At 39.9% G+C, this 132533-nt stretch overlaps 1 protein-coding gene and 1 long non-coding RNA gene across 3 annotated transcripts; one reads left to right on the forward strand and one right to left on the reverse strand.

Moving 5' to 3' along the window:
• Positions 1-5432: 5432 nt before the first annotated feature.
• LIN28B (lin-28 homolog B) lies at positions 5433-100227 on the reverse strand. 2 transcript variants are annotated; one of them, XM_053973962.1, is made up of 5 exons: positions 99986-100227; positions 89967-90015; positions 83000-83187; positions 43348-43532; positions 5433-5802 (listed from the first exon to the last, which is right to left on the reverse strand). In XM_053973962.1, exons 2-5 carry the CDS (start codon positions 89998-90000, stop codon positions 5433-5435), a joined length of 777 nt encoding a protein of 258 aa, XP_053829937.1. In that variant the 5' UTR covers positions 90001-90015; positions 99986-100227. The 2 variants fall into 2 exon arrangements, with proteins under 2 accessions (XP_053829937.1, XP_053829936.1); XM_053973961.1 differs by lacking the exons at positions 89967-90015; positions 99986-100227 and adding an exon at positions 83474-83552.
• On the forward strand, positions 82092-82703 carry LOC128805345 (uncharacterized). Its single transcript, XR_008436397.1, has 3 exons — positions 82092-82171; positions 82391-82462; positions 82624-82703. It is a non-coding gene; the product is annotated as an uncharacterized LOC128805345 (long non-coding RNA).
• Positions 100228-132533: the final 32306 nt, after the last annotated feature.

Consider the following 132533-nt stretch of genomic DNA (forward strand, 5'->3'; position numbering starts at 1 on the left):
TAAATTTTGCTATTAATCACTGCATGCAGAGCCCTGTGTTAAAACAAAGCTGGCATATACACATCCTCAAATATTTTAATACAGAATGATGAGCTAATGCTATCCAAGTCACTAATAACACTATATGTAATTTAGAGAAGGAATTTCCAGGTAATGAAAAATGACAGCACTTTCCTTTCTAAAATGAAACCTCTCTTCAATTCAGTTTAAATTACCATGAAATAGATATATACAAGCTTACAGATTATGGAAGTAGTAATAAAGATGGGATGAGGTTTAAATACCAAAAGCTTTTCAGGCGAGAGAATAACCTAAATGTCTAAATGTCTGATAGCTTTAATGTCCAGTGTATTCTCACAGAGAATAAGTACCAAAAGCTATAATCCTCCAGTTTAATTTCAATAGCTGAATAGGTTTTGGGGTACAATTTCTGCAGCACTGCAACTATGATTCAGGTATGAATGAATCATTTATTTCTCCCTCCCCCCAACAATGACTTATATAACTAAAACTATTTTTCTGAAGGTAATATCCCAAAACTAAGTGAGCATAGGTGCAAAAGAAAACTCCCCAGTGACATGCAGTGTGTTTTTTACCATGCAAATAAAGCAAATCTCAAAGGCTCACTGTAAATGCCAATGTTATATGTTTTATTTTTAATCAAGTAATTCTTTTAAACCTCACAATATCCATGACTGACAGGAAAAAAAAAAGACATTAGGCATGAAATGAGGATATAAAATACAGGATATGTAGAAAGGCAATCAGTGCTTTAGTCCCTCAAGACAGTAAACAGGTGAAATGACCTTCAAAACTTCAACTCAAGGCTTTTTTTCTCACAACATAAAATTCAAGTGATTTTTCTTTTATTTCACCTTGTAAACAACATACAAGTCAAAATGGACAATGAGGTAATCTATACTACAGAAGATAATTTAAAAACACTAGATAAGACACAGTATTAAAGACATATAGAAATCAGTGTTCACTTTGGTCTCTAGTATGGTTATTGTTATTATTACAAGCAACACATACTAGTTAAAGCCAGCCTGGTGATATTTGTCAGACAGTTGTTGCTTAACTTAGTAATCCAAGAGGTAGTCAAAACCATTGTCCTTTGTCAAGATATTCATACATTTGGTTCAATGACAATGGGAGCAAATACCTTGCTACTTTTCAACATTCTCAGAAAAATACTGCCACAGCTGCTGATACACAGCTCTGGTTTATACGAAAAAAAAAGAAAGAAAAAAAAAGAAAGAAAAAAAAAAAAAAAAAAAAAAAAAAAAAAAAAAGAAGTGTGTGTTCATAGATCAACCTCTTGTTATCAGTCAACAATTATAACAGGGATAATACAACCACTGGATCTTAAAGAGGCTGTTGATAAAACTAAGCAAAATAAGATTGATGCATTTAACAAGGCTCTGCTTGTTTCTAAAACAATACTCAAATCTCATTAAGACTTCTAGGAAATTAAAATCAGTGCATCTGCACCTGTACACATCTTCCCAATTACTTTTATATCTAGCACAGGGGAATACATATATATTTTTTATGATAAACATTTCTTACAGATAAATTAATTAAATTAAATTTAAGACTCCATGCAATTTCCCATGTTCTTTTATAATTCTTACAAAGAATGGTACAAGATCTATAAGCACTTTTTTTTAATGGGGTTCTATTAAAAAAAACTAAGTTAGCAGGAACTAAGCAGGAACTCCAGGATAACACTGGTGCAGAATAAAATGGCTGAAAAAGGTGGCCTGCAATGGGAAGAGGTAGGATCCAAATGAGGTATTTGGCACTCCCTGAAAGCTGGCTAAAGGCAAAATATTGCAAATGGTATCACAATGCCAGATCTACCATTAACTGTAGCAAAAAATTATTTGGCTCTTCCTCCAAATACAAGTCTTCCTCATGGCCTATCTTTTGTAGCATGTAATTAAATATTGTGACCTCTCCTTGGGGAAGAGTAAAAAATATCTCACAATGTCCCTTACAATTAAATCACATTGAGCATTTTGGAGTGGGGGAAGGGGAGGGAGGGAGATTCTTGCTTCATGCTTAACCTTATCTCCACTATTGTTAGGAGAAAAATACATCTGAGCAGATATTTGAACTATTTCTACTCAAATGAGTTTTATTGTGGAGCACTCTGGCAAGGACAGGCTGGTGAATAGGGGAAAATCTAGCCTGAGCGAATGCTGCCAAAAATTAATTTTGTCCTTAGGCATGAAGGAAGAATCCCAAACTCAGTCTGTGCCTCCTCCTTTAAAAGGTTCTTTGCTTATTTGGAGCAGCCAATTGAAGAAGTATAACTAGATTTTTTCCAACTGCAGCCCAGTGCTAAGTAGTTACCTGCTGCAGCTTATGCTGCTATATGTTTAACTTAGGCATGTACACTTTTATCTCTTCTGGAGCTGTATTTATTCCCGTGAACAGTGCCCATAATCCTCTGGACAGAAAAATAAAAACTTTCAAAGAAATGTTTGGAAAGGTCTCATAATTTCAAATGGATGCTTCATTCTAAACAAGTATTTACCATAATGTCTGCAATGGTGAACTAACAGTCACATATTTAGTACAGATAAAAAGTATGTACCATAGATCAACAGCCACCTTTAAGGCCACAGCAGCACAAAGGTGTGTTCATGCAGTAGATATGAGGTAGCCTTTTGCTGTAAACAGAATAATAATTTTATTGTCACCTATGTAAACATAGTGGGCTCGATGCTTTTGTGTTTTTATTCTTCCCCCTCCACCTCCATCCCCCATCCCTCCCCTCCTAGAAAAGCCAAGCACCAGTAGCTCCGACTGGAAGTCAGTGGGAGCTGTGGTTGCCCAGCATCTCTGAAAACTCAGACCCTGTGAATGTAAAGACACAAATGCTCACATAAGCAACCAGTACATAATACCACTTCATAATTTCACAGGAACTTACAATACAAAACGCTGAGATCTGATTATCAGAAACGTATGTCTACGTCAACTCAGAGGTAGTTACTAATATCAGTACATAATACTTATACAGAGATAAAAAGGTCTAAGACTATTTGGTTTGTTCTGAGTAAGCAGGTCTGTAGACTGTTCTGTAAAGAAAAAACATTACATGGTATATTCCCTGAGCAAAGTTCTTTGTCCTGAGTATGTTATGTAACAGTGATAACATTCTAATATATAAAAATAAAACCTTAAGCTTTCAACAATAAGATAGGGTTTGGTATGTGCTCTTAGCAGTTCAGTCTGACTTTGGTGCACACAGTGATTTCGAACAGCACCAATAAAAATCCACATGTTGAAAACATTTCCTTATCTCAGCTCTGAACTTCTTACATATAAACAGGGAATGACCAGTTTTCAAATCCACAGTTGCCTATTTCTATAAGGAACTTTGGTTTAAATTTTCAAAGTGACCTAAGTTTTGCATCTTTGCTGTTTAACCTGGTTTTTACACCGACTAGAAGGTTAAGCAATGCCACTTTGATTTGTCTACATAATTTAAATAAGTTTACTATCCTTACGTAAGGCAAGGACGTTCTCTATAGATATATCACATTCAATATCGTCAAAAGTAAGCTTTGCATTATCATTACTGAGAACTTCAGTACAAACCTTGAGATTCTTGCAAACACTGGCAAGGAATTCACACAAAATAATTCTCGAAATTGTGCCCTTCACTGAGGAGTTTGATGACTACCTGTTCACTGAAGCAGCAGCAGCACCAGTAAAAGTCTCATCTGGCAGGACAAGTGGGAAGGGGAAAGGCCATGCACTGAGCCAGCTGCATACCTGTTGTAACCATCGGCTGCAGAGGAGTTACCACGGTAAGACTTTGGCTCGCTGTAGCCTTTCATGCAGGCTGTTTCTTTAGTTTGATTATCCGAGCTTAAACCTACCCGACACTTTCAAGCTTTAACAGCCTGTGTTTATTGCCAATGTTAAGGATTATACAGGTTTCTCTAATTAACTTACATCCACAATGGGATTTGTCAGAGTATGTTATCTTACGTATGACTTGGTAATTCAAAAGTTACAAATGGAAAGCGACTTGAAGTTTTGATAGGCTCCAACTCTATTAACCCCGAGCAAGGCCTGCAGCCCAGGGAGTCTCACTCTGAGGCCACCAATCTTCCTCCTCTTTCACACAGAAGTGTGTGGTCCTAGGCCACTCTGGACCAAGGCTGGTCAGCTGCAACCCCCAGTTCACAAGAAGTAGATGATGCCCAGGGCTTCTGGCAAATCTGCAGGTCCCTTTCCTCAGGCTGGTCTGCACCCATGCTGTATGATCATCTAGGGAGGCTAGCTGAGCAACCCCAGTGCCCATCAACCTTTTGTCTTAGGAAACTATTCAGCCCAGGATCTCATTAGCTTTGCATTTTGTTTTCTTTAAAACTCAAACGGACAACAACAATAAAAATCCCTAGGGAGTTCTCTCCATGGTATTTCAACAGGAAATAAGGGGGAAGACCCTTCAAATTGAGGGACACTACTTGGGACCAAAAGAAATTGCTGCTGCTGTGGCTACTACTGCCACCAAGGTACCCTAAATGTTCACAGTATACAAATGGCTAACCAGGATGGCATCCTGGCACCACTCAAAAGGGTCTGTTTGGTAACAACTTACACATTCTCCCCTACACAACAGACATCTAAATTACAGTTACAATCATATTAATTTAACAAACGTTTTGAGAAACCATCACAGAAACTACACATTCATTGTCTTTTCTGGAGCTTTAAACTCCTCACCAACAAAGGGTGGTGGCAATGAGAGTCGTCTTGAGTCATGAAACTGCCCTGCACTGGCATGGGGAGGGGAGGGGTTTTGATACTTTGTGGAGATGAAAAAGGAAGTAATTTGAATTGATGGTACGGGGGATGTCTTAGTATCTTTAGTACCATATGGCAGCTTTAAAATATGAAAGTATCCTTTGGTTCACAAGAGACGTAACAGTCTTGATCTCAGTTCTTTGTGTGGTTTATCAGGTTTGGTTCGTTTCTGAGTGAAATTTCAGAAAATTGGGTTTTCTTGTTTGCTTTCTGAACACGTTTGGAATCAGGTTCTAGGAATGAGTTCAGGAACATTGGGTACTGTGACTTTTGCTTCACAGTAATGTCTGGTGGGATCTGGAGAATGGTCTGATGGAAAAATATATATTTATAGATATGTACACATACACACACACGCATGCACACTCACACATACACACAGAAAGGAAAACATAACGCACCCTGCTCAAATGTATTTTGTTTGGAGTGATTTGTCTATCAAAGAAAAAAAAAAAAAAACACAAACAACAAAACATTCACAGTTCCTCAACAGTAGTTAAAATTCCAGGTCAGCTACTGATAATGAATTATTTCCCCTGTACTTGCATGAGGTAGACATCCCAAGAGGGTAAAGAAAATGGAACATTATGAAAAATGCATTAAGTTTTTTTCCTTTTTTGAACAGAAGGCCCCTTTCTGTTTGGTTCTTCAGGTGACGCAGACAACTTACTCGACGACGCTTCCTGTGGTGACCTGCCTGAGCGCTCCGAGATCTCCGACCTGCCTTCCTGAGAGTACGATGGAGACGAGAAGCCGTGCGTTCCTCCCCCTTCTCTCAGGAAGGCAGAAGTGGAAGGCTGCGGTTCGGCTTCGTGTCTTCCCTGAGAACTAGTGGGCTGCTGCGAGACAGTTTTATGGGGGCAGTTAGCCACCATGTGCATGATGCTCTGACAGTAATGGCACTTCTTTGGCTGCGGAGGTAGACTACATTCTTTAGCGTGGTGGTCGAGGCCACCACAGTTGTAGCATCTAAAACCAAACAGAGACAGAGAGGGAGTTACGCAATGCAGCGTCCAGCGGGAAGGTTTCCTGCGGGCCCGGGCCCGGCCCCACTAGAGGGCACCAGATCTCCAGCCATCGCCGCCCCGGTGTCCCTGCTCGCCCCGGGACCCAGCGCGGCCGCGCTGAGCGGGGATGCTGCGGCTCGGCCGCTCCCGGAACCAGGTCCCGAGGGACGCGGTGCTTGCAGCCAGGGAAACGCAAGCCCGAGGTGCCCGCCACGAGCCACGACTGGCTCTGCCCCAGGGCTCGGCTCTGCCCCAGGGCCGGCACCTCGGCTCCTCTGGCTCAGCCTGGCAAAGGTTTCGGGCCAGCGGGGACACGAGGTCTGTAATGGCACTCAGGGGTTCGATTCCAAATAAACTCAGTAAAGCCCCGGCAAGAGTCATGAATCTGTGTTTGTGTGTTTCCTCTCAAAACTCCCAGCCCACGTGCACGCGGTTGTGGCCGCGGTGCCGCTTCCCATGGGATGCGCTGCTGGGGAACCGAGGGTTGCAGAGAGGCCCCTCCAGCTGCACGGACACGGCTTCACCCACACTCCTCAGAAATGCCTGAAGCCCACAAAACCTCTTCTATTTAACCTTGTTAGCCAGGAGAGTCCTGAAGAACTCTCCAGCAATTCCTTACTGAATCCTTTGTAACACACACCAGGAACACCAGTTATTGGATTACATTATTCTAACATACAATACAAAGAAATAATTACACGCCTTTGGCATGATGACCTTATGTGCACCACTGAGTTTTCAACTTTGGCTGCTTTTGTATGGTTTCTGTTTCTTTGTTTTATAAAACTTGCACTGAATGCATAGACATTTCATTTATAAAATCAAACATTACTGGAAAGAACTAAACCTGTATTTTTTTTTCTTTTTGCTTTCCCTTAACAAACTAATTACAAACAATTATTTCACAAATACTTAGGTCTGTGGAGTCAATTTAAGGATTAAAAAAAAGACTGTAACTGTAACTATGAACAAAGTACTGCAACGTGCTCCAGATCAAGTCCACATAATGATATGTTACATTTTCAGATTCCTGAAAAGTAACAAAGCACCGTTTGACTACTTCACCTAGCATTTAGTAGTGTCCCTACTAGTTTATACAATATCAAGAAGTTTAATCCAAGCAAAGCTTACGTACAGCCAAAGTCTCATCTACTGAATTTGCTTTACCTTGCAAAGAAATGCTATTGACAAAACCGTATCTTCATTTCCACAGACAAATGAAAAAACAGCACAAGTCACTCATGGCATGCTGCATGTTGTCATGTCCTACAAGACTGGCCAACAATTTAAAGAAGTTAAATAATGAACAGAACTTCATTATCCTTTCAGAAATCATTGTGATTTATTGTTGTATCTTTCCTAAAAACGAGGAAGAAGAAACCAAGCCCAGTACAATGAACTCTGCACTGTTACAACAACTGCAATAACATATTTTAGGTGAACTGGTTCCATTTTGATGTCACCACTGCCCTGAAGTTTGATGTGATTTTTCAGTGGAATTTGAAGACTATGCTTACACTACTCTGTCTGCATATACTACAGCCTAACCCATGAAGACAAACACAGTCTAACAAAGCTTCCCTTGAATCACAAAGAAAATAACATGTACCAGCCCCATTATCACTTAGTATTGATTTCCCTAGCACAGGAAGGGAAATTACATACTAAGTACATTGTAAAATCCAAACATCCTGATCTAAGACCAAAACATCAAGCTTTTTTTTCTCCTATGGTTAAAAAAATAATTTTCAAGTTATTAAACACTATCCCTCTGACTACTTTTTGCCAAATCATTGCAGTATTTTCAAATTAGTGACCCCCACTTGACAGTATGTTCAGCATTCAGCTGTGTTTCCACCACAAGCTTTCTAAACACCTTCCAGAAAAAATAGTAAGGAAATAAGCCTTGAAATTAGAGAAAAGAAGCAACAGCAGCAAGTAAAAATCTTTAAGTGTTTTACTTTCTCCCCTTCCAGTAAATACATCTAAGGATTCACAGATGTGGTACTGGTTGTAGTTTAGGTTATATTAGAGAATGATGTTTATTATTACCTTTTTTCATTGGTTTCTAGCAGTGTACTTGTTCCTGGGATAAACACATTATAACATAGTATAGCATAGGAGTGTGCAGTCATTCTGGAAATTGTGGTTTTTATCTTAATTCAGAAGATGGAATTTTACGGCTGTGAATGCATCAGCACATTTCTTTTGTCCCTTAATATCACATCTGTTTAGAAAAGTTAAAAAAAAAAGAAAAAAGTTTGAAAATAGGGTAAAGGGCCTCAGTAGCAGGATAGGCAGTAGCCATGGACAAATCAATTTAATCAGTCACTATGGTATGCTCTGTGTTATCCAATTCAGTGGACCATTTCACCTCACCAATTGGCAAAGAACCTGCTGTCAGGGCCCCTGCATCCACTCAAGCAGCCCCTCTCACCCTTTACATATATAATCAATCAGTATATTCTATTTGCAAAATATTGTAATTCCTTGCATTTGTTTAAATTTTCACTGAAATGTCACTGTAAAAGAAAAACTCTATCAGGAGCAGTTGTGATTAAACTCTGATTTGTTTTTTTTGGGATGCTTTTCATTACCAATCAATTCAAGCATATGGGTAAAGTGTCACATTAGAGTATATATGTGCTTGTGTAGCTGGGGTGTGCCTGGACTTATAGAGGAGGGTGGTATTTATTCAGTTCTTTTAACTATTAATTCATTCCTTGTCAATCACTCTTATCAGGAGAACAGATCACACCTTCCTCTGAAACGCCTTCCCTTTCCAAGGGATTTATCCCAAAATGGAAGTGGTCAGCCACCTCAGAGCTCACAAATGACAGCATGGCATCATCCCCAGGCATTAAGGTATGGCATTAACCCTTTCCTGCCGGATGCTTCAGCCCTTTGCTCCTCTCTGCTGCGTGTACTTATGCTACAACATCACGAAAGCTGAGAGCACAACATGCACATGGGAGCTCACACATTCACCTCTGCACCTACATACAATACAATACACAATACAACACATACAGAACAATACACAAGCTGACTCCTGCCATGAAAACTGACCAATTCTCATTCGACTCTGCTCTCAGAAACTCTAGGTTAGTGCAACCATAGCAAGTGTCTCTTCCGAAGCACCATGGAAAGAACGTATGTTAGCTTAAATACAAGTTTATATGTAAATTCTACTGTGAGATGAATAAAACACAAAAAGCCCTTAAATGTGCAATTATAATAGAATCAGCATTTACAAAGAACAAAAGTAAGAAGGATTTGTTAAAATAGGATTGTCTTTCTCACAGTAGGCTTCCATGATTTGCTAGCTAGCTTCAGGCTCAGAAATATAAAGAGATGGCAATTATCCTAACGGGAAATCCTTTCTTCTCTATAGCACTGACAGGAAGGTGAATCAGGGTGATTTTTTAATATAAAAAAGATGAACATCTTAATAGAGGAACACCTTGAGAAACTTGTCTAGCATTATATTTCAATACTCTCAAAAAAAAATGTAACAATAATACCTACTAATGAAGAAAGAAGAGAGCATATAGCAAGGTTAAGAAAACCTCCTAAATTCTCCTTCACTATGGATTTGTGATTGCATGCAACTATACATATTAAAGGAAACATGAAGAAGCGTACAGATTCCAACATAAAATATACTGTATTAATTGCAAAAAGCTGATGACTGAAATTGATTAGAAGTACTCAATTTCACAACCAAATATTACCATCTAGTCTTTAGCCTTTTTCCTTTGTTCCACCAATCAGATACTCCTACTCAAGAAGCACACCCTAGCCCTAAACTTTTAAAGTAACAATACCCTTGCCTTGCAAATATGTTTTCCACAGTAACTACTCAGACGGGTTAAGCAGCACTAGTTAGAGTAAACACAACTGCTTGCTTCTTGGAGGTGTTTTATAATATAATTTAGATGATAATCCAATACATATGACAAGTAGAGAAAAATGTGTGTAACCCCAGACTGTTATCTGTTGAGAGAAAAAAACTGTAAAATTACCCTAGTGACTGACTTGGGGGAGGGGGAGCAGGGAATAAGGAGTTAACATCTAACAGGGATAGGAAAGGGAGGGAAGGGGGTACAGAGGAAGACTAAAATAAGGGGGAAGTCAGAGGAAGACTAAAATAATTCACCAGGATATACCCCACACCAATTCTTCTTTTGTTACTCCTTTCTGAATGCTATTAGACTACACAAAAATGATTCTTGGCTAACAATACTCCATCTTGCAACATTAATGCCTTGAAAAATGGCATGGAATTCTGGCAGTGTGTGCATGTGAGATGCTGTTACAATACACTGAATGCAACTGTGCAGTTAAAGCACAAAAGAAATGTTTAAAATTGCACCTAAATGTGCTGTCCTTTTCAGCCATTACTTTCACAACATACCTAAAGAAAGGCAGATAGAACAGGCAGCAGATCACTTCATTTATTCTATTTTGTAAATGGCTGTAAAGGGAAGTTAAACTATCCATGATCTAACAGAAAAATGGGTCTTAGAATAACTAAGATTTCCACTGTTTAAGGCTTCAGTGACTTGTCTTGAAAATAATGCCATGAAATATTGCAAAGGGATGCTTCTCACTACCTGGATGTGACACTTTAAAAAGCTCAGGGCGCTTGCTCAGGCACCATCTGGAACAAATGAGAAAGACCTCCAACACCTGCGGAGTGTTGGAGGATCCTCAGAAAGGATCTTCTGGACTATTGAGGATCTGCTAATTTCAATTTGTCTTTGTTGCAGCTTGAAAAGCCAGGTTGGATGGGCCTCTGAGCAGCCTGGTCTAGAGGAAATGTCCCTGCCCATGGCAGGGGAGGTTGGAACTAGATGGTCTTTAAGGCTCCTTTCAATCCAAAGCATTTTGGTGAGCTAAGGAGACACACATAAAATGAGTGGAATGTACACTCTGCTTGTGCCCTCTGACAGGGAAATGGACGGGATGTTTCTGCTCACACATGCATTGCTGGGGTTTACACCATTCTGGTTATCAACCTTTAATTCTTAAGCTGTAGCTGAATGCAGGAGAGCATACAGCTAACTTTGAAAACTCTCTAAACAGGCATTAGAATTAAAAGTAGTGAATACTGAAATTCTACTGAAATAATAATTAAGGTCAAGTGAAATTATCTTGTTAAATAAACCAGAGAAAGGAATATTTACCATCTTCATCAGAGCATTTATAGCTTGTCCATTAAGCAGGCTCACAATGAAAACCTCACTAGCACCCACATTTACCAATCTATGGGGAAAAAAAATCAGTTTAATTTTAAAACTGTAAGTATTTTTAATCAAGAATGTTGTAAAACAGCATATTTTCAATGTAGAAAATGGCACACTGGTGCCACATTTAGGTTTGTGCTGGTCCTGTGAGTATTTGCTACCCTGAACTTCTCGTTCATGGAAAACACTGTGCAGAGGCAACATGCTGGGAAAGTTAATTGCAGGCTGGCATTCTTCAGTGAAATTCAGTTAGGAAATTTCCTGTGCTTTACTAGCTTTTTGAGATATTTAATAGAAATATAATTTAAAAAAAAATAACCTCTTAAAGAAAAAAAAGGATGAAATACAATAAAAATGCTCATCCATCTATTCGTCCTGTGAATCCTACAACTCATAATAACATACCAGAGATCCAAGACTTTCAATTTTGTGAGAAAAACAAGGTCCGTCCATTTTTTAAAGCCTTGCCTTCTTTCATTTTTCATATAGCCCCATCACTGACACAAACCCACACTGTCTGCGAAGCTTCCAATAACACAGGGTAGAATATTGATGATGTTTACTCTTGTTACAAATAAATAAATAAAAATGCTCTGTTGTAAACTCATCAGATCGACTAGTTTTCTGTGGTTAGTTCTAAATCAATCTATTTTCCCCAGTGTATCACAGAAGTAATATCAATAGGTTACGGTCTTTTGTTGCTGGGGTTTCCCCTCCCCCTTCCCCCCAACAAAGAAGCTGACAAACGACTGAGGCATTTGCCTGATAAATCAGGCCTGTCAGGATATAATTCAGCTTAAGTTCATGAGGAAATAAAATTGTTTAAAATCTGATAATACAATTTTACTGGAAGGTGATGGGGGTTTGTTTTGGTTTTTTTACAACCAAGAACAACAATGAAACAGAAAGGGAGTTTCAAAAGCACAAAATGCAGCTTTTTCTCCACAAAAATGGAAAGGACTACAGAGAAAGCAGATCTTAAAAAATAACTTCAATTATGTTGTTTCCATTCTTCCTTTCCACAAAACCTTATCTCTACCATCCACTCAGCTCCCTTTACAGGCATGGAGGAAAACTATTTTTTCACAAAATCACACAAAAATCCTTAGGAAATACATCTTCATGGAGGAATTATTTGGATGCATTTTCCTTTATTACGACAAAAGGGTTTTCTTTATATTAAGAGCTAAAAAGTCCTGAAATAACAATTTACAAGGTGAAGTTTTGTTTCTAAATAACATGAAAGATGGTTTTGCTCCTATAGTATCAATATAGCATTGAAAGAATGTGTATATTTTAATGGTTTTAGCCCATTCAGATAAAGCAGATACAAAATCAGCGATGGTTTAAGGAAGTTTTGTTTTAAACAGTCATATATCACACATTTCAAGTGTGAAATTATTTCAAGTCAGTCTACTACTGTTAATTGTTTTGCACTATGAAACCACACACAAATACTCTCAACCACAAATTCCCCTTGTAAGCTTTAATTTCTGTGGGGATAATAAAAGAACACAGTTTTTCAACAAGAACAGCCCTGTATGCAGTAATTTTTAAAAAGTACGTATTTTCCACAGTTCCTGCTGGTGGAAAGGCTGCCTGGGCTCTGCTCTGGGCGTTGCTGCTGTGTGTACCCACGTCTGCAGCGCTCTGCCAGAGCCAGCTGGGGTGCAGCGCTGGGCGGGCATGGGGGTGGCCAGAGCTGAGCAGACCTCGGCTGCCTGTGTCTGAAAGCACTGCTCCCTGCCCCTGTTTACAGCAGCCTAGCTCGGTAACACTAGAAGCCTTTCACAGAGGTGGCTTGAGCCTCCTGGCCATGTGGATAAGGATGCACGCTGCATAAAACCGGCTCAACTCTTTCTGGGTCAGTGAGGTGCTGGTCATGAGCTAAGAGGCATGCCTGACCTTATCTGCCTCTCAGCAGAGCTGGTTCCAGGGTTTCCACATCCACTGATCAGTTAATCCACAGATGAGATAAAAAGGCAGTAGGGAATCAGTTGTTAAAAACTGCCTTTTCCATTTTGTTCCTTATTTCATCACTAAATATTAGCAGCAAATACAACAAATACAGCAAGTACAAGTGACGCCAACTCACAACAGCAGGAAACAGCAAATGGCATCCTGGCAGTAGACTAAAGCACTGAAGCAAGCCATGGTAGAGAAAGAGGAGGAAGAAGGTTGTTCTGGAAGTTCATAACCTTTTCTTTCTCCCCAAATACCAGTTGTGAGTGGTATGACTTTAGGTACCTCATATAAATCAGTTTCACGCACAGAGTTTCAGAAATATCTGGTCACAGGAGTATGTACTGACTTAGGTGCTAGCCTTGAAATGGATTCTCCTGTTACATACACCGAATTAGATGACTTGCATGAATACAGGCTTCACAAATGTTAAGGATTGCAGGATTTAACCAGCAGCTCAGGTTTTCATTTCATTCTTCAGAAGCAAAGGGATGGTTACTGTCTCTTATGACACACTCTCTATAAGGAGACCACGCCAGCTATCTCTCTAGGGGTTCTTTCCAGAGCTAATGGCACTGATAAAGTAATGTCACATGAATCACATGGAGGGCTTCCTATCCCAAATGTGGAACAAAAGGGCATCAAACATGGTGCTTGGTTTTGCTTGAAATAGCATCTGTAAGTTACCCATAAGAACAATTAATTAATTCAGATGCTCTATAGCCACACTTTAATGGTAAGGAAAATCCACATCACTCTGATTGCACTGACTGAGAAAGGAAGCAGCCACCTTATTCACTTTTCTGAACTTGTGCCTTAAGACGTCTAAAATGGACTAGCTTCATATATTGACACTATTACTAAATGGATGGGCCGAGCATTTTCTGTAACACATTTTTAAGAGGCTTTCAGTATCTTGAAAAAAAAAAAAAAGATTTTGCAACTTTCACATTAAAATGCGGAAGCAACAGTAAAGCGTGAAAAGAGGATTTTGGCTGCAACAGGATTAAGTCTTATATGTTAAAGCTTTTAATTCCCACCTGAGGCAGGTATTCTTGTCTCACACTGCCTGATCCCTGAGCATTAAAAGAAAAATAATGCCATTTTTTACTATTCTGCCCTATTTCACAACCGGATTTATTCTCATCGTTAATTCTCACTATTAATTGTGTACATAAGACTAAAAAGCACATTTATGCATATAAAAATTATTGTTAATTGAGAACTTGGTGTTTCCTTTTTCCTTGTTTGGCCTCAGGATGGCAAATCACATGCACATGTTTAATACTTATTTCTCTGAAATTTGTTAATTCTGTGTACATTTAAAAATAACGGAACATAAATAGTTTCCCTATATGTGGTAAACTAGATCACTTTATCCTCTTGGTTGGGATTATGTAGATTAAGTGATATCATTGCAGTAAAATTATAACAATGAAGTTAATAAAAGTTTTCCTAAATATTGCCAGTTCCCAGAAATAGAGCATCTTAATGGTCTTAGTTCTGATCACAGTCACAAGGGTGTAGATCCAGAGCAATTTTGATGACTTCACTGAGCTTACTTTCTGTTATCTTTAATAATGTAACACAGAAAATTTCCCACTGTGTATGAATTCTGAAAAGTCGCACTGCAGTAGCCAAGGCTGGTTGCAGAGGTCAGGCTGATAGAAGCTGTGAGGCCAAGGAGCAATGTAGGCTGAAGCTCCTTCATTACACCTGTAAATCTGTGTTTGCTGGTTGACGTAACATTTGAAAGTAGAACACAGCATAAATCACAAAGAAAACCAAAGAACTCTGGCAAGAGTAGAGGAGTGATGTGTCTTCTGCCCATTTTTGCTCAGCCTTTCAGCCTAAGAAAGAATGAATGATCTCAAAATTAAGGATATTTATAGGCCAAGGATCAGTTTTTCCAGCAGGACTGATGAACTCTGAATTAGGAGATTTGATAAAATAGGAACCCTACACTTAAATAAAATGTTTGAAAGCAAATAACAATTCAGGTAAGAGCACCCCAGTTGTGATCATGGCAGGGGAAGAATAGATTACAAGGTGGACATCGAGTAAAGCTGACACAGGAGAACATAGTGGATAATGCTCACTGAACACAGCACAACCAACTTCTTGTAGTTTTGATCAGAAATTCACACCCAAGCCACAACTTCAACTATGAAAGCCCTGAATTTACAATGTTGAAAGCAGTCACAAACCAAAGGAATGATTAATGCCAGCATCCTGTCTGTGTTCTAACAATTCATTTATACTCTGAAACAGCCCTCCAGTTATCCACTAGCACTCACTGTGCAAGGCAGGAACACTGTACATTAAGAGTGGAAGTGCACGGAGGCAGAAAGGGCAACATATTGTAATGCAAGCCCACAAGTTGCTAGTGATAAATGAAGACCACTGGTGGGGGTGGAAGAAGACATGTGTCTCTGCAGTCACTCGGTGAAGTGTGCAAAGGCCACAGGAAGAAATTGGGGAATGGTTACAAGGGGATTGGCTACAAGTTCTTCCAATTTGAAAGGAAAATCTTGACTTCCAGTAAAATAGAGCATTACTCAGTTATGCTGGTAGCCTGTCTGCTCTCCTCAGATCCCAGGCCCTGGGGCACGTTAGAAGACACAGAAAGGTGACTGTGACATACTGCAGGGGCTAGGAATGGAATATATAACATGTCAAATCCATAGGACTTCATTAGCCCTGACTGAAACTCAGTTTTTTCCTGCTTTAATGATTATTTAGCATACTGCTACAAGGTTATGGAGACAATTCTTACTATTCATTGAGCTGTTAATTATTCTAGTGACAGATCTACTGCAGGAAAAATTGAGAGTATCCTTCTGCCACAAGACCTTAAAATATCACAGCTAGGGCAGCAGATTTGAACTCACAGCTAGACAGCAAACAAATTTATTCTTTTTTTCATTCTGGATAAACACGCAGTGCTTGAGGGAGGAGGGAGCTCACTGGCAGGCAGTGTGAGGGAGCACAGCTCCTCAGCATCACGCTGTGTCCCATCCAGTCAGTGTCCTCCAGTGGCAGTGTCCTTTCTCAGAGCTGCTCCTGAGGGGTGGCACATGGGTGACACAATCCTTAGTGAGTGCAATAACAAATTATACTAGGTGTTGGATATCTGTATCACTGCACCATTGGAAAAACCAAATCACCAATCTTAGGAGCTGTTTTGTAGCTAAACTATTTACCCTCTGCACCTGATGGAATCCCAGAGCCTCCATCACTGCCTGTCCTCATCAGGTACAGTCTTCCCCCATATCTTCTGCTGTTTATATAATTGGGTGTAATGCTCTTGCAACTGGTCACTGACCAGTTCCCCAGAGAGTGAAGATGAGAAAACCGGGTGTCTTATCTACAACCTATTAATCCTCCTTCAAAAGCCTGAACAACCATCTGAAGATTACAGCAACCTCCTAATGGAGGGAAGATTTGCATCCAAACTTGTCTTTCGCACTGGGGGAGGAGGTATGTGGTGAACTGGGGGACCTTTTGAGTAGAAATGTGCTCAGTAGCTTGAGCCATACAAGTGAAGAGGAGAACTCTGAAGCCAACCTGGTAATTCCTGAGGGACTCAGCTGTAAAAACTAGAGCACAGAGTTGCTGCTGTCCAATAAAAAACCTAGCTGACACAAGACGCAGACAGCAAGTTAAATTTGACATTTGAGTCTCTTGGCAGCACCTAAACATCAAATCTAGGAACCAAATGCCTTTTGTGAGCTTGGAAATAATCACACCTGAACAGTGTTAGCCATAGAAGACAAGGGACTGGACCTTTAGAATTCTGTCACTTCCTACAGTATTCCTGGATACTTCCAGGAACAAAGCAATTGTTTGTTAAACCAACCTCACTCTTGAAAACCTAAAAGGACTTTGCTCCTAATCAAGACCCCTTTGGTTCTCCTTAGAAACCTTCTATTCAAAATATCCAAAATTCCTGGAAATACACAATTCCACATAACCACAAAATGAAAGGAAACTCTGTCTGCCACCCAGGACTCTGGATTTCAAGCACAGCCCACAAACTTCCCTTATGAAAAGTCTCATCCTTCCCAGGCTCAGAAGCTGGTGATAAAAACTTCTTTCTCTGACATAGGCAGTCTGTGTGATACAGTTAGGCATTTAAGTATTTAAATTTAAATATTTATTATTTAAATTTCTAAGTCCCACTGACTTCAGAAGTAAGCAAGGTCCTCATAGCTTAGAAGATCTGAGTCTGTGCCCCTCAGGATTATATCTAGTACACCAGGAAAGATATGGTAGAACAAAGTAGAACCATATGGTGATCAGGCCATTCACTGAACTAGTGCAGGAATCAAGCACATCCTGCAAAATGCATAAAATACCTGATTTTGAAACTGTTCTCTTTGTTACAGCTATTTCATCACTGTCCAATTATTATCATAAAAAGTCACAGACAAGTTGAGAAAGGTAATTTCAATTACATCAGAAACATTACACAGAAAATGAGCTTAATTGGACTTCACAAAAATGCTGAAATCCCCTCCACAAGTTTATATTCCCTGTTGGCAGGCAGCACAAATTTGAGAATCAGATGAAGAATGCACACACTTTTGAAATGATGAAAAAATCTAAACTAGAATGTCCTCAATAAGCTACCATGCTTAGATTCCATTCCAGTTTCCTGCAAAGCTTTGCACAGTGAGTGCCATCGCTGCTTGCTGCCTTGGCAGCATCAGGAGCTGTTCCCAGGGTGCCCTTCTGTTTCCATACTCTGTACTGCAAAACAAGCCAGCAACAGTGTGCTGTGCCAGGCAGAATGCAGGGAGTGTCAGGGATCCCACTCCAATGCTGCAAACCATCCAGAACCATCAGCAAGTGACCAGGGCTCCAGCTCAACTATTTTGCATTGCATTCACAGCTTTTCCTTGGGTAATGTAAAAATAAGTGGAAGATAATTACTGAGTAAACAGCCTCCTTTCCAAGAAGAATGCTTCCAAAAATTTCAGCTAATTCACTTACTTTTTTTTTTTTCCCCCGATTTGTAGCACTTATTTAGCTTGCTTCATATCACACCTCCAGTTTTGAGACAAAATCATAAATCATTGCATTGGCACAACTGTGGGTGTGATAAACACTGTCAGGAGGTGGGAAGGAGTAGATTAAGCAATGCAATTCCCATTGTCCTCAAACACTCTTGCAGAGGAACTATAATGTGGAATGGGCACACTGTCTGGGATTTACCCCTGGTCACAGCACACACATGGCTTTCACACAAATCTACACTGGATTTCTATCTGGATTCATGAATTTGTCAATATCACAATATTCCATCTGATATCCACCAGTAGTCTGTGTATGTGAAGAGTGGATGAAAGAATCACACACTCCAAGTCCAGGCAGAAGATGCAGATGTTCAATTTAGTTTTGTGTGGCTGTGGCTGAATTTCCTTTCAGTTAGAGACAATGAACTGGAAAAGAACTTAACTGACAAAAAGTAGCTGAGCTGTGTGCTTTGAGTCAAATACACTCTAAATATAGTGCACAGAGATGCTTAACACCCCTCCTCTAAGGAAACAGGTTTTTACACCATTCTTTTACATATTCCTCATAAATCAACCAGCCCCATTTCAGGCTAACTAATGATTTTTTAATGAACTGTCCCTCCACTCACGCAGAGCATAGCTGGGGCATTTCCCACTTCATGCTCATGCAAGTTGCAGCTGGACATATGCTTGTACTTGCAGCCTGACTGCCTTCCTTCTACCCCTTCACAGGTTCTGCCTTGCTGTGTTATTCTTTCTTCATTTTCCCACCACTGCAATACTTCGTGTGGAAGCACTGCACCTGTCACGGCTCAGCAAAAATAGTTCTCTATTTTCCTTTTGAAGCTATTGTTAAGGTAGGGCTCGAGTCAAAAGCTGCTCATGGACAGACCAGCAGCTAAAAAGGGAGAGGAGAAGGGAATGTCAATGGTTTGTCACCAATTAGATGACTTCTCAGCTCAATTTATTTTGCCTGTAGTTACCTCAAATTCAATGGACAGGAAACCTTTGAGAGGAGGCAACTTGGCAACTTTTGACATGCCTGTCAAATATACAGTATTGTAAATTTGTAAAATTACTGCATGTTACAATAATCATGGCTACAATTACAGGACCGATGCATATAGTCAGAAACTTAAGTGTCATGTCCAAGGATATTCCTGTCTTTGCAAGAGAGATGAAAAGGCAGCATGGAGGGGCCATAAAGGTGGGTCAGAAAGCTGAACAACCGAGTAAGAAGAGGGATAAACAAGAAGAGGGTCATCCACACCAAGCCCCTTATTAAAGGCAAGGAAGGCCATCATCAATAGCACCGTCTCACCTGCTGGAAAAGCCTGGAAGGCACAAAGCAACTGTTCAACCCTAGTGAGGCTGATGCCAACCCTTCTGCAGCATGCTCAGGAGGAAGTGTGTCCCATCACAGCTCACTAAGGAGGAAGCTCAGTATTGCACGAGCTGAAGGCCTTCCCATGTGAGACTACTGACACTGCCAGGCTAACTGCGAGTCAACGATGTCCACTGGTGTCATGGTATGCAAGTTCAATTGTTTAACTTCAGGAGCAGTATTAAGTTCTGTTCCACTACTGAACTCACAATTCATGGTCAAAGGCAGCCAAGATGGCCAGGTCATCCAGGGCAACACTCGCTCCATTCTGAGGAATGCCTTGAACACCTCTGCAGCAACAATAGTCTATCCTCACTCTGTAAATTACCTTAGCTCTTTACCATGGATCTAACTGCTCAAATGCTTGTCTTAGAGACAAAACAGCTTTGAAATTCAACTATCAACTTTATCAACTCATTCATTAACAACTGATTTTTATTCAAGAATGGGACACCATAGAGAATGCTTGGGTTCCCTTAAAGGTGTCAAAGCTGAGACAAAGAACCTGATCTCTGCAAAATGCTGGGATAATTCCCATGCCTTATTACACTCAATGGCATAGAAGTTAACAGGCCAACATACCTGTTGCCTCTCTAGAGCAAAAGTTTTTTAGAGGTTATTATCCGCCATGGTTAACTATGCTATTATCTCAGTACTTTGGTGGCTCTGAAAGAAGAATGCTTTACAACAGAATACACTTATATGTATTAATATCCCTTTTAGCTTCAAAGTGTAGTTTGATGTTTGAGGTTTTCATACCAGAAATGCTGATGTCAATATTTCTAGGGCCTCTAATAATTTCTGCTGTTACTGAATCCAGCCTCTAATATTACTGTGCCTGTAAATTACTTGGAGTAAACAGTATTTTACAGCAATTCTAGACTGTTGACAGGATTTAAAAAAAAAATTATTTAGAAAAAAAGTTCTGCACTTGGAAATAGTACTTAAAAACGATCTAAAAGCTACCACTCCATCTTTGAAAGAGGAGCAATACCAAATGTGCTTACCACACATCTTAGGCGACTCTTGCCACGTGCATTTAGAGTGGTGCTCTGTTCAGTCTGGCTCCAAAGTTAAAGCATCTGAAGTGTAAATTGTGTGTGACACAGCCAAGGAAACCCACTTTACTTTAACCTTGTTAATGGCGAGCCAGATGGAACCGCTGAGGCCACCCATTGTTCGGGTTTGCATTTTTTTGTAATGCCATGGTGTAGGTCCATAGGGCCTCATGAATTCACCTCCTCTGAATATATACTGTGCTGTTAAAGACACTGAAAGGATCAAGCTCTGCTCTGAGAGCAGCTGGCTTTGTATTTTTTTAATGGTTGTTAGCAGCAGCAGCAGGTCCATTCTACTCCCCTATTCTTCCTCTGCCCTTCTTAAAATCCTGATCTGTTGGTTCTTGAGGGAAACCAAACCCTAACTCTGACCTATATAGCACATCATACATTACCTCAGGGTCATTACCCCCAATATTCATCAAAAGCCTCAGATTCTCCCTCCCTTGCAGCCTCAGATCCTGCCCCAGCAGTTCTTAATCACACAAGTAATCATCACTGACTTCATCAACAGTCAGGTTGTAATTTCTTTCCTACCAAACCCAGGTAACCTGTGACTTGAATAATTTTTGTTAATGACCATTGCCTTCTGAAAAATTGGTCAGATTTCCCTGTCTTGACCTCTTTTGTGCCTTTAAGATGAAAAAGGAAGTAAGAGGAGTTTGAGCAAAGACAGCCCACAGCAGATGACTCAGCCTGAGAAATAAGGGGATGCTTGCAAATTGTTAAATGCCAGGACCCGTTTGTGTACAGGGTTTGTGATGTAGAAGATGATACCTTGAAGTGCCTGTGCAATGATGCAGAATTGTCAAACATTTGCTGATGAAAAGCTGCAACACATGACTTAACAGAGGTAATAAAAAACCCACGAGATTACACCTGGCTGCCTAGAAGGTTTCCAGTTGCTGTGCAAGATAACATAATTCTAGGAGAGGGAAGTGCTGTTCTCCCAGTCTACTCCAGCTGTGGTGCATGCTGTTCTGCACAGGATGAGAAAATCACAAAGCCATCTCCAGCCTTTTCTACCCAATGGACCTGCCATCAGGAAACCAAACTGCATCTCAGGAAAAGGAGGCAGCAGCCAGGAATTACTGAATTGCACCACTGAGCACCAGACAATGTGCCTTCCTCTTTGCAGAGGACTTGACAGTGCAGTTAGCACAACCTGTGAATGGCACTAGAGGGATGCTGCAAACAATTATCTGTTCTTACAGAAACTACACAAAGGCTTTGGCAACACTGAGGCTGATCAGGCTATTAAAAGAGCTGAGAAACCATAATCAATGCTTTAGAGCAAATTTCCTGATCCGTTCAAAGTGGCTTGCTTTTGCACTACACTGGCAGAGTAAGGAAGGGAAGGAAAACCTTATTCTCAGGCCAGTGGTTCATCTGGAATAGGAGATACGCTACTCATTGGAATCTATTATACCCCTGCCATTCCCAGTTAGTCTGTGTGCCTTTAGGAAAGGGACTCAGGAGGCACCTCAAGTTCAGCAGTGCCAAGCCTGCTGTAGGCATGAACTGGAGTAAAGAATCAAGGACCTGATTGTTTATCTTCTTTCCCCAAACTGCTCTAGATGCTGTCAAAGAGCTGCTTCCACTGTTCTATAGGTTTCGCAAAACCAGCAAAATTCCAGCCAAACTCTTTCCTAGGGCTCCTGTAACCTGACACAAAAACTTGGGGGCAGCCATGGCTGGCAGGAAAAGGGGAAGATCAATCTAGCCCAATGACCAAGGGCAACCACAGGAGACACACCAGCAAGAAAGGCAGGACAGGCAGGACATGATAGCTTCTGCTTTCCCCCACAAATGTCAAGTTTGAATTCTGTCCCTTACCCATTTATCTTTTACATAAATAGTAGGGTGCAACTTAGCAAAGTTATTAACTTGAATATTTCTTTAATATGGTTGTCCTTAAAGGCTATCTATGTGGTGGTGCTGGCATCGGTGGGAGATGCTGCACAAAGCACAGAACTTTTATATCCACCGTGTCGTTAAAACCATTTCTATTTCTAAATAATAAATTACAGGGGAGGTTTCAAAATCAAGTAAAGCTCAGTAAGCTATTTTTTCACCCATTTCAGAGTTCATGTATTGAACTTTCTTTGAACTAATAATTTTCCTTTGCACATTGTAACAGTTCATTTTTGAAGGCCAGACCACCTTTAGTGCATTTCCACTGTCTAAGAAAATTATCTAGTTAACAGAATACAAATACTAGATAAAGTAAATAATAAAAATAAGGCACAATTTGAAGCTGATAAACTAACATTGCACTTCATCCACTTTTTCTAATTTTCCCATGTCTTCTCTATTAGCAGGATGCAAAGCTGTCATAAATATTTTGAGATTGGACAGGATTGATTGCCATTGCCTGCAGTTCTTATGTCCTTTTTTCATGAACATTCTTTAGTCCTAAGTCCATATCTCAAAGCAAAAGCTGTTAATAACCCTGGACTGATGTGACACTCAGTACTTTAGCACCCTAGGATGGAGATTATGTGACCCCCTTGATTTCAGCATGTTAAGCTTCCTTGAAGCTTTGTTTCTTTCAGAGGCAGCTGTCTGCATTTCCATACCTTACCCCTGCCTCTTGCCTCCAGAGCTTAAATTGTATGCATATCAGTTAGAAAAAATAGCTGCAAAATTATTTTTCCTATGAAGTCTTGCAGAATTAATTAGTTCAGCTGGTAACTTTCCTCTGTTGATGATGATGACAACAAGAAAACCATAAGCTGTGTTATAGAAAGGGAAGTCATCAATAAATCAGGACTTTATTTGCCAGTAGCACATTCTTTGTACAAAAGGAACTCTGAATAACATTAGTATCACTCTAGAGCTTTACCACAAATTAATTTTTTTAACTGGTTGTTTGTTTGGAGTTTTGTAAGACACCTGTTCAATTTTCTTAGTAACTGCAGGTAATTGAAAGATTCACAATAATGCTGGTTTATTATCTCAACATCACAAAATAGCATTTTATAACTTACTTTTATACTTGAGCAGCACTTATGAATCCTTTGATAACTCACTGATTCCTAGCAACGACTAGGAAAATACGCATACTTGGAAATGCCAGGGAATATATATTATCCTTTTTTTGGAAGCCTGGAAAACACAACACTGAGTCAATTGAAACATCGAGTTTCACAAAGTTACTGACACTTAGGTCTGCCTTCCAGCATTACAGTACTACTAACTTCAAGTGCTGATTCTATATAATCCTTCCCATTTGGGGAGAAAACTTCTTTTGAAAATCTGTCATTTAGAAAACTGATATATTAACTACTTCTGTATGAGATAAAACCACTCTGTAATTGGTGCATGTGGTAAAGTCAGATGGAAAGAATATGGTTTTCTGTTACTGTATGTGAAATTTATGTTATTTTTTTTCCTTGTCATGAAGAACACAGGCTATAATTTTAGTACATTTAAGTTCCCAAGCGAACCTCTGAAACTGTAACACCCTTCAGATAATATGATTGATGTGAAATAGCAGAACACTACAGCAGGAAATGCTAGTTTTAGTATGTATCTCCAATTGTCTTCACATCATTCACAGCACTTCAAACTAATGCAACAGAAGCAGAAAAAAATGAAACAGATTGTTTAGCGGAAGCTGGCAGGGAAGGAAGAGCTGTGATGACACCACTCGCTGACTCCTCCAAGCCTACTGCTTGCATTTTGCAAATTTTGAGGAGCAGCTGCTAAAAGGCAGGAAGGGAACTGAGAAATGACCACTGCATGCGTACTAAAATGCCACATGCGTACTAAAATGCCAGCCTGGAAGTTAACAGTGAGTTAAGCCTGAGCACTGCAGTTTTTAGAGGCTGCTCTCCAGCCCCACAGGGATGTCAGGCACAGAGCTGAGGAATGCCGCTTACCTTCCCAGTCAGCTGCCAACTTCCTGGTACTGTACAGTTAATGGTGTGGTGGCACCAAAGCATCTAAAATAGGTAGGATTGCTTTTTGCATCCTGTTTTCATTCCCTGGCCAGGAAAACCACAAGCTGCAGCCCTGCTAAAAAGCATGGAGCATCACTCTTGTGGGGAGCCATGTGAAGCGATATCTACTGGCAGTCTGACAGAGGAAGCTCAAATAGAAAAGACCTCGCCTGGGACACTCCCCAAACCCTCTGCGAGGTCTTGCTGATGCCTAATTATACCTCTGGCCTTTTAGAGGCCAAACCCAACTCCCTGCTGGGTTTTGTGTTCCTGACACTTTCCTCCCATGAACCCTGCTGGCTCTTAAATCACCACCTGCCACCAGTGAGGGCAGACTTCCTATCACTCCTACTGCAGAGGCCAAAAAGCTGCCGCCAGCAGGGAATGTCTCCGCCACGTTGAGTAGAGAGCACAACATGTTTCATGCCGAGCTGCCCGTAGGGTTTCTCACTCCACATAAACCCACCGAGCGCCGAGCTGTTACCGAGAGGCGTCCCCCACTCTGTCACCTCTCTATCCGTTTGCTGCTCGGTACCTCTTATTTTTGCAGGATTAGTTTTTTCTCAGTTACGCTCCCTGAAGTGGCTCTCAGAGGAATTAGATCGGCACCGGCGACCCTGCAGGCAGAGGACCACAAGGCTGCCTGTGGGTGCTGGGGGGCCATGGCAGCTGCCCAGCCACAGTAATTCAAAACTGCACCCTGGCAGAGACCTGGCTGCAGAGTCAGGGGCAGCATCCCTTTCTTCTGAAGTCACAGTTCCCCTTTAGGAAAAAATAATAAATAGGGATTCAATCTGTTAATGCAGTCCAGAACACTGGAGATTCCCATTACTTCAGCTTGTACAGTGCAGTGCAGAAAAATCAACAACAGCTCAAAAGCCTCCTATGTTGTATACTTAAAGAAGCATTGCTTTACAATGCTTCTATATACATAAATAAATAATAATTTACATTATTTTCAACCTTATGGTGCCTCTCTAGCAGTTCTGGATGAAGAATTCTGCTGCAGTTGTTGGGGAGAGTTTTGGCAAATGTAAATCAGACATATTTAAACACCAGCTGTGTGTCCCCAAGGAATGTCAACATGTAGCAAGGAGAGTCCCAAAACCCAACTATGAATTAATGGACACAGGCATGAGATACAGAACCAGTGGATGAAAGTTTACACACTAGATATTCCATATTTATGATTTACAAGTACATATTAAAAAAAATATCTCAGGATTTTCAATGCCTACATTGACAATAACCTAGATGTACTCAATTTACTGCACATTTAAGAATGCTTACTGATGCAAGAAATTTTAAATTAACTCTAAAATCTGAGGGAATCTGTCTTGAATACCTCTGAGAAAGGGTATGGCCTAGGGTTGAGCATCTTCCCCACTTTTGTCTTTCTTTCAGAGCAGTTCTTTTCCCTTGTGGAAAGAGACTGTGGCATGTGCAGAATTATCTTACTGGCACATTCTGCCAAACAAGTCTCCAGGGCTGTGTCTGTTACAGCATCCTCAGGAGAACTCTCCTGGCCACATTGCTTGACCATCTCAGCAGTCTCAGCCTGTGTTTGCCATTGTCATGAGTGCTGTCTGTCTGAAAAGCAAGAGGGGGAATTTTACAAAGTGCCTGTCTTGTCACAGAGAGCCCAGTGCAGCCCATCCCTGGGACTCCAGTCACTGCGCACCTACAAGGAGCCTGGTTCTTGGCACCAAACCATTGCCCTACCAGATTTCAGTGCAGCCACAGCTGTGCCACACACTTTCATTTGTGCTGGCTTTCACAGACACTGTACTTCCCCATATACAAAGTGTCTGGGGCTCCTGGGTGGCTACAAGGGGGTGAGCCCCCAGCCTGCCCCAGCAAAGAGCTGTACCCCAGCCAAGCAGAGCCCTGGCCAGCCATGCACCCTGGACCACGAGTGCAAAGCACTCGGCTGCAATCTGTGCTGTTTTCTCTCTTGATCAGCTTGCAGCCAACCCATGTTTGGTCCTCCCCTTCCTCTGCATCATATGAAATATGCACTTTAAAGAGGCTTCTCTAGCTTTCTGCTGGGGAAATGGGGGTAAAAGGAAAGTGGCCTGCTTTGGGGCAAAGCATGCTGAAGACCTGTCTACAAGCACTGGGAGTCATAAGCCTACAGAAAGCATCAGATCAGAAGCAGCCCTGCTCTGTCTGTCACAAAAGGTGAACACTGCCCACTCACCACCTCTCTTTATTCAGTCAGCACCAGTCCCACAAACTACTAGTTCATATCCAGTAATAACTGTTACCACATTTTCTTCCCATCTCCAGTTCTTCACACCCCTACCTTCACTTCCATCCTGATTCTGCTCTTAATTTAGCTTTTATGTACTGATTTAGCCTTTACACACTGATTGAAATGAACCATATTAGAGGTTATGGCTGGCTACTTCAAGGAAATAAGTATTTTTAAACTGACACTTGAACTATCATTTAACAAAGCAGTGCTTTTTTAAAGAAACATATTTGTTTTAATTAATTAATAAATAATAATAGTAATAATAATGAACATAAACCTGTCTCTGTTCTGAATCTGTTCTGTTCTGCTCTGAATCTTCTTTCTTTGACTAAATGAGAATCTGCTCGAAGAAAACATTTCCATGCTAAATGAAAATGGATTTATATGCCACAAACAAACTGTAGTACTCTACAATGTAACAGAATATGCAAGCTTAAGCAAATTTACCACCTGCTACCATAGCAAGGGAACATGGTGGAATCCTGTTCACAACACAGCATCTCATTATTGCAGCCAGATGTTTCACTACAGTGATTACTGTGCATACAGCGTCACAATTAATTCCCAGTACTAATACCACCTTCATATAGTTTTTCACTTACAACCAGAATCTGTAATTCAAGAATTTTTTGCAGGTTTTTGGAAACTCTCAACTGATCATCTTACATAGGCAAGACTGCAGATAAAAGGGCACGTCACATTTTTACTTCTGTTGTTACCTGGCCTAATGAAAGCAAGCTAACACAGTTACATAATTATAGCTTCATTTTGTCTGATATCTTATAACTTATTAAGTCATTTTTCTTTTGGCACCCACTTTCTTCAATGCAACTGAGGCAACCTTTCATAAATCAATTGTATATACCATGTACAATAAATCTATGTATATACCATATATGTGTGTGCAACACGTGTATACAACAGATTTAATAATTATTTTTTCCTCTTGCCAATTAAAGTCAATTTTCTATAAACTACACCTTAACTTTACACTGGTGTAAAGACTTACTCTGACAAATTCAAAAGCTTTCAGATTTGACTAATTTGTATTTTATGCAAGAATTAAGCAAGTAATGTGGGTCATGAAGAAAATTTATATATAACATCTTAGATTTCTTACCATATACTTCCAAACATTTTATGGATAGCTATCATCTGAAGTATCTCTTAGACATTCATGTCCTCCTGGCAGTTGGAGACAACTTCAACCACTACTTAGAAACAAAACCAACACACTTTTTTTTGCTGGCTTCCCATTCAAATCAGCAGCTAGAAACAGATGAGGAAAACAAACCTGAATAATCCATTAAAAAAAAGGCAATCAATAATCCAGTTTTCTGAAATCCTCTGAACTCAACTTTCTACAAAAAGTGTTTTCTGATGAGTTCTTATTTTGAAAAAGATGGGGGGCAATGCAGGCTAAACCCTAGAAAGCAAAGCAGAAGTAATAATCTCTTTATGGCAGTTCATGGTAAGGAAGTGACTCAGCTGAGGAAAATTACAGAGTCCATTTGGAGACACTGATTCCAAGAGCACCAGGGTCTGCAGTCAGGAATCTGGCACAGCTGCACTGCCAGAAATTTCAACCTTCACAAACATATAAGCCTTAAAAATACTATTTGCAGTAATTTTAAACAGTTTTGGATATCTATACAGCATTTTTTGTTGTTGTTGTGAAAAGAAGATGTGAGGGACCTGAGGATATATCCTCTAGCTATTTCTCAAAAAGACCAAGCAAAAACAAAGCACGGTTTCATCATAAGTAAGTCAAATTAATTTCTAAGTCATTCAAAAATTGCATTATAACTTTCTTGAGTTCTGAATTACCTTTCCACAAACTCAGCAAGGAGTCTACTCTGCCCCGCAAGCTATTGCACACAAAACTTGGAGGCAGTTCTTAGCACATTTAGAACTAATGCCACAATTGCTAAGGGATGAAAAACCTCCAGCACTCTGACAGTGTGCACTGGAGTAGTTTTCAATCTGCAGATCTCAGGTATTTACAGATTACTTTAAAGGGTGGGCAAAGATATTAAGAAAAGCAGGTTGGTGGACAGGGCGCTTGAATCATCAAACATCATGAAACAAGAGGCTACACATATCCAGCAAAAATCCAGGGGAGCAGGCCTTCCAGATCAAAAAATGTGTTTGCATCACTGCTCACTAATAATTCAACTAGCCAAGAATCACAATTACTATTGTAATAAAAAACTACAGTGATTTTAAGCATGGACTAAGAATGATTGCATTGAAGAGTTTACTGGTAAACACAGAGAACAGAAGGAAGGTATAGAAATGGCTCAGGCAAACAAAAAAGTTATCTTAAGTCATGTCAAGCACATTATCTTTGTAGTTAACATTTTTTCTTTACTAATTAACAAATCCTCTGTTCCTTCACACAGATTCACACGTTCTCACAAGTGGGTAACCAAAACCATTCTGTAAAACAGAATTAGCTCTCCAACCATTGATTATTCAACTAGAGAATGCTGACAAGCAAAAGTCCCAAAATGGCTGATCAGAAGCTACCCCATTTTATCCCAAGAATTCAAACAAGGAACAGGTCTCCAAGATGCAATAACCTTCAGGGTTGGTTCTGCCCCTTCAAATGCTCTCTGATTTCCAACACCTGTGGCACTCCTAGGGCTGCAGGTCACAGCCAGTTGTGGCAGCAGCAGTGAGGATGCAGGACACATCCAGGAACGGCAGTGCCTCAGGGATGGCGGAGCACAGCCACCCCTGCAGCTGGCACAGCTTCTCCAGCAACCCAGTGAAATGGCAGGAAGGAAACAAAGCAGTGCCTGCACCCCTGGGAGCAGCCCATGGGCTGCTGCAGTCCACAACAGCTCCTCCTGCTTTCCCTTCTTTTCCCTCCATGAAAGAACAAGAAATTATGGTGATAATTGTGTTCAATTTCCCCTCAGGTGCAAATCAAGGCTAAAAGCTGCAAAAAGGAAGTTTTCACAGTTAGAGTTTGTAAAGTTGTAAGCTTGCAAAGGGGTTTAAATCTCACATCCTTCACTATCCAAAGAACAAAAAAAAAATGTGGAGGTTACACTGAGGTTTACAGATGGCTGTCTTCTTGAGTTTAACTGTATTACAGTACTTTAATTTAAATAGCAGCCATACCTATAGGAGAAGTACCATAATCCATATGCTGTGAGTCAGAGCCTGGGGCTGAGAGGTACCTGGAACTTTTGTGTTCTTTCCTGCTAGGTGAGTTTGCATGCTGAAACACTAGTCTGGCTTTTGCCTATGATACTGAAACCACTTTCATTTGCACTTTAAACAACCAAGAAGAAAATGTGATTGCTTACACAAATCCTTAAACTTGTGTAATTGTTCAGATGTGGGAAGGTGTCTTCTTCCAGATAATAACATTTTTGAAATCAATGCACAGATGAAAGATGAAGTTGTCACTCTTCTAAAAACACACACTAATGAATTTTGAACTATGTCAGACAAGAACAAAGAGACAATGGTGTCTTTTCTTGTAAGTCAATTTATAATCTATAAAAGAACATGTCTTGGTCACAAATTTGTATGGGAAAGTAATTCACATTTCAAAAACTGAAACAAGGAGAGATGCTTACAAACGAGTTTAAGCATTGGAGTTAGAAAATTTTAATTTGAGAATAATTTTTCCCTTGTACTGAGAGCACCTGCATTCTCCAACAACAGCAAGGAGTCTTCAGCAGACTACAAGCAAGTTTCAGGTTCTACAACACTTACTGTTGCTGTTTGTAAGCAATACAGCTAATTAAATACACACAGACTGTATGAGCAGATCCTGAATTATTATCTAAAAATGTGGCACAAAAGCATTTAGAATACAAAATACGTAGTGCATTTATACTGAAAAGGCATTATGTTTCTCCAACAAAAAAAATTCTTCAGTGTTAATGTTCTCAAATAATATAAATTGCTTGCATCAACAAACACAGTACAATTAGCTTGTTACCCTTAAACTGAGTTTAAAATAAGCAAATTGTTTGATGACTTTGATGTTTTCCACCCAAAATGTGCTGGCTAATTTTTCCATTCCAGTTCCCATTCCAATCTTTTAACTGCCTTAATCTCCTGCCCTCAGATGTTGACCTCCTAAGAACAGAGGTCATAGGTTAGCACAGACAGACCTCAAAAGATCTGGACTATCAATTCATGCCTGAAAGATTTCTCTTCCACAAAAGAACTACTAAAAAAGCAAATTCCAAAATCCAGCTCCACAGGCTGCATAAAATGTAAACTTGTCAATAAATTGCATTCATAAATATTCTAAAAAGATTGGATCTAAACAGTTTGAATTAACTTCTGTAGGATACAAAAATAAACCAAAGGCATAGACATGGAATAATGACGGAACTTCAAAGATAAAAAAGGAAAGCTCTAGACAGGGGAGAATTAAGAGTCGGCATCTTTAACTACAGATATGCACGTTTTAAATGTTTCTAATCTCTACATTTGAAAGTACCATTTTTCCACACCAGGCATTTTTAAACACGATTTGTTTTCTTGTAAGGGTGAAAGTATGAGATTAGCGGACTCAGAAAATGAAACAGCACCAGTTAATACAAATTTTAGTGATTATTAGTGAGACTACTACCTCATTTTCTTGCAATAATCAACCACACAACAGATTCCTTGCTGCTTGTTTGGTCAATGAGCGAACAGCTCTCATTAAAAAAAATGCCAGATGTTTCTTTTCTATGTACAAGAGAAATGTACAAAATTGTAAAGGAGAAAGATAACTTCAGGAGGCTCCAGGGAGGTAGAAACACAGAGATAATAAGAAAGAACCATTTGATAAAATTATTTCTGGGATCCAAGGAAAATCTGTATGTTACACAATGAACATAAAGACAAAAATTCTAGAATTTCTCACTAGTGAAGTGAGTAATAATATTCCCACATTTAATAACATAAAATCACATTGAATTATTTACCAAGTAAATTAGATCCACTCTGAGGACTTTTTTTTTTTTTTGACTTAGAAAACTAGAGTGCTTACACATTTTAAGTAATTATTACAAGGTGGTATAGGCACATATTTCTAACAATTATTATTTGACTGGCTAACCATTAGTCTTCCAAAAAATATATCAAAACATAAGAACTCAAAAAGAATTAGTCTGATAAACAGGAAAGGAGAGATTTTTCATTTACTTACTGGAAAGAAGTGATTTACAAAAAGTGATTTGTATGGGGAAAAAGAACGTAAATGCAACAAAACCCATAAAAAGGTAAATTAATAGGCTTACATCTGAGCTACACACAACTTCTAATCCTATTGCAACTATTGATGGCTCCTTCTCATTGATGGAAGAAGTAACACTGCACAATTCTGTAGTACAACTCATCTCAGGCAGACACACACTGACACACTCACTATCGTTTTGTTTTACAGTATTAGTTTAGCATAACAAAAAGACAAAGATACTAATTTTAAACGCTAGCAAATCAGAAATTGAATTTGAAATACTGAACTATTTCAGCTTTTTATACCGGTGAGAATACATTCATTTATCATTAAAAGAAATCAAAGCATTCTGGTTAAACTTTGATGCAAACACTGTTGCAATATTAATTGAGCAGTCTGTAGTTAGCTGTTGTTTGCAGAGCTCTCTGAAGTAAATTAAATGTTTAACATTTAAACTATCCAACAGCTAAAAGGGTAAAATTCCAAGTGACTTCTAAAATAGCGGCAGCCATTCAACACAAGACCAGTACAATTTAAATCAATTTTTGTACTTTCAGCTATTCATTGTAAAAGCACTAGTGCCAGGAGGCTCAACATCATAAGATTATAAATTAATGGAGATCAAAGAAAATAAATTGTTTAGCTCACTCCCATATTTCATAGTGAACTTTCACAACTCTTTCCTCCTTAACCATTCCACTGTTACTGAGCAAATCCAGCTCCCTCTTCCCAATCAATAATGCCATGCTTGGCTCGCTATTCCTCCAGCTTGACCACAGCACCTTTGCTCTCTTGTGCAATGTTCCACTTCCTCCCTGAAACTCTCTTCATCCTCATCCTACAGTTCCAAACAAAAACTAGTCCAAATCCCCAAACTAGTGAGAGGAGTATGCAGGCTAATTTCTACAAATCCTATTATCTACCAATTCAGTATTCGAAAGAGATGGAAATAATTTACACTGCAGTAACAGCCTGTGAACACACATGTGAGCTCTGCTTTTCTCATTTGCTGCATGAAATACAAATTATTGTATCCTTTTTCCTTAGTCTACTGAATTCAAGGCTTGAACTCACCACTAAATCCAGCTAAATCATGAACACAAAAAATACTGATTTTGGGGCTCTCACTAAAATCTCTTTGTGCACTGCAAACATTAATTACTTTGCAATGTCTCTACAAAATTGTGTGGTTTATTTGGTCACAGGATTCTGGAGCACAAGAAAAAAAAGCCAACATTATTTTTCAGAGGAGCATTATTCTAAGTGCCCAATTTGAAATACCAGTGCCCTTGGAGCACTTACTGTTTTATAGCACCTGATACATTTAAGGGAAAGCTCAAACTGAGCAACCGTGAGGGCTGCACTTGGTGGTTCTGCAAAACAAACTCCAGATGTGTTACATTTGTCACCTGGTAAACAAGGAACACACAATAAGCAGAATATTGCAGAATGTCCTGTTTCAGGTCAACCCTCCCAGAACCACTGGAATCACCATAGCTGTTGCAAGGCGGCAGAGCAGGAGCTCACATGCCACCTGTGCTTCAGGTCTTGACTTGCAGCAGTTTTTCAAAATGCAGGAGAATTCAGTTGAATCCCTGACTGTGTGTGAAGGGAGATTCAGGATTTTCTATAGTTCCTGAAGAGCAGCAGAACTACCAGCATCAAGGCAACCATTTGGAGCCTGGAAAAGATCTGGGCTTCTCACATGGACACTCTTTTCGGTGGACCACCTCCTTCCTCATCTTCCCTATGTTTGTGTTCCTATTCCTGCTTCTTCCTAATCTTCACCCTACCTTTTATCCTTGAAATATCTTCCTATTACCCTGCCTGAGGGATTGTGGACACCACAGGAGCATTTCTATTTGAGCTCCACTGTCTCTTCACTGAGCAGCTTGTCATAACCAGAAGAAGCAATTGCAAAGTCCCACTCAGTCCTGCTACTTCTGGATGGAGGATGCCACATTGCTGTGCAGGGGTGGCTTCATGGCTTCAACTGGTATGTTTTTCCTGAAATAAGCGTCCCTTTCCTTGTGTAAATATGCCCTTACAGATTCATTACTTTTTTCAGGACACAGGTGTCCTGTGTGTCATTACCTGCTCCACAAATGCTCTAGCACAGGTGCACTTTTGGGGGTGGGGGATGCACAGTGGGAAGAGCAGCATCGTGCCTGCACCACCACTATGGAGATGACTACCTCCGTGACACATTCCTCTTATATAATGAGCTGCTGAGCTTCTTGGCAAAAATAAGATATTGAAGTAAATTCACATTTTAAATTATTCATATTTAAGTAGGTTTGATTTTAAGTGTCAAGGACAGAAACATGAAGCCACAGCTAATAAAAGAAACAGCTGTAGCAATTTGGAATTACATTACTGCACAGTCTTTATTAATTTGAAGTTAAAGGGCTCCAGAACTTTTATTCCTTTTAAAGAGCGTCAGATTCATCCACAGTGGTAAATCAGAGGCAATGTTTTGGGGATATCTGATTTAGCAGATATGCTATAATTCATTTTTCTCCAGCTTTCAAGGTTTTGGTATCTTTTTCAACAGGCCAAACTATATGACAATATTTCCATCATCTGGAATCACCATTATAATCTGTCCTCAGTGCAGTTCATTTATCACACGTTTTGAGTATGCTTGCTAGGTGATGCTGGAGTGCAACATATATTAAAAAAAAAAAAAAAAACAAAAAAACAAAAAACCAACAACAACAGCAACAACAAAAAAGCCAAAAAACCCCCACAAAAAACCCCAAAAAAAACAAACAAAACAAAACAAAAACAAAAACAAACAAACAAAAAAAAAAAACAGCAAGGCAATGCAATTGTTTTCCTAAAATAGAAGATTTGGGGTTTTGGGGTTTAATTATGCTAAATGTTTATGTCATAAAATACAGCACAAGCAGTTTGCACCTTTTGAAAAGGTAGCTTATTCTGTGAGCAGGTCTGTTCCCAGTTCACTGACAGTTATAGCATGTCACATGAGCTGAAAGCAGCACAGTCTGTAGTCAGGATCAGTATTAGCTTCAAACAGAATTTTCACAATCGGGAAAATATCTTCAAATAATGCTCTGTTCCCTGAACAGAGCATTATTTTTCAAAGCACAAGATCAAGTATTTACTGATTTGGCCCCTGAAAATGTATGCACTTTTTTGTTTATTTTTGTCTACTTGAAAATAGTATAGTAGTAAGAAATTAAACACTGAGAAACAAATTTGAATTAAAGAAGATGCCCGTTGTATCAGGAAGATTTTTTAGAAACAGAATGATTTTTTGAAAATTATTTACTGGGATACTTTTAACATATACTCTACTGGATTTATGCCTAATGTCTGTTAAAATGAGCAAAGTTCTCAATTCTTTTGTGCTTCTAAGCTCCTTCTGGTACGTGTAATCATTAGTACAGGTAAGAATGCAGTGGGATCATTAGGTGTATCTGTGCAGGCAAAGGCCTGAATATACACTGAGAGTTTACTGTAAGTGAGAGAGAGCTCACCCCTTGATGAAAGAGAGAGGCATAGTCAGAAAACATGAGGCCTAGAGAAGACATCCGATTAAAGAAAAATATTCTGCATTCCAAAAACAGTGTCTGTACTTAAGAAACCCATCTGCTGTGCAGGGACAGCTTTACTCTACATGAGGCTGCATAAAAACGACACCTTCCTACTCACTTCATCTGTTCCTGGTATGTTTTCAGAATTGAATCTACTTACTTTAGCATCAAATTTGGATTTCTTATTATAAACACTGTGAAAAATTTGGGGCCTCTCTCTTCTTCTCTATACATGCATACAAACAGATACCAAACAACTTTCTCCAGGCTCTCCTCTGTTCTTAATACAAGCTTGCAATGATGAAAATCACACTTGGATATTGCTTAGCGGTATCATGGCTACCAGGTTCCAGGCTCTTCCCTTGGCACAGATATTTACATTTACTTGAAGCACATGAAAAGCCTCACCAGAAGACACATGATGGAAAGGCAGCACATATTTTTGCGTGCTTTGATGATTTGTAGGCCTGAGTGCAAAGCCCAATTTCTGCTTGCACCCAAGTGAGCAGGCCAAGTGAACACTGCATGGTCATGCAAGTCCACCAGCAATGGAGGATCTGAAAAGAGACCTTACTTTAAGTGGCCTTCTGATGAAATTGGTAGTTAAATTGTCTGAAACCAGAAAATGGCCTTTCAAATGAATGAGGAATTGCTTGTGTAAGCACCCAGCACATTACAGTGTGCCAGGGTACCCCAAAATATCTAACTGACCTTTGAGCAATTTAAGCTCAAAGCCTGCATCTAACTGTGGGTATTTGGCTTTGCAAATCTAACCATGTTCTCTCCATTTAAAACTTTGCCTGCATCTAACTGTGGGTATTTGGCTTTGCAAATCTAACCATGTTCTCTCCATTTAAAACTTTGAATGGGATTCCTTCCATGTCTTCTGAAAAACAAAACCTTATATTCAAACATTATACATGCTGCTGTTCACAACTGTAATAATTTCTACACTTTGCTCCAACATACAAGCACTGATGTTTCAGTTCTGCATCCTGGCTTCTGACTGTTTGAGCTACAGAATTATGGAAGAGAAATCCAGTATCTTTTAAGAAAGGCGGCTCCCAGTGCTGTATGCTGGATCTGGGGGTAGAAGCTAGCCTAGCTGTGGGCTTGCTGTCTTCCAAGAGGTGAGATTTTCTTGCTTCTGCTCTCACTCTGGAACACTTTCCCATAGTTCTACACCAGGCATTTCAGGAAGACTGGTTTAGTTACACCCTGTGCCAGAGAAGAAATCACGACACATACTGTGTGGTCCATAGGTACTGGGAGCTATACACACCAGGTAGTGGCAGTTGTTTTCTCTTTTCTCTCTTAAGCTACTTTTCTTTTTTTTTTTTTTTTTCTTTTTTTTTTTTTTTATTTTATGCCAAAAATGCTTGTTCATGAAGATCTCCTTCTGTTCTGACTGGACAGACCAAGTCCTTGGAAGCACACTGTGTGTTTGTTATGCAGGAGGGCTGTGACTGCTGAGCTCCCTTTAAACACAGATGGATGATGCAGATTTTAACAAGGGCTGTATAATGAATATATGCAGTAACACTTTTCAGAGGCTTCTGACTTAAGAATTGGATGGGTCTGCACAAAGACAAGCAAAGATTAACCTCCTGCCCTAGAGATCTGTCTCCAAGCCAGCTTTCAAGCCTCCAATCCACAGCACCAAGTGGCAGCTATTTTTAAAAGTTACGTACTCTTTAACCCTACCAACAAGACCCTCTAGTTTTCTGGTTTTATCTCACTCCTGGAAAACCCAAAAGTTCCAAAGAGTTGTCAGCCTGAGAAAAAAAGCAAGGATGAAAAACTTTGTCCCTAATGTTTGTAGCCCTGTGAAGATAAAACCTTCTTAAAGTACCTAGAGTATTGTAAAGCTCTCAAGGTATGGTGGTTTTTTTTGTTTGTTTTTGGTTTTTGTTTGTTTGGGGTTTTTTGGGGTTTTTTTTGGGTTTTTTTTGTTTTTTTTTTTTAATTTAACTCCTGTTCCCATTACAAGCAGTTCTTGCCAGTTTAGTGGCTTATTATGTCACAGCCAGCAAATATCAATCCTAAAATGATGTAAGGAAGCATAACTCAGAGTGCTTTATCCTCATTCTAACCCATTGTCTAAACATGCAAATTGTTAACTCTATAAAACTCTGCACAAATAATACCTAGCTTTGCTTGAGGATTCAAAAGGAAGTTGCATCCAGCAAATTCAGGTACTTAACACTTCATCTAATTGTCTTATGCAGATTAGTCATCAATACTGAGGGAATGCTTATACCCCTATTGCCAAAGACAGAAAGCTATACCTCCCTATATTTTACAGTCTCTGCTTAAATATGTGCCAGTGTTGGAAAGATGATAGTAGGCCAGAGGGACCTAATTTCATATGGCAGTTTTCACATAAGAGAACAAAATGATGGCCATCTTTCCATACTAAGTTTAAAAGGTTGTCTCAGACATGAGTGGAAAGAGCAACTAAACTCCCAACAAAATCATTATGACGGAGGGAAAGAGCAAACAGTCAAGAAAATGCCCCATGCTTGAAAAATGGGAAAAGCAAGTATTAAAATTGGAATGAAGATATTCTTGCCATCTAATACCAGGTGCAAGGGAGCCGGGGAGGAGGTGTTCATGTTCTAATTGCTGAAACACCACCCTTGAGTAAGGTCCTTATGCAAGGTTGTATTTCTGAGAAACTGGTGTAAAACGTGCAATTTTTGCATTACTTGTTTGTAAGCTTCCTCTTTAGAAAATGGCAGATCTGTGAATGCAATCTACATTGAAGAGGAGTAGGAAAATTTCACCATTTGACAGTAACGTGCTGGCACCATTTTGTGCCAAAGGCGACAACTCCCTGAACTTGTTGTCCATTTCCCTGGTTGGATGACTCAGTTTGCCCATTACCCACTTCACCCCAGTGCTGTTCAGGACCTGCCCAAAGCGGGTCCCTGGGGCTGGCCAAGTGGACGTATCCCCTTGGTTGTAGCTGTGTGTGGTGACAACCAGCCCAGCCTTGCTTGGACTGACAGACTTTCCTCACCCATCTGCTTTTACATGCTTCTCCCACATTGGTACTAGCTCAGGGCTCTCCCTCCCAGCCCATACCACTCCCATTATTCATATCTCCTTCACAAAAACTTGTTTGGTTCAAGCTGCAGGAGGCTTTTCTATGGAAGTTAGATTATACACTTGAGTGGGATTCAATCAGTAGAGATGGAATTGATATAATATCAAGTTTGAAGTGACTTGGTATCATGTAATTTTGCTGTCCTAAACTAGCTCTCCTAGTCCATTTAATTTTAATTCAAATGTCCTCCATGGCATGCCACCATGTGTCATCCCTTCCAACTCACCAGCTTAGTGGCTGTTTGTGCAGATCACGAGCTTTTAAAGAAGACCTTTAAGATTTTCTTAATATAGTCTGACTTCAGATCATCCACAAAATGTCTTCAGATATTAAAACCATTTTCTGTCTGACTCAGACACAAACTAGTTTTAAGTGACAGTGCACCCGGGGAGAATTATATTATTTAATTACAACCCCTCCTTCCCTAAGTGGCTGTATTTGTATGGTTTAGAACTATGTTCTTCTTCATTTGAAAACTATGGTTTTGGTCATATTCAAGAGTTACTGGTGAACACCATTTATAACATCTTAACACAAACCCACTTCTAATTGCTCCTCCTTCCTATTTATCTATATTGGAATAAAAGTTTTTAAAGTGTTATATCCATGCTGCAGTACTCATTACTGTTTAGCCAGCTGAGCAATAAATACCCAGCTGTTTCACCAGCCATATCCCAGGGTGTCATCTGGCATCACTATTTATCCATTGGCAATTGTTCTTTCATGGTTTAAGCAGCTCCCAAATACCTTCCTCAAAGCTTACTTGCAGGGCTGCACTATAAACCAAGCCAGTGAAATGTTTTGTGTCAATCTCCAATCTCACAATGTAGTACTTATTTATTACATGTTTAAATCTCAACCACTTACTGGCACAGGTCACCTGTACTAAAAAGTTTCCCTGCCACAAGTGTGATGTTAGCAGAAGGTATCAGAGGACTGAAATGACATAAATTAGAACTGGGAGATGGAATTATACTCTTAATTATTTCTTCCTTGTTCTCTTCTTCTTGCTTTATTTTATTGCTTCCATTTTGGTGTAAAGATTTCAAAACCAAAAAAGGGAAAGAAAAAAAAAAAAAAAGTTGTCAACCTGTCAACCTCCCCATCTCCCTCAAAACACTCCACATGAAGCAAGCACCAAGCTAAGCAAATACAGCATAACAGACACTCTGCTGAAAAAGTATCCAAGTTTGAGCTCCTAGCAGAGATATTTACAGATACTGGGTAATACCTCTAGGTTCCAAAGATAACTCTAGCTTCTAGACCTGTGGGCATCATGCTCCTTTATTAATATGTCCCAAAGGTCTGTGGGTCAAATTATTTAAATGTACACTGCACTAAAGAATATTCTCTCATCCATATAAATAATTACAACTCATAAACCCTGGTTTCATTTTAGGTGACATAGAAACACTGGGAGTGCTTGTTCAAAAAAAAAAAAAAAAGAAAAAGAAAGTAGCGTAATTTCTTTCTTCTTCCCTTTTCTTCTTAACTTTACTCTGAGATGGTGGGTTAGGTTCTGATTTCATTTGTTCTACTCTAAACCATAGATGTGTCTACGAGTTACTAAGTACTTGGTTAAGTCTGATTTCAGAGTACTTTATCTTTTCTCCATTGGATCCCCATGGTCATTCCTAGAGTTCAGCACAGTATACTTTTGTGTCAGCTCACTGCCAAAACTGAGCAAAGCACACTGTGTTTGGAATGTGTTAAGAGCTCCTACAAAGCGAGCTGCAGCTGGTTACAATGCAACTCCTCACAAATTCATCCCCTGGTTTAGCCAGGTAGGAAGAGAACAGCCCCTCCACTGTGTATCTCTGCCAGAAAACACCACTTCTGAACCCAGAACTTGTCAGATGAAAATCCCAGCTGAGCTTCATTTCGGAACCTCCCCTCCAGCCCAGATTTCTCAAAATACTGTGAAAAAGTACATACATGTATTACAATAAATTAAAGTGAGGTCTGAGAACCTGAAGCCTTCAGGCTGCTCAGAGCTACAGCTTCCTTCCACATGGACCACAGATCTTCCCTTCCTCACACATGCATGTGCCAACAAGGTGACTGAGAAAGAATGACCAAGTGGCCACTACCACTCGTGACAATTATAAAGAATTTCCACTTATGTTATAAACCTAATGTGGCCCACAGCAATGCCAAAGGGGAAATATTATCACAGCAAAGTCCCCACAGCAACAATACTGCAAATTACAGGGACCTTGAATCTACCATGGAAGCCTCACAAAATCCACCAACATTGGTAGTCTCAGTCCTCAGCCAGGACTTTTTTTCCTCCCTCTCTGTACATATTGCTGCTTTTCCCTTTTTTCTCCCCCCGTCTTTGCTATCTCTAGCTCCTCTCAGTAATTAGAGTAACAGAATCCATTCAAATGGGATCCAGACAAAAAGATGCACCGAGGCTGGGCTCTCACATTCTTACATTGGTAACATAAAAAGAGATGGACACAAGAAGTTGGAATTAGCTTTCATAAATGGAGGCAGTTCTCAGTACAACAGCAATCTTCAAGAAACTTTTCACTAGACATGTTGGAGGTGCACCTTTTTTATTGTTTAGGCATTCAAAACCAATTTTCCTTCAAGCAAAGACACTGCTTTTCACTGAGTGATAATGTCAATGCTACTTCAAACATTTCAAATTTCAGCTTTTTTTGGTGTCTTATGACTTAAGTGTAAGAATTCTGAGACAGAAGTGGGTAGATGTTTTTCCCCACATTTTCACATTCAAATTAATTCAAATTAATTTTAAATTTTCCCTTTTTTTTAAAGGCAAGTGAACATTAGAGAGTACACTGTCTCATAGATCAGCCCCCCACACTGTTTTTCAGGGCATATCTGTTCAATTTTTTCTATGCTTCAGCTATGAAAAAGCATGACTGAAAGCAGAATTCATCTCATTTCATTTCAGAGACTTGTAAGGGAAGCATCTACAGGATTAGAGCTAGGATCCCTTTGTAGTCCCTGAAAAGGAACAGCAGTAAGGTAAGATTCAACACTAAGATTTTATGTGCTTCCCTAGGATGAGATGAATTCCACTTGGAAAGTACTGCTTCCCCCTGCATGTACTACACTGTGTACTACAGATTGTTCAAATCCCTGCCTCTTTCAATATGTAGTCTTCCCTGACTGCCTACAACCAGCCCATTTAAATTTCAAGGTTTCTGAAGCAAGGATTGTCTTCCTTCATATACATGTGCAACAAATAGGTAAACAGGATCACACCAGCATGACTGTGGCCTTTATTTGCTGCCAAAGTATGAAACATCAAGAAGAGTAGTAATGCTAATACCTTAAACAGATTAGCAATTAGAATTCATGAAAAAAACCCAATCATTTAAATAAGAATAATACTGAAAATCTATGGTGAAATAAAACAAAAAAACAAAAAAAACAAAAAAAACAAAAAAAAAACCAAAAACAAAAAAAACAAAACAAAACAAAAACACACAAAAAAACAAAACCCCACACACAAAACCAGCCATTGCATGTGACATGACTCTATAAGGCCAGACATGGAGAGCAATCAAAAAGAAAGCTCTGTCCAGCTTACAAAGTCTCTCCTTGTAGTGGTTATGGACTCTGATCTGTTACAACAGCAATAAATTTTGTTTATGGCTTTTAGCTTTTACAAAGAAAGTGAAAGAGGGACAAATATCATGTTGTCTTCAGTCCTTAACTAAAAAAATTTTACAAACGGGGTGGGGGGGACCAAAAAAGGGCCTTTTGACAGAGGTGAGGATAAGTGGAGTTCATCTGTAGTTAGTAAAGGTTCCTGATCCCAAATTTCTCAAACCTGGGCTACATTGCCTTTCCAGGTGACCCTCTCTTTCCTAAGCTACTCTTTGCTTCAGAATGTGCAAAGGAAGAGAGCCATCACCTCTCAGTCAAGCCATACATTAAATACTGCAGGCAGGACCTGGCTGTTTAGATGTTCTTACTAGGATCTTCACAAAGTATGTATTTCCCTTGGCCTCAGTCATTATAGCTACTGGGCTGGGCAACAGCGTGAGAAAAAAAGGGTGAATTCACCTAAACAAATAAATAAATAAATAAGCTTTTGAGCAGGAAGGCTGTCCTTGGTGTACTAGATGCAGGTGGCTTTGTACTGAAGAGGATTCAGAATTTCTTCAAGCCATCAGAAGTAGAAAATAAAGGGTAACAGTGCAGTACAAGTCAGACTGGTGCACTTGTGTAGAGAGAAGTGCAGCAATCAAACTTAACCTGAAATTTGTAAAGCATTATTACAACAGCCCCTCAGACCACCAGGAATTAAAACCTTTGGAAACACCTTATATTCTGTTCACTAAGTAAAAATATAATTAACCAAATTATATATATCTCAACCCTTACTGCAGCACCTACTTTTTTTTCTATATAAAACTACTGATGCAGTTTAATGATAGTTTTGATATTCGATTTAGCACGCGCAATTCTCACCCAAACATTACATTATTTCACCTGTATTCAGACTGACCTCTCTCTCCAGTCTAACAGCAATATCTTCAAAATAATATTATATTCCTCTGCAGGCTCCCTCTAATTTAATAAAACCTTCTCAAGTAAAACTAATCAATGGGTGATTGATGTAGTTGTATAGACACAGCTTTAACAAAATTACTAAGCTACATGTAAAAGCCAAATTTGCACAGAAGGGTTTCCTTTCAAAAACAAACAAATAAATGCTGAAAACATAATTTCAAGAAAAACTTGCAAAGAAAAAAAAGGGGGAGGGAATAGCAAAGTAAGGTAATTACCTATCTCCCTTTGGTTTTCTTTTTTGTACTGTCTTCCCTTTGGGTCGTCTTTCACTTCCTAAACAGGGGCTCCCACCAGGGCCTGTTACCCGTATTGATTCAAGGCCTTTGGAAGATTTCTTAAAAGTAAATTCCACAGGTTCTCCTTCTTTTAGGCTTCTAAATCCTTCCATGTAAAGCTTGCTCTGTAAATAGGAAAAATACTCTTGGTTACCATTGCCTTAAAAACAGGATTTACATTTATAATCAACAGGACAGATTACCCCATCTACCATCCTACAACACATACAAGTAGAGTAACAGTTTCCTCTGCATGAACTGTAGCAGATGATACTACAAATTATAGTCCTGGATACACTGAAAACCCCATTCAACACCAAACAAGTAAAAAGAATTTATTTTCAGTATCAGCAAAACTGAAATAACATTTTTCTTTTCCATGATGAATGCTATAGAAGAAGAAAAAGAAATGCTGTATTCTTAAAACCCTTAAAAATTCTTAACAGGTGTCAGGAAGTGAAAAGGTCTGGAAAGAGAGCAAATTAATTTATGATGGAAGTTTTAATAATTTGCATTCTTTATATCTGAGACATTGGTCTCCTGCTCTGAAAATAAATCAAACATACAGCAAGCATGAGAGGCAGGACGAAGGCACTCTGAACAAAGTCTGCTGACATGGGCAATTCAAATATCCCTAGTGAGCTGCTGAATTTCTGTTGACTACACCAAAAATCTTATCTACCTAGCATGATTTATGTATGGGTTTGTATTTTCATTCACAAAAAAAGAATTTTTATCATCAGGGCAAGTGAAATAAATACTGATAAATATTTTCATATTACACTGCAGTAAAAAAATCTTGGACAAGCTGAAGTCAACAGGAGCTTACCAGTGATTCTGATACAATGAAAATTTTCATCACTATTCCAAAGAAATTATGTACAATAGTAAGTAAGCATTCAAGGATAAATCTGATTAATCAAACTCTTAAATAAAATGATCATCAAGTTAAATGACAGGGAGGCTTTTGGGGTAGTGGAGATAAAGTGGTTGCATTACACTTTTATTTTAGAAATAACATGGTACATGAATGAGATCAGTTGGACTCACAGAGAATATCACAAAATACCTCAATTTACACACATTTAGAGGTCCTTCAGTAGAGTTATAACACATATTTTCTTCCTTTGCTCATGAATTCCTCAGAGGAAAGAGGAAAAAAATGTATCTTGACTGATTCTCAGTCCATTCTCTAACATTCACTTGGCTGAACCATAGAGTCAAGAAGGAAATCTTCACTGCAGGTGCCATCGCAAATCAGTCACATATCAAAAAAAAGCCAAGTGACACACAACTTGCATCTGTTACTTGACAAGTGCAACTAGGAACATGTACAAATCAGATGGCAATCCCTGACATGGGGTCCCTGTAACCATTCATAGGAGGTCTGCAGCACCAAGACACTGTCTTAGCAGAGCACAAGAACTGACACCTACACAGTTCATAGGTTCCACACAAAGAGGGAGCTGGTTTCTTCACCAGGATGCACAGAGAACAGGACCAAGAGCAACAGCAGCTCCTCTGGAGCTGCTACAGAGCAAACTAGGTTCAGACAAAAGAAGAAATTACTCACTATAAAAAGAATTAAAGAGAGAAGCCCAAAGTAATAGTTCCTTTTGCTGGAAATAGTGAAGACTCATCTTACCAGGGCACTAAATAACCCAATCCAAGGCCCTGCTTTCAGCAAGACATTCAACCAGATGAAATCAAGAGGAGCCTTCCAACCTAGGCTTTCCTGTGATTCTGATATCTTAACCCAGTGCTGGTGAGACTGGAGAACAGGATTACAGTTCCTGGCTCTGCAGCACCGCTACCTTGGGGCACCTGTGTCACTTCTCCATGTTTTTCTGAAGATGGGTGCCACTGCAAAGTCTATTTTTCACAACACTAATAGGCTAACTTACAAATTATAAAATCATTTTAAATACTTATTTTAATGAAATCATGTGAAAGCACATATACCTCAACTTCCTGAAACCCCAAGTTCTCAGTGCACCCAGCACAAGACACTACTGCTGCTGGTCTGAGTGGCTCAGGTGCTTATCATTTTTCCAGCAGCCAAAAGTAACCAAGAACACAGCTTCACTCTTTAGGACAAAGGCTGATTTTGCTTATCCAGTAGTGCAGCTCTAGTAGACATGGCTCTCACACACAAATGTCACAGTGTGAAACACAAGACAAATTGCTGATTTTATAGGCTAGAGGTTGAGCACTATTCAAAAGGTGGGGAGAATAGCATGGGAGGGCTGTGGGACACATGAAAGAAGAAATATATAATATCTGTTCCCTGAATCATTAGCTTGGCTTTTTTAAAAAGTAAAAAATTAAGGCATGAAAAAATAAATATGCAAATGTTCTTACTAATGCAACTGGAGGACAGTAATTGTACACAAACCAATGAAATAAACCACCCAGGAGGGCAGCATTATTTCAAGCAAGCTCTCTACTTCAAAATGCCTGTATAGCAATAAGGGGATCTTTGCCACAATGAAGAAACATCCAAGTTCAGAATAGGCCAAAAGAAGACACCACCAGTCCTCAACTGAAACAACACACACTGCTTGTGGCATGAGTCTGTCTCTAGGTCCATCCACAACTCTTCAGTCTTCTGTGGCCACCAGGGAAATCTTGATGAAAGGAAAGAACCGAACAATGTGTATTCTGTCCTAAGATAAGCCCACAGTCGAATGTTCCAAAACCAGACAATCAGTACAACACAGATGGGTGCTAATCACAAGGGAACCAAGTAGCAAGCCCTTATTTTCCTGCAATACTCAACACAGCATGGATGCTTGTCTACTTGTTTAATTACAACTTAATGAAGATACAGTTAAGTCTCAGTAAGAGTTATGCTTTTTTTCCTGAGTTTCACCATTGTTTAAAAATGCCAAAAAGTTAACATCTGATACACATAACATTGTTTCTACTTTACCTCAAAATAAATACTTGATTAAAATGTAACTTAAAGCAGGGCATTATTACTATTCTAGAATGTTTTTCTCATTTCACTGTTATCAACAGAACTTGATTTCTAAACAAAGCACTCTATTTACAAGATATTTTTAAACATTTAAAAGCCTAAGTAAAGCAACAATCATGCTTTCATGAATCACATGTTATGCAGGTGTACATTTTTGCACGTGTTTTTTTCAAGCACTTTCAACAACAAAAAACGTTGAAAAATCCCCACTTCAAATGACTTGCACAGTTCTCTCCTTGAATAGATCTCAACAGCTTCTCAATGTTAGAGATGGATTTGGTGCTGTTTGACTTACTGTGCAAATGTATAGCTCATGGTGAGATTCTCTGAGGGTGCAGTAACAATTCAAAGCCATTGTGAAAAAATGTAATTTGGAAACCAGCAAAACAAATCTAAAACCTGAATTCCTCTTAACTTGTCTAAAGAGTTGGAAAAAATATGTCTATAAAGTTGATAATTTAAAGTTGAGAGACCTAGCTCAGTATTTTCCTCACATTACTTAAACAAATAAAACTGATACAATTAAAAGCAGCCAGAGTTTCAAGTCAGTGAACCATTTCTAGAGCCCTGAATGGGATGTACGGGCACACCGCCAACAAACAAAGAGGAAAAACTTAAAAGCAACATGCTTTTCCTCGTTTCTCTCTTTCAGCTGTCAGAGATTTTACTGTTATTTTTACCAGCAGTCAATACAGTGGTTTCAGACTGGAGGTTTTTTTCCTCTTTTTAAACTTGACAATTCAACAGGACCATTTATGGTGGGGTTTTTTTGGTTTGGTTTTTTTTTTTTTTGTTTTGTTTTGTTTTTTTAGTAGATACTCTAATGTAAAATCTCATATATCTCTGTTACAAGCAATGGCTTGGTCCAAAATGTGGCAATCTTGCAGTAGAATTGGTAGCAACAAATATGAATAGAAAACCCTATGATCACAAGCTCGTGGAAAGCATTTCCTACTACAAATCAAAAATCAAAACTTAACAAGTACAAACTGTATTAGCAAAATGGTCCCCAAAGAAAGGCACCAACTCCTGGGCAGTGTCAGGGAGTGCTTACAGCTTTCACCAGGCTCTACAAAAGAAAGGAAGTTTGGAATTAAGGATCATTACAGGGGCCCTGATTGCCTCAGATATGTGTGCATTACTTTTAATAAGTGTGGGGAGTAACTGCCTCATCACAACTTTGCCATTTCTAGTCAGGGCTGTGAACAACTGCTATTGCAGACATTAAATCCTTTAGAGGGACCAGGGGGAAAAGTTATTTGGTGGCATTCTGCTTACCTCATTTATTTTCTGTATCTCTCATTTCTGACCCTTTTTATCTGGTGATTGATTGATTGCTTAGTACAATGACCAGACGCCACCAGTATGCTGGGTTTCCCAAAGTAAGAAAACTGTTTTCCCTCCAAGATTATCTACAATTAAATCCAGACATGAAGAAAAGCATATTCTAAAGCCCAACCACAATAAAGATTGTAAGAAAATCTCTCCAAAACAACCTCGTACAGTCCCATCAAGAGCCATCAACATTTGAGTAAAGCAAGGGTACACAGTGAGAGAACCCAGAAGTAATACAAGTTACACTTCCCACTAATGCAGGGAAGTGCCCTTCCCTGCGTTAGACCAAAACCCATGCAGAATAGTATCAGTTGCATGATACAAGTCCTGCTATGAGGACTTTTGCTGTTGACCAAAAGTTCATTATAGGAGGTTTGTGAAGACCATGTATTTTTGCAGGCAAAATGCTAAAGTACACAAAAAAAATTCACTACCCTGAACAACAGTCCCTCCAAGGGCAATGTGCAGCTTTGCTGCATTAACACAGGATTTGAAGATTGGATACTCGCAAAATACCTCAACACTGCTCCTGCTGACCCTCAAGTGCTTGTTCCTGCTCCTAGAGGCTTATCTTGCACCAAATCTGGCACTTCTTTTGGTCCTCCTCATAAGCCAATTTAACTTGCTAATCTGACAGGAAACAAACTCAGTTTAAAAAGAAGGGGGGAGGATAAGAGGAAGAGGAAACACAGATAGATTTTTGTTTTTCCAGTGAGCTAAATCTATTCACAGAGAAGTTGAACGAGCTCTAGGGCATACACAGTGGAAACAGCAACTTTTTGAGATGAGAATGTGCTCCTTAATATTTTATGTAAAAAAGCAAACTGTACAGCATTACACATTTTTTTTTCAAAGCTTAACATAACACAAAGTAACTTTAAAAAAGCTACAAAACACTATTTCTCAAAGATTTGAACTTTAGCTCTAAGACAAGGAAGAGCCATGCACGCTACATGTATAAAATATTTATGAGAAAGAGTGAGCTACTGCAAGTAACTTTACAGTAGGGAAAGAGCTGGTATGTAGGCAGTAACCACATGCAGCTGGTACACTGCAATTTCACACCTTTATTTACTTGGAATTTGTTTTTGTCTTGAATTTCCACCATGACCGTAGTCATGTTCATAACCTTGTTTCCATTCATCATCCTGTCGCTGTCCCCACACTGTTATTTTTCTTACTGAGAAGTGTGCAAAGGTATTTATTTAACTTTTGAACAAAAGGCTCTGTCTAATTCAAAACTACCGTCCCTATACAACAGAAGGATTTCTTCTTTCTCAATTTATGTATCTAAGAAACTTCTATTAACTGCTTTAACTTTTAAGAAGTTTAAATGAATTCTAACTCAGCTTAATACTTACAGTTCTTGCTCCATCACAACTTCCAAGAAGTGATTTCTTCTGATAATCTATTACTTTTTTGCATTACCTTTTCTCAACCCAATATCTCTCCCAAGAAAAACGTCTCTGCTAGAATGATTAGGTAATTTGCAACAATCCTCCTTTTCCTTTACTTGGGATTCAAGCTGAACCTTTTCTCTATTTAAGTCTCCAGTACTTCAGCTCACCTATGTTTACTAAACCGTTCTCTTAAATTTAAAACATGTATCTTAAAAAAATTATCAACTTTCTGTCATCTCATTTAACTTACACCAAGTAAACACAGTTCATGTTTTACCTTCATTTTTTAAACAAGCAAGTTTTCTGTAGGGTCAGCAATTTCTTTCAAGCCCAAAATAACAAAACTTCTATTCTGAATTACTCTTTTGGTAAGAAAAATAATGATGGTTGTGACAGAAAAAACACATTATTATATCATAGTATTAGACATGTTGTCTGTATATAAATCTAAGCTAGAGATTCACAACAAGTCTCTCATAATTCCTTCACAAAGTGATTTTTGCCAAATAGATTCTACTGTGTCCATGCTACTCTTTGTTTCCAAGGTGCCAACTTCACTGACGAAACTTTACCAATTTTCTGCATAATCTTAAGTATTTGTGTTCAGGCCATGAATGAAATTTGGCCATATTCTTGCTGTCTCTGTATCTGGTTACACATTCAGCAGCGGCTGCTCTGATTTTGTATACTAATAAAAAGAGCCTGGATATTAAACATATCTTTTGCTTTTCCTCCTCGACCTAACCCTCTTTTCTTGCTAGAGTAAGTGTATTTTTTGTTAGTGCAGCACCCACAGAACTCATGTTCTGCTGGTAATTTTCACCCTCTTCTCCTTTTCATAGATCATTTTTGTTACTGCATATGCAATTCTCATTTACCCAGTTTTCCTTGTTGTGTGCTTTAATACCAGGCACGAAAATCAAACCAGTCTCTTCTCTCATTTCTTAGTTTAAGTATTCTCTCATCAGTCACCCTAGGCACACGAGAGAATTGACTCACTTCAGTCAGTTTCAAAAGGGAAGTTCCTCTTTTCCCACCAAAGCCTCACGTTGACTCAGGAAGAAAACCGTTTAGCTCTTCTTGGCAATGCCAGATTTCTGCTTCATTTCTGCTCCCTGAATCAGTTCTATGCAGTCAGAAAACCCACCAGCACACCTCAAAAGAAGCCTTGTGAATGGCAGGTACCATGGCAGGTAAGGCTGTCCTATGCAGCACCTTGCCAACACTTATATCACTTCAGTGATCTCCTGAAACCACACTATTCATCTCAGATAGTTTAATCTCACACTGTTAATCTCAGACCCTCAGAAGTTCCCCCACTGAGAAGCATCTTCTTCTCTTGATGGTCTCCCAACTGTCAAATACCTCCAAGCTCCCTCCCCACAAGCACTCCCTTGCTACCAGATGACTGTAGTGCTTTTGGGGACCCCACAGACACCCCAGGATGGGGGCCCTTTCCTTCCTTCACTCACCACTGAGCTATTCCACCCTCAGCAAGTGCAGTCACTCCATGGCAACTGAAACCACCTCTTTCTCTGTCCCAAATACTCATCTGCTGTACTGCAGTTTTGCAGAAACCCGAAGGCTCTTTTCTACAAAGATTAGGAACAAACAAACATGACCTCGTATGCAATCAATAAACAGGGCACATTATCCTCTTTCTATTTTCAATAGAATGAGGATCTTTCTTCCCTGCCCCCCTCCCCCAATTTTTATTCTTCCAGGATATGAGGCCTTGATTTCCAGCTGACCAGACTGTCTAAGGCATCCTGATATTCAATCCATTTTAGTGATGCTTCCAAGTGGAAAACTTCCCAAGAGGAAGAAAACCATCATTAGACTCTTTGGTGTACCTCTTCCCCTGACAATGTGCAATGAACTGAAAAATTCATGAGCTGCATACTTTTGCAGTGTCCGCGTAGACAATAGTATTTTTCAAACCTCCTCTCTGTTAAAAAACACAAACTTCCAAGGCAGAGGTCAAAACAAGCCACTCCTGCAGCTCATCTACTACATGAAGAAAGGAGGTACCACACAGAATCCTAGACATTTTCTCTTTCTCTTCTGTGAGGAAGAAAAAAAAAAGGAAAGAAAAACAGACTGGACCACAGAAAATCCATAAAAACCACCAAGTCCACCCCTTTAATCTCTTCCAGAATAGATACAAATACAGTGAAACCTGCAAGATGGATTTGGCTAAGAGTCTCCTGTCACATATCTCTCCTGTAGGTTTAATAGTGAGGACAGAACATAGCATGGCTATGCTTCACTCATTGTAAAAACCATGCTGAATATACTGAAACACAGTTCTTTTCTAGCAGATCTAAAAAGGAGCCAGCTTCAGTGCACATCATTCCACAGATGTGGAAATCAAAAGCACAGGAAGGCGCAATGTACAAGTCACAGTCTGCTGCATTTTTCAAGTACTGAAAATGTACTCTGGTAGGAAGCAGAGAGTCAATGGCAGAGTTATGTCACCTAAACCACAGTTTCCTGCAGATATACTACACCTTTCTGGTGTCATTAACCATGTTTCCAGAAACAACCGCAGCGCCTCTATTTTCCATGCCTGCCCTATGATGTCTGTGACCTTCATTTCTGTGCTCCTCTGTACACCCCCGTGCACAAGAATGACAACCCCTGTGTCAAGAGATGTTTAAGCTATATAAAGGTTTCTTATCCACCTCCCTCACCACCTCCCACCATCCTAAGACACTGCATATAATTAAAAATAAATTAGGCCCAGATTGTGATCTGCTAATTCAGATGTCGCAGGATGTCTCTCTGCACATGCACCTTTCCCTTCCTCTGCATAAAAGTGGCCTGAGAGTAATAAAAGTGGCCTGAGAGTGATGTTTGCTTACAATAGATCCTTAACATCCACCTCTGAGGAAGCTGCTCTAAACTTTTAAATTGTATACCAGCTGCAAAATGGTACCAGGAAAATTCTGAGAAAGCAGTTCATCCACCTTGTTGTAACCCTCACATGAGAAAACTAAGTGGTTCACACTTCAGTGGTAAACAGAAGAATGGCTAACACTGTGGGCAGCTACAGGAGCCACAGGCTGACACTAAAAACCGCCTGCATTTTAAATAAATGAATCAGCAAATCAGCATACATACAGAGTCCTGAACCTCCTATTCTCATGGCAAAACATATCCCAGTTTTCCTGACCTGCCTCTTTCTTCCTGAAGCATAGTGCAACAGGCAGCCACCAACAATTCTGCAGCCCAAAAGGGAAACAGAAGATTAGGGCAAGGGTAGCAGGGTTATGTTTGTAGATACAGGCTAATAACCAGGACAAAAAGAATCTTACTTGTGAGCAGTAAGTTGAGGTAGGACTCTGGGGTGGTAAGGATGGAGGTAAGAGAGTGGATGGTTGTTGGATCCTGATGGAATGTAGCAACTGGACTTTCTCAACAGGCCAGGGACAGGGTGATGGAAGGGCTGGGTAATGCTAAAAATCCAGGGCTGGTACCTTACAGGGAATGGGCTAGGGCAGTGGCCTGGCTGTACACTGAAGCTAGAACTAAGCTGTGAAAAAGAAATGGTGGACAGTTACAGCATCTCTAGATTCTCAAAGCCCCAGACAAGCCAACTACACCCTCTTCCCTGTCAAGTACTGGGAGCAGAATGAAGGTTTACAGGCCAATCCTGACTTGGGTCATGCTGGCAGTCCACCCCTGCCCTTACCTCTTTTTTTCTCTTCCTCTCCAGCTGCCTATGGGTTGAAGTCTGAAAAACTGTCCTCATATCACTTCCACCCTCTCCAGGCCCTGGACTGAGAACAGGAGCCTGCCAGCCCAGCACAGCACCGTGACTACAACTTCACCTCAGAAACCCGAGATCATGCTGCAGAGAATACTTTCTGAAAACTACCATCAGCTGCTTTAGTGCAAAGCTCCTCCATGCTTCAATGACCTCTTCTAATTCTTCAGAGAAAAACGCTGTCTGCTTGAGAGCTCCTTTGAGCCAGGGAGTGAGGGAGTAAGTGAATACCAAGTGAATGCTTGGTATTTTAGCCAACTGAGAGTAACCATGCCCTAAGCAATTCCAAGATAAAAATCCATTATCTTGTAAACAGACACCTCTCTTGAACTATTCACCAGCTTTTGGGCAAACATAGTTTTCACTTTTATGGTACAGGCGTCCTTGCTTCCCACCAAGGACTCACGTTGCACTGTGCAAGGTCCTACACAAATGACAAAAGAAGCCATCCACAGGCAATACATCAATGCTGCTAAACCATTTGGAGGTCAGAACCTATATTTACCATCTATTTTTTAATTCCATTTATTTAATATGCCAATATACAAGCAAAACACAAAAATAAAATACTGGTCAGAATATGTGTTTACTAAAATCAAAGTCACCATGCACACAAGAATAAAATGAGATTATCTGACAAAATTGGTGGGGTTCAAATGTTGCCTATAAAACAAGCAATAAAAAGGCTGAAATTTTTATTTGGGATGATTCGTTCTTTTCACAACATTATCTATACTGTAAAATGAAAACCCTTTTCCCTTTACAATAAAAGAAAAATTAACAGCAACATTTATACTATATTAACAATTCCTAATTTACAATTCAAGGTCCCTAGTATTTCTAGGATTCCTTAATTATGGCTTCCTTAGCTATTCTTGTACAGCAGGTTATATACATTTACTCAACTTTTAATTTTTTTTGTTAGAACAAGATAATCTAGCATGACATCAGTTCTACCAACTTATAGGCAGCTATATTTTCATTTGATACAATTTCATCAGAATTACAAATATCTATTATGTATTCAGATATCTGAACAAAAGAACCCCTTTTGGTTTGGATGAAGAATGAGCACAAGGTTATTTTATACTTCAAACATTAATCACTTTTTCTTTTTGAGAGAAGGGAGTGGCAGATGATCTAAATACATGACAAGGTACTAGATAGCAGTGAAGCTAGTAATAAAAGTCTAATTGGATGTAACAGGAAATGAGTGGCTGACTTCAAATTAAATTATTTTTTTAGAAATACACAGCAGTGGGAGGAGATATCATTGAGGATTCAAAAAGTAACTTGAACTTAGCAGCCCTTTTAACTTAGTATTTGGGAGAATACTTAATTTTTAACTTTACTGTGAACTAGTTCTCTAAACAGCTGCATTTTAAAAACTGACAGAAATTGTTGGTTTGGAGCCACTTCTGTTATCAAACCTATATTCTGTTACAAAAGACAACCTCTCAATGAAACACCTCTGAATTTACAGTGATAAAAATGAGAAAACAGCATTTGAGGCAAAACCCTTCTCAAGTAAATGGAAGGCAGATTAAAGTGATTTTTATGGAAGAGGGATAAGGATTTTAATCATAAATTATGAACTGTTTAATGTTAGCATAGGTATTAGAGAGGTACTAAGAAATGCTTGAAAAACTTTACTTTTAAAATACTGGTCTTTTACTATGGTTATGATTATGTTTTTTTAGATGGGAAGTAATTGTGAAATTGGAATATCATGCATGCAACTGCATCCATCAAATGACAATCATGTTGGCTTCAGATTGCAGAGAATACAACACTACTTAAATATTATTTGAGACTCCATTGTTGAATCCATCATTTTTATGTCCTAATTTTAGCATGCTCTGGCAAAGAATGTAAATGTTTTCCGAGGCCTCCTGAAAGAGGGTCAGACCAGCTGCAGCAGGAAGACACAAAGGGGTTCCTTAAGGACAATTGCAGTGTGCTGACACAGCTCCCATGAACACTCATGGAAGAGAGCAGACCCAGAAGTATCACTGCTAATTCTGAACGTGTTTGCTTTGTGGGCTGATTACACCTCAGACACGCCAGACACATCTCATTATGAAACCCAGGCAATGACTAGTTCTGATGCAGTTGTAAGGCAAACAATCCATAGGATAAATCCTTCCAAACACACGTATTTATGGTTTATCTGCCTCACCTTGTAACACCCTTCTAACATCTGTCCTTCTTTCAATACTAGAAGCCTGTTGTTTCACAGGGCACTGGTGGCATTTATGGCACACTCAGGTTTCCCCTGTCTGTCAGGGGCACACATCCTGGCTGACAAAGGGAGCACAAACAATGATTGAGTATATTCTCTTCCACATACCCTTTTCAGGCCAAGGGATCACAAGACCAGGCTTTTGCAGTATTTACATTTTCTTAATTTCCAAGATTTTTTTTTCTATTGTACCCATCTGTAGTAAGATTGAATCAGTCATAGTTGTATTATTCCTCCTAGTTCTGGCTGAAGACTTTTCTTCCTCATAACATTACACTTCATATTAGAGAAAAAAACCCAGAACTAGATAAAATTGCATTTTTTTCACTACAACATATTTATGTTTCCATTCAGTCTTTTTGCTGCATTAGTGTAATGGTCTGTTCTCACAGACAGCCATAACATCAGTGAAAGCTTCTAGCCTTCCCCTTCCCTACCCACACCAACAGCTCAGTACCACCAAAAACCTGAAATCCATAATAAACAAAATGCACCCTGAAATCTCTACCATCTGTATTACTCCTTTACAGGTCCAATAAAAGTGGCCTGCTCCCTGTGCTGTTTGCTTTTAATACCACAAGTAAACAAATCCCAGGCTTCATTTTTATTGGACTGTTTGAAAGGAAAAACTCCAAAGACTAAAATCAGAGCTACATCATATAGTAACTATAGTGCAAGAAATCCAGCTGAGTTGTGGGAAACAAAAAATTCTGAGCATTATTTCTTTTTCTAGACACCTTTCAGTGACATATGACCATAGATTTATTTTCTGGCTACTATGTAAGATGCAGCCATTGGTAGCTGAAAGCACAACACATTATGGAACGGAAGGGGACAGGTAATAGGTGATCATAAAAATCAAGTGACTACAAATTAAAGTGAGAGAAATAAAAAAGGGTTAGACTTGTTAGGTGTGTGACTTTCAGCTTCATTATCATCTGTGTGCTCCTCCTTGACTGTACAAACTCAGTACTCCCTTATCGCAGTTCACATGTGTATGAGCACATGAAAACACACAGGTCATTTAAAGCCAACTCCATAACCTAGCTTCATCAAGTTGATCAATCAAACAGCAACCAAATGAAACCATAGGCCACATAAAGTGTCCATTACGAAGTATAATAAAGGTTAGCTAGGAAGCTCTTGCTGGCAAAAAATGTGACTTGTCAGTAACTCGAGTTCTGCAGATGTCTCTTGTATCTACAACACTATGGCAGAACAGGTATGTTGCAGTATTTAACCTCAAGGTTTATTTAAATCCAGGCAGTACCTATACTAAATGCATGTGCCCAGCAGTTCTTGCAGCAGCAGCTCCCACAGATATATCCACTGGGAGAGGAAGAGAACAGGATCAGGAAGACTTCTGACCAAGTGCTCAAGCACTCGTTAAATTAACTCTAATGATTATCAGTAGATTCACCTGAGCATGGGCCAACATCCATTTGTGCAGTCTTTGACTCAGTTATAGCTATAAATAGCTGTGAAGATGCAGGGAAGTAAATCAGGAACAATCATCTACGTGTGGGAATGACTCAGGCTTTGGTAAAAGATGGGAAGTGAAACTGTTATGTGAAATAGCTGTGCTCTATTTCCACCAGGTGTGGACAGCTGGTAAAACAGTTTTTAATCCAAGTCAGATTTTGCACACTCAGTCAAAGGCCATCTCCACCTTCAGGCTGGGATTCAAAGCTGCTACAGGTAAGAATGGGGATGATCAGGATATAACAGTTGTTGGTTCATCCAGGCTCCATGCACTAGGAGGGAGGAAATACAGATTCTGACTGTAGGTCCCCCTCCTGCTGTGCAAGAGGAGCCTTGAGAGCCATGGGGTTGTACAGAGGGTGTACAGGGATAAGCTGATGAGCAGACCTGCCTGCCTTGGCCAGAAGGGAACGTGAACAACAGAGGGTGTCATTTTCTCTTATAAAACACATAAAGGACAAAAGGCATAAACAGATGAGCAGGTAAGACTTTCACTAACCAAAAACAACAAAGGTATCAATGTGGTGCTATGATCTTCTCTGGAAAAATGTTTCAGCAATTTTGGATAACACAAGAAGTAGGACAAATTAGACAGGCACAGTCTAGGAAAATATTCTGTGGTAGAGCTCTTGCAAAAAATAATAATGGATTAGTAAATGCTAACATAGTGCAATTCTGTTCACTATGCTGACAAATTGAACCTGGCTTTTTAGGTATTTTGAAGGCTTAAAAAATACATTACTGATGTCTGTATCCACAAAGAAGCACTGCATTAATTCCAGAAGCTGACAACCACCTTACACAGCAGGAAGATGACAAAGCTTTGTACTACCTCTTCCATGTCAGAGAACAGAATGATTCTCCAAGAGTGGCTATGAGACTGCATGAAGAGCCAAGCAGGCTGTGCAGCAATGTACCCACAGGCACTGTGACACAGAACAGCTGGTCAGGAGACTGGACACCATGGGCATGAAGTGGAATATGTTTCCACACCCTGGCAAAAAAATTAGCACAGAAAAGGAACCACAGATAAACAACCACCTCCTCCAAGAACAGTAAGTATCACGGGCTACAGGACTGCGTAGGTCTGGTAAACCCTCTACTCACGAGCAAAATGTGCTCACGGACAGAGACAGAGGAGAAAAAAACAAAACCAACTAAACAAAACAACACAACATTTAGGACAGTGACTAATTTTGAGACCAATCTGACATAATTTATCTCACTTTCCTAAACAGTTGAATTCAACAGATCTTCAGGACAAACAAGCAAACCAGCTTTTTTTCTTTATAGCTTACATGGTACTTTTGCACGTCCCAGACCACTTAGGTGTGACCGCTATTTCATGTGAGTAATTATTTTAAGAAAGCAAGGAAATCATAAGATTTCACGATCTGTAAAACCTGTCAGGTTTCTGCAGTTCATATAGCACGTGGGATTTCTTATGGCTGGCTTTGTTCTGTAAACATGGGAATATTTTTCAGAGTTTTATAGGTGCATAAACGTCTGTTATATAGACAGGCAAGATACTTTTGAGATAAGAAATTGAAAACAAAAATGTTTACAAGAAAATAGAAAGTCTAGACTGCAAAAATTTAAAGCCTTGATTGTTGTGATTTCTTATCATTAACACATATTAACTTGATTTATTTTCAGAGAAATAAGCCCCTGAAGCTAGCAACAAACACAGGAAACTTAAAAGTAAGAGAGGGGCAGCGCCGGGCAGTTAGAACATTTAAATACATGGAGAAGAGACACTATAAAAACAGATGCAGAGCTGGAAGATACATGATTTTCACAGACTCAAGACCTCAGGTTTCCCTCCTGTAAGCAACTAAAACTAGGAATACCTGAAGATGCAAGTATTAGTCCCATATCAGTAAAATATTTCTATTTTCAATTCAGCTGTTTAGAAGAGAGTTAAAAAAGTAAAAATCATCAAAGTGATATCACAGCACAGCTTTAAGATCTGGTATTTTTTCTCAAATGACATAACCTAATGTGAATGAGAAGCTTTCTTAGGGAGTAAAAACAGGGATTGACTGCTTTACCATTGATGCAGCTTCTAAAAACTAAAAATCTTGCTGTCCTGTCTTCCAAAGGGCGCAGAAGAAAAACAGGCATCTAAAAACTTTTCTTTCTCATCCAAGAAAAAATACTGTGAATGTACTCACAGATAGTTAAGTCACATGTGTCTCCCTGGGAAATAACTCTTCTCCAATCCATTTCTCATTGCCTGATATGACAAAGAATGAAGGCTTATCACATATAGAATCAAAACCAGTAGCAAAGCCATTTGTTGTCAGGTGAAAAGGACACAGAACTGGCTACGTATGATCAGTCAAGTAAGCACACAGCCAGGACAGTGACAGAGAGCTCTCCAGCAGTGCTCTCATAAGAACAGCCCAGCTAAGCCACATGCAACAACTGGGACAAATCCTAGGATCCTGGATAAAGTAACATGGATCTTCTGGTTGGAAAAAGGAAAAATGAACACTGAAGAATGACAAGGGTCGTTCTCAAAGGAAAGGGCAGGGTCCCAGCTCAGAAACTAGAAAGATGGACCAGCCCAAAGAGACTCCATCAAAGCCATCTGGAGAAAATAGGTGTTACTTAGCCTGGGAAATTACATAGCACTGCTCTTCAGTCACACGCTCTGTGGCTTTTAAGATGCTTTTTCCTGTTTCTTTTAGTTCTATAAAAATTATACTTCTGTTTGAAGTTAATTTCTGGTAACTGATTAACAGATCATTGCTCTTAAGGGAAAAAAATGGCAGTTATGAGCCCAGTTGCACTTGCTGAGCAGGAACATCACAGGATCCTTTTACAAGAGACAGGATGACTCAGAGCCAGGAAGCAGCTGGGTCATGGATTCAGCCTGGGAGAGGCTGGACAGATTACCAATGCAGCCTGCCTTAGTGCTGAGCTAACACATGATGCTTCTCTGTTTAGGGAGCAAAAATTTTGCTGCAGGGACAGGCTTTTAAGTGTTGTTAAAAGTTTCTGTATTTACAGAGTATGCCTGCTGAAAGCAGGCACTTCAAATGCCACTAGCTTATTCCAACACACACAGTCCCTTTCCATGCCCCAGCAGGACATAAAAGAAACATTGGTTTTATTTATACAAAGATTCACACAGGGCTTGGTCTCAATTACAGTTAATGGTGTTTGAACAACTATCCGAGCCCTTAAATTCATAGAAAAAGGTATATTTTTGGCTGGTCAAAATGGCTCCATGCTTCAAACCAGGATAAAACACAGAGCAGCCAACAGGAGCTCCACTCACCAAATCTCACGGTGTAAACTATCACTACTAGATAAATGGCCATCGGTGCTGTTTTTCTGAAATCTGAAGAACTCTCACCCACCAGAATGCATTATTAACCTGATATATATATAAAAACATTTGCTGCACCTGTTCTGTGTTTTTCTACATCAAATAGTAGCACTGCATCATTTCTGATACAGCCTACTCCCAAGTCTTGAACATCTTCTGACTCAATCATCTAAACACCAAGACTATTTTTAGCTTCCTTAACATACTTCAACTTCAGGGCTTAACTGGAATTTCTAATAAAGAAATGGTAATATGCTTAATAATGTGCTTAGATTTATAAGCTATACTAACTGTATTTTATGCTGTAACAACCTGTAATCACAACTGTATGGAATATTGTGGGCTTGTCCCTGATATTTTTCTGCTCCATTATAGTTAATATAAGAAGCTATCCAGGCAAGTTTTTTGGCCAAATATGACATTTTGGTTCTTAAAAACAAACGAACCAACCCACTGCAAATGAACTGATCATAAAATAAAAGTTAGGTCTTTAAACAGCAGCCTGAATCTATAATAGCTCACAAAATTCCATCAGTATGTGTAGACAAAGAGAGGTATGTGCCTATCTATGTGTAAATACAGAATGTCCTATTTTCAGAATATCCTGTTTTCAGAAACTATTTCTGAAAAGCCAACACAACTAAAACGAAATAAACTCATTAACATAATTTTTAATTTAAACAATGGCCTTGTCAGGAAAAAGGAGAAGCTCCTTTCTGCTCTTTCCTGCTAAAAACGTAGATTCTTTCCTTCACCCACTGTACCAGGTTTGGCAATCATCTTAGTCATCACCAATTTAGGTAGCAATGTCCACAGAAATGTATTTTAAAAAGATAAAAAAAGGTGGGGTTGTGTGTGTTTTGTTTTTAAAACAAGTTTAACTTGCTGAACTGCTTGATGCTGGAGCCTGGGCCAGCACAGAAAGAGCAAAGAAAGTAAGACTGCTCCTTCTGATGCAGTGAATCTAAATGTGCTAAACTATGTCAAATCAGACCCCTAAGAGTATCAGTTAAATTTAACTTTAAAAGATAAATAAAGTTTAGTAATTAAAAGCAATTTCATAACATTTTTCTTTGTGGGATGTTTCACTTAGGTATTCACACACTGTGGTCAGAACTCAGAGGGACGCAGATGAACTCTTCATGGAAAATTTTGAATATGTCACAAAGCCTTTCTATCAATAATGACAAAGACCAGTTCAGGACCTCTAAAAAAATATTCAAAGTTCACTTTGCACTTCACTGGGAAGCAAATTTGTTTGTATTAATGTAATATACCGAATCTATGCAATTAAGATCTGGTAAGCTTAGTAACTGATGAGCCAATCAAGATGATATTTTTTCAACCCCTTTCTCATATCATCTTCACTCTTTTATTGCCTCTAAAATCATGAATTAGTAAGTGCTAACATACTGAACTAGAGATGGCAAGTACTGTTGGATTAAGTCTGAGTAAATAGTTGAGCTTCTTAGCAGCTAGGAACTAATATAAAACAGGAATGAAGAACATTTCTGAGAAAAGATGGAGTTTGTGGAGCAGCTGACCACAGGGCTTTAATAATTATTGCCATGAAATCCCCCAAAAAGCAATTAAGTGACAAGAAAAGACATTCTACTTCAGTATCAGAACCCAGCCTACACAGCAGCTAACAAATAAAATGGTGCTGAGCACACTGTGCTGATTCCTCCTGCTCTGCAAAAGGTGTATTATCGATAGCTCACACAGTATTTGGAAAATACATGCAAGAAAACATCTAGTTCTTCAGAAAACACAAACTACCATCCTAAGTTCCACTCAGACTGTGGATGGGGCTAAAGTTAAGCACATTCTTCATTCACGGTATTATGAAGAAAAACTTCAACCTCCAGCAAGAAACAGTAAACCTGACAATCAAATACGTACTCACATTTTAGACTGTAACTACAGGCTCATCTTCACTACTGTTAAATCAATTGTACTTAACTCAATTACAGTGAGGTAATTACATTAACATGAGTCAGTGCATCCACACATGGCATTTGCACGTGTGCTGAGTGAATTGCTGTTACCTCCCACATGGCACAAGCACTTTGCTCAATCACATTAAACGGGACACAGCTCAGGACACTTTCACCTGCAGTTCAAGCCAGCACACTGCTGTCAAATGCTTCTATCCCACCTGTGCAGGGGGAGACCTATTGCACAACTGCCCCAACCAGGTACAGACTAGCCCAGGTGTGGGTTTACCTACCCACTGTAGTGCCTTTCATCTTCTAAAATTTACTATGTCCTACTCCTTTTGGAAAGGGAACAAAAATACCCATCTTTGCAATCTGTTATTATTAAACTTAAAGGTGATGAGAACACTAACAGTGATAACTAAATTTTTAACAAATCAGTGAGCATGTGTGAGTTACAAAGATGTTACCATTACCACAAACATAGTGATTCACTGGCTTCTGCCAGCATCTGCTGGCAGACACATGTATCCCATCTCAAGTCTCTGCAGTCTCAGACTACATACATGCCTCTACTTAACAGCTTGAGCATCACTCCCTGGTTCTGAGGCAAGGTGGCACAAGATAATTTAACCTCCATCTGGCAACATTCTTTCCTTCTCCACTTCTGCCCCATTCCCAAAAGTCAGGGTGGCTGTGCTCTGACTGCTGATGGAGCAACGCCCTCCTCCGTGTGCCAAATGCAGTAAAAGTTGCTGTAGAGAGGGGAAGAAATCAACACAGGGAACAATATGCAACCTCTCACATGATGCAGGATCACACTCCACTGCCTCAGCCTGCCCCTGACCCAGAGTTACTTATCACTAGATGCAGTCCTAAAGCCCACAGAGTGAGCAATACTGGTTTGTTAACTGGGAGACTTTCTGTTACTGGTTGGGCATGTGCTTGCAGAAATTATGTAGAGCTGGCCCATGCCTTAATTTAAGCAAGAACCTGTACCCTGGTATCTGTGAGCATAGCTCAGCAGTGCTCCTTGCTCACCTCTGGATCCTGAGAGAAATCTCTGCACTACTTTTTAATATAACTGACTATCAGTTGCCAAGAAACTGAATCCATAATCAGACATGTAAAAATCAGACCCACAGGTAAGCAAAACAAAGCAATGCAGCATGTCCTTTCTCTTAAAAGACTTGCCCGAAGCCACTGAACACAGTATTAAGGAGACTCCTTTATCAGATATTCACAAAACTTGTGAATGCCTCTCCTGACTGTGAGAACCACGACTGATAAACATGGAAATGAAATATCAACTGCAGAACACGTTCCCTGGTGTCCAGGTGTATGACAAGGTTAACAAATGGAAGTGTTCAAATCCTATCAAAGGGAAGATGAAAATCAAACTCAAGGTGGGTATGACTTTGGAGACATAAGGACAAGAGGAATGAAAGTTTCTTATGCTTGTCTCACAAAGCACTTTCTATAACACTTTTGAAGAATTTCATCATGTGCTCACTAGGCAGGAATAAGCACACTATCACAAAAGTAGAAGTACCTTCTGCTTACATTCTGTATTTAGACGCACTATTTTACAAAACATGGAACCTGGAATACTAATACCAAGAAATAGGTTAAATATATTAATACAAGGTTCTAAAATATCATATTACAAAACACTAAGTTAAGGTCAACTTCTGAATAAAAAAGCATATTTATACACATCAGAAATGCTGTATCTTAGGAATAAATAAAAGGCATTATTTTGCAAGGACAAATTAATATTTAAATTGTGTCACATGGTTTTCACAGGTTTATTTTGGGGAAACTTGTTTGCAATGAAAAAAATATAAAGAAAATAATCCTTCTATTTGGTGCTTGTTTGTCGTTTTAGACTGAGAGTGCTTATTCTTATTTCTCTAGTCTTATTTTTTTCTGAATTGCAATAACAAATCACAAGAGAAAAACAGATCTTATTGAAATCTTTTTAGGGATTTTTCACAAATAGCTGTGCTATCTTTCAAAATTACATGTCAAACAATCTGTACAAAACTCAAGCCCTGCTTTAAGACAACTGCATTATTTTATAGAAAATATCTGCAGACCTCCACTTTCCTTTTGCTGCCTTTGCAGACTCTTTCCTGACTTGTGTGCTCTTGTTTTAATCCGACGGTAGCGTTTTCTGGTCTTGCCAGTGTCCTGTGTGGCTACAAGCTCACACAGTGAGGTCAAGAGAGAGCACAACCAGCAAACTTGTGAAAAAGGAAAACAAAATGGAGGAGGGGCACCCGCAGGAGATGAAGGAAAGCCAGCAGAAATGTCTACAGTGTACAACAGCATTTTTCTCAGCCCTCATGAAATAGCATGTCCTTATCACTATCTGAGAACTTAAAAAAAAAAAAAAAAAAGAAAAAAAGATATTAAAGAAAAGCTCTTCCTTGGCCAGCCTCCACAAATTTCCAATGACAATTTGGAAATTATTTATTTATTGTGGGTTATATCCTATTTGTAAAGAAATCAAGAGTTTATTGTAAAATGCTGGCTCACAAATGTTATGCTGATGGGACAGAAAATAAGTTGATACAGCTTCCTCCTGCAATTAGTGATTTATATATGTTTGCTCAGAAAGGGTAAACATTGTTTCATTTTGTTAAATAAAAAAACTCTCTGCTATGCAAATACCTTTAAATGGCAAATAAATTTACATTTCATTGTAGTTTTCAAAGATTACTTTCACAACTGATATTCCTTTTAAAAACGTCTCACACACAGTTTATTTTTTCTTACATTAAATTTTCCACTTGTTTGCAACATACCCTCCCCCAAGCCCCTGGGGAATAAAATTGCTTACTTTTCATGTCAGTGTTGTAACTTATTATAACTATCTGAAATTTGAAAATCAATAATGATTTGAAGAACAACCTACAAATAAAGATAAATGGTATTTTGTTCACTTAACTTACTCTTTCCTAGAATCATTTGCCAAATAATTTAATTTGTTACAATAAGCCTAATATTGATATTCTTCTGATTCTTATTTGTGTACCAGAAATATCCATACCTACTTTGGTCAGCCTTATGTTAAGGCAACTTGTGATCAGCCTCGATTGTGCATGTAGTATCAGTGCACAAGGCACACAGATTACTGTCTGCAAAAGAAAATTACTTGAATCAACCATTAATCCACTCAAAAAACAAAGGCTAGTGAAAAATCTAATGATCTTCTCAGTTCCATGTTGCACTTGAACAGAATTTTTTTCGTTTATCAGTTTTTCTTTCTAAAATAAATACCTAGGTGCATTTATAAGAAAAGTAGCTACAAATTCAAACCATCTGAAATTTTATAGATGAAAGACAACCTCATTGTGAGGATCCTGATGAAATGCGATTACACAGAGATTTGCTCCTGGACAGGCACCATTCATCAGTGGCAATCTCTCTCTGTAGAAGAGAAATATTTCCTAAAATGTCAGGACACATTTTGCTCAATTAAAAACAGCTCCTACACTGCCCATCCCAGCTGCCTGAGGACATTCACTTCGATAGAAATTACATATATATATGTATTTGTATATGCATAAAATACACACATACAACAGAGAATATATGTATAGAAATAAAGGCTCTTTCAATTAATTTACATCTGTATTACCTCCTCACCAATCTCCTTAGGGACAGTGGTGAACACTAACATACAGTAAGTAGAACTACACTCTATCTGTAGTACAGTGCACCTTAGCCAGTTACAGAACAACTTGTGTCAATAAACATTCTCAGGACAATCATTCTTGCTTTTTTCTTAAATACAACGTCCTTCTGACTTCATGTTACATTAGCAAGAAGCAGAACTCAATGTTTTAATGTATCTACTAAGTTTGCCCACATTACATGTATGTAGCACCTGGCATGATTTCATTGTCCCTGTACAGACAAAACTCAGTCCCACTTGCTCTCACACAAATTGAGGACTCCTCCTGCCACTTGTCACACAAGGGACTCCTGCACAGCCCTCACTTCCAGACTTCACTCCTCAGCAGCCAAATCCAATGAAATCCAAGTGACTTTGTAAGTGTGGCACAGTGCTTTGCAGCATTGGACTTACACCATGAATGACAAACATATGCATGCACATGAGAAGCATTTCTTTAAAAACATTTTTTATGTCATTCAGTATAATTTAGTGGTTTATTTCAGTGAAAATATTTTTTAAATGTCCTTACAAGAAAAATTTAAATTACTGCTTTAAAGCAGTTTGGACATCAGGAGAGAAGCTATTCATGGCTGAACCTTAGTTGAAGTAGCCACTGAGATCAATGGGCAGTCACAGGGAGCACACGCCAACAGAGGTGGCAGCTCCATGAGATACAGTTGTGCAAAGTCTTGCTATGCCATTTTTCTCCTAGGCAGAATGTTAAATCAACGAGAGCAACAAGTAGTGTGGGGAACAATGCCTCCCATTTTATTTTGGCTCAGTTCCTCAAAAACTGCACTCCACCACTGTGCTGATACCAAATGGAATGATGTATTCTGCATTTCCTCAGGCTGCACGCCTCTACTGCTTTCCTCAAGTCAGCTCAATTTTTTTCATGCAGCAAAGCCCAAGTCCTATGAGTTTCATGATACAAATGAAACCCAAACATGGAAAGTAAATTACTGGTTTGCAGCTTAAGGAGCAAAGTATTTTAACTCCTGCAGCTACAAAGCAGTGGAATTGGCACAGGAGTCTGGGTGGGAACATGAGGCCAGGGTGGAGGAAGGAGTGGGAAGGATTGCCTCTTCTAGCAGGAGACTACAGTTGGTTTAAGGCAGTAATGAAACTGCAGGGTTGTAATAAGCAAGGATTTCATCCAGGAGAAGAAAAAACAAAAAACCAAAACCCAAACCAAACAAGTGAGCACAAAAACAACAACAAAAAAGAAACTTAACCAAACCAAACAATCACAAAAGCCTCGCATGGATCATATCTTCAACAAGCAGTTTTTTCTTCAAGATTAATAGAGATGCTTGCTTAATTTAAAAATAACCATGCAGAATAATTCAAGGGCTCACAACAACAGCAATGAAAAATTTAACATCTATCAACCAAATGTAATTATGCACTGGTGTATGGAATGACAATTACTGGGCACAAATTTGAGATTTGTGAAAAGCATTTCTCCCATTTGGCATTGTAAAAGCAATATGTAACATTAACATTAAAAACAGACAAATAATTTTACATAGAAAGGTTAAAATAAGTAGCTAACTTCAAACAAAACATCATTTAAATATTCCAGTTATCTAATGTGTATATTAAAACAACTGTACATTTAGTAAAACAACCCTATATTTAGTTGAAAATATGTAAATATAAGGCACACATGGATTACTTAAAACTACAGAAAAACAACATACTTTGTACTGGAAACATTAAATACTCCTGCTTTCTAAAAGCACGTGCCACCTATTTGAAGGCAGCAATAAAAGTAAAGCAGCCTTTAATCCCTGCACTATTTTGAAACAACCAAAGAAACCTTAGGCTTGTCTGTAAAAACTCCTTTCATAACACATGCTTCTAAAAAAATCATTTGCAAGTAAAAACTGTTATCAGAAAAAAACATGAGATTCCAGCAAGCAGGATGCTGATGGGGGAGGAAGGAGCAACTGACACAAACGTATTACAGTCAGTGGCATTACACCAAAATAATCCCATAGGAGAGACTGTCCCAGAGGGGTGAATCATTAAACACTGCTGATAGCCTGGAAGTACATTTTATACTTAGGAATGTAAAAAATACTGGTTTTAATTATGCTGTTACAATCTACAGCCAGAAAACTTGTAAAAGCTTTGCACAACTTGCCCACAGAGACTGAAAAACCAACATATTGTGACCTGCATTGGGAAAGATTGCTTGACATTATTTCCATTAGAGCAAAACTGTTGTTGTGAGGAAATATATATATTTCATCTATAGTATATAAAGTATGTATATGCATTATTTTTTGAGTTTTTTATAAAGAAAATATTTTGTAGACTATCAATTCTTTTTGCAAAAAAGTATTTTTAAGTAGTAAAGCTACAGTCATAACAAAAGGAAAAAACATCCCATCAAGTCCATGTGGAACTTCACCCAAGGACAGACTAAAGCAGAAGACAATTTAGTTATAAAAGCTGCGTATTTAAGGTCCTAATCTTGAAACCTTTATTTACATGAACAGGTTTTACTTTAAAGAACAAGCGTTTGCAAGATTGGAATCCAGCAATCATTAATCTTGTTGAAAGACTTTTTAGCATGGAGGACTTTGCCGTCCTTCCAAATAAACAAAAGCAGATAATTCTGCTGAATATTTTTCTAAAGTTCTGCTTTGTCACACTACAGAACTTAGAAGTTTAAAAAAAATTGTAAGATATGAAGTAAAACATCACTGAAAAGTTTTAACAATTCAAGGAGAATAATCTGTTGTTAAAATTGTATTCCTTCTCAAATATTTCTGTAAATATGACTGCTTCAAGGTGGTGTTTTTTTCAGTAGTATGATTTGGTTGATCATTAGGAGGGCAAGCCCAAGAGGCCACAGAAAATTGTGGTGTGCCCAATTTTTTATCATCTTAGCTGAGTTGGTCAGAGCAGGGTGATGATAAAACCAAAGCTTGTGGGCTTGATCCCCGTACAGGCCATTCACTGAAGAGCTGGACTCGATGACACCTGTGGGTCCCTTCCAACTCAGAATACTCTGTGATTCTGTGACTACCCAAGTTTAATTCTTCCTCCGAGCATCAATGAAGCAAACAAAAGGCTCCTTAAAGGGAGGCTGCATTTATTTTCAAAGTTGTTCTTGATGTCACCCTGCTGCCATCTTGATGTGTGGCAGCTCACCAAGGGCCAGGCAGAGAAGCGCAGGGTGCGGGGGCTCGGTGAACCCCAGCTCAGCTTCTGCCACACCCCAGTATGGACAGTGCTGCTGCAAACAGTGGCAAAGCTCCAGGGGAAAGTGTTTGCTTCACAATGCTTTTATCTGCATTGCCTGTGTATCCGTGTGCCCTGCGGCTGTTGTAATACCCATCGCTGATCCAGAGATCAGGGGCACTGACCTCTTCTCTCTGGCACTCAGGGACAGGACCTGATGGAATGGCCTGAAGTTGTGCCAGGGGAGATTTAGGTTGGATATCAGAAAAAGGTTCTTCCCCCAGAGGGTGGTGGGGCACTGGAACAGGCTCCCCATGGAAGTGGTCATGGCACCAAGGCTGAGAGAGTTCAAGTGTTTGAGCAAGGCTCTCGGGCACATGCATGACTCTTGGGGGTCTCCTGTGCAAGGCTAAAAGTTGACTCAATCCTTGTGGATCCCTTCCAACTCAGACTATTCTGTAATTCTGGTCCTTTAGCACGGGAAGCTGTGATCGTCCCGGCTTGCCCCATGCCAGCACCCCAGTGGAGGGCACAGCTGTGTGTTACTGCCAGGGAGATGCGGCACAATCAGCACTAAATCCATAGTTCCACCAGTGCTGCCCTTCAGATAGTTTTGATCTATCATTATTTTGATCCTCAAAGATATTAATCAGCATTTCCAGTTCTGCACTGTGCGCCAAATTAGCTTTTTTTTTTTCTTTTTTAAAATAAAACAAACAAACCGAACATTTAAACCGTATTTAGAGAGTAATAAAATCTTTGAATCTCTCGTATCAATCACTTCCTTGGACCACAGTCAGCAGCCCGGGGAGGACCAGGTTATAAATGGCCCGAGGAAGCGATAGGCAATGAATAGCCCTGACCCTCGCTTCCCCGCTTCGGTCGGGGCTTGCAACCTGAGCCGGGAGGGGGCAAATTCCTGCCGCTCCCGCTGCAGCCGGCCAGGGGAGGGGAGCGGAGGGCGCCGCAAAGGAGGCCCCGGCCCCTCCTCGGCGCCGCCGCGGCACCCGCGCCCCCGAACACCCCCTGCCCACCCAAACTCAGCTCCATCCTACAGTGCCTCCATCGCCGGGGCAGCCACAGGCAGCTTCTGCAGCAGAAGCAACCCGCCCTGCCTGCGGCATTACCGACTGATTGCACCATTAATGCCACATCCACGCCGGAGAAAAAGCAGCTTCGCGCCTCGCCAGAGCGGAGGTTTTCCGCCACCCGCGCCGACTGCAGCGCAGCAGAGAAGCCAACAGCTGACTGGCAAATCTTGCCAGCGAGCAGAAAAATTAAGGCCCGGAATCTTTCCCTTTGGCCCCTTCCAGATCTGCACTGATCCAGAAGGGAACTGGCAAATATAAAAACCGCGGTTAAAGTCGGCATCACTCTCTGCCATTCCTCCGCCCAGCAGAATCCGAACTGACCTACATTGTTAAACCTGTTTCCTGAAACACGCAGGAATGCTCTAGAAGATGAAAACAAGGCTTGTATGCAGATATCTCAGGGATCTTGTATTTCCTATATTAGCATCTATTAAGAATGAATATTTCATTGTGGGTTTTTTGCATAATTTCTAAATTAATTTTTCTGATTCGATTCCTTAATGCTTGAATGTCGTTTTTTAATAGTAACATTTTAATAGCAAGATTGCTACCAGAAAGCTTTTGATAAAATTTGTCAAATTAATGGAAACTTCACATTTCAAAATCTTAACAGCTGCTTTTGACACAAAAGTATTTTGTTTAGCAAATGTGTAAAAATTATGTTACAATAATGTAATCAGTATTTTTTAGCAAACCAATTATTAAAGGAAGAAAGGATTAATGTCTTTCCTCTGTATTTAGCATGTCCCTTATTGTTTGATAATTTACTTCCATACAGATTTAATAAAAGGAAATGATTTGCTCTTTTGTCCATCATCTTTAAAAATTTGGCAGTGAGATGTCACTGTGCCCAGAACAATGTGTCATAAGACATACAAATTCAGATTAACTTTGTTAAATTGCTGGAATTAAATTTTCTACATGTTCACTTAAGTGGAGAAAATCGTAGATCAGTACACATTTTTTGTCTGCCATGTCCTCTTTCAGACCTGAAATGCCAGGAATTTCAAACTTGTCCACAAAGTGGCACAGCTACACTTAAATTAATGAAGATCCTCCTGAATGTGCTGCAAGAAATTCAGACGAACATTTGTGTATGATAAGTTCATACAAATAATACTGTTATATAATTAGTTTGGGGGGCATTTCAAATATTACAAAGCTGCTGCAAAGAGTAAAAAACAAGTCCACTGAATGGTAGTTTATACATACAAAACCCCCTTTCATTTATTTAATCAAGCTTTTCTGGTTTAAGTATCTAAGTTCCCAGATGAAACTATCACATAAAAAATCCTTGAGACAAACTATGCATATGCACTGAAACGCCTTGACAACTATTTCACTGACTTCAGCTGGCTCAACATTTCATCTCTTAGTAACATTTGGTCCCTGAAATGTAGATAAAACATCCTGTACTTTCAAAAGGCACATCAGATGGAGGGAGAAAACAGTAACTAAGCTAAGGTTTGCCAGTTTTTAAGAATTTATCAAATAGATTATATTTATCATCCTAAAACCAGAAATACTGCAATGAAATCAACCATGTTATGCCATTAGCTCACTCAAGAGAATATAGTATACTATAGGTGAATTTCATGATACCTGTTGTGGTCAGTGCTGGCTTAGATCCTTTGTAATGGGCATTCAGATACAAAGAAATCAAATTATAACTATAAAAACATAGCCGTGTTTTATGTATAAATTTTTAAAATATACTTATTCCTATTAAAAAGATATTAATATGTGGATCACAGAAAATCTTAAACATTGATTATACTATCTAATAATGAAGACTAAACATAAGTCATCTTTCACCAAATGCTCCAGCTGGAGCCACTTCAGCAGTCTAATCTTAGTCCATTTACAGCTGACACCAATTAAAGAATGATCATCCAAAGAAGTACTGTGTGAATATTGACAACAAACCCAAACAAGAATGGAACGGGCTATCATTTCCCAATAAACTACTGATCATTATTGTCAGTAAAAAAGAAACTATACTACAAAAACAAATGAATCTGCCATTTGAACAAAATATGTAATTGCTCAATTAAAATAAATTAATGAAGACTACTGTGAAAATTCTTCAGGGAATCTGGATCTACCAATTACATTATCAAACATAAAGAGATGTTGCTCAAAGCAGACTGCAACTTTAAAATCATCTGCATTCTTGAAAAATGTAGTTACTAAATGTAAATACATATAAAATGGAATATGCATTTTTATTTTTTATTAAAGTCTTTAATAATTTCTACTGAAGACAATGTAGGCACAGATCAAATTAAAAGGAACCTTCCCAATCAGTGTCTTGAATTTATAAAAGTTTATGCATTTTCAAATCTAATAGATTGTATTTTGGAATATTGTAAACTTTTTTTTTAAATTCTTGAGGAAGAGAAGGCATTGCTAAGAAGAGAATCTGATAACCTGCTTTCTTAGTGTAGATAATAGACTATAGTCCAGGATAATTAAGCACTCCTTAGTGAAAGATGTGGTAATTACTGCTCCATTTAGTGTTTGCAAAAGCAGAAACCAACACTAACAAAATCCTAATCCTGCAAGTCTAAGGCAAAAATTTTATCTTCAGATAAAATTATCTTTTATCCACTGTATTTCTGCCTAAAAATCTTGAATATTGTTTTCATCTTAACAATGCACCTTTAAAATCTTTTATTCTCTTATCCTCTACAGTTCAATCCCACAGTCCTCTCTTTGTGACTAGTGCTGTAAAGTCAATGGTGACATGTAAAGTTCTCTACAGTACCAGAAATGAAGAGTTTCTTGGTTTATTAATGCATCTGCTTCACATCCAGATCAATCACCCTCAAGAAATGTCTGTCTTTAACAATTATCATGAATTCCTGAAGCCAATTAAACACATTTGTAGAAATTATTTTATCTTTTTTTCCCCAGATTGCAGTAGTTTCTATAACCAGAATCACACACAATAAACAGGATGCCCTTAGATCAGCCTGCATGCTGGAGCCACACAGATCCCTACACAAGAAACCACACATTCCTTACAGGGTTCACTTATACCCTACATTTCCCACCCAATAAACAGTTTCTGCAAAACTTGCTACATGAAAACATTGAACAAACGTGATTTTGACTCATGTAAAACAGCTATTATAAATGTAATGTGCTTTCCTTAATTAACCCACACACAAGGCACACAAACCTCCAAAACCAAACAACAAAGCAGGCAAACAAAGCAGATTTGGCACAGCCAAATGAGAATGTATTCGCTGCAGTGGAGACCCGTTGAGGACTATGGTGAAATGGGAACTTTTTGACTAACTGCATTTACAAATTTTTACATTCCTATATTATTTATTTATATTTATATTCCTATATTTACAAATATAGGAATATACTATGCCTCAAAATCCATGAACTGTCCACCTGCTCCTGTCTGAGCAAAAGGTTCAGCTACTTCCTCTTCCCCACCAGCCAGTACTCTCCCTTATCTCTGAGTAATATCTCTACACCCCTAACACCAGGGCCTGGGAAGAAGACAGATCCTAAAGGATCCAGCCAGTAGGACTCCCATCTTCCCCCTCGTCAACACAGATATGCAATATGGCAAGTTACAAGGTTTTAAAAAAAAAATTCCCAATACCTACTGCATCCCATCAGCCCTGCCAGAAATCAAAGGCCCTGCACAGGACTCAGTAACTGTTCAACACCCCAAAGACACTTTCATTGCATTCACCCCCAACAGAACCTGCGTGTGCCCACACTGAGGGTTCTTTCCCACACTGGGAGCATTTCACATACTTCTCCCACTTTCTCCTTCCTGTGAGGAACTTATTTGGGACTGAGCAATTTTTCAACAGGAAGATGGAAAAAAACCCCACATTATCCGCCTGATACACCTTAGCATCAGAGCAGACTGGTAGATGAGTGGCCAGGTGAATTTAGAGAAGACATTAAATATTACACATTCACAGTAGGAAAAAAGTAGCATACTATGAAAAGTATATACAAATTACATACATGACACAGTATGTATGCATGAACTTGACAAGTTGTATAACTTTTAGTCAACTTTTAATTAAGCAACAGTAACCCAAATCCTGTTTACTACCCTACATTTTAGGCACTGTACAGGAACAACTCAGATCGCTTTTATGCCCAAAATGCACACTTACAGCCTTATGAGAACAAAAGCCTCTGAACCACATAGTTTCAGTAAAAACATTCATGTAAGTCTTAACATCCACTTCTAAGTTTCACAGGTCAGTAAGATCATTTCACATGAGAATACTGACCAGAATTTGGCCCACCAGGTCTGTAATCAACAAGAAGGGAAGGGACATCATAATTTCATTGCATTAAGGGAGAGGTTTTGTTCACTGTTGAAACAATTCTCAAATTTCCATTACTTGAAAGTACTATTGTGTTTAATATCTGGGGAAGAGGGCAGCAAACAAGTTTGTGAATAATTCTTGGATCTTATTGCACTTTAGTGTCAAAAATGGCTGATTCTCAGAATGTATAATCTGCATGTCCTAGACCAGGTAATTAAACCGGGTGAGATAACAGTATCTATTTCAAATACAGGATGCAGTTGGGGGTCTAATCCATCATCTAGAGAAGTCAGCTTGAGTCTATTAGATGTGTTCAATACCACTACTTTTATATATTTATAGTATTTCCAGTACCATGAGTCTAAGAATATTCAGAAATTATTACACATGGTCAGCAGAGGCTTTTTAAACCCCCTTATTTTCCCCTAAGATTGTATTATTACAAATGGCTCATAAAACTAACCAAGATTTTGATTACCACCTTGCAAAACATAGTTGTAAAATGAAATAAAATATTTTTTAAATTATAGCACATGTGCACAATTAAGGGATTTTAAAGACACCTGTACTTTGAAAAAATACGAAATTATGCTTATTCTGGTCTTGTTAAAGAACACAATGGCTATCACTTTTACTCTCAATTCCAGGCCAGGGTTTATTTCAGTTCATGTATTTATATGACCATAAACAGAGAGTTGTAACACAAATGTTAAAGTAGCCTCATGTGGCACTATAATAAAAACAATCAAGAAAAATAAATTCTCTCAGCACTGCATACCTATAAATTAGCATGACTAATTAAAAGAAGGTCTCTCTGGGAACAGATTATCTTTGATGGGAAAGCTACTATCAGCTAAATTGATGAGAATTACACATTTATGAATGTAATAACAACATTAGCATTTTCTGAGAGTGCACAAGATCTGTTATAGTCATGAAATATTTTGATTTTGTAGATAAATTCATACACTCCAAATATTGATTACATATGCTTTTCCTCAGATTTTACGTGTTAAACTATTTTAACCAGTGAAAATATTAACTTATGATACTAAAAAATGAATCCAAGCTTTTCAGCCTTCCTCCTTCCAAAAAATGCAATTCTAGCACCAGATCAGAATTTTTGAATAGAACCTGTGTAATTTTCTTGGCTCCTGAACTGCTAATAGAATAAGAATATTCTATAAACTCTCAGACAAATAATCTCAAATACTTCGATGTATTTAATTTTGAAAGTTGAAAATCCATACATATGGAATAATTAAGGAGCTGTATTTTCCAGATTATCAATAATTTCACTAAGACCTCACCTATCTGCTAAAAAGATCTATCCAAATTATTATGAATATACCCTGTAAATATGCTTATTTTTTGTTCTTTAGAAGAAAAAGCCCACATATTATTTACATGTATCAAAGTTTCCCTGATTTTTTGTCTGCCTTATAAATAATGAATATACCTTGTAAATATGCTTATTTTTGTTCTTTAGCAGAAAAAGCCCACATATTATTTACATGTATCAAAGTTTCCCTGATTTTTTTGTCTGCCTTATAAATAGTGCTTTCACTATTTATAAATACTGCAAATCAATATATTTCAGTGCATCCACTGAACTGTAATCACCAAACAAGAAAAAGAGAGACTGGAAGACTGAAGTGTGACACAAAGATTCCTGAAATATTTCACTTGCAAAGAGAGCTCAGATGCTTGCACTCATGCCAATACCCTCAAGTGCCCTTTTCCTTGAAAAGTCATTATCACTTTGGTTGTCTCTCCATCCCCAGCTGAAGGTGGCAACGCAAGAACTCTTGCTATTTTGCACCAGGAGACTGCAGTTTCATTCATCACATTTCTGTGACAGTAGCTTCCAGCTCTTTCCTCCAATACCTCCACCTCACCCTGGCTCCTGCTTGCTTGCACCCTTGGCCACCCTTCCATGGTGCCAACACTGCCCAGCCTTATTTGTGGGAATCATGGGGACTCCCTGCTATGAAAAATGATACAAAAATCAGATACAAACCCGAACACTTCCCCAGCTGAGTTTGCAATGCAGCCCCACAAGCACTTATCCTAGTCCAACACGAAGAGTGATACAAAAGCTCTTGAAACTTACTTGAAAGTCAAGTCATCTCTGTAGGATTCCCACCGAGAAGGGTGGCTGTAGGAGTTTAAACCTCCACCTATTCACCCCACACTGCTACTGCAAAGCCTTGTTCGTCTGCTTGCACGTTACAGCTTTGCATGTTTGGAAAAAGTCAAATTCAGTGCCAGTTTTCGATAATACAGCAGACTGTGAAGCTTGCAGCAAGGTCCACAGCTGCTCCACAAGCAACCAAGCCATCTCTGGAGTGAGGATGTGGCATTCCCTTTAGCCATCTCCCCCCTCCATTTGAAGTCAGAACCAGCCAGACTAATCTGAGGAAAAGCATGGACATCAGTTTCTTCAACTGAATAGGCTTAAGCAATTAGATGCACTTCCCCACCTTCCATGCAGAGGTGTTTACTAATACTCTGCTGATGTAAAAGCAATTTAAGGATTCACTGCTTTCACCGGTGATATCCATCAGGCAAAAGCCAGTCCAAAACTGCCCTGAAGAGCAGTCCTTTAAAAAGAGCCAAGCATCACACAATACCTCTCTAACAGTCCTGCTTACTTTCAGTTGATTTTTAAAAAGGCAAAAAAAGCACTCCTACATATAGGGAATTAAAAATTTAAACAGTATGAAGTTATTTGTGTTGGTTTTAAAAACCATCATAAATGGTCTTTAGCCCCTAGTTTCTAGTTCCTAGGATCATTCTTAAAGGACACTTTTACAGTCAATTTTATACAACTTGGTAGAAACTGGTGGGCCTAATTTTGCTTCTGTTGATAATTAGTGGGGAAATATGGCAGGCCTTTACTGCAATGGGTTACTTAAGAAGGATGAATCAAACAATATTTACATGGGAGTATACTTTGTGAAACAAAACTCTCAATGGTTCTAAATGTACCTACTACCTCAGTTATGTAGTTGCAAACCAGAACAAGCAACAATAACAACATTTTTCCCAATTTGACAATTCATTTCCTTTTAGCTTTGGTTCATATATCTGCTTTGATATCTTACGTTTGTGCCCCAGACAAAATATCCTCTTCCTCCCAGTATCCCAACCCCTGTGCACAACTTCCTCAGTCTTGGAGAAAAGGAGGATAGCATGCTCTGGAAAGGGTGTGCTTACTGCTCTGCCAAAGAGGGAAATACCTCTTAAAACAAAGTTGTCCCACTGCAACCCTCTGCCTTTGGGCCACTTGTGATTTCTACTTGCCAACATACAAAGTTTAAATATCTTCAGCCAAGTCTGATCTGATTCAACACCACTTAGTTGGTGAATGGTGTTGCCATTCACTTAAAACACTATAGAGGTTTACTAATAACAATTTACTACAGTGTTGGGGTTAGATGTAAAAAGATGAAAATGGAAGGTTAAGAAGATGGCAACTCCATAACTCAAATAACCACATTACAAGTTTCTTTAGACAACCATCTTAAACCATCAAGTTGTCAGTGAAGTATTTTGCCATCTATGTGTCCATACACTATGCTAACTTACACACTAATTAGTAGCCAAAACAAATGCTTCAAAATAAAAAAAAAAAAAATTAAAATCCCAACCCTGTAGCACTCCGCACCACAATCAGTGGTTTCATTTCTCCGCACCACAATCACCATCATTTCTCTGCATGCTGCAGCACAGCTGGTGAGTGCCAGAGCTTGGCTCCGGGTCTCGGGCAGCTCCACCCCGTTTGGATGCTAAACGCACTGAGGCTGCTGAGCAGACTTTGACACCCGTGGCTGATCCCTGCCGGATCTTCCCCACACGTGCTCACTACAGAGCAGTTCACTCCCCGTTCCTTCCTTCCTCAGCCTCCCTCCCTAAATCCTGCTAGCCACTTTTGTTTTGATTAGGACTGGGCTTGCCCGGTCCCCAGCAGAAGTCAAAGACGACAAGTCTGTAACTGCATGGGGACTTCTATACTCCAAACAGGCATACCTATGTCATATTAGACATAAGGAACAATGAAATACTCATCCCACTTGCTTGCCCAGGACTTCCAGTTATCCTGAGCAATTAAGTAGTTTTTAAAGGCTCCCAATAAAACAAAAATGAAAAAGGTATGCTAGATGAAAGAATGAATGCATCCTTGAAAAAGCACAGGATCACGTGTGCTCACAATATAAGAAAGTCAGCATTGAGTGTATAATGTCATGCCCTACTCTGTCATAGAAAAGGTACTTTGTGCCTAAAAACTAGGAATTGAAAGAAAAGGCATCTGATTCATTATTGAAGAGGATAGTTCGTCACATTACGTGGAAAAAACTGTTCAGATGCTGCTTGTATGTCTCATTTTCCATTTATTCTTCTGTTTACAGTCAAAATAGTCTCAGTAGTTTTTCCTCCTTCTTGTTATAGGTACTTGAAAGAGTAAGAGCAATTTTTATAATACACAAATGATACTGCAGTGCAGAAGGACGCAATGTAAGAAAAAATGCTGTTTTCCATTTTAATAAAATTTTGTAGTAACAGTAAGAAAGTTCAGATGAAAGTGAAAAATTTCAAGCGACTATGTTCCTTTTAATGAGAAGACAAAATGCACCAGCTCCTACATGCTGCTCCTCCCTTCCTTCCTTTCCCCATCTCATAAAAGAGGATCCCAAAGAATGATTGTGTTTAAGGTCCCAGTTCAGAAATATTGTATCAAACCCTTATTGTGGTAAGAATTTTGGACTGAAAAGCCAGGTCCCAACAAACTTCATCTAAACTGAAAAATCCATTCCATCCTGAAAAAACACATTTTTGAGAAACAGACATAAATTTTTAACCCTCGATACTCACAAACATGCACTTAATTGCATCTGCTTACATTCAGCACCCTACAGTCCACGATCATCTTTAACACCTGCGCTTCACACTAATCAAAGGAAAAAAGACTTGTTTCTAACTTAGTCTGTACGAGTGTGTGTGAAAAAGAATATACAGCATTTTTGCCTTGCTGCCAACATCCAAAAGAAGTTGTATATATTTAAGTTGTCTAATTTTGGATGTGCAAAAAAAATTTAACAAATGTCATCCTTTTCTGATTCTATGAGAACTTCAGCTCTTCTGAGTTCTTTGCACCGAAGACCTTTATTCATGTGCACCACAAAAGTCCCTCACTCACCTCTGCTTTACCCTTTGACAAATGGATCTTCTTCTAAAATTTAATAAGAGCCACTCACACATAACTAGGTCCAGAATCCACATCACAAAAGAGAAGCAAGCTGTATTATTCATTCCATGGTAACTTATAAAGAGAACATATGACAATATTGAGCCAAATTCAGTAAGGTGCACAGTCCTTGGATTTAAAAATGTTACAAAGGACTATCGTTGCTACTCTTCCATTTTTTTCAGAAGAAACAGAGTTGACTTGGCACATTGCTGCACTGAGCATGGCTTCTGTTCAAAAAATCAAATCGTTTTTAGGACTCATAATTTTTACATGACCCTGAATGACTCAAACACAAGACTTAAAGATATAAGCTGTATCAGAATAGAGCTAAAAAGGAAAAGACAGTGGATGTGCTTAAGTGTACCAAATTACATTGTAGACACACAGATGCACATATATAATGGCTGATGTGTTTCTACCTTAAATACTGCATCCAGCTCTAGGTACTTCATTACCAGAAGGGTAACAACAGTCTGAAGGTAGTTCAGAGGAGATCAATCGAAATGATTAACACCAAAGGGGGGACTTAAAAGACGGGGTTAAAAACTCAATACTGCAGCTGTTTCGTGAATAGAACTTTCGTTGGGTGAAGGGGAAGAGAAGTCCAAACAAAAGCATGGTCCTCTAAAAATATATCAATATATACAATTAGCAAAGCACTGACTTTAGAAAAATGTGACTATAATCCACACATAGCTAAGGGGGAACTCCAAGACGAAAGCAAAATTATTTATTGCAAGCTCAAAAGTCTAGGTATAATGAGCTTAAACTATTACAGGAATTTTGACTTGACATACAGTAAGTTTTTGCTCATAGCAAGATCTCATAGACTGGGCATAACCTCACCAAAAAAAGAGTAAGATACGAAAGTAAAAATGCTATTGTGGGGTTCAAGCTAGCTTTGACAGGACTTTGACTAAGTAAACTAGGAGCTTCTCTCTCCTGGTCAGACTGCCTAATTTTATGAAATTATACTAGTAGCTACAAACACTGCAGAATGAGCAAATGAATACATGCAACACTACCTGCACACACTTAAATGATGAAGTGTTTTCAAAGCAGTTTTGAACAGTAGTATTTTGTTTCAACCGATTAATAAACTAACATCTTTGCCTTGAAAAGGACCCTCCACATGACCATTTTTTTCAAATTAATGAAACTAATAGGAAGAGGGTCCAATCACTGTTTAGGCAACAGACTGTTGTACAAGCAGCAGCGTTAAACAACATTACAGATTAAAAGACATTTTTATGCTCTGGCTGCTACTGCTAGAACTGCTCAGCTAGTTAGCTAACACAGCATTCTATGTAGCAATATCAATTATCTAAAATGTACTATGAAACACAACAGATAGTATTTCTCCCTGTTGCATCACACAGAAACTGATGGAAGGAAGATTCACGTCACAGTGATTTTTATATATATATATACACCTTAGATTTCATCAGAATGAAAATGATGAGAAACATACTTTCTTTGCTGCAAGAGCAATTCATTGGAGAATACTAATAATAACTACACTCAGTAAGATGTATCTGTAAGCAAACTCAAAATGACTGAGGCACACAGTTAACATGGTATTTTTCACTGCATTTTACACTGTGATTGTCTTAGAAACCCAAGGATATGGATAAGTTGTAGATTATTAAACTGTAATAAACAAACTTGTCTAACATTTCCTTCTCTTCCCCTCCTTTAGGGAACACAACTCAATAGAGACTTCCAAATTTACTGCTACTTTATTATTTTCTATGACTACTTTCCATTATGAAACTGAAAACCTTGTCTAGTATTACTTAAATGTATCAGGTTATCTTGCAGTTCAATACTTCTCTATTTCTACAGCTCTAAGAATATCTTTGTTTCCAAGTGTGTTTTTTATTAACAGCACTGCTATGTTTTAAATATTTGTCTTCTACTATTCAAGAAGCAAAAAATTACATACATTAACACAAAATTACATTAAGAAATAGGGGGTTTTATCTTTAAAGGAAATTTATAAAACTATAAAGGACAACTTCGTGACTTAAGATACAAAGAAGGGAAGAAAAGGGGAAAAGGAGGAAGACTGCTCCTTCTTTGATAAGTGTTTCATTCATTCAGTTCTCAAGAGAAAAAGCAGTAGCAAAGAGGGGGCAGCTTATATGCCAGTGCAAAGCAGGAAGTGTAGGAATTTATTGAGTTCACTACTGAATTCTATGCTTTGTACATAATTTCGAATGCAAGAAGCTGTATTGAAGTGCAGGCCCTTAGGTGCAAGGGTACATGTAAGGCAGCAAGACCAGAAATCCAGCCCACCCTGCACTGCAAGGCAACAGGCCACAGCAGCAGTTTCTTCAGAAGTTTCAGCCACCTTTTTACTAACTAATCAAAGGTGTATGCTTTAAAAAAGCCTAATTAAGTTACTGCAGAATAAAGCTGGGCAACCAAATGCAACATTAAAAGGGAGTCATGGAACACCCCCTTCACCGTCATTGCAAACGTCATAGAAAACGGACAGCCACGTAAAAAGATGCCTTTTGCCTCCCTAACATGGCCCTAGCCCACCCCAAAATGGTCTCTTTACCTGATAAAGATGCCTTTTGCCTCCCTAACATGGCCCTAGCCCACCCCAAAATGGTCTCTTTACCTGATACCTCTCTTCTCTGATCACAGAGGAGATGGGTGAAATTCAGAATAGCATTGTTGCAACTGGAGACTTACAGAAGGACCACGGAAGGTCTTCTTCACAAACCACAGTACAGGTCTCAAAAAAAGTTCCCTTATTATTTTGTACCTATTTTGCATCTGTAACTCGTTCAACATGAAGGCATTCATGCTAGTTTCCACGTTCAAAACACATAACCAACCATGCTGCTTAAAATTGAAACCATGGACCATACATCCCTTGTCTCCCCAACAGCTTTACAGAGACACTGCTTTTGGTCTGAATACTTAATGATTACTTTTTTTTCTCTCCCTAGAAAGGAATAATTAAAAATCAACCAACCAAACCACATACACGCTTCAGAGTATCACCACAGGGACACTCTCAGGTCTGAATTACTGCAAAATAACACCATAATTATGTCTTAATTTCACTAACTAATCTCAGATGAGCTTTTAAAAAGTAATTCGAGGTTTACAAGTAAACCGTTTAAAACTGTACTCAAATGTTATCTGAATGAAACCCGACATTTATTTATCCCTTTTCCAGCTTAATTTTAAACAGTTTCCAAGGAAAGGCATATCTGCTCCTGATCAGTCTGGTGACAAATGATAAACCTTGTTAAAAAGTGTGACATTGAAAATAAATAAAAACCACAGGAGACTTTTCTACCCAAGGAGGAAGATACAAAGAAACATTATACCCTTGCACAAATCACCAGCCACAGAGACTAAGCACAATCTAACGACCTTATTTACTCAAATTGTACACTACCAACAAAACCACTACCTAAGGCAACTCTTTAACTACAGATGTACTTAAATACCTAGAAAAAAATAGGTTACTTCTCTTCACATAAAACCGGAGTCCCACTGAGCTCAACCAAATGTGGCAGGCTGAGATGGAAGACAAAAACGGGTCTTACTTGGTGTACAAAGACATCAACTGGAGACTCCAAGGGGCTTCCCTCTCGGTTGCTCATGGAGATGAACCCGAATCCCATTCTCACATTGAACCATTTGCAATGGCCGGTTCCGTGCAAAACCTGGGATTCCTCTTCTTCTTCCTGCTCCGGCAACTTCCCGGGTTCGTCTCCACCTTTACTCGCCCCTGCTGAGGTAGAGGGAAAGGCGGGGGGTGTGGGGGGGGGGGGGAAGGGGGGAGAAAAAGAAGGAAGAGAGGGACAAGATGCAAAACAAAGAGTTAAATTCTGGTAACATCCTTTTGCCGCTGTATAAAATAGTTACTACAAACGGAACGGGGTTAAAAAAAAAAAAAAAAAAAAAAGGGGGGGTGCGAAGAAAACAAAATCAAAAAGCAAACGGTGAAAAGTGCGTATTTTTCCTAAATCCTAAAATAAACAACTTTCTCCCCAAAATACGTAAAAAAATAAAATCACCGGAGATTACAGAGAGGAAACACTGCACACGGAGGCTCTCCCTCTCTCTGAGCCCAGGGCAGCCCACGTTTCTGTACATACGTGTATTTTTCCATTTAACTCCATCTTTCAGCCACATTACAGCACGGAACGCGATACTTTACTTGAATATTGCTGGTTTAAGACCGATCCCATTTCTCAACAGAAATTCTCAGCCCAATTAGTCTCTCCTCGCAAAGCGCAGGACCGGGGGGGGGGGGGCGAGGGGGGAGGCCGGCCGAGGAGGGGTGGAGGAGAGAGAATAAGCAAAATTGGGTAGATTGCACAACTGGTTATTGCACATGCAGCGCCGAAACCACTATTTTCCAACGTGTATCCATCCCTCCTTGGAATAAACTTTCGATTAAAGTTGGGACAGGTGTACGGCCGTTTTCTCATCCCACCACTGCAACTGTGCTTAATCAAACAGGAACAATTCAAACAATAGCCCCCTGAAAGCTTTTCAAGTTGTGAATCGGTGTGGGCGGTACGGAACAGTTTCTGAGCTGGGTAACAATGGGTTTGGAGAAAGCCCCCTTGCGCGAGCTGCTAAAAAAGGGTAATGCATAGTTGGGTTAAAAAGGGGTGGGGGGAGGGGGGGGAGAGGGGGAGAGAGAGAGCGAGCGAGCGAACGAAAATCATAGTAAAACAATAGAAAAAGAAAATTAACCTTCGGCCATGTTGCCCCACGGGCCCTCTGCTCCAAACTCGTGAGATGAAAACTTTCCCTGTGGATCGAAGTGGTCTTCTGCATTAATCTAACATCCTGATTTTGAACGATCGCAAATTTAGCTCGCATGGTCTAATGTGCTTTCCCTCTTTTGATTTTTCCCCGTCTCTCTAGCTCCGTTTCTGGCCCCCTGCGCACACGTGACTCGGTCAATTACATGCTTTCTTGCTACTAATTTCGCATCGGATCCTTAAGGGGTTGGCAGCAGGCAGGAGCAGCCAATCGCCATTTCAAGTAGCCTGACACACCAAAATAATTTATGAATGAAATTTCCAACGCGGCGCTTTTCTTTTTTTTTTTTCTTTTTTTTCCCCTTCCTTTTCGGACAGCTAATCTGCACGCTTCTTTACGGGAAATCGAGATGACGTATTATGCTGGGGGTTCTGCCCTCCCGTGCATGCAGAAATCCGTAGGAAGATCCGTGTGTTTCTAGATACAGCCCGCCGAGCAACAGCTGCACGCAGGGGCGGCCGTGAGGAGGAGATTATGGGGGTATCTGTGCCCACCGCAGGCAGGCTCCGCGTACGCACACGAAAGCGAGATGCTCCCGGACAGGGGACACACGTGTGTGCACACATGGACGGGGGACACACGTGTGTGCAGACACGCACGGCGAGCGCCGGCAGGCATCTGTGCCACCCTCTGCGCACAACGCCGGCAGATGCGCAACTGGATCGTTACTAATTTCGCATTCAAATTAGAAGCGCGCCGGAAACGCGGTATCACCTTAATATGCCCCAGAATGTGCGGAGATCTAGCGTTTCACAACATTTCTGGAGGGGGGATGGGGCGAGGAATTGTACTTCACAGGTTTCTCCGCCATCTCTTTCCGGGGGAGGGGATGTGATTAATGACTTCCTAAATAAGAGCCCAGTTTTCAAGCCGAGAATTGGAGTGAACCTCAATCAGCAGTTGGGAGAGGACTGACAGAGAGAGGGATTTACTGGAGAAGAGGGCGGAAAAAAAAAAAAAAAAAAAAAAAAAAAAAAAGCCTCGGGGGAAGAGGACAAAGAGGGGAGAAATAACGGTGACCGGGAACTGCTGTTTTAAGTCTTCAGTGCCAGCGGGAGGGGGGATCCAATTCGGAGAAGAAAAGTGTGATGTGTAACGGGCTTGGCAACAGCCCCTTTGCAAAGGCACTCCCCTTCCGCGCTCACAGGTACACAGCTATGGCCCTGCCCTCCAGCCCTTCCTGCGGCTGTACGCACGGCCAAACGCTTTTAAAATAATATTTTATGAACGTGAAAAACAAACAGGGGAGAATTAGTTTTATTTTTCCACCTGCCCACCTCCTTTAGTGTAAAGTTACAGATGAAAGTATTCTGTCCTCATCACCACCTACTCGCATTAACCTGTCTTTCCATGGGGTATTTATACATATATATACATGCATATATATATATGTGTGTGCGCTTTAAACGTTGCTCATACCTTGTAAAAACCTGGACTCCGACTTTCTTTTTAACCTCCCCCCCCTCCCCCAGCATCCTCTCTTATCCCAAGGACACACAAACAAAAGCCAAGGCAACAAACTGATCCGCGCAGAACCTGAATGCAAGGGGCTTATGCATTTGCAAAGCACTTGCTGTTGTTTGGGAAGTGGCGTCGATCAGTCTGCCCAATTAAGGGGAACGCCTTTGCCCCCATGGGCCTGTTTACTCCTTTTGTTGCCTTTCAGGAAAGCGTCAATTCCCCTGCTAGCGCCTCATTTCTGTGTGAAACACCAAGGTGGAGGCTCCGTGTGATCGTTTGCAAGAAAGAGGCGAGGGTGGGCAAGAGTGTACAAATACAAGCACCCTGACAAGTGGAGCAGAAGCTTTAAATCCTGAAATTCCTTTGCAGTCTTCAACCGTAAATTTCCTATAGGTTATTTCAACAGGCAGGTCGACTTCCTACACTGACCTGCCTTATGCATTCGTGCAACGTACTACTGCTTTTGGCTCAAAACCTCCTTTCCCCCCTTACAATAGCGATTATTTTGCAATATTAAATCTCCAGTAATTTTATATGCTTGGATCTTATGACCCGGACGATATCTAATATATAATAAATGTACGCAATTTTAATACACGTGAAATCTCAGTTATGAACAAGAAATTAAGGCTACCGGAAGAAAACAATTCTGACACATTTTACTTGAACTGCCCAAGACTACATATCTTGTGGCAGAATGGCAAATTTATAAAGTACAACGTCCCTATGCCCCTCGCCTCGAAAAGACAGAAAATACTCCTTTAATAACGTTTTTAAAGTCTTTATTTTAAAAGATTGATTTATATTACCGATATTCGGTATAAAAAAACAATTCCTTAGAGGCTAGAATATTGGTTAAACAGACACAAACGAGTTGATTGAGTTCATTAAATGGACAAAATGTCTTGTTAGGAAATTTCAGTGAAAAGAAAATTCACTATAGGTTCTTCGGTGAATAAATAAACTACTACAAAACCACGCAAATAAATGAATGTAAATATATTGGTTGCAAAGTTTTTCTTAGGTTGCAAAATAAGTGCAGATTTTGTAAAATGGAGGGGGGTGGGATTTGCAATGTGTCTTTACTGAGATTTTCAGGCCTCCAGTATTAGTGGAATTAAGGTTGGGGTCACTGGACTGGTCACTGGTGTCAGATGTTATCGACTCATTAATTTCCTGCAAGGGACATCAGCCTTTCAAGTTTTGTGGAAGGTAGAGAGCTGTTGCCAGCTGGGAACTCTCCGGGTAAAAGAAAAAAAAATTAAAAATCATAAAAAGGAACCCCAACCAACACCCCTCCAAAATTCATTCTGAAAGGAGGAGAGAAGAGGTAAGAAAACCCTACGGAACAAGACAGTTCGTGGAAAAAAATAGTTTAATTGGTAATAGTTTACATTTTTAAAAAGTCTATTTCTATCCTTACATTTCGCTAAACAGATGCTAATTTTGGTAAAGACAATTATAGGAAGCTGGAATCATTGTCTTTCTACATGCACAGCAAGAGCTCGCTTGAAACTATGTAACCAAAACCAGTGGTGTTGGATTTCCTATTTGTCACCTTCCTAAAGCTTTTAAAGTCCTAACTTCGGTTTCTTCCATTCCCTTGAACAAAACCAAAACAAGGCAAAACCCGCACAACCTACCCCCCCCCCAAACACTACTAGCCTTCTCAAAAAAAAAAAAAACAACAAAACAAAAACCATATTAAAAAAAAAAGGAAAAAAAAAAAAAAAAGAAAAACCCCAAACCTAGAGAAAACAGGAAAAAAAAAACACAAAAAAACCACAAAAATCCAAACAAACGACGGAGCCGCGTGCATTTGTGCATTTGAAACAAAACGCGTGTTTTACACTTGAAAGCAGAGCTCGGGGTGCTGCTACCACTTCCTATTTCAAAGCACAGCCAGCGCTCCTCGCCGACGGGCAGGCAGGAGGGGCAGGGACGGCGCCGCGGCGCCCCTGCCCCCTCTCCTCCGCTGCCCGGCCTGGGCTGCTCGGCGCCGCCCCGCCGATGTTGGACCGCCTAAGATGCCCGTCGTGTTTTTTCTACACGGTCTCTACCGACACCGACTCTTCCTAGATGTGCGGCCGGAGGGGGGCCTTTCCCGCCGCTCCTACGGCCGGGAGGCTGTGCCGGTGCGGGGCTGTTCCCGCCAAAACCCTCTCACCTACATTTTGGGCGCCAAAGCCGCTTTCCCTTTCCGCCGCCGCGCAGCGCCCGGGTCGAGGCCGGGGGTGGCCACGGGCCCGGCGGGCCCCGCTCCCGGCGCGGCCGTGCCGCTCCTGACGACGGGAGGCCGCTTCCCACCGCTGCTCCTCCGCCGGGCAGGGCCAGAGTCGGGCGCCCGCTCGGCGCGGGGGCTCGGGGGTCCAGCGGCCGCGCTCCATCAGGGCTCGGGAGGCGGCGGGTCTGTCCCCGCAACCCTGCCCTAAAACCGGGTTTAGCCCTCGGGCTTTTGTTTAACACTTCCTAGAAAATGCGGCTCCTTCCCAGCGGGGACGTGGCGGCGTGCCTTCCCGCGCCTTCGGGGAGAGCAGGGTCGGATGCGCTCAGGACACCGCCAGCTCCCCTGGTCGGGCTTATTACCCTCGCTTTAAATCGCAAGCATTATTAGTAGAAAATATGCAATTTGTAATTGTTTTTTATTTTTTGAACAAAACACAGCGCCGGCCCAACTGCGCGCTGCCACGGCTCGGCCCGAGCACGGACGGGATTTGCCCGACGTGCGACTGCGGGTATGAAGTTACAGGCTTTATGGAGGCGCCTTCGCACCGCGCCCGTCCCGAACCGCGGCTCTTTTCGGCAAATGCAGTTTCAGGGCGCCGAAAGCGCCTCTCTCCCTTCCCTCCCGCCCGCCGCAGCAGCTCGGTTTTTTAGCTTCTCGGGCGCTCCTCAGCCATCACACCGAAGGCGGGCGCTCTGGGATGCCCGGAGCCCGCCCCTGCTCCCTCATGGGGACGTGGCAGCCCTCGCCGAGGTTCGCAAGCGCCGCTGCTCGAACTGGGGGTCGGAGCGCGGTTTCAAGCGTGAGCTTTACGAACACGTTCTGTTGGAACCAGAAGCGGCGGCCGTGGGTGCGACGCGGGCCCGCCCTGCCGTCCGTGCATCTCTGCTGGGCGTGCCGGCGGTTTGCGGGGGACTCCAAAAAGTACTGTCAATTTTACTGTGATCCCGCGCGGAATCCGCGGGCAGGAGAACGCGGGAGGCGCTCACTCGGAAAGCTCGGGTGCAGGATGTGGTCTCACGCACATTAACAGTCTCTCAGGTGCGCATTTGCAACTGATAGCGGCCGCTTCCCCGGGGGATTTAGGGAGGCTCTGGAAGTCGTCGCAGGAGACCGTCTGAGAGGGCTAACGCCCCGCAGGGAACACCGGCCCCGGAGGTGGGACCGGCTGCACGGCCCGGTGTCACCTCTTCCCCTCCCGCTCGGCAGGCGCAGGACGATGAGCGGGCGGGTCCGCGCCTCGGGTGCTTTCGCTCCAGCCCGTCTCCTCAGGCGGGACAGCGCGGCTTACGCGCGTGTCATCCTCCCCCGACGGGCAAGTGCCCAGGCGCTCTGCCCTGCGGCATCCCGGCGGTGACACGGACCGCTCCTCCCGCCCCAGCACAACACCCGGCGCCTGCCATCGCCCGTCCCAGGCCGTCACCGCTGCAGGGAGCACGTCCCGCGGTGCGGGCTCACGAGTGTCCCCGGGACGCGCGCCCCTCCCTCGGGGGCGCAGCGCCGCTCCGCGGGGAGCTCCGCGCCCCGGCCCGCGCATGCGCCGCCCCGGGCGGGCACGGCGGGCGCCCGGGCAGGGGCATGGACGGGCGAGCAGGGGGGCCGGACGGGCGAGCAGGGGGCTGGGCAGACGGCACTGCTGAGGCGTCGCGATCGGAGGAGGTGCGTGGCGGTAGTGTGACAGCGGCACGGAAATAACTCCACGAGTTTAAATTTCAGTCAGTGATTGAGGTGTGTGCGCCCACCGGCGCGTCTGCCGGGGTGGTGGTCCCGCAGCGCTCATACAAACCCGTGGGCTTCCACAATTTGCGACAGGTATGTGACATAGGGTTACTGTAAATGAACTTTCCTTATGTAATCGTTTATTTTTCTTACAGAAGCACAACATTCAAAACTGCATCCAACAAGAACTCTGAAGCCTGTGCACAAAACTAGCGACCCCATCCCACCCAATGATTATGTTCATGAGAGTCAGCGGGACAGAAGTGCTGAAGTACCTCAGTTTTACAGATACACAGTCAGCCACGTAAGACGCTGGAGAGAAGACTGACCTGAGCCTGAGGAGACCTTCTTGAATGACCTCATCGTCTTCTGAGGAACCTAAAATCAGAGAGCTGGAGTCAGTACCGCGTACACTGTCCCAGAGTACCGTATTTAATTACCTCATCTCCTGTTTAACGGCTCATTAGGAGGCCATAAAATGCCAGGGCATTGACTCTATGAAGTGACCTGTAAACCTACTGTTTGAGACTTACCTAGCTCATCAGAACCACAGAGAGATAACCAAGGTGTAAGAAGAAAAATCAAGTGCTGCTTCCCCCCCCCCCCCCCGTACCCCAGCACCAGTAAAAGCATTGCCCCTTTCACTTGTCTCTTATGAAAGCTACACAGTTGATGACAAGAGGGAAAAGACATAGATTTGCAGAATATTGGAAGGTGTTATTTTCCTTTATCAATATTTAATTGCAGTAGGTAACCTAAGAACTAGTGAGTTGTCTTTACTATGCTTAAATTGTACATATTAAACAATCAAGTCATACCTGGTATATGATTTAAGAAAAGCCAATAAAAATAATTCTCCAGGATTTTTTCATGGTCGAAATAGTAACTCAATGCCAGCTTTTGAGTGTCAACAGAAAAATGCTTTCAGCATTTAAAAGACTTAGACTTATAAAACTGCAGAGCATAGTATGTAATAACATTAAATTCTAGGCCTCAATCTAAACAAAATCAGTCATACAAATACAGATGTGTGACTTGACTTAAACTTCATTAAAGGTGTACTTTTGCTCTAGTTGAAAAAGGCCATGCTTATTTTGTATAATGTCAACAAAAATATCACACAGAAAAAAAAAAACCTGCTGCAGACGGCATGAAGCATTAAGGAAAATACCTTTGTTTTGGAGTATACTTGTTACTTAGGCTGTCCAGTTTGCTTAACAAATGAAGGATGAATACATAGAAGCATGCACAAACTCACCTGCCACAAGCCTCTCCTCCTGTCACCCTCTACTGTCTTTTTGAACAATCTATGTTAACTAAAACCCATGCAAAAAGAAAAAAGAATTGCAGTATCAACTTGTTTAGATATAAGCCCAATCCTCTTCTGTTTTGGAGAAATCTGAATTTTGTCTTTTTTCCAATTTAAGAGAACATCTGGACAGCTATCCTGCTCTCTTACTAAAAAAACCAAAAAAATAAAATTGGATATCCTACCAGGAGTGACCAAAGTCAGATGAATGAACAAAGACAAATGAGAATCAATTTTCCCTAACTTCTTTTCCCTTACAGTCAAATATCCTGAATCCTTCCCAACAGAAGAAATTGGAAAAGGGGGCGGTACAATCTTTATTTTCATTGTAACAACACTGGCAAGCTGATTCAGTCCCTCTTCTTTTGTAGTAACTAAGTTTTCCAATGGAATTGTGTGGACTTTTGTCTAGTATTAAACCTAACTCTGCTTTTACACCTTCAAGCACTGAAGCCCAATCTCTTATATCTGCTTCTTTGTTCTGCCAACCTGTGGCTATGTGGCTTTTGTGTCTTTCAGATTTACTTGCATTATTTATGCAACATAATGAAATATGCAAGCATAGAGTAAACGATCCGTTCTTGGCTTTGGAACATAGCCTACTTCAGTTTATGAAGGGATTAAAAATAAGTATTTGGGGGAGTGGTGTTGGGATTCAAAGGAGGAAAGTACAGTTCTTAAAAACTGTAGCAGAAAACAGGACAAGTCCAAGTTATTCTTGTTTCCAGTACTGTCATCTCGTAACACATTGTTAAGCATCACATATTCTAGAGGGTCACATAATAGATTATTAAGCAGAAAAATGGTATCTAATTTTTTTATAGTTGTTACAAAAAGCTTCCTGATGCAATACTTAAAGCTTGGCATAAGATGTGTTAGTATAGAAGAGCCTGGTCATTTCAATGCTATGAACTCATGTAAATAGATAGTTTAAATGAGAAACTATTCTGGCATGTATTTTACTGTATCCTAGTGAAGACATACAAAATCAGTCCCTGATTTAAATGGAAGCAGGTTTGGGCTCTGCACTGGCTCATGGTGAACTCTCCTCTGCCTGCTTATGCCTTTACAAACCAAATAATTATTTTGGCATTTTACTTCTGAAACTATCTTGGTATTTACATGAACTTTGTAACTGCAAGTAAGTAAATAAATGCTGCTGAGGAATTGTGTACTAGACAGCAAGATGCTTTCAAAGAAAAAGTCACTAGCTTTGAAAGCAGTCCTTATTTTAACTAGGCATTCACAGCATGTGGAAGGATACTGTAACAGTAAGCATGAAAATTAATGCAAGAGAACACCATATAGAATTATTGCTGGAAAGGAAATACAATGAAAATAGGAAATACAATGAAAAGTGCAGTATCGGTTAAAGGCACACTGACAGACACCCATCAAATGTAATCCACTTTCCCTTAGAAGTAGCACATTATGTAATTCAACTAACTTTACAGCTTATATAATCTATTTTTTGACAACTTATCAATCAGTAAAAAATAATAGCAAGTTTGCATCTACTTAAAATTAATTCTCTGAGATATGGATTGTTTTGAATCCATTACCTTAAGCAGGTTTGCTGCCAAAGGATTTTGAAACATTGTTTGGAAGAAAGTAAAGCAGACATAAATAGTTACTCCACTTAAGTAAGACATACACTTTCCTCCAAAAGTAAATTGAAAAGAAAAATTAATATGTTAAACTTGTTTCTTTCACAGTGGTAGCCAGGGGACTGTTTTCTTCCAGAGTAAAGCCAGCAGTATTTTTTTAAAGAATGCTGGGTACTGTACGTATGATTAGAGAGTAGAAGAACTAGAAAACAAAACCCACCAATCCTTTATTTTATAATGAACAAGGAAAATAGTGATGCAAAGGAATAGGGGGAAATATTCCAATGTTGAAAGGATCTTCTTTCAGTTAACTCATCAGGAGTGAAGAATTAAATGGATGAATGCTGCAAAGTATACAAAATTTTAAAACTCTGTGGAAAGAACCCAAGCATAATAAGAGCACAAAACATGAGCTTTTAAAATGTATCCATATACACATACATACACTCCAGTTAGATATAGTAACAAACTTGGCTGTCATTTGAACCAGTCAGTAAAAATTAACCTTATTTACTGTTCTTGATTGCTGATAGAAGCATTATGCACACAGTATTTTTATTTGAAACCTCACAATTGAGTGTTGTCTGACACTCTGAATTGACATGTTTTACACAGATTCTTCAATGTGTAATTCTAAATACTGGGTTTCCTCCTGAGACGTTTTCATTGTTTAAATTCTTTTTTTTTTCCTTTTTCATTTCATTCAGTTCAATATAGTTACTTTGAAACACATATATAACAAAAGTTAAGATTTCCTGTAAAGGTACACTCAAGTGTTAATGTCCTTATGTAATGACAGGGTGGATAAAGTTGAAAGTTCTCACAATTTTATTCTTTGTTTAGCCATACTTTTCTTTGCTTTTCTTCCACACTTCTGTTTATACACCATTACCAGTATTTTTCTAGCATGTGAAGATAAAAGCAAGCACGTGTGAGATATTTAAAAATATTTTCACAATGCTGATTTAAGAAAATTAATTGAACTACCAGCAAATGAAAACTTAGCTTTCTTTGCTAATTTCACTCACTTTTGTCACTAATCTGAAGGAGGGTAACTACAGCTTCAAGTAAATAACACAGCTAGGCAATAGCCCAGATATGCTTTTTTTCTGATATAAAAGAGGCTAAGCAGATCTTGGTTTTTAGGAAGTTAACAAGCCAACATCCAGTTATACACCTTTTAATTATGTGTAAGAATATAATTTGACTACAGTGAGAACTGGAACAAAGAAAGGTAAAATGTGCTTCCACCACTGTTAGGAATCTGATTCTTTTGGGCAATAAAAAAGGTAATGAACTCCACACAATATCAGAATGAGAGCAAATGAAAGCCTGACAACTCTAGGATCAGAGTTTCTCCTCAAAATGAAATGCTACTACTATACTGACAATTGTTTTATAAATAAAAACTATTTAGCATTTATTTAGTTTAAAACATTAATGATACTTAACAATGGAATATGCTGAACAAGGTTATTTTTGTTTAAAGGATTGAAATTACTTATATACAATTCTCGTATTTAGTGTATTTGATTTAGTAAAATCTGCAATGTCTTATGGTCTGCATTTGAATATACATATACTAAGCAATGATCATAATTATTTAATTAAAAAGCAATGTAAACCAGGTATGTTTCAAACAATATTTTGTGATTCAAACATGATTTTTTTTAAACACACAATGGATCACTGCTGTTCTACTTCCTACATATTTAAAGCATTTTGTTCCCAGTTTACTGTTAGCAAGGGCATCTGAAACTGCTACCCACTGATTTTCTATACAGCAAATGAAATAATAAGAAAACTACCTTGTGATCTTATTACATGATTTCAGATGGATTTTTCTTTGTACTTCTTAAATTACTTCATGTCAGTACTTTGTAAGGAAAATAACTTTAAAAGCCCTAATTCTCAAATCATGGGTATGTAACATTTTTCAGAGCTTGATCACTGATTTATTACATATAGAGAGTAAGATATTATTTCCCCACTTGATAACTATTTGCAAACAAAACAATGCCAAATGAAGTACTGAAAAAAATACCTGCTAAAGGTCAAATTAAGAACGAATATTATGACAAGCTGAATTCAGTATTTGTATAACTTACTACTTTCACTTAGGTTATAAAAATACTGCAGCCAAGTAGGATTTTAACATCACCCCATCAAAAGTGATGGCACTACAAGTTTTATTTTAAAAAAATAATTTTTGTTTACTTTTCTAAAAAAATTTATTATGGTTTGTTCAGATCTCCTGAGATGTTTTACATCAACACTTCTTTTGATGGAATTTACACAACTTCACATATCTTTCCCTTTGCACAGGACTTTTGTCTTATTTGCATATTCTATTTACCCACAAACCACAGAATCTTGTTTCTTCATTTTTATTGGGTTTTTTAATCATTGAATTATTACTTGAGAGCACTACTAATGATGGATTTTATAATAATTTGTATTTTGGCATATGCTTATCAAGTACTGATATGGATATTGTCCATTAAAATAATCAAATCAAACACTGTAGAAGTTAAACAACAGATGAGTGTCTGTATTTTAAACACCAATATCCACTTTCCTAGAAGAGTGGATAGTTGAAGGCACATCCTTCCCATTTCAACTGGAGTAGACATCAGTCCTGTATGTCAATGGCTTCTGACTGAGCTACTGTTTAAAACAACCGAACAAATAAAGCAATGCAATGGTCACTTTTTATAAACTTTAGTGGAGATAGGTTATTAATTCAAACCAGAAAAAAAAAAGTAAACAAGAACATCAGTGATATACAACTAAAATTCACACTCTCTAAAAGAAAACTTTATAAACAATGTACACATCAGTAGCTGAAGTAGGTATAGGACATACAGTATCTGAAAAGAAAGCAAAAACCTAATATGTGATACAAAATTATTAGTGAGTGAGGGTACAAATTTTAACAGTTGAATTTCTTCTACTTATCCTTAGGTGTTTCCTTACTGCATGTGGCCAGCCTATAGAATATTTGTTAAATACCTTCAAAATATTCATGAAAACTTGGTTTAGTCTAAATGTGATATTACTGATATAAACACTGAACCTTCAAATTGTTAGAACACTGAATCTTAGTGCATATAATAAAATAATAATCACATACACATACTAGTTAAACAGTCAGGTATTAGGTCTCTCTAATTACTCCATATGGACTTACAGAATGCTGCAAACTGGAAGTAGGATTATGGGGAAGTGGTTTGCTAGAAATGATAAGTATGTGCATGAATGCCAAAATGAATGGACCTGCAATCTAACTTTATTGAAACAATAGCATAAGCAGGATTTTTTTTTTTTTTGCTAAAATCACTGGAAAAATCAGAAAATAGCTACACAACCCTCTCATCTCTGAAGTAGTAATATTAAGTACAGATGGTGGATTATGACATGTTAACTTAAGAAATGCATTTAAATATTTTAATTTAAGACAGACCCATTTTTGCATCAGTAAGAGCACAAATAATTCTCTAATAGAACTACATTCAAGAAAATAGGGAATTGTCTAAAACTACTTCTAGGTTTCTGTTAGAATTCACTAGTTAAAAAAATATTACAGTCCTTACTCTTCTGTATAATTAAGCTTTTGTTCAACTATGAAAAAACTAGAAACTGATTGCTTGAAAATGAGCTGCATGACCTTTGTCCTGGTTTGTCACCTCTGACCTTTAATTTGAAGGTCAATTCATTCTGCATATCAATTAATTCTATTTTTAGAAGAATTTACATTTTTAGAATGTATATTTTTAAAAGTGTTATCCTCCCATATGAAACAAACTATGTTGGTTTTGTCTTTTTTTTTTTGTCAGCCTCTACACATCACACCAGAGGAGCATATTTGCTTTTTATTTTGCAGCTGTATTTGAAACATCCAGTGTGCAATTACAGAAAATGAATGCTTGTCTCTAAGGTGAAAAAAAAGCTTTTAATTTTTTTTCATGTAGTAGAGATGTTGCAGCACATTAAAGTGAATTTTGAAAAAAGGATCTGCTAGACAGCACATCTTTCTAAATTTGTCTTTTTTAAACAGAGGAAAAAAGGAGAAAACCTTATGCCTGTGTTTGCCTTGCTGCTAATGGATACCTGCTTTTTCCTGAACCTTCCCTGTGCCATGAGTGGTTATTTCGTTCCCACTGATGACATGCTGTTTTGATATTCACTTTCAGAATGTCCTTTCATAAACTGAACCTGTGGTTAAAAATAACGAATAACAAGTTCTCGTCTAGTTGCTGGTTTCATCCGCACGCTTCCATTTCACATAGGTAACGTCAAGCTTCCCAAGTTGGCTACAAAAACAATCTGTGTTGCTGGGAGAATCGTGTTCCGAAGGAGAAAGCGCTGTAGTATTTGCCATTGATTTTGCTGTCAGCATCCGACACCGGCGCGATACATAAAGGCCGTGAGTGAGAGCGGTCCCGTGCCGCGACCCGTGCGGGGCAGCTCGCCCCCGGCAGTGCCCGGGCCGGGCGGGCACGGCAGTAACATGGCCGCGGGGTTCAGCACCGCGGACAGCGCCGCGCCCACGGAGGAGGGGCCGCGCCCGCCGCCGGCCCTCGGCGCGCCCCGCGGGTCACCGCGCCAGCCGCCCGCGACCCCTCGGGCGGCTCGGCCGCCCCGCCGCGGTCCGCCGGCCGCGGGGGATGCGCGGCTCTCCGCCCAGGGGAAAGCGGCTCCTTTGGAAGCCGCCTCCCGGCCCAGCGCCCTGCTCGGAGCGACGCGCGGTGCCTCGCCTCCCCGCCCGAGGGTCGCGCCGCGGGCTTCAGCTGCCGCTCAAACAAAACGCTGCCACGGGGTTAGAGAGCACAAAAAGAGGAGGAACAAATGGCTTAACCACTTGGGCTTTAAAATTCACTTCTGCGCTCGGCGATGCAATATGAAACACTGCGTGTGACCTTACCACTGCATCCTGCAAATGGCCTACACTGCAGCTGTTCAGGCCTAGGAGGGAGAGCATGTGGGGTTTCCTTCTTCATTTACGTATCACTGTCTTCCCTCTCATGAAATTCTCAGTACATGCCAGCTAATAAATTTTCAGATTAATTAAAATTAAAAAAAAAAAAGTTTTGATAAAAGTGAAACAGCAGCACATGTCCTTTACAGAATGTATTTTAAAATGATTGGGGTAGAAGGCAGTTACTTTTGATCTACACACACAGGCAGAGTTTTTAGTACAGGTGCATTTCTGTAACTACTGCAAGGGACAAACATCAGATATAATCACTACCTTTGCCATTACATACATGATACATTTGACTACAGCAAACGAAACTTGACTTCCTGGTGTATTAATAATTTAGGTCATAATTTAATTCAACATTGATTCTTACTACTCTTATACCAAAGGGAAAAACAAATCATCATCCTTCAGAGAACTATGGCTTAGCTGCATATATTACAAATAATTTTTCAAACAAGTTTGTCAGTATTATCTCCTCTGAAGCTTTAAGAGTTTTGGTTTGTTTTTCTCAGTAGTGTGTTTTAAAAAATAAATGTGAAGCATACAAGTATCAATCGAAGAGTAAACATGCACTACTTCACTTCATTACAATGTTATATCCAGATATCACTGAAAGTATACACAACTACATTTAAATTAACTATAACCACATTTAGCTGTAACTATTTTCTTAGTGTCTGATGACTTATCCATGACAGGACACTTCTCCGTATTTGCAATTTCTATGCAAAATGGGAGATTCCAAAACAGGTGGGAAAAAAACCACAGCCCTGTGAACGGCCTATGTCAAAAGAACAGCAAGACCAGTTACATAAGGAAAAGGAGTCAAATCTGTAAACAAATCGGTGTAGCATGCACTACTGTTCTGTCCCATCACTGCAAGATCATCGTACATCATTTACTCACCATCACTAACAAGCTAATGATTGGTAAGAGAGAAACAAGTAAATTAATCAAATCTCTTTAGATAATATGTTTATCAGATTAAAATGGGTAATTCCCTCAATTTAAAGCTAAAAAGATTTAAAATTAAAATTAACTTAGAGTTTTCAAATTTATTTATATACGCCAATTGCATATTTTATTATAGCTTGGAAAAAATGCGTGCATTGCTGCTATTTCCTTATTTTTAGATTCACGTTCTCATTCGATAGCTGATTATCTGACCCGCTGTATGGTGTACTACAGTGACACAACAGCCGAGTGGAGCTGCCGGCGCTCACGCAGTCGCTGCCCGCGGAGCCCAGAGATACCACGGCCGTACCCTCACCGCGGAGGCAGCGGCCACGCGGAACCGCGGGCGCGCAACCGGACAGGGAGGAGCAAGGCGTGTTGGAGGCATTTCGGCACTTTATTTGTTCTCTCCCGCACCGCGTCCCGCGCGGTGCCTGGCGGGCCCCTCAGAGCCAGCCGCGGGGCTGCGTGTCACAGTGCCCCGGAGAGCCCGCCCGCCCCCTCGCCGGCAGAGACGCGCCCCCGGCTCCGCCGCTGTCCCCGCAGCCCCGGCGCTGTCCCCGCAGCCCCGGCGGGGGCGGCAGCGCCCGGCCGCGACCCCGCGCCGCGGCGGGAGCTATCCAAGATGGCGGCCCCGCCGCCACTCGCGTTAAACCCCCCGCACCGCGCACACGGCGCCGCGCGTGACACGCGGCCCCAGCCCGCCCCGCCGGTGGTTACCGCAGGGCGGTCGAGCCCCGCACCCTTCGGGGAGCGCCGCCTCCGCCCCATCCTTCGCTCCCCAGCCGCCTCGGAGCGGACGCGTCGCCCGGCGGGTCCCGTCCCGCCGTCAGTCCGCTCTCCTCCCCTGGCCTTCCCTTCCGCCGGGCCGCGGGCGCCCCACGCCGGTCCTCGCCCGCCCCTCCCGGCCGCGGCCGCTCGCCGGGCGGTCACCGCCATCCGGCGGCGGCTGTCGGCGGGGCGCGGGCCGCCCCCTGGCGTCGGGCTGTCGCACCGTCCCCGCCGCCGGTCCCTCGGCCCCGGCCGCTACCGGCTCTCGGCGGGGCGCTGCGCCCCGCGCCCCGCTCGGCGCGGGGGGCGGCTTCGTCCCTTCACCCTTCCCTCTACCGCGGCTGCCGTCGTCGTTCGCGTTTGACGGGCGGCGCGGCCCGGCGCCCCCTTCCCCGTGCCGGCGGCTCGGGCGCGGACAGCCGGGGCCGGAGCGGGCGGGCTCGGGGGTAGCGGCGGCCGGCGGAGGAGGGGGCGCGGCGGCGAAGGGAGAAAGGTGCGAACCCGGAAGTACACCCGCCCCGCCGCCGCCCGCAGGGAGCACCCGCGCCCGCACACACAACAATGCGGCGCCGCTCCGCCTCCGCCCAGCGCAACTTTTCCGCCGGCACCGGAGGAAACCCGCCGGCCGTCCCCTCCCCGCGGCCGCCCACCAGCGCCCCGGCAGGTGCGGCGCCGGCAGGAGGGCGAGACCCGCGAGGGGAGAGGTGAAGGGAGCTCGCTTACCTCCCGCACGCCATCGTGGCCGGGCTGAGCGGGGCTGTGCCGGCGGCTGCCGCGGTGGCGAGGCGAGCGCGGGGGCTGGGGGGCACGCACCCACCGACGGGCGCCCCCGGCGGGGGGGCTTTGCCTTCCCGAGCCACTGGGAGGACGGAACGGAGGAGGAGGAGGAGAAAGCGAGCTGCGGCGGCAGAGGGAAGCGGTGCTCCCGGCGGGAAGGCGGCGGCAGTAGCAGCCAGCGAGGAGGGGCGGCGGCGGCGGGCGGACGCGGCCCCGGCGCTGGCTCACGCCGCCGCAGCCACCGCGCACCTGCCCCGCCGCCCTCCCCGCGGGCGGGCGGGCGGCACCGGCGGCTGCGCGCGGGGGCGCTCCAGGGCAGCGGGAGCCGGCGGGCGGGGCGGGGCCGGCCGCGCCCCCGGGAGCCACCCGACGGCTCCGCCGGAGCTGACACTCGCCGAGGGCGAAGGCCCCGGTCGCGGCATCCAGCCAACAACCTTGTCCCCCAGGCGCCTCCTTGGCTGCGCATCATGGAGGCCATTTGGCACCTGTGGTTGTGTCCGGCTCCGCCGCCCCGAGGACTGGACTCTCCAGCCGCGGTGTCCTCTTGCGCTGCTGCTCACCCTCAATTCTGCCGCTGGCAAGTGGGAGGGCATCGCTACTATGTGGACGATCTTGCGCGTCTAAACCAGCTGCAGCCACGACCTGCAGGTGGAGGGTCTGCTGGTGTGCAGTCCACATCCACAAAGCAGGCAGAATTCCCACTGTACAACTGGTTTGTCCAGAACTGGTCTGTTCCCAGTAGTCTTGCAGCAGGATTGGTTTCCTTTACTGGCATATGAGACTTTAAAAATGCCAAAGTTTTATTTTTCTAGCTTGTCCTGACTTAACTGTGGAATACCCCAATGGTAATTTACATACTGTCATAAGCCAACATCAACTTTACCCAAGGGTATATTGTTCGTTGTTCTAAAAATATAAGGGTTAACAAAGTTTGCCTACCTATGGACCTTCCACATCCTTTTGCTACCAATCCACTCTACACAGGCTCCAGTAGTCACCACTTTCCACATGCACTAGCAAAATGGACATGGTTCTCAGCAGTGTGGCTCCTCACATGTGCTGAGGATTAGCCAACTGGTGAGTCAAACAGTAGGCAACTGGTGAAGTCACACCGTCCTCCATCTGGAGAGGACACTGATTAGCAGTCTCATTTTCCTGACTGCTGGTTGTCATCATGACACGTAGTATTTCTGGGTCCTTTATGTTGAATTGGGCTGAAACTGTGAAAAGGGTTCAAAATTAGCCTGAGAGCAAAGAGATTGATAGCAAATGCAATTCCATTTCCTTAAGAGAACAAGATAAAAGCACGGTCTGTAGTGAGCCCAGTTCACATGTATTTTCTATCATTAGGCATTAGGATGCTTGCCTTGAACTTCCCATTCTTGGGCTTTCCTTTGTAGATTTAATTTTCGAGGGTACAGTAAGACTTTCAAGAATTTATTAGCATTTTTTGGTGTAAGTAAGCACAAAGTCAGTGCTAAAATTCTTATCATACATAGCTTTATAACTTCCTTTCAACAGAAAAAGCTTTACACAGAATTTTATTATGTGATCTTAGCCTGTGATTAAAGCAGCTGTGGAATGTCTCTATAGCCTTCAAATACTGTGCCTTACTTAGCTCAGACAGGTTTAGTGTGGAACAGAGATGCTTCCAAGCCTCAGGAGGGAGTCTCCCAGGGACTAAACGACCAAACTGTTTCACTTCAACTTATCTAGGCACAGCCATAGAAAGCTGCTTCATGTTTCACAGATGAGACTTTAAGTACCTGCATTTATCTAGAGTCCTAATATTTGACTCTATTACCTAAAATTTGGTGCATACTCTATGTGTATATATATAAATCTAGCCTAGAACAGAGCTATATTACCTTAACACAACTTTATGTGTATTTGGTTAATAGTTTTAAACTACGTGATCTTTTCTTAAAAACAAACAAGCAAAACCAAATTATGGTCAGAAGTTGGTTTTTCACTTAATTTTTACTTATTTCTTATAGATGGGGAAGAGTTCCTTCCTGGTACCTGCTATTTCTGCTGAGATATTTATTTTTGTAGAAAAAGAAACTTCTCCATATGCTTTGTTTTGCTGTACGCTCAGAATATGATGTAACCTAATTTTATAGCAAGCTTGTATAAAACAAATTATATACAGAATATAAGCAGAATTGAACTCCTTCAATAAATCACAGCAAACAGGCTGTGAAAACACTACACTTTTTTTCCTATTACTTTCTCTTTTTTTCTCCACTGATCTTGTTCATAGGGTTTCCTCCTGAGAACTTGCTGAACAATTTGTTTCTTCCTATGCAGATTAAATGGTCCTAGGCATTTTCATGAGCCATGGCATTTCTTCCTAAGTGCTAAAGTGGCCTGCCATCCCAATCCATATTTTGCAGACATGCTTCTAAATATTTTTTCCCCTCCTCCACTGCATTCCCAGACCCTTTTCCTCTTCCTTCTTTTAGCCTGTCCTGTTTGCTCACTAACTTCCCATACTTTCCTCATGGTTTTCTAATCAGCCTCCCCTGTCCTTGCTCCTCACAACTAATAGGAGAGATGCTGCTACTTCCTGAAGATATGTATGACAGCTCTTCCAGCCAACAGTCATACTAATCTTCATAAACTCATTTTCACAAATTGTGGACTAAGCTGTGCTGGCCAATGGACACACTGATATGACTGAGATGCTCTTGGCAGCGAGTCTCTGCCTCTGCTCCCCAGTTTCCAGGCTTAGCTTTTTGCCCCTTAGATCAGGTCTGATCTCAGAAGACTATTCCTCTTAATCTATGGGGTTTTTTTCTCATTCTGGTCTTGCATTTGTCTTTTCTCCATTTAACTAACAGATTTATTTTTTAAAACCACATCAAGTCTACTATAAAACTCAACCAAAAGAAATTACTTCAGTTTTAAAGTTAAATGTTCCCTGCATGCTGGCAGCAAAAGGGATATGAAATGTGCTATAGAAGGATGCTGTTGAGAGTCTTGTTTTCTTTCCCCCAAAAATGCTCATGGGCCAAACTGTTTCTTAGCTGTCAGTGGCTGTGTGTGGTTACATAACTATTTCTGTCCTCATTTTAGCCATTAGTCTCCTTCTTTGCCTTTGGGTTTGTTTTAATTTTTTAATGATCCCATGAAAATGTTAGTAACAGAGGAGTTTCCTATTTTCCATGTGTTTTCCTCCTATTTTATTTGCATTTGCTAAGGGGGCCAAAGAAAGGAAGTGATTTCTTTAGAAGTTTGTTTGAAAAAGCTATGCCAAAATATGCTGTTCTCCTTTATTTTGTGGCCTTATGAAAATTATGCAGCATTTTATGAAGCTTTAAATGTTAATGTGAGATTCTCAAGAATGTTCCATTTGCAAACCTAGGCAAATATCTAAGCACATGAACATTCAATATGGTAATCAGAGAAAATTATTTCATCAAAAATTACTTTTTAGGCATTTATTTAGTTGCTGCAAAGTCAGTTTATTACACAGGCACACCCAGAGTGCTCTGCCAAGCCAAGCCTTAACTGTTACATCTCCACACCTTTTCTAAGCCAGTATTTACCAACCTTTACAAGTCTGCACTTAATTCCAAGCCAGCAGATATCTGGCCTTCTTCAAATGCTCAGTAATTTCTGTCCTTGTTCAGGGGCTCAGATACAGTAATTTGAAAGCTGACGTTATGCATCTTGTTTAAACTGGTGCAGAGATTGAGCTGTGTTCCTCCAGAAACTTGCCACGAGATCAACTGGAGATGGATTCATCAGGAAGACCAAACCGAAAAGGAAGATGTGAACCCTCACAGTGAAAGCAGATTCTGCTTTCTGCTTTTTAGGCCAAGGCCACACATAAAACTCCATAAAAAGTGTTGGCTTGAGCTTTCCTATTAATGGGAATGAGCATGTTGTGTATGTGTCACATAGGTATTGCTGTTACATCAAGGAAGAAGACAAATACTTTGCCCCTGCGACTACTGTTCTCAGTTTATCTGTTCCCCCTATAATGTTTTGTTTCATGGATGGCCCAGGTCCTCACTGCTGGCTTGCTTGCTCAGGGATATGGAAACTCTCTGGCCACATCTGAACAGGACCAAAATGAAATGCCAGAGCACTGGTTGTGCATAGTCCATGAAGTGGTTTACTGTCAACCATGCTTCACCAAAACAATAGGTGCCAAGCCGTGGGTGAGGAGCTATCATAGGAGAAACTCAAGCCCTAATATGCAGATTTCTATTGGTCTGTTTTTAGGAATAACTGGCTAAAACTCTTGTATGGTTGTGAGATATGCCAGGCTAGTTAGCCACAGCGTAGCAAAAAATGAGCCCTGGAATTTTATTCACTGGTAGAGACATGGCCTTGACCCCACAATGAGTTTGGTGGGAGGAGGGGAAGCGGAGAAGGAGGGGAGCAGGGGAGTGTCCACTATGAGGGGTCCCTTTTTAAGAGCCAGCTTTAAAAATGAGACTCATAATTGAGTGGTTTCTGCTCTGTATTTCTTCTGTATTTTACATTATACCACCATTAAAGAGAAACTTAGTAGGGAGGAGATAAGGACTCAGGTCTCCTTGTGTCTAGCTGATTACACAAAGTGGTAGTTTTGACCAAGTTTTTAAATGTTTGTTCTATTTCTGATTTCAGGATTCAGGATCAGTTCAAACAGAAAGGTTTCAGAATGCTCCTCTTCAGAATAATTAGAGAGTGGAGTTGTGGCACTTTTTAAAAAGGAGAAGTAATATGGAGCTTTTCATATAATGCTCATCAACAGCAACAGCAAAGAGTCTGAGGCAGGATGAGAGATTTATGGTGAAGCTGAATTAGTGCACAAGATCTTCACACATAAACAATTACTTCAAAACAACAACAGTCATGTTCAAATACTGTTTTAGGAATTCAGGGACATGGACTTGGTTAACCATTAATATTTAATGCTTTTTAAATCAATATGTATAGCCTTTAAGAGTAACGACCATAAGAAAATGTTAACATTAGGAATAAATTTTGTGAATAACATTAGGAATAAATTTTATGGCTGAGACTGGTTTGTGAGTTTTATTGCATTACACTGGATGTGGTTTTCATCAGCTGAAACTGTCTGGCTCCTTATAGCAGCTTGATTTAAGGAGTTTGAGCTAGTTTCCTTTGGGAACTGCAGGCTCAAAAAATTGAATTGTTAGCTGGTAGAAAAAAAATACAGAACAATTTTGAAAGTGTACAGTGGTGAAGAAAGGAAATGATTACTTGGAGTTGGGGGCGTAGAGTGAGAAAGTGCCTGCCTCATGCATCTGTGGGTGGAAAAGCACAGTTGGCTTATACATTTACTTTGTTTCTTCATCTACCATTGCTCCAATCACAAGAACTAATTACAGTCAGTTAGGTCAGCATTTCCCTATTCTATTGAATATTGAAAAACCAAAGAGAAGTTAACATGATTTAGAAAGAGCTTCTCTGCATTTCCACTGGACTAGAATAATATGCAACTAGAATAATAATGTCCAAGCTTTCATTTGCAGCATCAGTCTTATTGTTACTCATGAATTTTAAGAATGAAACATTAATTGATAAACAAGGCTTAAACTATTCAAAAATATTGTCTCAAAAGATTTTGTTTCACTCCTGGCTTACCTCTGCCACTTCAGTTTCAGTCAATCAGAATTCACCTATAGGTTAATTGCAGAAATAAACCACATTGCTAAAGGGTGAACTGATTGAAAGTGACACTGATTCAAATGGAGACTGCTTTGATACAGGAGAGTCTTTCTTCATATTTCCTATACCCTTTTAAATAAATAAATAAATAAAGACAATGGAATTAAAAGCATAGCTTTTAAATAAATTTTGAAGTTTTTTTTTTTTCTGACTAAAAGTCAATATAGTTTAAGTTCCATTGTACTTGCTATCAGAAGAAATTTGGAAAATTTCAATTAGGCAGAGTCCATGTTAAAATGTGAGTGGGGAAGGAAGCATTGAAAGGAGATCCTCACAAATCTTACTTATTTAATCTTGTAAAAAAGCAAGAAATGCAAAAAAAGCGTGACAGATAACAGACAGAAATAAAAATAGCAGAGAAAAAGAAGGGCTCCTTGGCCAAAGTAAGAGCTGAGCTAGGAAGTGGAGAATCAGCTTTCTGTGGAAACAGAAAGATCTCACAACTTTTCCCAACAGATTCTGGAGTATAAATAACAAAGGCATGTCTGAAGCTCAAAATATAGGGAACAAATTGGTTAGCTACAGAATGGCAGCAGAGGCAAAGATGCAATCAAAGAAGAAATACTGATGATGAAAAGGAGGGCAGAGAAACTGGAGCATCAAAAATTTGACTGTCACTGAAGGACCAACTATGCGACTAGCAGTGATATTTGGCTGGTTAATGAAGCCACTGAAGAGAAGGCTCCATGCCAGAGCTAGGTGAACATGGAGGAAGAAGGGAGGCAGGACTGACACTCAGCAGCTGAAAGGTTCAGTGATGCACTGTGAATATATTAAAAACATCTGAGTGTCTGACATTTTTCTCTCTCAGAAACAGAACACAGCATAAACTGACTGAGACTCTGAAGTTATTAGGCGTAGTGATTTTGGCTAAATTCCTTGGTAGAAAAACTCCCCTGCAGGCACTGGAGGTATCAAAGAAATTATTCTGGACCTTCAGTGCTACAATTTATATAGAACAATGTGTAATTAAGTAGCCAAGCATGTAATTTCTAGTTTTAAATACTGTCCTGTTCCCAAGCAGTTTATTTGTACTTCAGCAACATATCCTTAATGTAGGGAGCTGAAAGTTGTCATTTTTCTGTGTTTCTTTAAGTACCATGCTTCAGTTTTCATGTGATAAAGTATCCCTTTCCTAATCCTAGCTCATTATTTCTTCAAAACACATGGACCCAAGTGTCCCGTTCCTCTCTTACTACCAAGAGATGAAAATGGAAGTGACACAAATCAGTGGGGACAATTTTCCACCCCTACATATAAGATTGATTTTTCATACTGGGAAATTTTACCCAATGAGTAAATATGGTAAAATTTAAAATGTGAGTCATTTTGATGAAAGCACATTCATATATAATTTTCAGGTTATTTGTAAGCAGTGTCTTCTTGTGACCCTAATTAAAGTAAGAGTTGCAAGTGACCCAACAGAAACAGAAGAATGATCATTTTCTGTGGCCCAGTTTAATGATTGCATTATCTTTAAATCTAGATTTCTGCATTGGGAACAATAACATACCAATGCTGTCTAATGAAATCAGCCTCAATTGTCATGACCTTCCGTTTACTTAACCTTTTGCTTACATCATTAATTATATGTGTTTTATAGTTAGTGTAGAGGGCATGATCATTAGCAAAATCTATCAAGCTTGCTTTCTTCAGAAGAAAGAGGAAAATCTAACAAACAAGCCTTAACAAAAGGTTAAGCATTCATGAGAGAGAAGGAAACTGGACTGATAAACTCTCCAGTGGCAACTTACAAAGCAAGAAGTGGGTAAGACATTCTTGGAAAAAGCAGAAGATATTTGCTGCCATATGCATGGTTTGTACTTGTTTTGTTTTTTGCCTTGCATAATCAAGGATTACACTAATAAACAGTTATAAACTGACAATCCTCTGAAATTAAGTGACACTCATCTGGACTAACTGCATATTTAAAATATATGACCTGGTTTAGAGCTTGCAGTACTCTTCTTACCCTTTCAAACATACTGATATCCTTCATTGTTTCAGAACCTGCCATATATGGAAATCAAGGATTTTGCCTTTTCCAGCTTCTCTTCAAACATTGATAATTTCTAGAAAAAACCAAAAAACACTGCAAATACCTCTTCCAAAGTCTTGGTCGCTACCAAGTTCCTTTGAACCTGCAGGACCCTATTTAAAGATTCATTTTAACTTTTGAAAGGGCATTTACTAAGACAAAAAATTTATTTCCTTGCATCACTTAGCTTTCCTGGGCAATGGAAAACCCTTGAAGGCATTTTATGCTTGCAACAATCTTGTTTGAAGAACAGTCCATTCTAGGAGCGTATCCCAGGATTGACAGGAGTTGTAAACTTGAGATGAATTCTACAAAAAGGGACAGACATGAAGAAAAGACCCAATAAAAATCTCTTTTCTCTTTAAAAGTAATGTTAGCTTTGATGTGGATTTTTGCAGGGAGAGAGTTGAGTTGCTCCACACTTTCTATGAGACAAAACCCAGAAAGAACCTGCACAAAGACTAACAAGTGTCTTAGAGAAATGAGAGGCTTTTAAAAGATGAATTTCATAAATGAGTTATAAAAGCATTTTCCCTGCTCAAGTGCAAACTGCAAGGAGTGATTGATAGATCAGACAGTCACGGTGCCATTCAGTGGGACCTGGATGGGCTGGAGCAATGGGCTGAGAGTCATCCCCTAAGTTCAACCAGGAGAAGAGACAAGTTTTGCACCTAGGAAAGAACAATTCTATGCACCTGCAAATGTTGGAGGCTGCCTAGCTGGAAAGCATCATGGCAGTAAATGAGATGGGGGTTCTGGTTGACATCAAACTGAACAGGAAAGATAAGCTGGAGTGAGTCCTGCAAGAGACTGAAGAGCTGGAACTGTTTAGCCTGAAGAACAGAAGGCTCAGGGAGAACCTGATCAATGAGAATAACAAATACCTAATGGGAGAAGGAGAGAAGACAGAGCCAAGTTCTTCTTGGTGATCCTCAGTGAAAACACAAGAGGCAATGGATACAAGTGGAAATATTAGAAATTCCATTTAAACACACTTTGAAGATGATCTAATCCTGACATAGGTTGTGCAGAGAGGCTGTGGAATTTCCATCCTTAAAAATAATTAAATTTTGACTGGATCCATCCCTGAACACCCTGATGTAGGCAACCTTATTTTGAGCAGAGGAGGATTGGATGATCTCCAGAGGTTCCTTTCTCAGTGACTCTTTGATTCTGTGACCTGTGAAATAAGGCAAGCCATGTAAAAGATACCACATTAGTTATGGTAAAAAATGCTAACCTAGGTGAAACCTATATCTCCAGTTCAGCTGGAGCTGTACAGAGCTGCATGGGCTCACTTGCACTGAACAGCTTGCAGGTTCAGTGCTCATGTAAGTCCGTGTCAAAATTAAGGACATTGAAAGAACTGTAGTTCTTCTTAACTTAGGACATGAACTCACCTGGTCAAATACTTGGGTAATTCCAAGTAGAATTTGTTACGGTGGAATAAGTGGGATAAGCACATTGTGCAAACTGGAGCTGGTCAACAAAGAACTAATTGCCTGCTGAATCCAGACAATGGCTTTAGACAGGTCTCTTAAATGTATTTTTGCAATCAGAGATAACAAATGTGGCATCTTGTTCTCTGTCTCTCAGTTAAAAAATAAAGGAAAATTGGAAAATCCTTTGTTTTCTGAGCATCTGCAATGTGCAGACCAGAGAGTTTTCCAAAAAGTGATTGTTGTGGAATGGGAAATGTTTCCTTCCTCAAATCTGCTCACATAAAACAGTAATGCACTGTATATTGTGGCATCCAGGTGTGATTTTATCACCAGGAAATGCACTCATCAGCTATGGGCACAGAGAAAGTGTGTCTAAGGTCTAATTGGCTCCATGTCTTTCTCTGTCTCTTGGACAGTTGACTTGGGGTAGCCAAGGTCTGTATTATTAAATTCTCTAAATTTCAAATAGTGGCAAGGTACAACCTCATAATGGGAAACGTGCCTCCTCTTTCTAACTTGTGAGTTGTGCCCTACATTGCTGAGAAAAAAAATACCTAATTGGTTCAGTGTTTATGCAGATGAGTAAGTTCCTGTGTTCAGCTCCATCCTGTCACTGTTTAGTTTACTACTGTATGTGCATCTGTATGTTTTTCATCATATCATCAAATCCCTCAGTATCTGAAGGCCTCATAGCCATTAATTAATTTTATTTCTTTTGACAACCATGAAAGAAATAAAAGTGTTCTCCTAATTTTACATGTAGGAAACATAGACTAAAATAATATATTTTCTTGTTATTGCTGATGGCTATATGATTGAATTGAAAAGCGAGCTGCCATCACTCAATTTCAGCTTAGTAGCCTATTCATTAGACTATTTTTCTTATAAAGTAACATCTTAAAAATTTAAGTAAATTGGATTTGATTATGCAAACATAGAGGTTAATTAGGCCATTAGCAAAGCTGAAACAATTGAAATTTTAAAGATTTACTATAGATTATAGAGATCTGAGTAAATAAAATAGCAGCTTTGAAAGCTTCTCTGAGAAAACATCTGAGAACGTCATGTGTAGAATTTTACATTTAAGGAAGTGTTCAGCTTTGCATTAAGTCAAAGGGAATCACAGATCTGAGCTGATAAAATAAGCACAAGTATCCCAGCTTTCATCACCTCTCAGTTAAATAAAGTGTGTACCTATCTTTACATATTTTGTTGTAAATTCTACACCACTGATTTACTAGTTGAGATATTCTCAGATTATGATCTGATTTGAGGTAAATCCCCCTAACCATACAATATAAATTTAAAAGAATTGTAAAATTTACAATGTACTAAACACAAACATATCAAACACAAGATGTGTTACTAGAACAGGAATGAACACCACTGTAATTACGTGAAATAAATATCCCACGTCAAGGAATTTGGGGCAAATATTCAACCAGTTTTGAAGTAAAATGTAATTTTGAAAAAAAGAAGGCATTCCAAAGTTATAGATTAGGTGTAATATAATAGATACATATATATTTACTTACTAAAAGTAGGTAAATTCATTACCCTAAGTTCATCTCAAATAAGTGTTCATTTAGAGTGTTTCATGACAATAATTCAAGAGTCTTTGAAGGAGTGAAGAATTTTTTGATGGGCTAAGAAATGCTTTTCTATTTATTGGTTACTGGTCAAAGATTATAATCAGGTAAGATCAGTGCTCTCCTAATTGTATGTGTTACACAGTGTATCAGTGCTACTTCTCACTTAGCATACTTCCAGTGAGTTATTTTTGGTACTTACAAAAATATTAACCTCACTTTAAGGCTATAGAAATGAAGACTAATTTGTACAATAGAATTTGGGAAATCTAATCTGCCTGCTAAAAATTCTTTCTCTGATGGGAATAAGATTCCCTCATTTTCTGTTTTTACAGCACAAGAATGAAAACATCTCTTAATGAAAGACTTTAGAGAAAAGGATTTTCCACAAAATTTGTTAACCACAACTCTCACTGCCTTTCTAAAAAAATAACTACCAATCTGAGGAGGAGTCAGAAAGCCTAGACAACTGTCTCCCTCAGCATGCCCTTTTCTTAGTATAGGTGACAAATGGGATTCATGCACTTCAGCTTGGTGACATGCAACATATGTTACTTAAAAGTTAATAGTGGAACCCTTAGAGGAAAATTAAATGGAAACCAAACCACAACAAGGAATTTTCTGTAACTCCTTATTATAGATAGATATAGATATAGATATAGATATAGATATAGATATAGATATAGATAGATATATAGATACAGTTACAGAACACTTCCTTGTAGCCTTCATTATAGCCTTTTCTGGGTTTGGATAACTAATTCTCCTTAAAAACCCCTGTGCCATTCAACTCTAAACTGACACTTAATAAGGGGAGACAAGCCTCATTCAGCTCTGTAGAACCATCCTATTGTGTTTAGCCAGACCTGGGAACATGTAAATAAACAGATACGCTAACACAGCTGGAAGTCTGAAGTAAAAAAAGGATTACATTTTTTCTTTTTTTTTTCCTTTTTTTTTTTTTTTGTTTGAATAATCAGTCAGCAACTTTGAGGGAGTAAGTAGCAAGAATGAGGAAAGGAGGAGATAAGGCATTTACCCCTTCATTATCTCTATGGTCAGAAAAAAAAAAGACTGTTAAAAGCAGAAGGGAATTTCAACTGAACCTGCATCATCTTGCACTGGTTCACCCTCCAGGCTCTGTCTGTCAAAGCTGAACTGTAGCCATGCATGTATACAACTTTTATTTACTGACAGGCACCTAGAGTTTAAAAAGTGAGTGAAGCAAGCAGAGAATAGGTGCATTTGATTATGTGGAGTGAATTCTTTTTCTTGCTTGCTTTTTTCTTACCTGACATATGTTTTTTAAGGATTCATGCAAGTAGCAAGGAAAAAAATCTTCAATAAAGAGCTTGCAATTCAAAATAAGAATGAAGATTGATAAGAAAGTATCAGAAGTCAATGAGTTAACAGTAGTTACAGCATATCAGTAAAGTAACTGTTGTCATATTTTCTGCAGGCATTATGAAGAAATATAAAGAACCTACTTGAAAAAAGATAATGGAATAGCTGGGCAGTTGGGAGTTTTTAATAAGTGCAAGGAACAGTACAGGAAGAATCACAAAGTTGTGGTTTTGTTTGGTTTTAATGATTTCAACAAATAGACTGATTGGAGACAGGAACTGACATCTTGCTAACAAATTACTTCATCACCACAAATTGAGTTCAGTGGGAAGCGGTATGTGGAATGTTGGTTGGAGATGTGACAGCACTGCCCCCTCCCAGAGCTGGCTGTCCTGTCACCTGCACTCTCCTGCATGAATGCTCCTGCTGAATCCCTGTTGACACAAAAGAAAGTAGACTGGGAGCAAATAAAAATCCTATAAATGAAGCTGCTCTTTCGTTTCTCTTTGCTCCCCCTTTCCAAGGCACTCCTGACATCGTCCAAATTTTGTATAAAGCTTATTGTCCCTTCTCTTGAGAGACTCCATTGAACAATGCTGCTATTCTCTCCACCTTCCAAAATGTCTACCCCAGGACTTGGCAAAGCAAGTGAAGAGCTATCCTTCAATATACTTGAAGAAATTAAATAATCTTTTATGCCCTTCCTACTTATATTTTGTTTTAAATTAACTTGAACACTCCTTCTACCAACTTGCACTGGTACTAAGGAAATAAGTCTGTTCTTTGAAAAACCAGCAGGCCTCTATGTAAGTGATATGCAAACTATGTAAAGGCTGCTAATAAATTAATTTTGTCCAAAGAATTTTATCTAACTAGGAGAGATCTAGCAGCAGACCAATTCTCCTGTCCTTTTGGAGCCTCAAACAAAATCGTAATAGAGCCTGAAGTAAGTGAAACTTGGGACATACACATTTACTATGTGTATGAAAGACAACAAAGTAGTTAGAGGCAAACTTTCATGGAGCAAAGTACCATTGTTCTGCTGACTTCATGTGGCAAATGTGACCTACATTGCAGATTATGTCCTGACCTTTAGAGTACCACCACATCTGAACTCTTGGACAATTTAGTGCTCAGCTGAAGTAACTAAGGAAGGGCTGGGGACTGTACTTTCTCTGTGAAGGAAAGACAGAGATAGAGCAAGCTTCCAGAGAAGAGGATGATCTGGAGTAAAAAATGCCATCAGCCCTTCTCCCTAAAGACAACGTTCCATTTATTACACTGATCAAAGTGAATTTAAATAGTTTTTTCTTCAAAAAAATGTTTTTGTGCTGCGGTTCTCTAATAACTGTTTCACCTATCCATAAAATACTACAGGAATTAGTATTTCCAACTACCAAATTGTCAATGTCAACAGGAAAGGAATCGATTGTGATTGTGACCAACAATCTATGTCATAACTGAAATTGCTTTCTCATCCTTTCTAGAGCATTACATTTTTGCATACTCTTGGAACTGGTCATCAGCTTCCCTTCATAAAAAAACAAACAAAAAACCCCTCCTCAATTTTTTTTTTTAACTTCAGAAGAGAAGGCTGGAGATTGGGTGAAATTTACTGATTTTTTTTTCATTTGGTATGGAATGTCACTTTCAAATTCACACCATCAAAACTTGCAAGTTTTTTGCTTGCATCTTTCCCTGCATTACACTAGAAACTAGGCTTGTGCAGCTGGTCAGTTAAACTTTTGTTAATGGAACTGGATGAAAAGCAAGTTAAAAAAGATCAGCCAGAAAAGGAATAAAAAAAAAAAAAATCAACCCCTGTTATTATCTCTGCACTTAAACCCATCAATTAGCTGGAGTTATGTGGGAAAGTGTTAAAAAACCGTCTTATATACCAAGAATAGGGTGAGTTTTCTTCCTCAGCTGAATTGTGTTTCACCTCAATCCCCCTCCAAGAAACTCATATATCTACAAGGCACCACTTAGAAGGCTTCTTACCTTGGTCTTTGAGGTACAAAAAGGACATGAAACACTATTCACAGACAGCTCTTTCCTGACTGTGTGTTTGGGAGGATTCAGCTGTGCCGTTGAGTTCATCACAAGCCTGTAGTGATGGCTACTGATTTATGCATCATGGACCATGAATGGAGAAGGAAACAGCATGTGCTCAAGGCAGATGCAAAGGAATTGAAAATTCAAGGTCTTTAGGATGTCAAGGCAATATGCTCAGAAGTCTGCACATTTGCAAGACAGTGCTTGTCTTGCTGCCCTTTTGTATCTCTGTTAGTTTTCCTCTCAGGCAGTGATGCCAGTTGCACTGTTTTCCACTGATCTCTGAATCAGCCAGCATTTCCACCTCACTGATGGTAAATTGCATTGTCCTCAGCATCAGTGGGCATATAATTTGGCACACACATACATTTCTCATATGATAATATAAGGTATTAATATATAAATGAGCTCAAGGATGGAATAAATGGATGGAAATGTAGGAGTAGCTTCCAGCATTCTAAGGACAGGCTTAATGAGATATTTGAAAATCAAAATTTCATAGGAGCATATTTAAGATGCTCTTTTTTTTTTAAATGAGATTACTTTTCCCATCGAGGTATCTTCTACTAATATACATTGTAATGCAGTATACCAGGATGCTCCACTGTGGGCTGAGGCATCAGTAATTGTACTTATTTTTTCAAGAGAGAGTTGAGGCCATAAATCCTAGCTGACCAAGAACTGGTGTAGACCTTTAACTAAGTCCATGGTTGTGCTGACAGCAATATTAATTTAAACTTATATACTACAGAGACAAAAATACCTAAAAAATACAGACCTGCACAAGCTCTTTTGGCAAACTCTTAGGAGGTTAAGAAGCTAAAATCCATGCCTTTCACCTGTACAGCTTTCATAGTGTAGTGTTTTCTTGTCAGACTCAAAAACATATCTACTTTGCCTGAGTTTGAAGGAAGGAAGGAAAAATATGAAGAAAAAAGATGATGAACAGATAGAAAAAAGGGCAATTTTTTTTTTTTTTTCTCACAGCTCAGCTTAAAGATCTGTCAGGATATTAAATAAAATTTGTGTGACTTTCTGTACTAGAACCTGCTACATTGATGCCCATTTTTCCATAACTCATTTATTAAGGGTCTCATTTAGCAGAAGTTTGGTCCAGAGCTACATAATGTCAACCTTTTTCAGTGTTGTTACTGAAGAGAATCATGAGCTTAGTCGGCCTGACTTCATTAATTTCTGAGATGTGGTTGTGAGTAGAGACTTTGTTACAAAGAGTATCTCTACTTCCTGTGACACACTAATCTCCAGCGTCAAAACTCACCTTGCACAGCCGCTGAAGCTATTTTTGTAACTCCAAAGTTAATCCAGCTCTGAGCTACAGGAATGATCAGATATCCATTTAACAACAAGCAGGGACACTTTGTTGTTTAAACTATCCCTAGCATGTGTTCAATTGCACATCTTGGATATCTGGCAGACCAGTATCTGAGGAGTTGCTGCTATCATTCTTCCTCAAAGTTATTTCACTTAAAATAAGCCAAAGATCCAAACCAAAAAGTTTTTTAGATAAGACCAGTTTGGGTTTTCATTAATGCTTAATGAACATTAATTAATTAGGATGATTATGTTATAGACTGGATAAAAAATATCCAGTAATTTGAATGCAAAGCCCAGCATCCCAGTCTCAAGCAATGATCAATGGGATTTGCTAAACCGAATGTAAAACATATAGTGATGCTTGGTATATTTATACCATTTTATTGGTATAAAATGTCTACTGGTATTTTAGAGACAAAGTTCTATCCAGGACTTGGTGTTTAACAGCTTTGGTGAACTTTTTTTTTTCTAGGAACTTGTTTAGCTGCTCTTCTAACTCTTTTGTACTTTGGGTTAGTACAGTGTCCTGTGTCAATGAGTTCTGGTTTCTTTGTGCTGTCTCTAGTAACCCTTCCTCTTGTTTATATTGAAAATGCCTGGAAATATCACTGATGCTCATAATCACTTGATGTGCACCTTTTCTGTGCTATTCCTGACTTTACAGAGATCTATTATATATTCTTCCTCACCCCCAATTCTGCCTTTGGGTGTTTAGAGATGCCTCAGATAGGAGCAGTTTCATAACTTTGACTGTCCGTGACATACTTTTTCACTCTTTCTGAGCTGGGTGAGGAGGCAGAACTGCCTACAGTGTTCAGTGGTTCAATGGCTTTTTCTATTTGTTCTTTATTCTCCATTGATTTACCAAGGAAGATGGATCATTCTTCCCATGTGAATACCATGAAAGAGATGATGCCTGCATGGAGGTAACATCTTGTGGGAGGTTTGACGTTCCTTCTACCATACCTAGCGTGGAACATCTGCTCTTCAAAATAAAATGAACTCACATTTAATCCATGAAGGAATTGGCTTACAAGTCAATTAATTAGAAAACTAGTTAGCTGATACAGCAGCCAGTAATGGCCCTTGTTTCTAAATGAGGGTGACCATATGCATGCCTTATTGGAAAAGGTTTCTGGCCTTGGACAGCTCCTTTGCTATGACTGGGAATTGCTTGGGAGAGGTATGCCTGGGTGAAACTTTTCCAGGGACTCCTTTAACAATTTAGCAGTACAGACACTTCAGTTCCAATGATCAACAACAGATTTACTTGTAGAGAAAGAAGCACAGGGTGGATAATAGTGGCACTGTGGTGTATGTGCTGAGTGGGTGCGAGTCCTCTCAAATCTCTGACATTGCTTCCCTGTGCTTTTGCGCCGTATTTGGAGCAGAGGAAAAGTGTTCAAAAATCAGATGAGTCCAGCTCTTTTCTTCTACAGTATACCTAGAATACCTAGCAGATATAATAGCATAAGAGAGTGATGCTTAGGAGTGAGCAGTGCTGAGATCCTATTTATGTAGAATATATATTTTTAAAAGGAGATGATTCATGTTAATAAGCAATTAAGTATTTATAAGGTAATCCAGGAATCAAGATCAGGTGTTGCAGAGGGGAGTAGAGGATTTTCTCTGATTTAAGATTAGGAATAATCAGGATTAGATTATTTTAAACCTAAACATTAAACCTTTGGCACACACAAGTTCTGCAGAGTTAGCATATCCAGAAATCAGATTTGCTTAACAGCAGTTAAATAATTTTTAGGATACATACCCATATATAAATCAGGCCTTGCATGGGGATAGAGACCTCCCTAAAATTTTATTTAAATATTACATAAGGGTATAATCTGTATTTTAGTAGACCAATATTAATTCCTTTATGGTTAGATTTTGATTCTCTTATTCACAAGGAATCTGATGCCCTAGCTATATATAGAAAACTGGCCAAAAATCTTTTTCAACCCCTGTTCCAGTCTTATTGATGGTATTTTTTTGAAAGACAGAGACAAATATAGTATTTCTCTTGTATATATATAGCTGAGTGTAATTTGTAGATTATTATGTTTAGATAATAATTTTTGCTCCTTGATTAATTATTAAGGTGCAGTACAAAAATCAAAGTTTCAGGTTAAAATAGCTATTGTCTGCTTTTATGAATAGCCAAAAACTAGGTCATTGCAGGAACTGGAAACATTGCAGTAGTCTGTCATATTCTATATTTTTATGTGTAGGTAATACAGTAATCATTAATGTGAGATCTGGCATGTCTTATTCTGGAACACCCTAATTTAAGTTGTGTCAGCTGTGAAACTTGCCAAGGGAGGTAGAAGCCAAGCACAGTCTGTGGGTGCTGGGCTGTCTTAGCAACTTTTATGTGACAGCTCAGAAGTCCCTTGACCTCATGACCTAAATATCCTTGCATACGAACAGGAAAGTTTTAAAACTCTAGTTTTCTGCTTTGTATGTCTGGGTGAGCTCCACAGTGTATGATCTTGGTGCTCTATGCAGCCCTACAATTAATGCAGGATGGGTGGCCTGAACACAGGGCTCTGCTAGTAGAGCCTTGTTCATGGGAAACTCGTTCCACCCACTGGAAGATGGTGACAATAAATTAAACTCCTCTGTAGTACTTATCTCCCTGCAGCCTTCTCCTGCTGCTGTTTTCTGTGCATTCCTGTCTGCTTGTCCCACATGGCTGCCAATACCATGAGGACAGTGCTCCGTGCTGCCAGGTGCCCTCTCTGGCACCACACGCATGTTACAGGCAGCAGAATGCTGGAGGGTGTCACTTTTCCTCGTTTCTGTAACTCAAGTTACAAAGAAACAATGTACAAGTAAACTTCACGCAACAGTCAGTGGCTGTGTGCCACTTTTTGGCTATGGCTATGTTTTCTAGCACTTTGTAATAGCTGTTTTTATCATGGTTTCATTTTCCATAAGTTAATATTTTTATACATACATTGTCTTCAGAAAAGCTGAGCTATAATTATGGAGGGTTTGTCCAAAGCATACGAAATAGACAATTCATCTTACTGATTTCTCTGAGGTGGCCCCAAAAAGCTCAGGAAGGGAAGTGAGTAACAGCCTAAGATAATAGCTCAGAATGATGTAAACCATTCTGCTTCTTGTCCTGCATATCCCTTCCTTTCTTCCCAGGCTTCACACCCCCTTCTTGCTCCAAGGAAGTTATGCAGATGATGATATAAGCGAGTGTGACAAGACTGGCTATTCTGTGCAGTTATTTTTCCTGACTGTATGCTTTAGATGATTAACTCTTCACTGACAAAGTTGCTCTCAATTATAGAGTTGAATTCTTTGGCAACAGGCACAACCTAGTGACACACTTCTCTGAAAAATAATAGATATTATAAGAAAGAAAAAATACTATAATAAAAAAACGTAATAGTGTTGCTATTTATTATTGTTATATACTTGTGTTCTAGTGTGCTTAAAGTTTGTCAGATGTTTTGAACGTAACAGAGCAGGAATGACCTTCCCTCTCAAACGTGGATACGTCAAATCATCCTTTAAAACTGACATTTGTTTAACTATCTCCTGGCCCACGTTCCCAAGCTGTGGTACCAAACAAACAGCTACCTACAAGATATGTCCCCAAACTAAATTGCATCTGTTTTCTGGATCCAGAATCCCACAGGCCAGGTGCAGCTGCAAACCCAAGGGATCAGTTCCATGTGGCAGGGAGGACAAGGGAGGCCACAAGGTTCAGGAGCACTCAGAGGTATGTGCTGTAAAACAGACTCCCCAGCTACAGTTTTGTCCCTCAGCAGGTCCCTTGTTGCACAGGAACCTTGCCATTTGTCCAAATTCAGGGAGAAAAAAGGTGAGTGACAAAGATGCTGAGAGGTCTGGAAATTTCAAAATCCAAATATGGGTTTCATGCAGTACAGGAAAACACACACACACAAAAGAAATATGGAAAATCATATTTTTAATATTTTTTGGAAGCTAAACCCAGGATAACACCCCCATCCTATCCTTCCATAGCCTTGACACAAGCTTTTAAGAAGACACCTTATCTTATGGTACACAACATTCCCAGTTGCTTGGCTGTCTCTTCAGGCACAGTCCTTAGCCCCATCCTACCTTCTGGAAAATGCTCAAGTGCAAGGAGAAAGATGAGACAGAAGACTGGTAACACTCATCAGGTCTCTGTTGGTTTGTTTTCTGCCTGTGTATGTTTGGAAGGTCCCAAGATATAGTGGAAGCCAATGCAGAGTAGGTGGAGGACCATAGTGGTTATGGGTGGGCAAGTTTTTAAAATAAAAGTGGCAGAATAGAAGATAAGGAATGTGGTGGGCAATCTTAGGAATGCAGGGCAGGAAATGCATTCTGAATTAGTGTCTTGCCATGGGGGAAAGGTATACATCATCTATCATCATCACTGTCAGTGGTTAAAACTGACATTGAAATAAGGATCCATCTATGACTGTCATGGTTTAACCCCAGCCAGCAATCAAGCCCCACACAGCCACTCACTCACTCCCCCATCAGTGAATTGGGGAGAGAATTGGAAGGGTGAAAGCCAGAGAACTTGGGGGTTGAGATGAAGACAGCTTAATAGGGAAAGCAAAAGCCAAGCACACAAGCAAAGAAAAGCAAGGAACTAATTCACTACTAATCATGGGCAGGCAGATGTTCTGCCGTTTCCAGAAGAGCAGGGCCCCATCATGTGTAACGGTGATTTAGGAAGATAAAAATGCCACCACTCTAAATGTCCTCACCCACTTCCCCTTTCTTCCTTCCACTTTATATACTGAGCATGATGTCATATGGTCTGGAATATCCCTTTGGTCACTTTGGGTCACCTGTCCTGGCTGTGTCTCCTCCCAGTCTTCAATGCGTCCCCCAACTTCCTTTCCAGCATGACAGCATGAAGAGCAGAAAAGGCCTTGCTTCTGTTCAAACCCTGCTCAGCAATAACAAAAACATCTCTATATTATCAGCCCTGTGTTCAGCATAAATCCCAAACACAACCCCATACCAGCAACTCTGAAGAAAATTAACTCTACCTGTGCTGAAACCAGCATATTCCATACAATTTACATCATGCTCAGGTCCCACACTATTCAATACAACCTCATTAACCACTGTCCCCTTCCAGTTCTTTGATACACACAGATATTGTTCCCTCAGCCTATGGACCACCCCTGCAAAATGTCCATACAATGTCCATAAAATGTCTGTTGAATTTATGCAGTCCATGACTTTGGGCTCCATCTGTTATGGTCACTCAGGACAGGAGGGGTGGTGTATGTGGGGAGTTACTGGGCACCAAATCCAGCTCAAGTCAGGTCACTGCTCCACTGCAACTGCCTCTTGTAAGGTTTCTCCTCCATTAGTTTGGGTGGTTCCTGTTCCAGTAATTCCTGAAACATACAACTCAAATCATAGCTTACAACAGTTTAAAGGCACATCCATTACAATCTCCATCTCTGGTCCCCTGTGGGGTCACAAGTTCTACCAGCAAACCTGCTCCAGCATGGGCTTCTCACAGGGTCATGTCACATCCTCCTTCAGGCATCCACCTGCTCCAGCATGGGGTCCTCCACGGACTACATGCGTACCTCTGCTCTCTTGTGGACTCACTCACCCATCACAGTCCCTTCAACTCAAGTTCACAGTGGAGTTCCAGCCTGTCCAGTAGAGCAGCACAGAACACAACAGCAATGCCTGGCCACCTGCCAGCCCAGGCACATGGCCATGGCTGTTATCAAAATGTTCCCAGGCACAATAGAATGAGGTGATAAGCAGTACAGCAGCAGCGAAAGTGAAAAGCAGCCAATAACCAGCAGAATACAGGCAGGCAGGCAAGCCCCATGGAAGCAAAGGAGCCTGCCCATTACTAGCTAAACAGAACTATCAGATGTAAATTCAGTGTGCCACATCCCAATCAAATCTATCATTATCTCAAAGTCTTTGAACCCCACATTGGGTGCCAAAATAGGACAGATGTGGTTTAACCCCAGCCAGCAATCAAGCCCCATGCAGCCACTCGCTCACTCCCCCCACCAGAGAGATCAGGCAGGGAATCTGAAGGGCAAAAGCCAGAGAACTCATGGGTTGAGATGAAGACAATATAATAGGGAAAGCAAAAGCCAAGCACACAAGCGAAGAAAAACAAGGAACTATTTCACTGCTTCCCATGGGGAGGTATGTTCAGCCATTTCCAGAAGAGCAAGGCCCCACCTTACCTAACAGTGACTTGCCATCTCTTCAAATTTCCCCTTCCTCTTCTTCCTTCCACTGTATATACTAAGCACGATGTCAATATGGTCTGGAATATCTCTTTGGTCACTTCTGGTCACCTGTCCTGGCTGTGTCACCTCCCAGTCTCCCATGCATTCCAACTTCCTTTCCAGTGTGGCAGTATGGAAAGCAGAAAATATCTTGGCTCTATGCAAGCTCAGCAATAACAGGAACATTTCTGTATTATCAACCCTGTGTTCAGCACATATCCAAAACACAGCCCCATAAGAGCCGCAGTGAAGAAAATTAACTCTGCCCCAGCTGGAACCAGCAATAATTTTGTTTTTAAATGGTAAAACTACAAGAGCACATACTGAGAAGAGTGAGCAAGAGAATAACATTTAAGAAACCGATTAAGCATCAGGCAAGGAAAGAAAACTCTCTTTTAACGGAATACAGTAGCTCTATTATCTGTCTTCAATGAAACTTGAGCTTGTAAAGATACCCATGAAACCAAGTGTTTCATAAGCTTCTAGTGTGAGAGCTGGGGCACTACACTACTTAGTCTAGTGACAGGAACAAGTTCTTTACATTACAAATTCTAATAGAGTGTGTTTATATGTATTGAAAAATATAAATATTGTTACCTGACTAATCTGAAAATTGATTTTTTTTTCTGTTGCAACATTGGACTTTCTGCAGAAATTATCTATGTCAGATTTATTTTTAGATAAGTTCTGGAATTTCATTGACTTGCTGACATTTTGCATCACTCTAGCAGTACTCATTATAAAATAATTTATGAGCACTAAATCAATGTAAGTTAACTTCTGAGTCTATGATTCTGAATCCCTTGTGACTGTGTTAGTGGCCAATATGTCTAGCTGCTTACCAGAACAGAAAATACACAGGAACGAACTGATTATGTACCAAAAACCAGACAAGATTCCAGGCAAATTACAAGACAGAAGTTGAGAGAAATAAGAAAAAAAAACAGGTTTTCATCCTTTACCTTTTTATTTTTAATATTTGCAAAGGATTATTGTAAGTAAAGGATACTGTTACAATAAATTATGTATAAGGAAAAAGCTTTAAGATCCCAAAACATTTTCCCTCCTAAATTTTGAAACATCCTACTACAGCCCATTCATTTTACAAAGCACAGGACAAATGTCAGCAGAACATGAACCATCTTTCAACCAGACACACAAATAACCTACGTTTGCAGCCATACTTGTCCAAGATTGCAGGAGACTTTCAGCCATGGGATGCAGGTTCAGACTACTGGAGGCTCCACATGACTGCATGATCTCTCTTCTTGCCCTGTATAAGTGCATTCAGTATGTCCCTGTTTTGGGATTAGTATTAGGTAGTTGCAGAGTGGTGTCTCTCCTCTCTGTCATCTTCTCACCACTGAGAAAACCAGAGCCAAACCCCACAGCACCTTTAATCTGCATATTAGGATGCCTGCTCATGTCAGAAAGCAGAAGAAAATGCCCCAAGGGAGACTTGCAACCATCAAACAGTGCACTATGAAACCTGAAGATACAGAAGGTGAATTAAATTTTAATAATGTAACTTTAGTAAAATTGCTTTCCGTTAATAGCTGAATGCCAAGAGTCAGTGAACTTCAGTTAAGTGGTTGGTAAGGCTGGAGGTGTGAGGTGCAGGGGAGGCTGACAAGCCTTTGTGAGGATCCCATAAAATGGCCTGTCTGCAGTGAGCCAGTGAAGGAACCAAAGATTCCAAGTTTAATTTCCTGGTAAGTGTTGTGGTGCCATGGAATATTTCAGCTATAAGATGATTTGTAAGAGGTTTAATTGTGTTATGGGCAACCTATCTGTGACTGCTGAGGAAGCAAATGTTGCAGCTTGTCATTGGATCTCACAGTAAAGGAAGTGAAAGCAAATTTGACTCAAAGCTTATTTTGGTGTTTTGTCTGTATTTTTCAGAATCTGGGAAAGATCCTGCTGGAAAATTGCCTTTTTTTTTTTTTTCACAAGGTCTTTTTACAGATCCTGGATATCACTTCAGCTTTTTGAGCACAACTGGAAGATTGTATGGACTGCAGAAATAAAGGGTTGAGCAGAGGCACAGAAGCAAACAGCAGTTTTGCTGCAGATCAGAGCAGAGCAAAGCAGCACAGTGTGAACAGCCAGCAGAAACAACAACTGGAGGTTGTGACTGCTGGCAGTTGCTGGTGAGCAAACAGGTAGCAAATACAGGAACAAGTGCTGGTATGAGTAGCAAGAGATAAATAGAGTGTCCCTCAAAAAACCCAACAATGTAGAGCACAGCTCCTTTGTCAGGGCTCAAATGGTGAACTAGGAGGGAATGGATTGTAAAGTTCCAGGAACAATGATCAATACCTGTCATTTGGATGTCTCCAAAACTGGAGTGGAAATGGAAATTGGACTTTCTTATTATCTTACAAACATTCAGAACTGTAGGATTAGAACATGGTCAAGACTATTAGGAAAACAAAAATAGCTTTACAGAAAAAAAGCCCAAAGTCTCTATAGTCTGATGGAAGATGTTTAGAGAAAATGTGTGGAAAAGGGCAAGTGGGGAGGAACAAATCCCTGCTATGTCTTTCCTGTGAGTCCCTAGCAAAAGAGTTAAATCTTCTAGAAGAAATCAATATGCACAGGGGCTATATTTGGACCTGATCGTTCATTTTCATGAATATGTTTAGGACTAGCAATATTAATCCTATATAATTTTCTCCACAAATATTTCAACATGATCAATAGTTTTCTCCTGCCTAGTTACTTATCAGAAAGGAGCCAATCAGAAAAATCTACTGTAATTCATTAAGACTGACATCTTGTGGTTGCTTTTAGTATGACGCCTTCTGACCGAATTTAGGAAAGCCTGAATTTTTCCCTTGGCTTAAACAGCAACTGTAATTCCTCTCTACGTTACTGAGGATGTATTAGCCACTCGATTCTGAAAATTATTCAGTAGCCCCACCAGGGAGCTGAGAAAAGAATTAATATTATATCAAAATTTAATTATCTTTTTTATTTCCCCCACAGAGCTTTATGTTGTTGAATTGTTAATGCACAAAAGCATTCTTACCACTGCAATCACAGTCTCTTTAATCGAGTCTCTGTTTACATGATATTATTTATCATCTCGAATATTTTTAAAACTGTTAGTAATCCTATCCTAGAACACTAAGCAAACTTCAAGGCATTGGCTAGAATAACAACCGAGTCTCCTTTGGTTTGAAAGTCTCTTCAGTGATGTTCTGTCTTTTGTGAGTTAAAAGTTACCATGTCCAGCAGGATGTGTATAGTGAGACCTGCCTTTTGCATGTATTGAATCAAGACAGTTACTGGGACTCAGCTGTGCTTCCCAAGGTCTCGTCATGCATTTTAGTGTGGTGCAAGGGTAAAAGATGCACCTCCTATCTCTGCAAAATAGGATTCAGACTATTTTTGCCAGTCCTAAGACTATAGAAATGGCCACATTATTTTTTTAATCTCAGAGATTATGTTAAGCGGCTCAATATTCACATTCTTCTAAATTTTAAAGTAGAAGTTTCTTTGTTAAACAGATGTTTGCAACTGGCAATGTGTTGATACAAAACTAGAAAGTAATTGGGATGTTTATATTAAGCTCTGCAATCTTTTATTGGCACTTGATTAACTTGTTCATAGGTATCAACAATGTCTGCAGGAATGCTTTACATGAGATCTGAGATATCAAGGGGAGTCCACCTGTGTATCATCAGTAGCAAATAACAGAGAAACAGCAGAACAAGTATCTTCAGTTACTTTATCAAGTGAGGATAGATCAACCCTGTGTATGTAACTAATTCATTTATTTATTTGCTTGAGAAAAGAAAGATTGCATTCCTTTGAACTTTTCTGACTGACAGAACACTTCTTTGTCTCCCAACAACTAAAAATAGCCCAGTTTTAATACACTCCCAAGATGAAAATTAATTGATTAGGACCAAATTAATATATTTTGCTTGTCCTTCAAAATAGAATCAGTTCTAGAATGACAGCAAATAGTGTCAGCCTGAATTCAATTTTTACAGAGCTAAGAAGGATCTGAAACAGGGATAGTGAAAACCTCAGTATATCATAAACTCAAAATTTGCAGCAAATGGAGCAAAATAATGGTTCCATTATTCATTCAACATTTTTACATTGTTGTTCAGTATGTAACATAGTATTTCAGCATTTTGTAGCTTGCAGCTTTTCTTCTGATCTCTGCTTGAGAGTAGAAGTGATTAGTTACAGGACCTTAAGTCATGTTTATTGTTGAAGAATTGTAAACATGCATGTTCTAGAAACATGGGAGAATATAAAGAAATAGCCATCATTATCAGGAGAAAAAACTTCCCTAACATCTGTAGAGAGCTCCTGCTGCACAGAACAAACAAACACAACTAACCAGAGAAGCGGTAGGAAAAACATGACAGCCAGAAATAATCTTGCAAGAACGACATCACCAGTGTTAGAGAGACAAGGACAGGATGTTTATTGATTTCTTCTTGGCCAAGCAAGTGTTTAAATACTTGGCTCTTCCTCGATTCCACCTGGACTAATACTGAGAGAAGCATAATGATTAGCAGAAAAAAAAGCCTTATATTTATACCTTACTTGCTCTTTGGTATTTTTTTTTCTTAAAAATGCTTTGTGCAGAAGATGGGTTTTTCTAAAAGAAGAGTGATGATATTTTTTAAATACGAGATGTAGTCATAAGCTTTTCAAGATTCAGTAAAGACAATGCAAACTGAAGGGCTATGACATTAGGAAAATAGTTCAAAGTATTTTCACTCTAATCCTTGAGCACTCTGGATTTCTTTTGAGGCACATTAAAGCTTCCTTTTGAAAAATTAATGCAAGGGAGACGTAGCACTAATATAGCAGAAATAGAACTGGTAGGAGCTGCTTCAGACCAGGAGCCTGGGTGAATTAGACAAAGTTTAAAAACATACCTTCAAGCCTGGATGTATTATTTTTGAGAAATTTCACCAACCCAGATTTAAGGAAATGTAGGTAGGCATCAAGTGGCATTAACTGCTCCACAGAGAATAGAAATGGATGCTGCACAAGCTGTAATTGATGGTCCTTTAGTTTAGAAATTTTGACAGTCTGTGTAAATCATGTGGGTCATAAAAATAGACAATAACATTTTAAACCGGATTTAAAAAAAATTTATACCTCTTTTGCAGCAGTGCCATAATCTCAGAAAAAGAAACCAGGACTTAGTATAGCTCACGCAGCAAAGCAGCAGAGAAATAAAAGGCAAGATCGTTCCACAAGACAGATAAAATAAAACCAGAAAAAGTGATGGGGAATTTTTGTGATGTCCTAAACCATAACTGCAGACCTGTCAGTTGGCAGAATCAAAGCAGCTGTGGTGCTTTCATGGCCCTCTCTGAGCAATTTTCCCTCCTTGATGAAATTTCTTCATCCTAAAATGAAAAAAACCCAGTAAAAGTATATACAGTTTGTACTTTTCTAGAACATGGTTTTCAATGTTATCCAGGGAACTCTGTCCATTAAAATAATATATTAAAATGACTTCAAGAAATCCCATTAAGTGATTATAAAGCCAGCATCTTTTTACATAGGATCATATTACTAAAAAATAAGACAAGGCATAGAAATAACAGATCTTATTTTGTGAGTTTTTATCATTATTAATATAATGAATTATTGTTATTATAATAACCAATATAAAATATTGTTTTTTATTATCAATAATTAATGCAGCCTCCATTAGTGTTGCTTTGGCATCTATAGGACAAAAAAATGAAGATCTGAAATCAAATCTGAAATCAGCCAAGTTCACATTTCTTTTGACAGTAGAAATAAATGTAGAGATAATCCATATTATTATTATTGACATTTAACCCCACTGACAAAAAAGTGGGGTTGCATTGATTGCTTTTAAGATAGATATGCAAATTAAAAATTGATTTCCAGTACAAATAACACCTAAAAGTGAAACAGTTTAAAGCTACATTTTCTTACCCTTGATACTAATGATAACAAGGTGAAATGTAGATTTTGGAATCCAAAAAATCTCTGGAAAAAACAAGGATTCTTGTATAAATGTATAAAGCTTATCTATCCAATGATGAAAATGTTGCTTGAAGTTTCACTGTGGTAGAATTTTACATGGCCAGGTACCGTAAAACACAGCTGCATGAATTAGTGTATAGGACAGACGTGCAGCTGTGGTAGCACTGGAATTCTCAGAGATATGTATAGATCCTCTCTTACTGTTTTCACTGGGATTCCGCACAGTTCTCTGACTGCAGTGCCTTTATCTAATTTCCTTAATCCCAAAGAGCATACATCCAGCAATAAGAATGGATCATTTGTGGGATCACTGAATGGATCATAGGGCTGGAACACCTCTCCTATGAAAATAGACTGAGAGAGTCAGGGCTGTTTGTCCTGGAGAAGAGAAGGCTCAAGGGAGATCTTCTGTGGCCTTGCAGCACATAAAGGGGGCTTGCGAGAAGGCTGGAGAGAGACTTATCACAAGGGCATGTTGTGATAGGACAAGGGGGAATGGCCTTAAACTGAAAGAGGGCAGGTTTAGAATAGATACAGGAAAAAACTCTTTAGTGTGAGGGTGGTGAGGCACTGGAACAAGCTGCCCAGAGAAGCTGTGGATGTCCCATCCCTGGAGGTGTTCAAGAGTAGGCTGGATGGGGCTCTAAGAACTTTGGTCTAGTGGAAGGTGTCCCTGCCCATGGCAGGGTGCTGGAGCTAGATGACCTTCATGGTCTCATCTAATCCAAACCACACTTTGACACTATGAAGACAAGCCCCCTCAAGAGCAGAGGGAAAGGATCATGCATGATGCTATGAATATCTTATGTTCTTTGACGGCAACATGGGGAGGAGGAAGGTAGTTGAAGATGTCTGTGAATTAAGTTGATCTCTGCTGCAAAGGTACTCAGTTAAATAGCTTCATCTTCATTGCAGGCAAGTCCCAGCACAATATATGTGGGCAGGTTTCAACCTTAGTCTGCTGGCGTGTCCAGAAGAAGCTGACTCAGCCCACAAGGAGCACATGGCTGTTGGGAAAAATGGCTCCAAGCCACACTCCAAAGATGTGCTGACTCCTAACCCTGCAATGCAGTGAAGAAAATCTCTGCTGGCAGAGATGCTTCCAGGAAGAGCTCATATTGCACTTAGAGTTCACTGCTAGGGAATAGAATCAAGGCAAATGGAATTGCAGCAGGAAGAACATTGGCTCATGCCTATCTTGGGTATCCCATAAAAATATCATACTCTTTGCAGAGTTTTAGTTCATTCCTTGATGAAACATGGACTACCATGCTATCTTGGTTTGTGTCAGAAACAGTGTGGCCAGCAGGACCAGGGCAATGATCATACCCTTGTACTCAAAAATGGTGAGGCTGCACCTTGAATCCTATGTTCAGTTTCAGGCCCCTGATTGCAAGAAGGACATCGAGGTGTTGGAATGAGTCCAGAGAGTGGCAACAAAGCAGGTTAAGGGTCTGGAGCACAGTCTTACACGGAATGGCTTAAGGACCTGGGTTGTTTAGCCTGGGGAAAAGGAGGCTTGGGGAGACCTTATTGCTCTCTGCAACTACCTGAAAGGAGTAGGTCAGGCAGGGGTTGGTCTCATCTCCCAAGTATCAAGAGATAGGATAAGAGCAAACAGATTCAAGCTGAATCAGAGGAGGTTTAGATGGGATATTAGGAGAAATTTCTTCACCAAAAGGGTTGTCAATCACTGGAACAGGCTGCTCAGGAAAGTGGTTGAGTAACCATCCCTGGAGGTATTTAAAAGTTGTGCAGTACTGGAATTTAGGGACATGGTTTAGTGTTGGACATTAATGGTTGGGTTAATGGTTGGACTCAATGATCCTAGAATTCTTTGCAGGCAAAATAAAAAAAATTATGCTCTTTTATGCATTTATAAGTATTTACTGGTATTTTTCCTTTCTGCAGAGATTCAGTATTTTTTCAAAGTCCTGTCTCATAGTTTTCTTGTAAATTAATCCGATTGATTAATTAATTGAACTGAATCCGAGCAGAAACCCCTTTATTTTTTTGGTAAAAGGAGACAACAAACTATAGATGAAATGCACTTTCCCACATATTGAATCTGTTCCTATATTTTATGTTCTGTAATGACCAAAGGTACAGTTTAGGACTGGATGCTTGAGCTCAGCACTGTCCAGAGAAGGCTTTGTGAAAAACTAGCAATCTAAAGACAATCTTTGAGATCCAAAGTTTATTAAATCTTTATGCCAAATTTTTCTTGGCATTTAAACATGGAAAAATCAATATCAATTCCTCACTTCTATGTTGTAGGCTAAGTAGCATAAAGTTCTTCCAATGTTGCATGTCTTTGTGAAGAATGTACAGAGGAAAAAACAGAGTGGAAGAGCGGAATGTTTTTAGTTTTACATAGTACTGCCTTCCATTTCTGACAACAATCTCTATTCCTCCCAATCCTAAAAACAAATTAATTCTTATCTCTGAAGTAAAGTTTTCTTGTAGAAAAATAAATGCCATGAGTGTCAGAATTTTAACTGTTAAGGATGGTATTATCTTTTTTGAAAGGAACAGTCGACCTCTCATCCTCCCTGAGACTGCTCACAGCAATGAGATTCCTCTACATATCAAGGATAGTGTTTCTTTCACAGGGCTGATAATTGGTTTGATTTCATTCACTGTGAAAGACAAGTTTGACCAATTTCTTGTAGGCAGTTGAACATGACATCTTCAGATATGTAAGTGCAAGGGACAGATATATTGAGGTCCCCTTATGTCAGTATTGAAGGGAACTCTGTTGACTGCATTCAATGAGCAAATGACTTAAAGCTTAGGTGGTAAGTTGGAAACCTTAATCTTTCCTTGAGATGTCAGTTTTTTCCTTGACATCAAGAAAATTAATAAAATTTTGAAGTATTGCTATACCTGTCATAGTGTAAATAAATTAAGCTAATTTTACTACTTTCAGCTAATTTTACTCACTTAAGAGTTCTCCATTTATGACTTACTACAGGTGTCTTACAAACACCTCTGAAGGTGTCTAATTCTAGTACAATACCCATTTCTAAACTAGACAGAATTAATTACCATGCAGAGGTGCCTAGTTCTCCACAGCATTCAATATAAGCATGGACAGCTGCAATACCACTGGGAAAGCAAACTGTTCAAGCAGAAATTTCCTGGAACATACTAAAAGCTCAGACTTTTTTGGAAAGATGAAGTCTACAAAGCAGTCTACAAAAAAGAGAAACCTTAGCCATATATGCAGCCCTCAAACCAACTGGGTGGATCTGGAATTAAGTCATCCTCTGAAAGGGATACTGAATGTTGTGACCATTGACACTGACCACTGAGATCATGTCACCCCTACCTGGATTGCCTTCTGGCCTCCACTGGATTTTCCTTCCTTTAAAGTTTTACACAGACATCAATTTAAGCAGTTATTGAACATTGTAGACTTCTTTATGCTGTAGTGGAAAGAGTAAGGCTACAAAGCTGCAAATGCCCATCCATTATGTCCTATCTGTTTGGGAATGTCTTGGCAAGTAGAATGAGCTTGTGCAAGAAAACCTGAAATAGGGTCAAAAATGGGAGAGAAGGCAGGAATGTTTGGAGTAATAGTGTTTGTCTTCCCAAGTCATCACTACATGTGGTGGAGCCCTGCTTTCCTTGGCATGGCTGAACACCTACCTGCCCATGGGAAGTGGTGAACAAATTCCTTGTTTTGCTTTGTGTGCAGATTTTGTTTTACCTTTTAAATTGTCTTTGTCTCAACCCATGAGTTTTCTCACTTTTACCCTTACGATTCTCTTCCCCATCCCACCTGGAGGGAGTAAATGAGTGGCTGGGAGGGGCTGAGTTGCTGGCTGTGGCTAAACCACAAAGACCCCAGGAGACAGAGAGCAGAAGAACCTGTTATTAGGTCAAGGAAGACCTTGTGTTTAGGGTTGGGAGACTGTGTAGATTATTGCTATGGAAATGAATCAGTTAGTATGTATGCTCATTCCCTTCTTTCCTGAGCAGTTTGTGACAGTATGGAAGATAATAGCCACCAAGATTTTATCCACTCTCTCTGTGGATATTCTCAGCTCAGTCAGAGAGAAAGAGAAAGGTTTTCTAACCAGGCAAGAGCCTGGGAAGCAGTTAGGAAAAAATGTAAATAATTCTCTAATCTATCTTATTGTTCATATTGTTTATAGATATGTCCTGCCACTGTGCATCATTCACCGCCCACCAATGGTGTGAGATGTTTTTACTCTAAGACCAATGAAATTAATCTGCATGATGTTCTCTATATAGAGCGGTGCATTTGAAATAAAGGAGAGAGTTCATTTTCTTAGCCTTCTGATCTGGAGTTCTCTGTTCCCATCCTGCTCAACAGCATCATCTCTGTCCCAAGAAGAACTAAGAAGAATTTAAACCACAATGAGATCAAGCAGGGCTGGCTAAGTAAGAGTAAGAACGTGTATTAGTTCTTCAATGTCCACTAATAGCATTTCTTCCCTGCTGATTTCAGATCACAGTAAAACACTCTATATTTAAAACAAAATTTACTAAGGATTTTATACTGCTGTATCAATTCTTTAACTTTTGAGGATGCATCCTGAATATATTTGTGTTTAGCACTGAATTAGAAGCTAAATATGTACAAAATTATAACATTGTGTAACTGATTGAATACTCTTAATGTTTTTGTTTCAGCCCATTATTTTGGTGCTTTTAAAAGATGCCAGCAAATATGTCTTGTGTCAGTGTTGCACTGAAGGAATAGTACTGTACTTA

This window comes from Vidua macroura, chromosome 3 (assembly GCF_024509145.1).
Source record: "Vidua macroura isolate BioBank_ID:100142 chromosome 3, ASM2450914v1, whole genome shotgun sequence".
NCBI lineage: Eukaryota > Metazoa > Chordata > Aves > Passeriformes > Viduidae > Vidua > Vidua macroura.

Excerpts from the sequence above, each read along its gene's own strand:
- LIN28B (XM_053973961.1), bottom strand. The coding sequence starts at position 83,552 with ATGTACAGAAACGTGGGCTGCCCTGGGCTCAGAGAGAGGGAGAGCCTC. Across the intron at positions 83,188-83,473 it reads TTTCCTCTCTGTAATCTCCG|CAGGGGCGAGTAAAGGTGGA; the intron begins GTGATTTTATTT and ends CCTCTACCTCAG. Across the intron at positions 43,533-82,999 it reads TTGATGTCTTTGTACACCAA|AGCAAGCTTTACATGGAAGG; the intron begins GTAAGACCCGTT and ends TCCTATTTACAG.